This window comes from Chionomys nivalis, chromosome 13, assembly GCF_950005125.1.
Source record: "Chionomys nivalis chromosome 13, mChiNiv1.1, whole genome shotgun sequence".
Lineage (NCBI taxonomy): Eukaryota > Metazoa > Chordata > Mammalia > Rodentia > Cricetidae > Chionomys > Chionomys nivalis.
In genome coordinates this window covers 62,444,585-62,566,480 of record NC_080098.1, presented here as the reverse complement: position 1 = coordinate 62,566,480, position 121,896 = coordinate 62,444,585, and the positions used below count along the sequence as shown (strand labels likewise).

The following is a 121,896-nucleotide window of genomic DNA, read 5'->3' as shown; positions in this document are numbered from 1 at the left end:
TCCAGGGGTGGCTGACGATTTGTGGGCTCAGCTCCACCCTTCCTCTGCCCCATCTTGCCTTCTTCGTTCTTCTCACAGGTCTTGACGACTTAAAAAAATATTTAGTGCTCCAATTCTGCCTCTGCCCAGACAGAACCCAACCTGACAAACGTACATTAGTGGTTGCAGCTGCTGGCCCTTCTCTCCACTGCATCATCAATTTTAACGTCTATCAGTTCAGCCCTAGCACAACGCAGCCACACATTTTCCTCTTAAAAAACCAGAGTCCCGGGCCGGGCGGTGGTGGCGCACGCCTTTAATCCCAGCACTTGGGAGGCAGAGGCAGGCGGTTCTCTGCGAGTTCGAGACCAGCCTGGTCTACAAGAGCTAGTTCCAGGACAGGCTCCAAAACCACAGAGAAACCCTGTCTCGAAAAACCAAAAAAAAAAAAAAAAAAAAAAAGAGTCCCTTTGATTTCCTGCTCTCTTGGACCCACTGTAAAGTCAAATTCCTTCGAAGTGTCTGAATTCCCTTTTGTCCACTTGCCTCTTTATTCCCACTCCCGATACCTTTATACCCACTACCTAAGGGAGACAGCTCTGCAGGGTCATTGAGGATGTTGTTATATTTAAGTAAATTCTCTGTTCACATGTTCACAAGGTCACTCTTTCCTTGGAAGACAGTTTGTGAAGTCACCTGGCTTCTGGGACCCAGCTTTCGATTCTCCTCCACCACCGGCTACTCTTGCTCAGCTGCTTAGCCAGCTTGCCATCCTCTCTTGAACCCATAAACCCTGGAGCATTCAGAGGTTGTCTTGAAACTATCTCTCCTTGCTACTTCTATTAATTTCTCATCGCTACTTTTATTAGTCCTGTTTGTGACATCGTCCAATGCCAGATCTTTAAACATCAACTACATGTTGACAACTGCTAAATTTACTATCCTGAGCTACGGCTTCTTCCTTTGAATCCTAGATACTCATATCCAACAGTTTATTGGCATTTTCCATTTTGATGACCATAAATCTCAATCCTAACGTATCTAAAATAAAGTAAATCCAGATCTCCCACAAATTCCTCCCTAAAAAAAATTACAAAGTTTTCCCATCCCATTTCCTGAAGTCTTCCCCATGCCAATAGATCCTCTGTTGTTCCAGTTGTATGAACCAAACCCAGTAATCATTGATTTCTTATTTTCATTTCCCACATCCAGTAATTTAGATAATTCTTTAGAGCATACCCCATCTCTCTGCTTTCATTCGGAGTTCTTTTTCCAAATGTAATTTTATTAACAAAACCTCCCTTAATCATTGACAGTTTAAGAGTTCACCTGCCCTGCATGTACTTCATATCTCCTTAATTGTTACATCACCACCACACAATATATGCATGTGTTCGCTCACTCTCAACTTCACTCTGCTTCAAGATGGCAGGCACAAAGCCCTTCTCCAGCCTCTAGATGGACAGAGGGTTTAATATTTATAAATGAGCGAATGAGAATAGTGTCAAAACAGTGATGGTCTGAGGGATGAAAATTACTTGAGCAGAAATAAGTGATGGGAAGGAGCAAGTTAACTGAGGATTAACCGGAAAGTTTTACAGTGGAAAGCCCAGATGGTGTGTATGAATGACATTGCGTGACTAAATGGCCAACTATGTCAGAGAGCTGGCAGACAGAGGTTAGCAGCTGGGCTATGTAGCATCTTACACATTGCGAGAAGTTTGGAGGTTATTCCAAGTATGATGGGGTCATCAGAGGTCTTAAGGAAGTGTCAAATTAAACAGAATCGCTTTGGCTGGAGTGTGACCAGTAGCAGGCATGTTAGTATTTGGAAGGCTGTGCTGCTGTCCAAACTGTCAGAGGAGAGTGCATGGGATGTGAGTGGAATCAGCAGCATGGTGACCGACCTAAGGTCTGACTGAAAGCAGAAATAACAGGGCTTTGCTTCACTAAAAAGCGACACAAGAGGCCGGGCGGTGGTGGCGCACGCCTTTAATCCCAGCACTCGGGAGGCAGAGGCAGGCGGATCTCTGTGAGTTCGAGACCAGCCTGGTCTACAAGAGCTAGTTCCAGGACAGGCTCCAAAACCACAGAGAAACCCTGTCTCGAAAAACCAAAGGGAAAAAAAAAGAAAGAAAAAAAAAGCGACACAAGAGGAAAAAAAAGTCTGAATTTTGTCCTGCATCTTGGACTCCATTGCCACAAATGTAATTAATCATATTTTCCAGGTCTGTTGGATTAAAAAAAAAAATCAGTTGGGCAGCTAGTGTTCTCGGGTAGGGAGAAAATGAAGCCACACACGTAGTAGAGCACGTGACTTATTGCTGAGTTTTTGAAGCGAGGAATCTAAAAGGCGGGCGGGGTTTCCCTAGAATTCTGGACAAGAGGGTGTGAACTGGATCGATACCGTTTGCATTACAGGAAGGAGAAACCTAAGGGGAGAGAAAGGGGAAGAATGACTGTCCCTTACAGGCACGTGTATGAAACCTATTTACGTCGCTGGTGGTGAGAGCACTTAACGTAGTGGGTCCATGACACGGGGCCGCGTACAGGCCAGGCGAATCCTCACAAGTAGGTCACATTTGGGAGCCTTCCTCCAGAACGACCTCTAGGAGGCAAACGAGATGGCTCCCGGTCCAAGCCCCTCCACGTCTGTGAAAGAGACTTCTGCGGATCCCGTCAAGTTTGTCATCTCCAGCCGCCACCCGTCCCTCGGCGGCCCAGGACGGTCATCTTCTCTCGGGAGGACCCGGGGGTGACGGGCAGCTCGCAGGCCCCCTAGCGCCCGTCCGAGCAGCACGGAAGCCCCGCTCGCACCCGCTAAGCCGAACGCCCACCGAACCCGCGAAGCGGCCGGGTCCTCCCGCCGCCCGAAGCCCCTCGCGGCCCCGCCCGGGCCCCCGCGGGAGACGCCGTCCCGCCCCGCCCGCCCGCGCGCGCCAACTCCCAGCTCCGCGCGCTGATTGGCCGGCGCATTCCCGCTCTGCTTCCCGAACCGCCATTTTGAAAATCTTGTTGATTCTGAGGAGCCGAGGGAGCTTGCGGCGGCGCGAGAACCTCGGCCCGCGCGCCTTCTCACTCGGCGGCGACCTCCTCGTGCGCACCCGCGGTGAGGGTGGCAGCGGAGAGCGCCGTAGTGGCTTTGCCCCCGCGGCGGCGGGGAGGTCGGGGGAGGGGGACGACGCGCCATCCGCCCGGCGGCCCGACGCGGGGGAGGGGACGCGCGGCGCGCACGGCGAGGCTGGCCTTGGCCGGACTGGCCCGGGGCGGCGCGGCGCAGGCCGGGCGGGAGCGCGCGCGCCGGCGGCGGGAGGGCGGTGCGATTTCCCGCCTCGGGCAACCCCGGGGAGGCGGGCGGAGTGGCTGAGCCTCCGGAGTGGGCGCTTCGGGAAGCAGCTGCCGCGAGCGGTCGCCGCGGTCTTGCCGGTGCGAGCGAGCGAGCGAGCGAGCGAACGAACCGGAGCGTGCGGCTTCCTCTCCGCCCGCAGGTTCCCAGCAGCATGTCGGCGGCGGCGGCCCCCGCTGCGGAGGCAGACGACGGCCCAGCGCAGCCCGCGTCCGAGAAGGAGCCCGAAATGCCGGGCCCCAGGGACGAGAGTGAAGAGGAGGAGGAGGAGGAAGAGGATGACGAGGAGGAAGAGAAAGGTGGGCAGGGACGCGCATCCTTCACGGGTGGGATTTTCACATCAAAAGTTTTTTTTCCTCCCCCTCCCTTGGGAAGCGGTGCTCTGGCTTTTTGGCGCTCGGAGGCAGCAGGTCGGAGTGGATGGTTCAGGCGAATGATGTCGTGTATATTTGCCAACCGTCAGTGGCAGAGAATTGGTATTTTTTCTCCTTTTTTTTTTTTTTTTTTTTTTCCCCTTTGAGCGTCTGCCAGAGCTGCGATGGCGAGTGTAGCTGAGTTTTCGCGCCGTGCCATCTGAACACTTCGTCACCCGGCAGGAAGTTTGTAAGTCTGAGATCTGTCTTCCACGCCACTGCTGTGTGGGTACGCGAGTGTTTTCATTGTGCTAATTTCATTCTGCAGCCTTTGCCTTTTGAAGTTCCCCTAAGGTCCGCGCTGTAACCTAACACCACAGGTATGCTAGCTCATCCTGGAAATGGTTCCCTGTCTCCAGCCCTCTGTGGCTGCTGATTTTTGAGGAAGGGTTCTTGTGGGCGCGTTTTTTCTTTGCCTGGGAATCACCCGTGAAACCCGTGAAAGCTGCTGCTGTTGGAGAAAGTAGTTTCAAAACGGGGAAAAAAAAAAAAAAAAACTGAACTGAAAGTTAGACTGTGAACCCACAGCGGTCTCGGTTTTGGAGCTAATACTGTTCAAAGATGGGTGGTGATGACCACCTCTGTGTGGGGAAGCCCGCTTAGAGACGAGGAGGCTTGTCAGTTGTTCAGGATGCTTATTGCTGTCCCTCCACAGGTACGTGAGTTTTCCCGAGACATTCTTACGGCTCTTCTCATATTCCGGTGCTAGTCGGGTCCAGTTTTGACAGTAAATGGCCAGAGCAGGTCTCAGGGTTCAAGCGCTCGTCCCAACCTGTCATTTCTTTTTGTAAATATAATATGGGCTAGGGGAACAAGGTATACTTTTTATTTGAAGTGGTATGTGCCCTAAGACCTTATGGGAGTGTGTCATTTAAGTACAGCACTTGCTTTAATTATAAATCTTAATACGAATTGTTTAAATTACCTTGAAGTTACTCCCAATCAAATAATTGAAAGTTGGCTGCCTTGTTAGTATTGTTAAGACTTTCTTAGCACTTGGACCTCTGATATTTTACTATTTTTTTGTCTTCCTAGGGGGGCAAAGTTGAGGTATTAGAGGTAGTGAGTTTCCTTGGGCAGAAAGACATTGAGAAGTTATGTAAATACACTATAAAAGACCAAAACATGTTTTAGAGGCTAAAAATAATTCTCAGAATCCTGGAGTTGGTTGAATATAAGTCAATTATTTTTAAAAACTTTCTTTGTAGGTTTAGTCCTTAATAGTTTCAAAACTAATTCATTATTACTCGTTTTTTCTCTTGAGGTGTTTGAGATGCTGGAAGTGTCAGTTTTTAATTCTTTTGGTTTTTTTCGAGACAGGGTTTCTCTGTGGTTTTGGAGCCTGTCCTGGAACTAGCTCTTGTAGATCAGGCTGGTCTTGAACTCACAGAGATCTGCCTGCCTCTGCCTCCCAAGTGCTGGAATTAAAGGCATGCGCCACCATTGCCCGGCTAGTTTTGAATTTTCCTTAGCCCAGAATATACCTTCAGTATAATGATAGAAAGGTACATGACGATGAAGTTACTGACTGAAGTCTGGGAAGTAAGGCATTGTTAGCAAGACTTGGAAGTGATTTGTGGAAGATGAGACAGACTGAATTGAAGCAGTGACTCTTAGCTTTTGTCTATAGGGTTTGGGTGATGGTGTTATTCTCCAGAAAAACAAATACAGACAGAACAAGCTTGCTTGGAGAGGATTATAAGGTCTTGGATGTGTTGTTTGGGTTCCTGTAGGACATAGAGGAGTTGTCCAGGTTATAGCCAGCCTACATTAATTTGAAAACTCTACTCCAGGGTTGGACTAAGTAATTGTTAGTTTGTAGATCCTGATCCAAAGCAAGTGAATAAAGTTACCAAGAAGAGGAAATTGAGTGATAAGAGGAGCTGTTAATGCTAGCTTTCTGCATTCATTCTTTGCAGCTCCTTATATAGCCCCAAATCTGAACTGTCTTGTAAAACGTACACTAATGCTTTGATCCTTTTTCCTCCCTGACCATAAAATAATCCCTCTTCAACTCACAAAACATTTTTTGGGGGGGTTATTTATCCTTTATGAGTTAATTAAATTATTTAATTTATCCTTTATTAAGCTTTATTAATGCCGAATCCAAACTTTTTTTTTTTTTTTTTTTTTTTTTTTTTTGGTTTTTCGAGACAGGGTTTCCTCTGTGGTTTTGGAGCCTGTCCTGGACTAGCTCTTGTAGACCAGGCTGGTCTCGAACTCACAGAGATCCGCCTGCCTCTGCCTCCCAAGTGCTGGGATTAAAGGCGTTCGCCACCACTGCTCGGCTCCAAATCCAAACTTTTATGGACTTCATTCAGTATCATCATGAATGGGACAGTTTAATTCAATAATTTATCTCTATCTCCCTTTTTTTTTTTTTTTTTTTTGTTTTTCGAGACAGGGTTTCTCTGGTTTTGGAGCCTGTCCTGGAACTAGCTCTTGTAGACCAGGCTGGTCTCTAACTCACAGAGATCCACCACCGCCCGGCCTCTATCTCACTTTTAAAGAAATTAGAAAAAAATCAACATATCAAGGTTTATTTTGCGTTTAAAATTTATTTTTCCCCCATATTTATTGAGCTCTACATTTTTCTCTCCTCTCCTCCCTGCTTCTCCCCTCCCCCCTTCAACCCTCCCCCAAGGTCCCCACGCTCCCAATTTACTCAGGAGATCTTGTCTTTTTTTACTTTCTACTTCCCATGTAGATTATATCTATGTAAGTCTTTCTTAGTGTCCTCATTTTTTATCTAAGTTCTCTGGGATTGTGGTTTGTAGTCTGGCTTTCTTTGCTTTATGTTTAAAAACCACCAGTGAGTGAGTACATGTGATAATTGTCTGGGTTACCTCACTCAAAATAATGTTTTCTAGTTTCATCCATTCCCTGTAAAATTCAAGGTGTCGTTATTTTTTTCTGCTGTGTAGTACTCCATTGTGTAAATGTACCACTTTTTTTTTTTATCCATTCTCCGATCAAGGGGCATTTAGGTTGTTGCCAGGTTCTGGCTATGACAAACAATGTTGCTATGAACTTAGTTGAGCACATGTCCTTGTGGCACGATTGAGCATCCTTTGGGTATATACCTACAAGTGGTATTAGTGGGTCTTGAAGAAGGTTGCACAAAATGTTTTTTAAAAATATTTTTATTTCTGTATATGGGTGTTTTGCTTGCATGTATGTATGTACACCCAGTATGTGGCCTTGGTGCTCTCAGAGGTCAGAAGGTATCTGATCATCCCGGAAAGTGGAGTTAGAGATGGTGTGAGCTTCCATGTGCTGTGTATCAAACTCTGGTCCTCTGATAGAGCAGTGAGTGCTCCCTAACCACTGAGCCGAGTCTCCAGTCCCTCACAAAACATTTTGTAGCTTTTCCTTGTTTTGTGTGGCAGGTGTGGTGCATGTGAAGGTCAAAAGACAACTTGAGGGAATCTTCCACCATATTCATTCTGTCTGGGCTTAGGCCTCTGGGGTATTGGACTTGAGTCACCAGTTTTAGACATTCTCTAATTGATCTGTACCTTTATCCCTTATTTGTATCTTAAAGACTTTTTTCGTCTTTCTCATTGAGTACAGTTTTCATTTTCTTAGTGGAAATTTAAAAAACTGCTTAATACACCATTTTGATTATTAGGTACATTTTTGGACATAATAGGCATTCACTTGAATGAAAAGAGGACCGACCACAAAATATAGTTTATTTGACTAGGTTTCAATCAATAAGTAGTTTTTGATAAATATAACCATATTTTAAGCTTTATATATTACATATTTCCTGGGTTTTTCTCAGAAGTCTGGACTAAACAGTAGTTAACTTTGTTAGAGTGACTTATGGCTGTCAGGAACATAATTATCATACTACAAAATAACATCCAGCCAGCTATCTTAAAACAGGTACCAAAGTATAGTCAGACAGGGAAATATGCGCTAGTGTTTATAACACAGTAGTATGGCTGCTTATTATGGGGTCTGGAGAAATGGTTCAGAGGTTAAGAGCACTGACTGTTCTTCCAGAGGTCCTGAGTTCAATTCCCAGCAACCACATGGTGGCCCAAAGACATCTATAATGAGATCTGGTGCCCTCTTCTGGCATGCAAGCATACAGGGAAGGAATGTTGTATACATAATAAATAAATAAATAAATCTTTTTTTTTTTTTTTTTTAAAGCCGGGCGGTGGTGGCGCATGCCTTTAATCCCAGCACTTGGGAGCAGAGGCAGGTGAATCTCTGTGAGTTCGAGACCAGCCTGGTCTACAAGAGCTAGTTCCAGGACAGGCTCCAAAGCCACAGAGAAACCCTGTCTCGAAAAAACCAAAAAAAAAAAAAAAAAAAATTAAAAGTTATTCATTTAATTCCTAGAAAAGAGTCTCATTGTGGAAGGCAAGAGAGAAAAGAAGAAAGTAGAAAGATTGACAATGCAAGTGTCTTCCTTACAAAGAGAGCCATTTACAATTGCACAAGGTAAGTTTATTCTATATTCCTTTTACAGTGAAAATGCCCAGTTAGGCAGGAAAGTGATTAGCAAATACTTGGTAATAGCATATTTAGTGTTTAGGAAATAGTGATCTATTTTGGGATAATTTTAATTTTCCCCATTAACATAAAGTAATACAAACTGTGCTGTGATTATAATTTTCATTAAGTTAACTAAATATTAATAAGGTCTGGGTACTTAATTATGATTTTTTTTTCCAGGGAAGGGTCAGAAACTTTGTGAAATTGAAAGGATACATTTCTTTCTGAGTAAGAAAAAAACAGATGAACTTAGAAATCTACACAAACTGCTTTACAACAGACCAGGCACAGTAAGACGTTTGAAAACATCTTTCCTGTTTTTTGATACTTAGTATATTAAGATGCTTCACTATATTAATCCTGTAAGACTTTAGTGATCCGATACCAGTAAGTAAATTCAGACATAGACTTTTTTTAGTATGAGTAGCTTGTTATCTTTTCCTTTTACTTTATTGTTATTGTTTTTGTTTGTTTTGGGTAGGTGGGGTTTCCAGACAGGGTTTCTCTGTAGCTTTAGAGTCTGTCCTGGAACTAGCTCTTATTGTAGACCAGGCTGACCTCGAGAACTCAGATCTGCCTGCCTGTCTCTCCAGTGTTGGGATTAAAGGTGTGCATCACCACCTAGCAAGTAGCTGGTTATTAACAAGACAGTACCTAGGGCTTTCTCTTGTTTTTCATCCCAACCTGGGATAGTTCAGAGATAGATTGCTTATCTGCCATGCCCAAGGCCCTAAGTTGGGTTTCTTTTTTTTTTTTTTTTTTTTTTGGTTTTTTGAGACGGGGTTTCTCTGTGGTTTTGGAGCCTGTCCTGGAACTAGCTCTTGTAGACCAGGCTGGTCTCGAACTCACAGCGATCTGCCTGCCTCTGCCTCCCGAGTGCTGGGATTAAAGGTGTGTGCCACCACCGCCCGGCCCCTAAGTTGGGTTTCTAACACCATAACCACCAAAACAAAAATGCTCCAAACTGAAAATCTAAATTATATAATACAGTTTGTTGTGATTTTAGTGGTTTTAAAAAAAACTATTAGAATAAATTGGTTTTAAATGTTCTGACTACTCACAGTAAATATTCCCTTTTAATTGTAATACTCATAAAAGTGGGTGACAGTTGTTTGCCAAATGATATGTTAATTGTTCTACATATAACTACTTGAAAAGAAAGGGATTGTTTTATTTGTATGGGTGTTTTACCTAGTGTCTGCCTGTTGTGTGCTTGCTACCTGAGGGGGTGTTTGGATTCCCTGGGCTGAAGTTACAGATGGTTGTGAGCCAGCTACCATATAGGTGCTGGGAATGGAACCTGGGTCCTCTGGAAGAACAGCCAGTGGTCTTAACCACTGAACCATTTCTTCAGCCCATGTCACTGACTGTATTTGAAGTAAGAAACTTTGCTTTAGGTTGTGTAAAACAAGTTAGATGTTATTAAGGCTGTCTGAAGCACGGTCTAGTTTATTTTAACATGTGCTAACCTCAGTTTGTACAATCTAATATACACATGTCTCATAACTAGTGAATGGAATTAACTTTTTGGAGTACTTAAAATTATTTGCTTTTTTAAAAATACTCATTGACTAGAAACTTTCTACACCTACGTAAGAAACAATTCTGGTAACTTGCTAGGTGAAAATACATTCAGATTCAACCTTTTCAAAGAATTAATTCAGTTTGTAGAATTTTTGTAATGTTAATATGTCAGTAGCACATACTTTTCAGTTTTGTTCAGTAAATTAACTTGGGTGATGGCTCTGAAAATCTTTGAATTTTTTTTTTATTTGTGTATTACTGGATAATAGCATTAACAATATCAAAAATATTTTCAGGTGTCCTCATTAAAGAAGAATGTGGGTCAGTTTAGTGGCTTTCCATTTGAAAAAGGCAGTACCCAGTATAAAAAGAAGGAAGAAATGCTGAAAAAGTAAGTTATTTTTATAAATATTGTTATTGGTTGATAATGCTATATTCCATTTAAGAATGAATGCCTGCTCATTTTTAGTAGATTGCTAACTTTTTTTTTTTTTTTTGGTTTTTCGAGGGAGGGTTTTGGAGCCTTTCCTGGAACTAGCTCTTGTAGACCAGGCTGGTCTCGAACTCACAGAGATCCGCCTGCCTCTGCCTCCCAAGTGCTGGGATTAAAGGCGTGCGCCACCACCGCCCGGCTAGATTGCTAACTTTAAGTTAGTACTTGACAAGTCTTTCATAGTATCACCTTGGGTTATCTGTTATGTTCCAGTAAATAATGACTTAAAATTATTGAAAACCCTTAAAATTTCATTTTCTAGAAGATACAGGTAATCTGAGAGTTCAAAGCTCATATAGTCTGAAGGAAATGTAATGAAATGTATTTCTGTTCCCTGCTGTCACTACTTCTTAGTGTTTTAAACTTGCCTTGAACATAATTTCTTTGATGAGGAATTGTCATTTTCCATAATGCTAGCAAAATGACAAACTTTAGAACTTTTGTTTACTAAATGCCTGTAGAAAATTTAAATAAAAATCAGGTCTTCAGCCGGACGGTGGTGGGGCACTCCTGTAATCCCAGCACTGGGGAGGCAGAAGCAGGCGGATCTCTGTGAGTTCGAGACCAGCCTGGTCTAGAAGAGCTAGTTCCAGGACAGGAACCAAAAGCTACAGAGAAACCCTGTCTCGAAAATCCAAAAAGAAAAAAAGAAATCAGGTCTTCATTGAGACACTGTAATGATGAATTACTAATTTACAAGTCCATGAATTTTGTATTATTGGAAATTTAGGTAACTTTCCAGTGAGTTTACTTCAGTAGTTGGTAAATATTCATTTTCTAATTGTTGTGCCCTGTGGTCAGGTAATTAATAAGAGTAACCTCCAGGGAAATACTTATAACTGTTATGGAAACAAAGCAGACCAATTTTTCTGGCTCTTCTTTATATGATAAAGATTACTTATGAACTCGTGTGTAGTCACCTTCTTTTCCCCTGCTTTCTGTTTCAGGTTTAGAAACGCCATGCTAAAGAGCATCTGTGAGGTTCTTGATTTAGAGAGATCAGGCGTGAACAGCAAACTAGTGAAGAGGATCTTGAATTTCTTAATGCATCCAAAGCCTTCTGGCAAAGTAAGGATCTGTTTTTTACCATCTCAGTAAAATGGTTATTAACAGCCTTTCCTTTCTCCTACTGGAATGGTAATTTAGCCACAGAATTGTGTTGATAGTCTTGTCATCTGCATTTAAAATATATGCCTTTCATGGACAGAACTGCAATATTTTTATAATATAAAATAGCATATATTTTCCTTCAAATCAGGTGTGAGTAGTACAAGATTAGGAAAAGTAGTCTGGTGGTGGCAGCACACAGCTTTAATCCCAGTGCTTAGGAGGCAGAGGCAGGCGGAACTCCAGGAGGTCCAGTACAGCTAGGACTTGTTACACAGAGAACCCCGGTCTTGAAAAATCCTGAAAGAAAAGTGGCAGTGCACATCTTTGATCCCACTTTAATCCTAGCAGCGGGTCTCTAGTTAGTGGTCAGCCTGGTCTACAGAGCAAGTTCCAGTATCCTTAGGCTACCCAGAGAAACCCTGCTTCAAAAAGATAAAAAGATAAAAGTACCTACATGTCACAAAGATATAAATCAGGGCTCCAGGGTTTTCTGTCTGGAAGGCATTGGAATAAGGGAAATACATTGAGGAAATGGTTATGTGGGACTGATACACAGTGTTTAAATTTTAGAATTTAGCAAATACTCCTAAGAAAGCATTGAAAAATAAATTCATTGACTGATCAAATAGTTTTTCTCGTGTGATTAGAAATGGATACGGTTTAACTGAAGGCATATATAACACATTAACCTATTTCATGCCTATTATTACTTTCATAATTACTCAACATTTATTCTATACTGAAGATGTTGCTGAGAACTTGGCATTACTGAAAGAGGTAGTATAAATTGAGGATATATGATTGCTAATTAAGCTTTATTTTCTCTGATAGTTTTTTCTACTCCTTTGATTAATTAAAGCAAGAAGCTCCTAGTAATGGTATCTTTAGTGCTTATAAAAATGAAATACATTAAGTCTAGTTTCAGTTAATTGTCTTTTTTTTTTAAATATTAAGTATACAATATTCTGTCTGCATATATGCCTGCAGGCCAGAAGAGGGCACCAGATCTCATTACGGATGGTTGTGAGCCACCATGTGGTTGCTGGGAATTGAACTCAGGACCTTTGGAAGAGCAGGCAATGCTCTTTTTTTTTTTTTTTTTTTTTTTTTTCAGGCAATGCTCTTAACTGCTGAGCCATCTCTCCAGCCCCTCAGTTATTGTCTTGATCAAATGTAGACACTACCTGAACTCATTACAGTGCATAATTCTAGTCCTGTTTCAGAACCAACGATACCCTTTGCAGATGGTTATGCCAGATGTTTACAAGACAATTGAGAATAGTGGTAATGCAGTTTTAGGTAGCCTTGACACATTTAAAGATGATTTCTCTGCTAATCCTTTAAATGCTTTCTGACAGAATTTGAGTAATTATCAAAACGAGTTGATTGACTTAGAAATACCCTTATTGATGTTACTGTTAAAAAGTTTTTTCTTTTTCTCTATATAAAGCCATTGCCAAAATCCAAAAAATCTTCAAGCAAAGGTAGTAAAAAGGAACGGAACAGTTCTGGAACAACAAGGAAGTCAAAGCAAACCAAATGTCCTGAAATCCTGTCAGATGAATCCAGTAGTGACGAAGATGAGAAGAAAAATAAGGAAGAGTCTTCAGAAGATGACGAGAAAGAAAGTGAAGAGGAGGTAAGGCATATTTTTTAACTATTGTTTTCTCTATTATTTTCTATCAGATAAATATTCTTGCTATATAAACAAGCAAATAGTTTGATGTCATTTCTATGTGTTCTTTCTTTTTTTTAAGACAGGGTTTCACTATGAACTCACTCTGTAGACTAGGTTTGCCTCAAAAGCAGAGAGATCCACCTGTTTCTGCCTACTGAGTGATGGGATTAAAGGTGTATGCCACCACCCACTAGCAATGTTGGTTCCTTTTCATGAAAGCTTAATTAATTGAGCAGGCTTATATCCCCCCATATCAAACATTAAAGTTTCAAAACAGCTGAGTTTGTGACATAGATTTGAAGTCTGCCTTGAATTATTCAGAGAGAAATGGGAAAGGAAGCAGCAAAACTAAACAGAAACACAGAGGGGTGTATTCTTTCTCTTTTAGTATTTTATTTATGGGTCTTTTGTCCATAAGCATGTCTTTGCACTACATGCATTCCTGCTGTCTGCAGCGGCCAGAAGGGCACATCAGAAACTGGAGTTAATGTGTGACTGTGAGCCCCCCCACCGTGTGGGTGCTAGGAATTGAATATGGAACCCCTGGAAGAACAGCCATTGCTCTTAACTACTGAGCCATCCCTTCAGCCCATGGGAGCACATTCTTAGGAGACTTTTATCAATATTTTATAATTGACCTGAACTGATGTAATTTGATGCAAAAAGTAAAGTGTTAAAGGTTGTCATTTTCGCCGGGCGGTGGTGGCGCATGCCTTTAATCCCAGCACTTGGGAGGCAGGGGCAGGCGGATCTCTGTGAGTTCGAGACCAGTCTGGTCTACAAGAGCTAGTTCCAGGACAGGCTCCAAAACCACAGAGAAACCCTGTCTCGAAAAACCAAAAAAAAAAAAAAAAAAAAGGTTGTCATTTTCCTTCAACCTTTTGGGAATTATTTAATGAGTGTAACAGCATTTGAAGTTTATGTCACCTAGAAATGGGACATTTTCTGTTTGCACATATTTGTAAAATGCTTCCATAGTGCATATGAGGTAGGAGGAAAAGTGTTATATTTAGCTTTTGCTGTATCTGTCCTTAGTCAAGGTCAGGGAAAATAGGTACAGAAGGTGAGTTCCTGTTCTTACTGATGTTTAGTATGCCATGTTTTATTTTTTCATTTTCTGTAGGAGTTAGAACCTATTCTATAAATTTATTCTATAGGTCTGATTAATCCTGGATTGATACTGTAGTCTAGATATTTCCTTGTGGGAAGCACCACACAGTTGCACTAGCCAGAAATATCTTTGAACACTAATAAATGTACTTTATGTGGTCAGGAAGGGTGCTTTTTATCTACCGAACACCACAGAATTAGATGAATAAGGTAAATTATGAGGCTGGAACGTGACTAAGTTGTTTAAGAGCTTATACTACCCTTGCAGAAGGACAGAGTTCCTGGTACCCAGGTTGAACTGCCTGTAATTCCAACTCTAGAGGTTATAATGCCCTCTTCTGGTTTCTGCAAGAACCTAAACTCATCTATGCATTCTCACACAAATACACATGCATACTTATAATTAAAAATAAAATCTTTTTTGAGAAGATATGTAATATACTTGTTTTATTTGAATATGACCTGAGATATTTAAAATTCTTGTTTTAATGTCTGTTGCCTACAGAGGCCAGAAGAGGGCATTAGGTCCCCAAGAATTGGAGTTATACACGGTTGTGAGCTGCCATATGGGTGTTGGGAATTAAATCCAGCTCCCTTGAAAAAAGAGCTCAGCCATCTCTCCCGCTCCTAATGTCAGATTACTAAAGGTGCTTCTGAATCTGAGCTATTTTCATAATGTAAGAATTTTTTTTTCCAAATCTTACAGGTACTTCATACATTTAACAGTTTTTTAGTTATGTGCATATGCATATCTGTGTGTATGAGTACAGTGCTTTCTGAGGCCAGAAGAGGGCATCAGATCCGCTGGAGTTGGAGGTGACTATAAGCCATCTGGCATGGTTGCTGGGAATTAAACTGGGTCTCCTAAAGGAACAAGGGCTCTTAACCTCCTCTGCCATCCCTCCAGCCTCTACTGTATTTTTGTGTGGAGGGAAGATGAATACTCTGAACTCTCAGGTTTTTATGGTTTGATAGCTGAGAGGAAAACATTGTTTATATGTACGTATATTATTGTGACAGCTTTGTGTATGTGGATGCCAGACAGCAGCTGTTGAGCCATTGCTCCCAAACCCTCGTTTTTGAGACAGGATCTCAGTATATAGAACTGACTAGCCTAGATCTTATTATATAGATCACACTGGCCTTGAATTTATAGAGATAGCCTGCCTTTGTTCTCCTAGTGGTGAAATTAAAGGCATCTTATCACCATACCCTGCCTCTATCAACCTGTTTTGAGAAAAGGTCTTTCACTGGGACCTGGGCTAGGTTAGGTTAGGCTGGCTGTCAAGGAAGCCATAGGATTCTCCTATTTCCTAGCATTAAAATTACAGCTATTGCATCCCTCTGCCTGGCTTTTTATGTGGGTGATAGAAGTTGAATTTAAGTCTTTATGCTTATGTGGCATGAACTACCTCACTAACCTCCATGATTTTAAACTAATTATTTTCCTTGTCCAATATTTTGCTAATTTACCATATGTCCTTAATGGTTTCTAACACTTTAAGGGCAAATCATGAGAAGTTAAATTATTAAAGTTACTACAGTATATATATTTTGTTGTTTGTTTTGTCTTCATAAAACAAAATAGGTTTGGGAACTGGGTTCAAATCCCTGGTTTTTCACTATATGACTTTGTACAAATTACTTAATTTCTGTACTCAATCTCCCATTAGTAAAATTGGAAGCAACCTCATAGGGCCATATTAAATGACTTCAAAAGTGCCTGGCTACATATATTTTGTATTCATTGATAACTGTTATTGTTAGAATCCTTAGTCAGGCATGGTGGCAATTGCCAGAGGCCAGGTCTACAGAATGAGTTCCAGGACAGCCAGAACTACAGAGAGACAACCTGTCTCATAGGTCTCTTTTCCCCCAAAGAAGACATTTTATTCTGATTACCATTTCTAAATCCAGTCTTGTTGCCAAGATAAAGTTTAGGAAGAGGTACAAATGAGCTGTCCAACGTAAATAAGTTTTTTTTCCCTCCTGTGACATAAACTAGGTCTAACTTGTATTATGCTTTTTAACACCCCTCATTACCCTCTGGTATCCCTCTTTCCTTCTGAATCCTCTTCCCAATGGTTAGATTAAAAAATGACTCCTCCAGCGACCATTAATAGTCATCAGCTCCTAAGGAAGGCTCTCCCCATCCATGATGAAAAGTTGGGCCAATCTTGTATGTAGCTGCTGTATGTATGTTTGTGGTTGCTATGGTAGTGTCTTGTCTGGATGGCTGTGTTTCATGACAATCATCTCTGTCCTTCAGCTCTTGAATTCATTCTGTTCCCTCTTCTGTCATGCTTCCTGGGCCTTGGGTAGGAGTTGATATAGATGTCCCATTTAAGGATGGGTGTTCATCATTTTTTCTGTGCTTTGACCAGATAGGTTTCATTGTATTAACTGTTATCCTCTGTAAAAAGGTGCTTTTCTGCCCTAGGATGAGAGCTACCCTAATCTGGATATAAACAAAAATACCTAGAATGCAATCTGACTACATATTCATGTTGGTGAACATTAGTAATAGGTTTCTTCTGTGGGTCCTGATCCTCAGCCATAGGCTCTTGACCAGGGTTTTACAGTATCCAGGTGTACGTATATATTTCTTCCTGTATTGTAGGTCTCATCAGATTGGTTCATTTGGAAAATAATTTTATTTTGCCTCTATTACATTAGTGGGTATATCTTGCCTGATGAACTGGTATTGTAATACACGTGTGTTCTGTAGCAGTAATAATGTCTTTTCTCCCAGTAGCCTTCGTATCCGTATCTTTTATTTTTTCCCCCATAGCTATATCTTCTGGCAGTAAACATTAGCTTACAGAGAGGGAGGGAGTTTCCAGGTCAGTTCCATCTTGATTTCTCTCTGCGTCCTCATCAGAGTTAATCATACGATTGCAGGGTAATGGTTTATGTCCAGATATTCATCCATGTTACAGACAAAGAAGAGCAAGCTGTTAACAGGCTGTCTTAATAGTGTTTCTCTTTATCCCTTTGAAGGGATGCCTTCAACCATAGGCTCTATGTGACCTGTGTGACATTGACCACAATGTTCTCCGTTTAGCTGTGAGGGACAATGAAGACATCCAGGTGTTAGTACTTTACTTCTAGTGGCTGCTACACTGCAAATCTGATGTGGATTTACTTTTTTTTGGAAGCCATGTTATGTTTCCTGACTTCATAGGAAAAAGAATCAAAAGTGGGGTTGTTCATTTAGATATTCTACAATTCAGAGAAACCTACAATTGGAATTTTTTGTTAAATTGCCTTTTTAGTTGAAAAAATTCTTGATAGTGGTGGGATGTGGACATACATGTTTTGTTATTCCTTAATATTTCATAATATGAACGAAGGAAATTACAGAACTGAATAATTCTTTTTTTATTGGAAATTACAGTTGAAAGATCACCTTGATAAAAATCCATTTACACTTCATCATTTGTGAACTCAAACTAGAATTACATATTTCTTTTTTCTTGTCATTCTGGGTTTTCTCAACCAAGGTAGAAGAATCATGTATTTTAAGCTAATTTTTTATTTTTGTTCATCTATTCTCCCAGTACAACCTTTCTGCTGTGAGGACAGAATTCTGGCTCTGTGACAGGCATCTTTTTTGGTGACCCTCCTCCAAGAGCCCTGTTGCCTATAACAGATAGGTAAGCTTTGTTCTCACAAGATTTTTGGCAAAAAGTGCTTGTGCCATTTCTTGATTATACATGGAAAATCCTCCTCAAATTTTTGAAGATTTATGTTAATCCTTTGGGTTGGAGAGACGGTTCAGCCATTAAAGAGCATTGCGACTCTTCCAGAGAACTCATGTTTAGACCCCAACACACATGTCAGACGGCTGTAACTCCAGCTCCAAGGGATCAGATCTTGTCTTCTGGCCTCCTTGGGTACCCAGTAGACAGACAGACAGACAGACAGACACACACACACACATCTTTGGAAAAAAGTTAGTTTGGGAACTAGCTTTTTCTGTATTTTTATCCATTGAAACTTAATTTTTTTTCCACATTCATTTTGTAAAAAGACCCAGTCTTAGCATCTGTTTGATTAAATAACAAAGGTGTCTATTAAGAATCTTTCACAGCTTGGTGTGGTGGTGCACGCCTTTAATCCCAGCACCCAGGAAGCAGAGGCAGGCATATCATTGTGAGTTTGAGGTCAGCCTGGTCTACTGAAGGAGTTCCAGGACAGACAACACTACACAGAGAAACCCTGTCTCCAAACAAGAAAAAAGAATCTTTCACAAATTTAATTAATTCTTATTCTAGTTTGTCTTTGTAGGAATAAGACATGTACTTTTATTTATATAGTTTAAGCATTATTATGATTCTTTTTATTTTTTCTTAAGTGTTTTATTTCTTGTTGGCCTTGTAATTCTATTGCTTCAGCCTCCCTAGTTTCAAGGGTGGCAAGAGTACTCTTGATGGTTTGATACAGTGGCCTTTTTTTTTCCTTTCCTCTTTCTCAGATACAGTCTATACATGTAAATTACACCAGGAGATAGTAGTGTTACAAATCCATGTATGGCTTTTGCAAGATGACTAACAAGGGAACGTGGGGCAGTTTTTAAAGTGTATCTAGTCCTCGACTATCACTTCCCACTTTAATAATTGCGTAGTAGTTACTGAGCACTGGTTCTGAGCTCTGTAGTAGAGATCAAGACATTAGTAACAGTCTTTAGCTGTAGATATCCTCATATATTAGTGAATGGGAGGGTTGGCCACATAGGATTAGGAAAAAGGGTTTAGTCAAATGTAACACATCCATTATTAGTACTGTTTTCTAATAGAAAAAGATCTGTATTCAGCATACAGCAAATAGGTTGTGGTATACAACTTAAATTTACAGTTTCATCCCTAGCTTAAAGGAACACATAGGGCCGGGCGGTGGTGGCGCACGCCTTTAATCCCAGCACTTGGGAGGCAGAGGCAGCCGGATCTCTGTGAGTTTGAGACCAGCTTGGTCTACAAGAGCTAGTTCCAGGACAGGCCCCAAAACCACAGAGAAACCTGTCTCGAAAAAGAAAAAAAAAAAAAAAAAAAAAAGAACACATAGCGGGTGATTTTTGTTGTGGGGTGTTTTACTCTTGTCTTTTTGGGGAGCCTACCACCCAGCTCCCAAATAAATCACACACAGAAGCTTTATTCTTAGCTATAAATGCCTGGTATTAGCTTGGCTTTTTTTTTTTTTTTTTGGTTTTTCGAGACAGGGTTTCTCTGTGGTTTTGGAGCCTGTCCTGGAACTAGCTCTTGTAGACCAAGCTGGTCTCGAACTCACAGAGATCCGCCTGCCTCTGCCTCCCGAGTGCTGGGATTAAAGGCATGTGCCACCACCGCCCGGCCAGCTTTCCCTATTTTAAATTATCCTTACTACCTTTTGCCTTTGGGCTTTTTATCTTTCTTAATTCTTTGGCTGGCCTGATGTCCTCCTTTCCTTGTTCTTTTGCTATTCATTCTCTCCTCGTTTCTCCTATCTATACTCTGCCTGCCAGCCTCACCTATACTTGCTCCTGTGTCACTATTGGCCATTCAGCTCATTATTAGGACCATCAGTAGTTTAAGGCAGAATAGCACAGCTTCACAGAGTTAAACAAATGCAGGGTAAACAAAAGTAGCACACCTGAAAATAATATTCTCCAACAGGTTTTCTTCCAAGAACTAATAATATAGGACACATTTGCTTGTTTTTTTGTTTGTTTTTCCAAGACAGGGTTTCTCTGTAGGTTTGGAGCCTGTCCTGGAACTAGCTCTTTTTTTTTTTTTTTTTTTTTTTTTTTGGTTTTTCGAGACAGGGTTTCTCTGGTTTTGGAGCCTGTCCTAGAACTAGCTCTTGTAGACCAGGCTGGTCTTGAACTCACAGAGATCCGGCTGCCTCTGCCTCCCAAGTGCTGGGATTAAAGGCGTGTGCCACCACCGCCCGGCTGGAACTAGCTCTTGTAGACCAGGCTGGCCCCAAACTCACAAAGATCCACCTGCCTCTGCCTCCTGAGTGCTGAGATTACAGGTATGCCCCATCACCACCCAGCTTATGGGGCCATTCTTATATGTATTTTTACTCACCAGGAAAAGAGTACTGGAAAGGGTAAGTAATCTGCCTGAGAATGCAGAATTAACAGTGAAGTCAATTTAAAGCAAAGCTTGATTATAAGAGCATGTTCTTACTCATTTCTGTACTGTATCTTTCACAAGGTTAAGATTAATGATTTATAGCCCAAGTATTGTGGGATTATTGAAGTAATCAAATTGGTACCATTGTGAGATATTGAGGGTTGATCCTTTAGCTGACTTTAGATTAAGATTTTGATAAGGATTGAAAGTGTAAAATTTAAATGGGTGTGGTTAACTTGTCTTCTTAGCGCCCATCATTTATACCTCCAAATACCAGTGGTCTTTATTTGCCTTAACTGCTGAAACTGTGTCCATTTCCCAAAACTAAGATGCTGTTTGGATGATCTGTACCTAATAACTTCATCTTCAGGGTAGGTGAAAGTGATTTTTAATATTTGTAGAGCTAAAGGCAAGATGTTAGTTCATCAGCTATTTTCTGTGCACAGGATGTTGGGTCCCACATAAGTCTGAGCTTGTTGGTTTACTGTTCAGTCTTCACTATTTCCTAAGTCATAAAGTCTAAATTAGTTTCTGCTTAAGTGTGTCATGAAAAATTTACAACTGATTAATGAAAATGAGTGAAATTCAGTATAAATTTATGGAAATTAATGTTTGTGAGTTGAGTCGTATCTACCAGTGTGATTAAGTATGATGTATCATGGTTGGTGAGGTGTCATTTTTATAATTACCATTCTGTAGTAGCTACCTTGTTTTTAAAAAGACATTTTATACAATATCACACTTTAGGGGAAATTGATTTGCATATTGGAGGAATTTATCGCAAAAAGAGCACTTTGTAGATGATATTTTAATGATGGCAGTATTTTCACAAGTTGTACATTAACCCTCATAAAGACTTAGATCAGTTCCTTTATTTGATAATTGGGAAAAGTAGGGCCTGGTGATGAATTGAGGCTGGAATTTGAAAGCAACTTACCTCAAGACCCTGTTACACTGAACTATAATTTACCTTGTTCTATAGTTCTTATATGGTCTGATTGCACTCTTAGAAATTTTTGTAAACAATAGGCTACCTGTCTTTTTTTGAAGTCATAGTGTTAAATATAGAAAGATGTATTTGTTTGTTCAGAAGCAACACTTTATTTAACAATGGTTTCATTTCCTCCCCTACCCTTTTATCACCACAGATGTTTATACTTTGTCAAACCACTAATTTGTACCAGTTAATAGGTTTAAAATTAATCAAAATGTGTATGCCTACTAAAAGTTTAATTGTAACCTTAGATGACCCTGGAAATTTTTAATTACCTAATTCAAATTACCTAATGTAATGAGATTGAGTAGCAGTGAAGTAGTATGTTGTTTTATTGCTTACCTCTCACAACTCTTTGGGTAGTATAACTTAGTTTTTTTTTTTTTTTGGTTTTTTTTGTTTTTGTTTTTCGAGACAGGGTTTCTCTGTGGCTTTGGAGCCTGTCCTGGAACTAGCTCTGTAGACCAGGCTGGTCTCGAACTCCCAGAGATCCGCCTGCCTCTGCCTCCCGAGTGCTGGGATTAAAGGCGTGCGCCACCATCGCCCGGCTCTTTTTTTTTTTTTTTTTAACCCCCCCCCCCATAACTTAGTTTCTTAAACTCAAGTCCAGGTTTTATTAGTCTTTGAAGAGTGAAAATGAATATTTGATTCTGTGTAATAAGAGTATTCTAATAACAGCTGAACCTTTATTATTCACTTTAAGTGCCTACTGGAGTTTATTTGAAGTAGGTGGGCATTAATTAAAAAATATTCATTTAAGTTAGTCCTGAGAAAACTAATTCTATTGATGCTGCTTGGTAACACTCTCATATTTTATCAGCTTCCTAATACCACTTATATACTGTTAGTAGCAGCCAAAATAGAAAGATCTGCTAGTTAGTGCCTAGCCAATAGAATATTACTGAGTGAGTATTACAGGGTGTGTCTAGGTTCATGTAGATATGCGCAATGCTAATGTAACAGAAAAAGACAAAGTAAAAACTGAATTAATTCCACTTACATATAATAGTCTTAAGTCCACCTAGATTTTCCAAACAATTTGATCTGAAGAACAGATTGAGCACAGTATTTGTCTTTGAAGGAGTTAAGTGAGGTATAACATACCAGTAATATAAGGCTCTAGTGACAGATCCTTCAAGACTAGTCTCAGTATGTATTGCAGCCGTATCTTACAGACTGCAAAAAGCTGATATGGTATAACTTGAAAACCAGGAGTGCAGAACATTCTCCATCTAGCTATTTATGGTCGTTATGATGTATAAAGATGAGATAAATTTCAGAGACTTTAGTTGGAACAAAGTGCTTATAAGCTAGAATTTGTACACTGTAATTTGTCCAAATGTCCAGCCTTTAGCTTTTGTTGAATTTGTGGATTGGTGTTTAAGAACACGTGTTCTAGAATCGGGTCTATGTTCAAGACGTAGCTTATATTGATGTGATTAGGAACAAGATGACTTCACTGAGTCTGTTTCTTCATATTCACAAATTTTTACTGAACAACTGCTGTATTCCAGGAACTAATTTTAGAAATTAAGGGTTTATTAATGAACACAAGGGATAAAAGCTTGTCTCCTTGTAGCTTGGATTCTATTTGGGGAAGAGAGTAGAAGATTTTGAGTTCTATTTCAGCCCCAATTAAGTGGAATAATGTAGATGACTTATTTACGTCGAAATAAATAGTGTTAGGGTACAATTATTCTCAACAGTTAACAATTTATGTTTAACCAGCCATAGCCAGTATTTACAGTGAGAAAGGAGAGGGGGAAATAGTAGTGACTCATCTATGTGTGCTTTCCTTTCCCTTCTAGCAACCACCAAAAAAGACAGCTAAAAAAGAAAAAGCAAAACAAAAAGCTGCTGCTAAAAGTAACAAGTCTGTAAAAAGTGCTAATGTTAAGAAGGCAGATAGCAGCACTACCAAGAAGAATCAAAACAGTTCCAAAAAAGGTATGTTAGAGATGATGACAGCAACTCTGGGGACACCATGTGCATGTACGTGTTTAGTGTGTGCAAGACAGCTGCAAAGAACACTGAGACATAGCATGCCAGTTTTCAAATCTTAAAAAAAAAATTCAGTGCATTCTTTGTAATTTTAAGGTAGAAATTTTTTATTTTAAAATTAAAACTAAATGATTTATAATTGGGAGGGCTTATGTTCTCTTAAATATAAAGACTATTTTCCTTGTCTTACACCTTCAAATACAAAAAAGTTATTCACACTTGGTATCTTAACTTTTAGAATCTGAATCTGAAGATAGTTCTGATGATGAGCCATTAATTAAAAAATTGAAAAAACCACCTACAGATGAAGAATTAAAGGAAACAGTGAAGAAATTACTGGCTGATGCTAACTTGGAAGAAGTCACAATGAAGCAGATTTGCAAAGAGGTAATTGGCACACATATTCTAGTTATTCTCCTTTGACTTGGAAGTCACTTAATTTGAAACTATTAGTGCATGTTTTTATGTATCCATTCAGAGAGTATTGAACTACTATTTCAGACCCTCTTGTGGGTACTGGGTACTGTAGTAATCATAAAACAATCAAACATCTCTAAACATTTTTATGAATAGTCAATAAATTAAAATGATGTGCTTCACAACACAGACTTGTCCTGGTGTGAAAACTTAGTGGCTTACATTGATTTAAAGAGCATCTCAGAAGTCACCTTACTTCTTAGTGTACAGATGACTGTCACTAACTTAAACTTCCCTGGAATTCTTTTAATACGTTTCAGGAAATGTTATTCTTTTTTTTAATATTATTTATTACTTAATACAATATTCTGTCTGTGTGTATGTCTGAAGGCAGAAGAGGGCGCCAGACCTCTTTACAGATGGTTGTGAGCCACCATGTGGTTGCTGGGAATTGAACTCAGGACCTTTGGAAGAGCAGGCAATGCTCTTAACCACTGAGCCACCTCTCCAGCCCCCAGGAAATGTTATTCTTGAATGAGTCATTATCCATATTGTAGATAGAGTTGGAGGTTGAAAAATCTAGTTTCTTATGAATAAATAAGTGAAGTTGAATATGAAATACACCAAAGGTTAAATGGCCTGTACTTCCATCGAATTTATTTTCAAATTATTTTATTTATTTATTCATTCATTCATTCATTTATTATGTGTGCAGCATTCCTTCCATGTGTGCCCGCAGGCCAGAAGGGGGCGCCGGGTCTCATTACAGATGGTTGTGAGCCACCATGTGGTTGCTGGGAATTGAACTCAGGTCCTCTGGAAGAGCAGTCAGTGCTCTTAACCACTGAGCCATTTCTCCAGCCCCTTTATTTTTAAATTATTAGACATTCAGTTGAGCCTTTACTAGATGCCAAGGTTAAGACTAGGTGTGAAGAGATAAAGCAGAGAAGTTATTACTTTAAATATGCGGGCAGTGTGAAACTGAACAGTTTGGGGAAGAGTGAAGCACCACAGAGCATATATTTCTACCTGGGATCAGATGGGGGCCAGGGCCTAAAGAGTATGCAAAAGCATCTAGAATTATTCACTGAGTCCCAGAATAGTAGAGTAATAAACAAACAGAATAATAATAAAATAATAAACCCTTTATAGCAGTGGTTTTCAACCTTCATGATTTGACCCTTTATTTACTTCCTCCTGTTGTGCTCCCCCAGCCATAAAGTTATTTTTGTCGCTACTTCATAACTTAAAAATGTAAATATATGATTCTGATTGTCTTAGGTAACTCCTGTCAACTCCCAGGTTAAAAGCCACTGCTTTATTGTCGAAGAACAATGGCATACTTGTCATTGCATGTTAATTTTATTTTCAATGTTATCTCTTTGATATATTTAAGTATAAGTATGCCAGTACCACATAATCTAATGACTGTAAGAAACAGTAATTTGCCTCAACACTAGGATGTCAAGGAAGCCTTTATTGAAGTAAGGAGAGAACTAGAGGTTTGAAAATCTGTAAATGCCTTGGAACTTTCTTGAAACTAAGGTAATTGAGAATCTGGATAGAATATTGAGATTATCATAATAGTTACTTTTGTTTGTTTTGAGATAGGGTCTCTGTAAACTAGGGTGGCCTCTAGCTCATGCTTTAATGCTGGGATTAAAAGAATGTTTTATTCCAGACTCAGTATTTACATTTTTTAAAGTTACCCAACAAACATTAAAAAAGGTGATTTGACAAAAGACAATAGAGGTAGAAAAGCAACTGGTATGTGACTGCGGGTGCTTGGTAGCTCCGTGAGAGTACTCACTTACTAACATGCATGGGACACAAGTCACGCTACTGCCTTAACCTGTCAGAAATAAGAGCCTAATCAAAGGCTGCTCCGTTGTAAGTGCTACCAATCACATGGAACAGTAATCACATTTTGAGACTAGAACAGACAGGATAGTTTAAAAGATGCTTCATTTTAGATTCTTTGAGATCAAATTCATGAAACATGGTAATGTACACTGGTTCTCCACTTTAGGAGAGACTTGTAGACATTGAAGGGGCCTTTCATCAGGCACAGGAATTACAAGGAAATAATAGTATTTGCAGTATAGAGATTGACAGTTTTTATTAGTAAATGCAGAAAATCACGTACTATTGGTATTTTGAGTTGTAACAGCTTTTTGAAATTTAGAGGGCACATACTCTTTAACCTAGCAATTCCATTTCAAGGCCGCTCATTAAAAAATGTCATCGTGGGCTGGGAGATGGCTCAGCGGTTAAGAGCATTGCCTGCTCTTCCAAAGGTCCTGAGTTCAATTCCCAGCAACCACATGGTGGCTCACAACCATCTGTAATGAGGTCTGGTGTCCTCTTCTGCCTGCCCTGCAGGCATACACACAGACAGAACAATTGTATACGTAATAAATAAATAAATTAAGAAAAAAGTCATTTATGATGCCAATGTGAATATTCATTCACCTTTGTCTATAAATACTGAAAAATCAGAAGTTGTGTAAATGACCATCAATAAGGAAATTAGTACAACTTACTAAATATATTAAGTAAGGGTTGTAGTTTTATTGACAAACAAGGGATAGCTGCAGTGATGTAAGTGGCGGACATGTTTGGAAAGTCAGGCCAACTATAGGCCATAGGCTAAGTCATCCAATGTTACCACATTTTGTACAATGAAGCTACACCTTCTATTTATTGTATACCTACTATATCTGTTTCATACATCTGAACAGTTGTATAGTTGTAACAAACTCTGCCTAACAAGGCTCCAAGCATTTTGTTGCTTGTCTATTTATAGCAAAAGTTTTATAGGCCCTAAATGAGGGCAGGAGTTCAGCTTTAGGGTACTTGTGTGTAGGCTTGTGAGTTCAGACTAGAAATTAAGCAATAGATTTGAGACTAAGAAAGTTGGGGACAGATTAGTTTAAATTCTAGGAGTAAAGCACTTAGGAGACCATTTGAATTTTCATGATTTCATTAGGAGAATTGCATATATAGAGAGTAGAGGTTGAAGTTCAAACTGTAGAATCCTGAGCAGAATATTGGGTGCTATGCAGACTAGGACCTCTAAAAGATACTCCACAGATAGCCTTCCAATCCCTGTGGTTTTGATTCACTATTATGAAGTTATAAAAGCACTGGGAATGTTACTTGAATTTATTACTCTGTTTGCAGGTACAAGTCTATTGTGAACCAGAGAACACTTACAGTGTACATGTTTATTAATCCAAAACACAGTATTATGGACTTTTAAATTTGCATTTAATGTTTTTAGGTATATGAAAACTATCCTGCTTACGATTTAACTGAGAGGAAAGATTTCATTAAAACAACTGTAAAAGAGGTAAATATTTCCTTATTTTTCCTTATTTGATCATTTGGCATAGAAACCAAAGGTATCAAATTATTGTGTTTTTTTTTTTTTTTTTTTTTTTTTTTGGTTTTTCGAGACAGGGCTTCTCTGTGGCTTTGGAGCCTGTCCTGGAACTAGCTCTTGTAGACCAGGCTGGTCTCGAACTCACAGAGATCCGCCTGCCTCTACCTCCCAAGTGCTGGGATTAAAGGCGTGCGCCACCACCGCCCGGCTCAAATTATTGTATTTTTTGATTATTAATGACAATGAAAAAAATTCACATCTGAGACAGCAGAGTTGTTAAGCATAGATGAAGAAATACATTTAGTAAGTTTGAGCAGTTTTTTGATAAAGCCTTACTTAGCCTAGATTAAGATAGGTTCATAATGCACATAGTAGCTTTGTTTCTGAGGTGTGGTACTCACTAGCTTCACGACAGCTCACTCCAAGGCATGACAAGGTCAGTAGTAATCACTGCTTCATATTTAGCCCACCTGATTTTCCAAGGTTACATTAATATCTTATGAGTAAGGTTTTATGATATATGCATAATTGATTTTGTGTTGGGTGTGGTAAAGTGATTTCCTTTTTTGTTGCAGCTAATCTCTTAAACCAGAGGACAGATGGCTTGCTCTCAGATTTGGAGATATGATTTATACCAGCAAAGAGAATGTATTTTCTTTTTTAAGTCTATTGTTGGTAGAACTCGCTGCTGACCCCTTGAGTGTTAAATATATTTGAGCTTGCTGTTTTAAATTGCATTTCCTTGGAGTTTTCAGTTTAAGTCTTGCATGGCAGTAATTGTTTCTTGCTTTTATAGTTGTACATTTTGGATTTCTTTATTGTAAGGTCATAGATTTCTGAACTGTTGTGGATTTTAGTGCACTTAATGTTAGCTTAAGACACTTTTAATCAAAGCAAAAACTATTATAACCAGCATTTATACGTGCAGAGACTATTGCAGTATTTAGTATATGAGATATTTTGAATACACCTTCTGTCAGTGTGAACATAGTGGCAGTTTGTTCATCATATTAGAACACAGCTGTTCAGATACCGAGTTGGAACTTTTTCTGCATGCATATATAATGTCAAGTTGTCAGCATGACAGAAGTGACAGATGTTATTTTTGTATTTTTAAAAACCAATTCGTTGTATATAATTTTTTAAATTTCTTTTGTGCAGATCAATTTTTAAACTCATGTAGGTAGGTGTCTTTACACTTGTAACTAAAGAATGTCAGTGTTCATCTAGGCAGCATGACAGAGCAGTCAGTTCAGTGGTGGCAGCACTGAAGGAAACTGTCCAGTTCTGCTTTGCTCTGAAAGTGTCATTAACTTGTAGTATGTTAAGTGTCATAGAAATTTTATATTGAGGATAAACCAAAATCAACACATCAGAGTTTCAAAAAACTGGGAAAGGGTGAGCACACTTGGTTTATATATAAGTGAATTGATGGTAACTAAACTTCTTTGACCATTATAATAATTTGATTAAAGTATCAGATGTAATGCCAGAAGATGGTATATTAGCAGTGTAGGGTAACTCTTATTAAAGTATCAGATTGTAATGCTGGCAATGTAGGTATCTTTGAAGGTATTTCTCAAAAACCCTACAGTAAATTTCGTTGAAGTATTATAGAAATGAAGGCTGTTTGCTTTTTAAATTTTGGTCAATCAAGTAAATATGGTCTGCCCCTGAATTTAAATTTTGTCTTTTGACTGTCCTAATAACCTATTTGTGAATTATAAAAATAAGCTGCTTTGACAAGTGACAATTGATGTACCAACTGAGTGTTTAATTTCTGCATCATAAATCAGATATTAATGTTGAGCATTAACAGGTATTTTCACACATTTGACTTTAGTAGGCATAGAGTGGAATGGAACAAGTAACTAAATGAGGACTAAAAATTGGCCTTTACTTTTAAATAATTTGTTATAAATCTTGGCAATAAAGAATAAATTGATGTTTTAAATGTCTTGTATTTAGTCTTTCAATTTATTTGCTTTTGTGTCATTATCTGGGGTGTGGGAGGATTTATCCCCTAATCCTATGACTTAGATTTCTTCAGTAATAAAGGACCACTTTTGAAGTGATTGTTTGAAAAGACTGAAAACAAAATTGACAGTGATGCTGAAACCTTTTATTTAGGGTATTTGCAAAAGTTCTTATTAAGCAGTTTTACATAACCAATCATTCATGATGTGTAGTTAAATCACTGTAAGTATACTTCTGCTCTGTAACAATTCTTTTTTTATTTTTTATGACAGGGTTTCTCTGTATAGCCCTGGCTGTCCTGGAACTCACTGTGTAGACCAGAGTCTGCCTTTGAACTCAGAGATTCCCCTGTCTCTGTCTCTCGAGTGCTGTGATTAAAGGCGTACAACACTACCGCCCAGCTCTCTAACAAAAATCTTAAAGAGGTTGAAAAACATAGCAACTCAAAAGTACCATAGTTCCTGTAGAACAACATAAGAAATTAAGTATGTCACTTAAAACTAAAATTTAAATACATTTATACGAAATGTCATAATGCAAGCTCAAGTGCCTAGAAACTAAATAACTTAGACTGAAGTTTTAACATTTTGCATTTATCACTTAACACACACTAAACATTTTTAATTACTTACACTTTAAAGCAGAATACTTCCCTTATCAGTACCAATGAGTCTCAACAAATAACCTCTAAGTACAGTGAATGATTGACTTTTAAATATGTAGTCATTGGCTTGTATCATACCTTGACAGGGAGGGTTTATATCTAGACTGTCTAGAGCTCACTTCACTGTTAACAAGCTAATTTTGAATTTCAGAAATAGCTAATTTCAAAAAGTGGCTTTTAAAGTCCTTTGTAGCCCTCTTTTAAAAGCAGATTAATATAATTCAAAGAACTGTTCAATGACTTTTTAAAACAAAAGCATATTTCTAGTTTGTCAACTGAAGTCTCTTGGCAGAATAGGCATCTAAAAGACCCTGAAACCTATGTTTATTAAACTTTAAATGGAAAAGTTTTGCCATATTCAGACTTTAACATACGGCTTATAAAGTATTTGCTATGTACCAAGATAATTTTTTCTGCAGTTTTCCAGTGGACCTGCCTATGGGAAACTTACTGTAAACTATATAAAATATTAGAACTATAAAGTACTTTAAAAATAAGAGGGGCTTTTAAATTATTCTGACAAGATTTTTGCCAAATTTTAAGTATATACTGCCCACCCAAAATGGTTTGTTTTATAGTGTGAAAACATTATGCACCCATTGAGAATGTAACATACATACTCTCTTGTGTTGCTGATGAGTGCACAGACCTAAAATATCAAAATATACCTGAATCTTAAGTTTTGAATACCCAATGAAAAGAAATATGTAGTATAAAATAGCCTAGCTTAATGTCATACCTTCAAATTGTATCAAAAAAGAATTGAAAATTTTAAGAAAAGCCCAAAGATTGGAGCTGTGTAAAAATATTAAGGCTCATTGGTAAAGGGAGTGAAAAATTGTCACAGAACACATGGTTTTCTAAGTTTCCTAGTGACTCCTGCTTGATGACATGACTCAATATAGGAAAAGTAATCTGCCAATGGGAATGGTCCAGTCTGAAGGGATCCATAAGATCTCAATTTTAGGCTATACTGTGCCGCCTTCTGAAAACCACAGGACTTAGCACTAACTGGTCCTATGGAAAGATAAAATTCAGTGTAAGTGCCTAGAAGGATTTTGAAAGTCAGTGATTTCAGAAGAGTGAAATGGGTTTGCATTTTCCTATCACCACAGAAACATTTCAATTTTACTATACAGTCTCCTCTTACAAAACTTAAAGTTTAACTTGTGTTTCAAACTTTTCTATTTGGGACACAGAAGAAAGGTAGGTCCATCCATACATGTTCTATTTAAAAGGCTGCAATCTTGCTTGCTTCTCGAACGCCACTCAAATATGCCCCTGTAACAGTTTGTGGGAAATGTCTGTTGGTTGCCTGTGGGGGGGGGGGGGGGGAAGAAACTGTTTCAGACTGTGCATAAAGAATTGATGATATCAACAATAGGTCGTAAGACCTTGTACTTTTTTTGGTCTACCTAAAAACGATTTATGTGTTCATGACAGAGCCTTGAACCTTGGCTTCTTTTCCTATGCTTTAACAGACTTCTACAGCATGCCAAGTACTGTGGCATTCATGGAAATACTATCTAGGACAGCAAAAGTAAGTACTGGGCTGGAAAGTATGATCACATAAGCCTCAGCAAATGGGTGTTCAGAGAACTGGAATAACTACCCAGGGAAAACAAGAAAGTCTAAATAAATCCTATCTCAGCCTCTAAAAAACTTACACCTCTAGCAGCAGATGGCAAATGCTGCCTCATATGGCCATTATGTACAATTTCCACAGCTGGCTTAAGATGTCTTAAGATAAACCCGATTTGTAACCCCCCATTACAATATAGAAAGTCTGACTGCTGCTAGACTTACAGGAACTAACAAAAGGCAAACCAATTCTACAAGAATCTTTGGGGCTTGAAGCATAGCGCAAACAACACCTGGTTTCCAAAGCTCTAGGTAACAGATGCTGCTGTGCCTCCTCTGGTAAAGTAATTAAAACACAAGGATCTACATGTTTATAAAACTTGATGTAGTAGCACGTTCTTGTACTCAATTCTAGGAAGGTGGATCTCTAAGGTATGTTTTCTGCCCAGCAAGCATAATCCACTTGTTAACTCCAGCCTATGAAACCCTGTCTCCAAAAGAACAGCAACAATACACCAAGGTGGACAGCTCCAGGGGGATGGCACACATTTCCCCACAAACATGCCCCTCTTCTCATGAAAACATAGGCATCATGTTAAATAAAAAGCCAGAAACAAAGTTACTACCAAAAGGAAAGGTTCCCAGGCAGTGATGCCACTGCTGGAGCTGGGAAGGCGTCTCAAATGTGCTTTACAACCAGCAAAAGAAACAGGAAACATTTTTCAAAAGCCTAAATAACCAGTGATGGTGTCATAATGGGGTGGCAACAAAAATACTGGCAAGAAAATACTCCTTCCAAGGTGAAAAGATCACCAAAGATCTCCCAAAGTTGAGTAAAGAAATAAGAAAGGTTGGTAGTGCAAGAGTTTGAAGGACAGAAGACCTAGGGATAGAGAATGGGAGAATGTACTCTGATGGCACTGTACTACAATCTCATGTCAGCGAGCAGTGCAAGACGCCTGGGCTTCAGATGATAAGCGAGCTAGGAGGGAGTGCACTGTGCATGGAGATGACTAAAGGCTAGGGGAGACAGGCACCAAAATCAAAAAAGCAGAAAGCTGTGTAGTAATGGAACCCATGAACACCTTGGCTCAGCAATAAACCTTACAATGCACATGACAGTTAAAAACACATACCAACCAAGTGTGTTGGCTCACATCTGCAATCTCTCCAGAGTATGGGGCAGGAGGATTGCTGCAATCCAGCCTGGACTACAGTGTGAGACCTGCTCTCAAAAGAGCACGGATACCAACTAAGTAAAATAGCTGCATTAAAAGAATGATGCATGGAGACTATGTAAGTTCTATTTTAACATAGCAAAGTAAGTCAGAGTCTAATATTAAATCATACAATGTCAATATAAGTACTTTAAGACAGAAAGATACATCTAAAGAATGATGTTTCACAGGAAAACTAGACAGTTAAAAATGGCTGCTGGCAGAAATATAAGGCAGACTTTCAAAATGGAGACTTTCAACATGCCTGACCTGAGTTTTAAGACTGAGCCACTTTAACTGAAAATACTGATGTCAAGATATGTACCTCACCAGCAAAAAAGACAGATCCTTGTATTTCTTCAGCAATGATGTCATAGGCCTCACCACTTCCAAATGTCTTGACAAAACTATATGCCATCTGGATCCATGGCTCTGTGCTCCATCGTGTGACAAAATACTTGGTGGGATCTGGGACCTCCTTGATATGCAAACAAAAAATTATTTAACAAAAGGATTAAAAAGGAACTTGGATACACCACAACCCAGTTAGAAATAAACTTTTCCCTTCTAGGCCTCAGTTTACTGTGGCAGCCTAAGCAGCAGTGTCTCCTCCCTTCCTGTGCACTCTTTCCCTTCTCCAGCCACACTCGATCCCTTCACATCTATGCTTCACCTGCCAAAGACACACCGTACAATGAGTTGCTACAGCGGCTGTAAACTAAACTTGATTTTGTCCACTGGCCTTGGACAAGTTTAACATGCAAAACACTTTCCTATAAACTACAGTTCCAAATAACTAAAAATACAGGTGAAATAACTAAATTATAAATAACTAAAAACCCAAGCTGAGAACGACTGACAGGATTGTATGACTAGTTAGATCTTTTACAAAGAGCTGGTGACAGCTGAGTGCCCCTCAATTTAAATTCTGAGCCACTCCACTTCTATTTCTGCTCTTAATCAGGCTGCTTACAGACCTCCAGGCAATGGGGAAGGTACCTGGAGCTCCATGGAGAGAGTTGCTTATTGGTGCACTAGGAAATTTTAGAAAATGCCCAGTGAGCCGGGTGGTGGTGGCGCACGCCTTTAATCCCAGCACTTGGGAGGCAGAGGCAGGCGGATCTCTGTGAGTTCGAGACCAGCCTGGTCTACAAGAGCTAGCTCCAGGACAGGCTCCAAAATCACAGAGAAACCCTGTCTCGAAAAACCAAAAAAAAAAAAAAAAAAAAAAGCTATAGAAAATGCCCAGTGGATAAGGGCAGTTCTACCAAAGCATGAGGACCTAAGTGATCTCCAAGAACTTACATAGTGGAAGGAAGCTGTCCTCTGACCTACACATATGTGTATGTACATTTAAATACATAGTTGATTTTTTTTTTTTTTAAAGAATGATAGTCAAAGCTGTTACAGCTTGGGTAAATATGGGAACTATAAAAAAAATGTCCTTTTACAGTCTTAGGAAAGGCAGGTAAGTATAAATGATGTGACGAGAAAAAAAGACTGCTGCTGTGTAGCCCCACAGATCCAAGTTTTAATTACTAAGGCCATCTGACTGGAACTGGGAAGTGTGAATCTTTACTGGGTAACTGGATTATAAAAGGCATGTTAGAAAAGGCCTAATTCAGTACAACCAGCTTCTGTCTTTAGAATACAGAAGGAAAAGTATTTGAGGATACCAAGAAAAACATCTGTAAGCCATGAAGAGTACAGAGACCAACCCAGTTAGACATCTTCATCCTGGGCCTGAGCTTGCAGAACTATAAAAGACTGTCTCGGCACCATGCTCTGGCATTTTGCTATGGCAGCCCTGATACTCAGCTGGGTACTCAGGTGCGGATGGAAACTGCAAGGAAAACCAATCTGGCCTGTCTTGATCCCTTGGTATTCAGTGACGCAGACTGACTTCCAGTCCCACCTGCTCACATCCCTTCCACAATAAGCACGTTTATCCTATCGAGGGTTTTTCTCACCTGCTCCTTAAACAGCTCCCGAAGGATGCCCATGCACTGTTGCAACACCTGCTTGTCATCCATGGTCCTGAGGGATGCGACTGCCTCCCCTGTGATCACGGACATCAGTACACTCTGCTGCTTTTGCAGGCACACAGGGAAAAGCACAGGGCACTTGCTGTAAAGGCTCAGTTCCACATACAATAATATCACTGTGTCCCATTGCCCTTTCTCTTCAGTCCCCATCCATTCTCCGTATGCATACTACTCACCGCCCCGCCAGCATAAACACTCATGAAATAATACAAAGGTCAAATTCAAGGTTCCCTTGGCTGTTTATGAAAATTTGTTGGAGAAGCAGCAGAAAGACTGAGAAGGAAATCTGCAGGAATAACTAAATAAAGGCTTATAGGCTTCCACCTGAAACCCTTTAGAGCTTTTCTCCAAAATGGGGGAAAGCAGGAAACAGTGGCGAGGCTCCTTTTTTTTTTTTTTTTTTTTTTTTGGATTTTCGAGACAGGGTTTCTCCATAGCTTTTGGTTCCTGTCCTGGAACTAGCTCTTGTAGACCAGGCTGGCCTCGAACTCACAGAGATCCGCCTGCCTCTACCTCCTGAGTGCTGGGATTAAAGGTGTGCGCCACCACCGCCTGGCGAGGCTCTTTTTTTTTTTTTAAAGATTTATTTATTTATTACGTATACAACATTCTGCCTCGATGTATGCCCGCACGCCAGAGGAGGGCGCCAGATCTCAGTACAGATGGTTGTGAGCCACCATGTGGTTGCTGGGAATTGAACTCAGGACCTCTGGAAGGGCAGCCAGTGCTCTTAACCTCTGAGCCATCTCTCCAGCCCCGAGGCTCCTTTTTTTACAGCACAGTTGCCACAGCTTTCTACTCATCTGTTCTCATCACAGCGCTCACACGGACCTCCCCTACCTAACCTAGCTCAGAAGAGACAACAGCTTTGGTCCACTGACTTACTGTGCTGTAACCGAGTCATGATTATTGACTCAAGCCCCAGAGCAGAACTGATACTTTTAAGAAAACAGGGCAAGGATTAGGGACTCCTTTCCCAAAGGAAATGTCCCAATCAGTGCATCCTCCCTAAAATATAAACACACACCACAGATCTACACAACCATCACTCATTCCTGCTCATGGCACAATTCATAAACACTAACATTCAAGAAGGAACTCAAACCACACCACAACATTTTACCTGGGGGTCCATGTCATAGTATACAGCAAAGAGCCCTCGTTGGCTGGCACTGGGAGGAACATGACCAAAAAAGTCAGCCCCTTGAACTTTACTGTCCCAAAATCTATATGGAAACTGCAAGGCAATCTGGAAAGCAAGCAGGGAGAATAAGTCTACCCTGTGTCAATCACTGGCCATCCTGACACGTGTTGGGGACTGCAGACCCTCAGACCCTGAATTTTCTGTGACCCTTTGCCTGCAGGAGTAAACAACTTGTTTTCCCATGCTTGCAGCTGCTCTGAGACCATCATGAGTTAGTTCCTGATGGCAAGGGAGTGGTTTCTGGTGGGCTTGCAGCTGAAAAGTCCCTAGAGCTAGGGCGTGGCCATCAGTCAAGGAGAGCCCTATATAAGCTGCCCTGGAATACAGTAAAAAGGGCATTCTTGTTTCAAGGATGACCCATGTCTCTGTGTGTGTGTGTGTGTGTTTCAATCTCCAGCCCCTTGCCCAACTCGCAAACCATCCCATGGTAGACAGGTGGTACAGGTGGTACGGTACAGATACAACCTAGAAGTCTATTCACAGACAACTGCACTAGGTTCAAAACTGCCCACCTATTTAGTCCTGAGCTCCATAAGCTACACACCGCTCAAAAGGCCTTCTAGTATCTGCAGCATGGCCTTGACTGCTAAGGGAGCCCATAACATGGACATGGGGAAACAAAACAAATTAAGAGCTGCTGATAGCAAAGTCAAACTCAGATGACTAGACTCATTTCTCAGCTGGGCTTGGTAGGCAGGCAGATAATCTCAGCACTTGATAGATGGAGGCAGGAAAATCAAGGCTTCAAATCTACCCCTAGCTACGCAGTTTGAAGGCAGTCTAGACTACATGAAACCTCATCTAGGGGTTCAAAAGAACTAAAAGTCAAAATGGAATTCAGCTGGCCTTTTTTATCCAAATTGTATCAGAAATTTTTAAATAAAGCTAAACTTTTTTAAAAAATATCTTTCCTGCCCCCATTTTTAACTGATTAAAATTAGTTGTTTGACATACATGTATATAGTACATTCTATTTACTCCCTTTTGTTTGCCTAACTGTACAAACAAACTATCAGCTGGCACTGATCTCGGAGCTCTGAGGCTAAGGTAATTTAGGTCACCTTTTCAATGATGCCTGCACCCAAGCTATTGATGGCCGGTTCAAAAAAACTAAAAGTCAAAATGGAATTCAGCTGGCCTTTTTTATCCAAATTATATCAGAAATTTTTAAATAAAGCTAAACTTTTTTAAAAAATATCTTTCCTGCCCCCATTTTTAACTGATTAAAATTAGTTGTTTGACATACATGTATATAGTACATTCTATTTACTCCCTTTTGTTTGCCTAACTGTACAAACAAACTATCAGCCGGCACTGATCTCGGAGCTCTGAGGCTAAGGTAATTTAGGTCACCTTTTCAATGATGCCTGCACCCAAGCTATTGATGGCCTTCATCTTCTTCTCTGACAATGGAGGATTAAACTGGATGGCACCTCTCTGTAGAATGGCTAGTGGCACCGTGACCAGTACCTGTGGGGAACAATTAACATAGCATCTGAAACCACCTACACTTCTCCGTGCTCATACCAACCAACACCTGAACATTCCTCTCTGCTCTACTTCCGGCTGTAAAACTGCCAATATCCCACTTTATGCTCTAAGAATGGGGTGGTATGTGAGTTCACATAGGTTGTTCATCACACAAGAGGGCCTAGCTGAGCAGAAGTGGCAGTCACACAGGAACCTTCTCGATGGCTAATGGTAAGCTGGGCCGGGAGGGTAGCAGACTTCATCTCTGAAAAGCAGCGCTATTTATAGAAGTGGCCCAAGCATGATGGTAAACACTGTAATCCCAGCACTCTGGAGATAAAGACCAAGATGGTCAAAGCCATCTTGTTGTTATATCTGGACTATATAACAAGTTGAAGGCCAATTGGATACACAGTGAGATCCTGTCCACAAAAAATGAAGAAAAAGAAAGGGGGTAGGAGTGCCCAAAATAATCTGAGCTTGTTGTCATTCTCAATACCTTCCTTGCCAACAGTCTATAAAACAAAGGAAATGTCTGCCCTTACTGATCTCAGAATCAGAGTACTATTTTAAACTAGGAGGCAGTAGTATGCTCCATAATTGATAAGCACATTATAAACTGTGAAACCACATGAGAATGTTTTAAGCAGAAAGTACTTTACTACAAGATTTCAAGTAATTTTAAAGGTCAAATTGAACTCTCAAGCTGGGTATGGTAGCACAACAATCCTAGCACTTATAAGGTTAAGGCCAACCAAGACTATATACCAAGGACCTTTGGGGAAAAATGGGATCCTTGAAGCCACATAATAAAAACAAACCATCAAGAATAAATGCTGTCTCAACTTACCATTCAGAAAGTTCTGGTTCTAGAATCAACCAAGAAGTCATCACTACTACCAGCACCAGAATCACCCTACATATAGAAAGACCTGCACCAGCAAAACAGGTGTCCTCTGCCCCGTCTTTTGGCTTCATGGGACCTCTGCTACCCCTGCTACAGCAGAACCAAGCTCTTTAACCACTGTGCTGGCAGCAGAGGCAGCAACAGTGAAACAAAGCCAGACAGGCTGCACCTCCCAGATGTGTATGCGACTGGTTGGATGTCACAAGGAGAACCTTAGAGGCAAAGGAGTCTACATAAGAGGAAGGGAAGGAACTACAGGCGCCTTTCAGTATCTGCAGGACTAGATGAAACAAGAATGCACTGGAATCTCAACAGCCTCAAACCCTCCACGTACTTGGTTTAACTGCCAGTTCCGGGATCAGAGCAAGTCCAAAGTTCTTCTGAGTTCTATTTGTCTGCACTAGCATCCACACGACCAAAAGAGTCACTGCCAAACAACAGCTGACATGACAACTGCCAAAAATAAGTTCTACAAGTCTTATTAACAAAATTTTCCAAAGTACAAGCTCTTGAGTAAGCCACTAGTGGTATAAACTCCCGCTGGTAGGACAGTGAGGCTCATTACCTGTGAAAGCAACCTAGACAGTTACAGTCTGTCCGGCTGGGCTGCACAGCATGAAGACTCCCAATACAAATGGTGATGAGTATTAGCCATATAATAAGAATATCTGCTTTAAACATTTTAAAGTGTGGTTTGCAGCTATGCTGATTCGTCTGGAAGGCCTAAAAACAAAGGCTCAGGAGTGCATGTGTCTGCCAACATCAGCAGAGGGAGAGGGTGATCAGACAGGAAAATACCAAGTAGCATGTTATCCTTGACACTAAGATGCAGACAAACAGAATTCCCTCCCTTGAAAGGAGCTGAGTTGTAATTTTAAAAGCCCATACTTAAAATGCTAGCCTTTGGAGGAAGTTACATAGTAGGAGCTTACAGTGGACACGACTGCCCAGTGGTTCCCAGCAAGCTACACAGAGAATCAGAGGCTTGAAAAACGAGAATCCTTCCAGGGCCCTGGGAACAGCTGCATGGTCTCCCAGCTGATGACACCTCCATTGTATCTCTAGGTCTTTGTTTCTGTGCAATCCTTTGTTTCTGTACGAATAACCAGGACCATGAAAGCTGTCAGATGACAGAGAGAAAGCAAAGCTAGTCTGCCAGCAGGTGACAGGGTCCATCAGTGAGATCTCTTTATCATCATTTCAACTCCAGAAATAACCAAGCTTTCAGGGCAGCTGCCTTCATTTTCCAGTACTACGCTTCCCATCGGGATGTCAGCAACTAGACTCAGCAACTTGCACTATCCACCTACTGAAGCTGGTTATCAAGAGTCCAAACTACATCGAAGTACTTAAGCTCAGTGAAAATACAGTTTCAAGACAAGAACTTGAATTTGAAAAGGGTTCCAGCATCCCTTTCAATCCTAAGGGTGCTGTGCTATATAACTTCCCAAACTCATATGATCAAGGCATTTTCAGGAGGAAGAACTAGGGACAACATGCAGGTCCTCACACTGGAACTCAATCGCCAGCCCTGGGAATTTTCTTTCTTTTTTTAAAAAAAAATATTTATTTATTTATTTGTTTGTTTGTTTATTTATTTATTCTGTCTGCTTGTATGCCTGCAGGCCAGAAGAGGGCGCCAGACCTCATTACAGATGGTTGTGAGCCACCATGTGGTTGCTGGGAATTGAACTCAGGACCTTTGGAAGAGCAGGCAATGCTCTTAACCACTGAGCCATCTCTCCAGCCTCCTGGGAATTTTCTTATTCAATTATTCAGCCCAGTGGACCACAGAACCCACTTTAAGGAACACAGAACTCCATCTTCCATGTGTTTAGACAGTGCCTGAATAGCTCAGATTTGTAAGCTACTCACGACTTGTGAGTAATCCTCCTTCATTAGAAACCAACAAGTCTCTAGGCAGACTCCAAGGACAAACTGCTTGATGGCAAAGACGGCCCTTGGTAGTACGGTGCTCTATCCTAGTAGGACCCCAGCACCTACCTTTTGTGCAGAATACCCTATGCCGTCTGTTGTGGTAACTTGCACTTCATCTCCAGTATAGTCTATACTTTGCACCTATTCAAGACAAACATTTAGCAACATTGTGAGGGTCAGGACCTTTCCCACGGTGTGTGTATGTTACAGCTCAGATTATGCAGAGTAGGGTGTACTGGGCATGCAGCATTCTTGAGTGGTTACAGCTGAACTCAGTTAAAGTTTATACACATGGCAAGATAATAGAAAGCGCTTTATTATAGCACAAAGTAAGGCAGATCATTTCTGAAACTATGAAGATATAAGCCCATGGGGTGAAGAACTTAGTGTTAAATTAGGGCTAGCGAGGTCATGAGCTACGGAACCCTGTATTGTTCTTAAAACTACATCCTCCCAAAACTTCACATCCTCCCCAGTCTCCCGCCCATCCAAACTCACTGGAGATTTGAGGCGAATGTCGAGTCCTTCAGCCAGTTTTTCAATGATAGTAGAGTATCCAGGAGTTAGAAGAGTATGGTCACCAGCAAACTGGGCAAAGAATTCATTGTGGTCCCAGGAGCGAGCAGACACCTAGGAAACAATACAACATGTTAGGAAGCCATACTGTAAACCTACAAGCTGCTCCTGAGGACATCAGGGAAAAAAAAAGTTCCGGGTGGAGAAAACCATCCCAGGCAGGAGGAGAGTACCAATCACAGAGGAAATGAGGACAACCAACCAGCCCCAGGGTACACCAGTGCCTGGGGAAGGCAATCTATGTGACACACAGAAAAGCTTACATTAGAACAAATGATCTAAACAGACATGGCAGCTCATGCCTCTAATTCTAGCACCTAGAAAACTGAGGTATTGCCCTAACTTCCAGGTCAATTAGTCTACAGAGTAAGACTTTGTCTCAAAATAAATACAAGTGGACAGCACCTGAGGAACAGTCCCTGAGATGGTCCTCTGGTCTACGCATGCACGTACACACCCACACACATGAAAAATAGGAGAAGGTTTAATTATTTCAGAATAGGTACCACTCATTGATTAAAGAAAAAAATGTTTACTTGAAGCATCAGATGAAGGGGGCTCCTGCACAGCGGGGGCTCCCTCCCAGACCCCAGATTAGGCACAAAGCACACCCAAACACCCCTGCTCACAGAGATCCTTTATTTAGCAGGGAAGAAAAGTTAAAGTGGCTGCTCTGACTCTGGCAGAAAAGCAGCCGCAAATGACCTTGTAGGTGTAAGTTTTTTTTTTTTTTTTTTGGTTTTTTGAGACAGGGTTTCTCTGTGGTTTTGGAGCCTGTTCTGGAACTAGCTCTTGTAGACCAGGCTGGTCTCGAACTCAGAGATCCGCCTGCCTCTGCCTCCCAAGTGCTGGGATTAAAGGCGTGCGCCACCACTGCCCGGCTTGTAGGTGTAAGTTTTAAGAGAGGAGAAGGGAGGCCTGCATTGGAATGGGCTGGGATGCTGTGGTAAAAGAGACAGGAACAGGGGAGAGAGGGGAAGGAACAAGGGAAAGGGAGCAGGGATGTGTCCCAGCGGGACAAAGGATTGCCTCGAATAGAGAGACAGACATAGCACACAGACAAGTGGCAGTTTAAAAAAGGGGGAGATCTCGTGTTAGGAAGAGATATTTCATTTTAATTGGGCATATGAATTAGGTGAGTCCAAGGGGCCTTCGATTCTTCAATAGCTGGACCCTGGGAGTCAGCCTTAGGAGGTGGGAGTGGGTATAAACCTCGGTAGTTAGCGTTAGGAATGTAAGCTAGCAGTTTTTACAAGGCAGAGGGAACAGGAGAAGGGCAAGGCCTGCCAGGGCCACGTGCTAGAGCGGGCGAAGTCCCTTCATCAGCAACGCTGGTGAAGGCAAATCCATGGAGGTCTATGCATGCATTTTTTTCAGCTCCACAGGAATACCCGCCAAATTTCTATCCTCAACAAGGGTAGGAGTTCCATAAAGGCCAAGACCCAGCACATTTGGGGGAAATGGTTCAATCCAAACTGTAACGCAGAGTAGCATGCAGGCGGCGGTGTTCTCAAGACTGCTTCCTAGCAGGGCAGTGGACTGTTTATTGCAGCTGGCTGACTTAGGCCAGCTTGAAATTCACTTCTGCAGACCAACAGGACAGAAGTGCAATGCTACAACTTTAGTTTCTTGGAGCAGTGTTTTTAAACAGTATGTCCCCACTAAAATGACTCTCAGAGCCCCTGCACAGGGTTAAGAGCAACAAAGGAAAGACTCTTGGCTCCTTCTCAGGTCCAGCTCAGCATCCCTCCCTTCTTGGAGTGTACAGAGTGAACTTCTTCACAGGCAATATGGTGGTACATGTCTGTAACCCTATCACCTGGGAGGCTGAGGGATGAGAAACCTGAGTTCGGGACCAGTTGGTGCTACCAAGCAATATTTAACTTTACAATCAGATAAACTACCAGCCAAGTGGCGGTATGTGCCTGTATCTCCAGCAACATGGGAGGTGGGGATATATGGCCAGTTCAAACCCAGCCTGGGTTACACAAACGACCAGGAAGATAGCTCTCTCGTTTAAAGTGCTTGCTGCATAAGCCTAGGAGCAGAATTTAGTCAGAGTTTTTACAGTGAAGGAGTAGAACCAGCTCTGGAGGGCTGGCCTCTAACCAGTGTATGCATGCAGCGGCACTCAAGCAACTGTACAGACACACACAGGACAGGGGATGCAAGGCTCACTGACCAGCAAGCCTCCTCTCTGCCTCCTCAACACTGAGATCATAAGCACACACATCTGGTTTTCTCAGGGGTACTGGGGATCCGAACTCAGATCCACACGCTTATACAGCAGCACTTTACTGAATGAGCCCTCTCCCCAGCTGCACGCCAGAGTATTTGAGGACCCACGGGCTTACCTGGTGCAGGCTGCTGCCACAGGCGTACTCCAGGTTGCTCAGGTGGAACTGTAGCACCTGTCCTTCCAGCTCACTGAACTGGATGCCAGATTCCTTCACAAAAGCTTGGTAGATCTCCTCTATCTTCTCTGTGGTGAGAACGGATCAGAGCAAAATAATCAGCTGAGGAGCAATTTCCTGTCCAATTCTTGATCCTGCTTTCCCCAAAAGAGCCCAAAACTTCCAGTCTTACCCAAGCAAACTCAGGAATAAATAGAATGCAATATATTCTTAATGGGGCCAACTCCTCAGCAAGCAAACAATTTTTTTTTTTCAAAACAGGGTTTCTCTGTTGCTTTGGAGCCTATCCTGGAACTAGCTCTTGTAGACCAGGCTGGCCTCGAATTCAGAGATCTGCCTGCCTGCCTCTGAGTGCTGGGATTAAAGGCGTGCGCCTCCACCACCCAGCTGCAAATGCTTCATCTTGATGGAAACGTTAAGCGCCTGCTTAGTTGAGAGGCTGTCTCCTCTGCTCCAGAGGTGGAAAAAGTCCCCTTGCACATGCAGACAGGATCACCAATGCCTTTTCTGCTCTGACTGCTGTAGCCTTGAAGCTCCTATATCATCTCCCCTCAACCAATGGAAATATGGAATACGGCTCAAGTGCAGTCTCTCCTGTGGCCTTTTGCTGTGTCAGCAATCTTTCTCAACACCACTAATGAATTCCTGTTGCAACACACAGTTAAGTTCCAAAAGCTGACTGAGCAGGGTGGGCCTGCTGGCTTCACCCAAGTAGCAACTATGACCTACCCACTTTGAGGCTTGGCCACACAGCTCTCAAATCCATCCAGGGTAAATTCTGGCCCTGCTAGACTCGCTTCTCCTGCTGTCTAGTTTAAGAACAGCCTCCAGCGCCTGGGCCTCCCGTGCCTTCCAGTCCAGTCTCAGCCTCCCCAGTGCTGTATCACAGGTGCGTACAGGATTTATCTATCCCATTCGAATGGAATTTATACTACAGACATTCCTGTGAAATTGTTCTGATTGGCTTAACTAAACAATAATGGGGGGTTGCACACTTGGCATCTGAGGGCTCTGGTCTAATTCCAAGCATCTTAGTACACTTTGGTAACTGTTTAGTGACGACAATGACCCACACACGTCACAGACTCCAGGTTTCTATGAAGTGCTGTGCACCTACCTGACTAGAACCACCAGTGAGCATCTGTTGCTGTTTTCAGAGCTGGAAAATGGACTCAGCACCTTGGGCAGCGTAGACAAACGGTTTCTTACTAAGCACTAGCCTGAGTCCTCGGCTTTCTGAGACAAGGTACATTATGTATTAACAGTATGTAGCTGGTTTTTGTGTGTGTGTGTGTGAGAGAGAGAGAGAGAAAGAGACAGTGTGTGTGTGTGTGTGTGTGTGAGAGAGAGAGAGAGAGAGAGAGAGAGAGAGAGAGAGAGAGAGAGAGAGAGAGACAGTGTGTGTAACTCTAGATCCTAACTCAGCCTCAATTCTGAATTCTCACTAAAATGTTGTAATTCTTAACTAATTTGTCATATCGAGATACCCAGATTTCTGCCCTGGTGTCTTGAGCTCTGTCACTTTCAGAGCCCTATGCAGAAGCCTCATTCCTGCCTGCTAACAGTCTCTACATTCCTGTCACTTAGTGAAAAAGAGACACCATTGTCACAGCTCAGCATAAAATCAAGCACAAGCAGACTAAAAGGGACTTCAACCTAATGACCTAATTGTCACATAAGTAATATCTTATAATTTTAGTACATATTCCTTGTGAAATGACCTTTTGCACCAAAGCCTCTCTCTCTCTCTCTCTCTCCCCCACTATACCGAGACTGCAGACAACTGAGATGATAGGCAGAATATAACCATAACTTCATACAGATATATGCATGCATTATCAAAACTTTTTAAATAGAATACTAAGTTTAAGCAATTATTTATAAATTATTCTTAGGCCTCCTTTAATGTTTTAAAACAAGGTCAGGAGAAAAGCTGTAACAAGGCAAGTAACTAAGAAAGGGATGTGAAGAGAATCGGCCATTGAGAAGAGCGCTGGGCGTGATGATGAGACCATTGAGAAGAGAGCTGGGCGTGATGATGAGACTGCCTGAAATCCCAGCACTCTGGAGGCTGAGGCAGGAGGACTCAAAAAGAAAAGAAAAATGTAAAATTTGGAGACTTCAAGTCAGCCTAGTAATTTTAGTTTCAAGAGATTAACAACTGGTCAATTGGTCTGGACACTACACATCTTATTCAATGGTCCGGCTGCCTAGAAGGCATTCCTGAGAATTCTCTCAGGGTTCGCCTGCCAACACTTTTTTCCAACAATGATCTGACTGTGAGTCAGGTCTCTCAAAGGCAGCAGAGGAGGAGGGAGAGACATGCCCTGTGTGCCCATTAATTTAAATTGTCAACTTGATACAAAGTAGCATCTCTTGGGAATGAAAGATTCAGTGAGGGATTACACATATCAGGCTGTCTGTGGGGGACTGTCTCAGCTGCCTTAACGGAAATGGGAAAACAAAACCTCAAAGTGGGCAGTGCCACTCCTGGGCTTTGGGACTGGGCTGTTGTTAAAGCACGGAAACCACGCTGAGCAGAATGCACACATGCGTTCTTTTTCTGCTCTGGATGGTGGATGTGATGGGACTTTCCCACTATGATGGACTATAACTTAAGCTAAATAACCCTTTCTTTCCTACACTGCTTTCTGTCAGAGTACATCCCAGTAACAGAAAGAAAACCAAAACACTTAGCTACTGAAATAAAGTACAATATCAGTTGAAGAACTGAGAACACACTTGTCAAAATACACGGTTAAAGAGATTAACATATTAAAGAGTTCAAACATTCACACTTCAAAAAAAAAATCATGCTTCCAAGAACTACAAATAAAAAATGCAGATCACAAAATTGTGAGTTACATAAACAGAAATGTAAGGGGCAGTACACAATGTTCCAGCTGGTATCTTCATGGAAATGGGTTGCCATAAGAAGTCAAGGGCTTAAGAGTTGTGATTATTATTGCCAATTTAAGTACCACAGTCAAAGTTCTGATTTTATATGCTTACTTTAAAATATGCATTAAGCAAAACATACTAAAAAAAAAACCCAATCTATTATAGCTGAAGTCAAAGAAAGGGAAGAAATACTGATATTCAGAGACCTTCAGAAAGCATATATGGGCTAACAACCGTAACCACATACATGGAGGGCTTATCACAGGTTTAAAGTAAGTTTCTCTGGGAGACTGAAATAAATGTTTAGATAATTTTGTTAAACAATATGCCACTCAAAGTAAGATGTGTTTGTGTGTGTGCGTGCACACACGTGAACTTCCCCAGGGAAGTTCTGCTTGTCTCTGAGAAAATCTCCAGCATTCAGTGAGAGTAATGTATGTCAAGACTGGCCCTCCTGCAGATACTACGAGGGAACCATCATACCACCGTTCTCCCCATACCTCCTAAAGGGACATCTTGGAGCAGAGTCTTATCCTTCCTCCACTCAGAGACAACATCCAAGAGAGCATTAAAATGAAAATCCATGCGCTTGTCAATAGTGGGGTCAGTTATCCGTCCACCTTCCTGAATTAAGTCACATCTTTCTCCCAACTTATGCATGCTGATGCCAAGCTTCAAAATAACAAGAAGAACAGGGTGAAAGTCTTTCCTGGAAAAAAATACCTACAAGTTCTAAACTGACGTTAGGCAGCGCTCTCATGAAAAGAGTCTAAGAACTCAAAACAGCAGCTGTGTGCTTGCTGGGGGACAGCCAACCGAGGAAGCAGAAATAGAATCAAGTCAGGAACACCCCACTCTATGGGACATGAGGGTGACAACAGCAGCTTCCGGGCAATGCACTCTAAATTCTCAGCTCATGTTTCAGGTGCTGTGGGCTGCCTGTCCTTACTAAGCACTCTGTCACTGCTTCAGATCTTCATGCAAATGATCACATACACTCAGAGAAGCCGAAACCTTGCAGGGGAAAACAATCACCTTAGACCTAGCAGGTCGGCAAGATACCAGACAGGGTGCTAGAAGACACCTGCAGAGAAATACTGTACTTTGTAAGTATTAACTGTGCCCAAATGTTGCATGTAAACTATGTCATGAATATTTGGGGCATACTTACACTAAACAATTTACTTGTCTGAAAGGCAAACCTACCTAAGAACCCTACATTTTCACTGACACCTAGCAATCTGGGCTTGATTATGAACCAACTAAGTGGCTTGAAAATGACCCAGAAATAAAAAATAAAGATCTTGGGGAAAGTTTTTTAAATGCCTAACGGGAAAGGCATCCATGTAACCATTATTACATACTTTGCAGAGGGTATGAAGGAAATTATGTATGCTGTCTACTCTGGAAGCATATTAATGTACTCTAGCGCACCCCAGCACTGAGGATGGAACTAGGCAGGTGCTTTACCATGGGGCCGTACCCCCAGTCCATACTAACGCTCTACACAAGCAGAGCCCACAAGTCTTCAGGACACTCACTTGCTCACACATCAGTGCTACTGGGTTATTAATACAGCCATTGACAATCTGGGGTCCTCTTCCCACTACGACACCTTTAAAAGACTTGTCATCCCAGACTCGGCCTCCAATTCGACCTTTGGCTTCCAGGATAGTCACCTAGAAAGATAATTGGGAATCAAAACCGAACAGTCACACCAGATGCAGAATTACAGAAACGTAGAGTGACAGTGTTAAACAACTCCATGCTCAGAGACTCACAGTTCCACAGAAACAACTGTAACAAGTATGACGAGAACCAGGTACACATTTAGACCAGCCTAGCTTCAGCGAGTGGGTGGGTGGTCTTACACCACTTCTCTCACATCAGGTAAGATTCAGTGACTGAGAGCACGCTGGGGTTTGAGGCAGGACGACTGCCATGAGTTCTAGGCCAGCACTGGCTACAGAGTGAGACCCTATCTCAAATATATCATAAAACAAGAGAAAGATCTGATGAATGAGTAAATCCATCACTGAATTTTAAACAGCATTCTACAAGTTATTTTTTCTTAATGTTATGTGTTTTGTGGAAATACACACGTCTGTACCACATGTCATGCAGTGCCTTTAGAGGTCAGAAGAGGGCATCAGATCCCCTTGTAACTGGAATTACAGTCTGTTGGGAGCCATGAAGTCAGCACTAGGAATCAAACCCAGGTATTCTGGAAGAGCAGCCAGTGCTCTTAACCACTGACTCAACTCTCCAGCCCCTGTGTGAGTTTGTTTTTCCAATTTTAACTTGTGTGGCAGAGGGTATATTTATGTGTGTACATGTGTATGTAGGTGTACTTGACTGTATATTCTGAGACAGGCTACCTCTCACTGAACCTGGAGCTCCACCTCGACCTAGGCTGGCTGGGTAACAATCTCCTAGATCCACTTGTCTCTCCTCTCCCAGTCTGTTGGGATAATAGACACACTCTGCCACCTCTAGCGTTTCTGTGAAAGCAGGGGATCTGAACTCAAAATTTCATGCTTTCACAGTACACAATTTGTCTGCAAAGCCATCTCAAGACCCTAGAAATCACATTAAAATCTAGTCTAAGTCATGAATGTAAACCCAGCATTTAGGGGGTCGAGGCAGAATGCTCAAGCGTAAGGCCATTTTGGATTACTTGGGAATTCCTCGTCTCAAACAAGCAAACAAGAACTATGTTCAAGAGCTGAATTTTCCATCAAATACCTGTTCTTCAGTGTTGCTAGGACGTTTTCATCTATGGAAGTATGACCTTAACAGAGTTGGCTGAATCCAGCGAGTCCACACCCATCTCCAAGTGTCTAATGCCACTGAGATGCAAAACTGCTCTCTGGCAGCAGGCAAGGTTTCTGCATGACCCCAAGATTCCAAGTGCTCTTGCCCTGGGGGTTGGAGTAGGCTACAACTTGAGTGCTCCTTGCTGCAGTATCAGTCATACCTCTGAACTGCTCTCTCCAGTTAACCACTGCTCAGGTTACCCAGAACACTCTGCAGTCTAACCTTAAGGGGACGGATGGTCTCCTAGGCTATCACAATCACTTGAGAGAGTAATGAGTCCTCTGGGACCTCCCCCGCCAACATAACTAGGAGGGCTACAGCTGTGGTTCTACCTTCCTACCCTTTCTCTAATTTCTTTTCATTTCTATCTCTTTTTAGTATACAAGGGCTGAACATTAAAGGCAGTCTCCCAGACTTTGGATATTATCTATAATACAATCTAGGTTTCCTAAGTAAAAAGCAAACAAAAGACACTGAGCCTGATATCTACTACTGAAATAACACACACACTTTCTATAGCTCACAGAAGGGGTTTCCTACCACAAACACTTCCTCTTAACCCAACTGACTTTCCTGTTTTGCTAGTATGATGCAGTCCACAATTTGAGTTCTCTATCTACCCAGGAGAAAAAAACTTTTGACAATCTGAAACGTGACTTTTGAACACCTTGCCAAAAATTTAAACTCTCTGGGCCAGATAGGGAAAAGTGAAAGGTCTGAATCTTAAATTATACTTAACTTGCCTGGCAATGGTGGCGTACACCTTTAATCCCAAGCAGAGGCAAGTGGATCTCTGCGAGTTCAAGGCCAGCTTGGTCTACAGAGTTCCAGGATAGTTAAGGCTATACAGAGAAACCCTATCTCAAAACAACATCAACAACAAAAATTATATTTAACTTTGCCTTCAATGAAAATCAAAGTCTTTGAAAAGTTTTAAGAAGAATGTACCCAATTTAGAAAATCAGAGAAAGCTAGGGGACGGTTCCTGATTTGATAAAAATTAGATATCAGATTATTAGAGAGTCTCACTATGTAGTGCTGACTGGCCTAGAACGAGGATAGCCTCCAAGTCAGATCTGCCTGCCTCTGTCTCCTTAGTCCTGGGATGAAGGTGTGCACTTCTGGGCCCAGCTGAACCATACCACCCCACCCCCTAGCAGCCTCTATTCTAGCTAGCTGTGAGCTGGAGTAAGGCATTTGCCAGCAACTGGCACATTGTTCTGCCCTCCCAAGGTGCTAAGGAATCAGAATTCTAGCTCAGTCATGTGATCATTCATTCCATTCTGCTTTTGAAAGCCAGGGCTTATGTTTTCCTGAATAAGATCCCAAGGGTGACTGCTCTGCATAAAGAAATCCGAGGGCTAGAGCAGAGTGCTTGCCTGACATAACAGAAGCCCTGGGTTTCATCCTCAGTACTGGGGGGCAGGGAAGCTAACTGAAAACTTTCCCAACAGACAGTGAATTTCTGTGCTTCCATCTGTTGCCCCAAACTATCCTATCACCTCCACTGGTTAATAATAACCTGCCAAGATCTTCTGTGGGTTCCAGGCTAGAATGTCTCAGTTCCTTCCTACAGTCTAGTACTCTCCAAGTTCTACCTGCTCTGACTGACTCAGTCCAATCCAAAGCTTCTCTAGGACCTGCTGTAAAAGATGAGTTCTTTACGCTATCACTCAAGAGGCAGACACGTGACCCCAGTTCTAGGTGAGCTTCTCTCTCTCAAAAAAAAAAAAAAAAAGTGTGTGTATCTTTCTTCACTAGATTACGAGCTGGCCTATAAGTCTTACAAAATTTGGAGCGAAGGAGCAGCGAACCACCTGTCCCCACCCCCAATTCCCCAGTGTCTCACCTTCATACCAAAGTTATGTAGTTGCCTAGCAGCTGCTAAGCCTGCTGGACCAGCCCCAACAACCAGAACCGATTTCTTCAAAAACAGAAAAACAAAAAACAAAACACAAAGAAACTATAGTTAGAACAGTGGTAACAAAGGTTGCTACAGTTGCTCTGGCAGGTTCCAGCTGCCAGGCAGGGTTAGTCTGTATTTCTCTGGTGTTACTAGGCTCTGTTTTCCTAGAGTACAGGACTGCACCTGTCTTAAGTAACCTCTTTTTCCCTACACCCTGGAGAAACTGTGCTTCTAGTCTCCTCCTGGGAAAAGGTCTTCACAAAGCTTCCTTTTGGTTTCTGTGGTTTCTGTTATATTACAGCTTACCACAACCAAAGTCGAGTTGTTGCAGCCAGTTGCTTACATTGTGGTAGTGTTTAGGAAGAAGATGCTGGCCGGCTCCCACGGTAAGAACTCCTGTGTTGATGAGGCCTTTCCTTGTAATGAAGTAAAGAATCCTCTCTACTTCCTGGACGCATCGAATGCGCACAAGGCCCCGGACGATGATGTGGGGAATGCACTTCTGAGGAGTAAGAGCTTCCTGTGTTTACAGGGAAAGCAAAACCAACATCAAGAAAGTCACCCAATTTAAAAACAAACAGAATATAAAATACAAAAACTAGAGCTAAAAGTTTATTTTTACATTTTGTTGTTGAGAGAGGTTCTCACTTTGCAGCTCTAGCTGTCCTGGAGTTCAAAGAGCTCTGCTAGCATCTGCCTCCTGAGCACTGGGAGGAAGGTGTGGATGGACCACCATGGCCTCTGCCTCCTGAGCACCGGGAGGAAGGTGTGGATGGACCACCATGGCCTCTGCCTCCTGAGCACCGGGAGGAAGGTGTGGATGGACCACCATGGCCTCTGCCTCCTGAGCACCGGGAGGAAGGTGTGGATGGACCACCATGGCCTCTGCCTCCTGAGCACCGGGAGGAAGGTGTGGATGGACCACCATGGCCTCTGCCTCCTGAGCACCGGGAGGAAGGTGTGGATGGACCACCATGGCCTCTGCCTCCTGAGCACTGGAAGGAAGGTGTGGATGGACCACCATGGCCTCTGCCTCCTGAGCACTGGGAGGATGGTGTGGACCACCATGGCTGGCTAGACTGCTCTCCTACTAGCACTCCTATTCCCCTGCTTCCAGTTCTCCTTCAGTCTTTCAAGCGGATGCTATCTTGACGCCCCAAATATTTATGCAGTCCTACAGAGTTAAAATCACTGGTCTCGCTTGGCTAGGGACAGAGCTGAACAAAACCCTTACTCAAGGGCTTATAATCCTCTTTTTGATTGCTTTCTGCCTTCCCGGCAACACCCCATATGGCTCTTTGAACCAAGCCTGCACCTTCTCATGCACTGTAGCATTCTGACTCCATATGGTCCAAAACTGTTCTTAACAGGGCTGACCCTCTCTCTACCTCAAAATGCCTAGACTCAGACAGATGAGATCTCTAACTAGAAAACATGAAATCTGAAATGTTCCAAATCCTGACTGCCAACAGAACACTTACGTTTCAGATTTCAGAGCACTGGAAGGCTTTTGGGATTGGGATGCACAGCTGGAGAAGTCTATTCAAATATTCTATTTTTTTTTTTTTGAAATTCTAAAAGCTGAAGACACTACTACTGGTCCCAAGTATTTCAGATAAGAAGTTGTTAACATGTATTCAGTTGTCTCAACATGGAAGTGGTACTAGAGTCTCCAGAGCAGAGGCCAGGGATATAGCAAATTTACTACTGTGTATATAGAACAGCCTTCCCTTGAGTCATGTGCCCCAAAGGGCAACAGTGTCACTCTGGAAAACCCTTGGCCTCCAGGTTCTACCCCCACCCCAAGCACTCCTTTCCTTCACTGCCGTCCTCTACCCCATGCCACTGTCTGGCATGTCCTCACTTACTTTGCAGTTTGTGAACCACAGAGCGAGGATGAGGTTTCTCAAAGCCAGGTACATGGTGGGGTCTCGAGAATACTCTGGAAACTCATAGAGTTCATCCAGCTCCATCACATCGGGCCTCACACACAGAGCTTTGCCACACTCATTGGGCTGGTAGAATGGCTGGAAGTAGCGGTTCATGCCTAGAACTGACAGGGGACAAAGTAGCAGCTTCTGTAAGACGTAACTTTCACACCTTAGAGAAGTACATCACATGTACACACACACAAAGGGGGTGGTAATATGGCTCAGGGAGTAAAGATTTCTGCCACCAAGCCTGATGACCTTGGTTCCAGCTCCTTATGGAATGAGAGAGCCGCCATTCCTGAAGCTGTCCCCTGACCTCATATGTGCTGTGGCACACACATAAATGTAATTTTTAGAATTAAAAAGAAACAAAAAGTTCACTCTTTGGCACTTACTGACTACAAAGTGGAATCCCTAAGCCCTGATTATGTCCCATGCCAGGCTATGTTCCAGGATCCAAAGTGTCCTATCAATACATATTAGACGCTAGATTTTATAAAGCTGGGCAAACGAAGGTGTTGTTGTTAAACCTACTTCTAAATAGTTTCCCATGTCATTAAATATAACTACAGTGGCTCTGTGTCTCAGTCAACCATCCCCTCTCCTCGGCATTTAGATCACACCTCTCACATTCAATTCTAACCAGCAACCAAAGCACCTTTCTTTGCACATGCAGTTCTGAACTGATTGACTTTAGGATGGCATCTTGGAAATACTTGCTAGTTCACAGTCCATTGTAAGGTCTTTGCTACACACTGCCAAACTGTCTTCACAAATGTGCACTCTTTAGTACTTGAATGCCCAATGCAGTGCACCCTCAAAACACTGGGAGCTACCACAGCAGTCTCAGCGTGGAGCTCCCCACATCTCCACTGTTAGGGGCCGTCCAGTATTGGGCCTTGAATAGGAAAAAAAAAAATCTAGTTTCATATTCAAAAATGTGTGTTGTTCATGTACAAATGTGGGGTTGTTGGAATTCCTTTGAAGCCACTAACATTCTGCCTGACAGGAAATTCTGAATCTTTTAGAGTGGATCTCTACTGGTCAATAGAGACAGAAAGATGGGGAAGGAAAAAATACTAAAAATCAGTGCTCACACAGCCTAAAACTTCCTTCTGATAAGACAGAGTCTGTGAAATCAGTAAATGGCACAGCTATTCAACTTTGCAATAGACACTCATCAAATTCTATAAATAACAGGAGTTTTAGGTTTTACAAAGTAAGGTATACATTGTATACAATGGTACAATAGATCCAGTGCCTCCTCCTTCAGCATCCTCAGGGAATTAGTTCTAGGAACCCCTTCCCACACAAGTCTAACAAAGGCACACATGGTCAAGTCCCTTATTTAGATGATACAGTATTTGTATAGGCCCATCTCTAGATGACTTTCAAGACCTAATACAATGTAAATGCTATGGAAATAGCTGTTAATGATCAGAAACCCTCTCTTCTAACCTCCATGGTCATGATCGACCGATCGATCGATTGATCAATTGATCGATCTCTCTCTGTCTCTGTCTCTTCACACACACACACACACACACACACAATAAAAATCTATAATATGGAAGCTGTATATAATGAATACAGACAGAACCTTTCCCCAGGTTGGCTGAATCTGTGCTGCACAGCCAAGTGCACCCAACAGTGGATGCTTTTTATCATGTCACATTCAAGAGTCTTCTGCAGTCTGCTTACCCTTAAGTTTCCAAGGGGGGGAAGGGGATTTGAGGAAGGGGAAACCAGAACATCTCTCACCGAGTGGAGAGGGGGCTGCCTTGGAGGGCTCCATCTTCCCTGGGCTGGCACTGCTGGTGGTGGTGGCCGCGGCACGGTTTGTGCTGGTGCAGGAGGGGCTCATGCCAACACAGTCAGGGTAGTAGGCAGAGAGCAGCGGTGCAGCCACGCTGTCTTTTAGCAAAGGAGGCTGGATAAGCATGGAGTACCACCAGTGGTTGGAAACTTCCAGTACTCTCTGTGATGTACCAGGGAGAGAGAAGGGGGAAATGCACATGCTGATGGTAGATACTCGTTACCCACAGTCCTCCTGTTCCACCCACATCCAGACTCAACAAGTCTCAGAGTTTCACACAAAGATCAAACAAAACCAGCTAAAGACACCCCGAGACAATCCTTCTTAGGTAAAATTCTTCCCCCATACAGAAAGCTCCCTGAACTAAACCCCCACTAACACCAAAACAGAACAACGCCTTCAAAGAAGAGAATGGATTTACAGTGGATCTAACATATGACCCTTCTCCGTTTGTCTGAAAATCTGTTGTGGGCCAAGAACTTGAGACACTGAGAACAAGCTCAAACAAACAAAGTCCCAAATCATGGAAGATCAGGACTTGAGAGTTTAGCAATTTAGAATATTTGAAATCATTTTAAACCATATCTGGTTACATGGCAAGTGGAGTTTGCCAACTAAAGAGAAAAATTTGCCAGAAACAGCTGGATTGTGCCAGGGCTAGACCCAATTCTGTATGTGAGCAGGATCAGGGCAGAGTGGCTACCCTGTGGTCAGATAGCACCAGAGTCCTCCCTACTGCCAAGTCCAGGCCAAGACAGCCAAACCATGGCCATCCTGCTCTTTGTCTTGGAAGGACTCTATGGCATCCTCAACAAACAAGATTATGAAGGCGGATCCCTGCAGCAAGGCAGAAGCATCTTCCTTGTTCCCTTGAGTGTAAAGCAATATAACTTCAAATTCTTTTAACGATTGTGGCATTTTCTCAATGCAGTCAGGTCAGAGTCAAAAGGCTTTGATGTACATCCAAAAGGTGTTAGTCATTTACTTAGTGAACTTATTAAAGATCCAGAACATGAAGAAAACTACTCACTAGATCCTCAGGCAGAGAACAATGATCAGGGGTGTCAGTCTGCAAAAGAAAACCAACTCTGATTAAGTGTTTCCGTAACATACAGTCCTACGTGTTCATTTCATTTCAACATCGCAAAGAAAAATGTTTGGCATGTCACTAGAATGAGAGCGTGGGAAGATGTGTACTTTTGTCAAGAATTTCCCCCATGAAAACAAAGGACTGTACCTGTGGCAGAGAGGGCTCTGACAAGAAACACATCTGGAATACACAGAGGCCTGGTACAGAACTAAAGCTGTGTATCAGACAGACATACCCAGCAATTTCCCCCTGGTATATTTCCTAGAGACCCTTGTAACTTGTGCACCAAGCAATGTACTACAAGAAAGATCAGAGGCTACGGATACAGCTCCTAGAGTGTGTTTGTCTAACAGGCAAGAAGTCCTGGGTTCCATCCCTAGCACTCTACCAAAAAGAGCTCAAAAAAAAAAAGGAAAATGTTCAAGCCAGGCACACCACTGTAATCTCAGCACTTTGGAGGATGAGGCAGAAGGATGACAGTTTAAGCCTGCAGTACACAATGAGTTCAAAGCTAGCCTGGATGATTCACAGACTCCAAACCCAGCTTGAGCTACAGAGCAAAACTCAAAGGATTGAAAGATCAGATAAAACAAAATTTAATGCATATGTTTCTGAAATTCAAGTAAATTTTCTTTGTGACAGAAGAAAGCTAAATACAAACCAAAGTCCGTCGGCAACAGAAGAGGTAAGCTGAAGTCCACTGTCCTGTCACAGCAGTGGAAGGACAGACGGAACTACATGGCCCACGGACGGGCTGCACCAGCGGTTCTGAAACAGCACACTGCATGATTCCATTTATGTGAGGTTCAAAACCAAGCAAAGCCAAATCCACAATACTGTAAGCTAGAGAAGTAAACAGGCAATTTACTCTGGCGGAGCAAAGTTGGACACTTACTGGCAGGGTCACCAGGCACCTGCCACGTATTTCATTTCTGTATTGGGAGCCAGATAAGCAGGTACTTGTGAAAATTCACTGCGCTGGGCATTTTGATTTGTGCAACTTCTGTTTCAACATAAAAACATTGCCTACCTGAAGGTCTGGAGAGCACATTGCCTAGCAGCTCTAATCTCCAGGACACATTTCAAAGAAACTCTTACATTAATAGAGACTTGAGCAAGCTAGGGCAACAACACACCAGAAAACACAGCAGAGACAGACAAGATTTGAAAACAAACATCACTCTCCTTGAACAGGGAAGCAGACGCTATGCAGTAGATACACAGCATTCTGACAGTACTCAGTAAGACTACACCAGAGCTGTAGAGTCAAACAGCTCTGTGTTGAGTGAGAAGAGCAGAGGAAGAAAAACATGGTGTGCCACACACAAACTGTTCTCACCGACTGAAACACACCCTCGGTGCCTCCCTGCTCTGTTCCCACTAGCGCAGCCACAATCTGAGGGAGACTTGCCTACTTTCTTTCCAAGGCCCTAGTACTTCTTTTCTTCTTCTACCATTCAGAGGCCTACCTGGAAGGTGAAAGAATCAACCATGGTCTTCAAAATCACTAAGTCAATTATAAGTGTTCTCATAAAATATGTGTATGTACAGTAATGCACACTAACCCAAATCAACCATTCCAGGATGGATACACATTCCAGGACATATATGTAAATATACTTAAGTTGTCAATTAAAATTCATCAACCTGAGCTACACAGTGAAAGGCTGCTCAGAACAGTAACAGTTGAAAACTCTTGGCAGGTGTTAAGAGCATCCCATAATCCCAGGACTCAGAAGGGTGAGGCATCAGGACCCTGTAGCTCAAAAGCTCTTTCAAAACTGCCATTCTGCTTTGTGTAAGAAAATGGAAAGGTGAATATAGACTTGGAAAATACTCAAAATGTATGTGTATCTGGATTATGTAGATCACTCAGGAAGACTACTCAATACCCAACGACTGAATGAGCACACAGCAGAGAAACACCAGAGACACCACCGCTTGTCCAAGCACAGCCGCCAGCTAGTAGCTCCTTCAGAATCAAACCTAATTAGGTGACGTGACGAGTCTACTACCGACTCGCCCACACAAATGGAGCACAAGACACTCGCACAGAATCATTACTACTTTCACTCACACGGCAACATTTACAACACAGATGTCCTTCCACGTGCCAGTGTGGAAACAAACTGGCACGCACCTAGACGATGCAACACTACTGAGAAGTCTAAGCAGAACACTGAACAGGCCGGGCTTGCACAACACCAAGGCAGGACAGCATACTGATGGTCTGCTTGGAATGTAGAGTGACCTCAAGGTTAGTCTGAGCAACTTAGGGAGACCCTACCTTCAAGAAAGGCAAAAGCAGGGCTAAGTATACAGTTTGGTGGTTTAGTGCTTGCCTAGCACTTATGAAGCCCTTGGTTCAGTGTCCAGTACTACAAGCAATACAGTCAAAACATAATGCCCTATTGATCACTATCCATGTGATGTTGACGATCAGCTTGTTTCATTTTTTTTTTTTTTTGGTTTTTCGGGACAGGGTTTCTCTGTAGCTTTGGTGCCTGTCCCGGAACTAGCTCTTGTAGACCAGGCTGGCCTCGAACTCCCAGAGATCCGCCTGCCTCTGCCTCCCGAGTGCTGGGATTAAAGGCGTGCGCCACCACCGCCCGGCCAGCTGTTTCATTTTTGTTGTTTTTATTATTTATGTGCATTGGTGTTTTGCCCTGGGTGTTGGGTCCCCTGAAACTGGAGTTACAGACAGGTGTGAGTTGCCATGTGGGTGCTGGGAACTGAACCCAGGTCCTCTGGAAGAGCAGTCAGTGCTCTTAACTGTTGAACCATTCCTCCAGTCCCTTTTGTTTTGTCTTAAAAGTATTTTATATAATGAAAGACACGGCATACATTGGATGATTCCAGTTTTGTGAAGTTTGAAATAGAAAAATAAATTGTTGTCTATGGGACAAGAATTAGACAGCTGACTCTGGACATGGGAGTTTCCAGGATGAAGGAAATACTGCCTCTTAGACTGGCATTCTGGCTGTGCACTGCAGACATTTCCTAAAACTCAACAAGACCCCATGTTCCATGAATAAAATTATAGTAGAAAATCATCTCTCAGAAATGCCTTTAAGCCTTAAAAATGAGTCTCTATCAAATGTATGTTTAAAGTTGGAGAGATGAATGAATCATTAGGACTACCCACCCCCAGCCTCAGCTAAAGTTTATTCTCAGGGCCCTATCTATGTATGCTGGACAAGCACTCTAACCACCGAGCCATTTTGTTCAGTCCAAGAGTTTACTTCTGAAGACATAAACAAGATGGCTCAGAAGGAGTTTATTTGGATGTGTATATATTCATAAACACAATCTGCTCTTCTTAAATCCTAAGGTCATAGCCTTGTAACATTTACATGCAATATACTATGTGGAACATACAATCTGACCTATGAATATTTGTTATCTTTGTCACTTCACCTTGCAAAAGACTGCGAGGCAAGCACTCATCACTGGCCTCTACCCATAGGCCTCAACATTGTTTTTATACAGTAAGTATGATTTTACACACGGGAGGGAGGGGGTGCTTTTCCCTTTGCAGATCAAACCCAGGGCCACTCGAAGGCTAAGCAAATGCTGTGTCACTGAGCTACATCCGAACCCAATAATATTTGTAATTTGAACCCTAAGTTAAAAAACAAAAACAAAACCCAAAGCTTTGATCCTAAACCTCACAAAACCTTGCACTTACTGTTTAGAATGGAGGCATTTAAAGCACAGGTCCCTTTGCTGGCAACGGAACACTGAAACCTGAAAGCACTGAAACCTCACAGTTCCCAATCTGCCAGGACCCCCCAGTTAGAAAAACCAAAAGAACAAAATACTATTTTGATTCTGGGATTTGATAGCTAATACTCTTTAATACTTAAAGTATGAGACATTTGGGAGGATCAATATGCCTAACACATTTTAAAATACAAGCTGCCAAGTTTCAGCAAAGGCACATTCTATCAACTACGGCCAATTCCTAACTGCCAATCACATCCACTCATCCTGTCCTTACTGACAAAGCTCTGCATTGTCTGGCATTATAACACACAGAGTGAAGCTTTTTCTTCCTTTGTCCTCATGCAGTTTAGCCAACGACACAAGGAAAACTCTAATAGGTAAGCTGTTACCCAATAGAGGGGAACAAATCCCAGCTAGCACACCACATGTGCCCTTTGCACTTTCCCTCTCTTCTGCTTTGAACTCGGACACAGTGAATGGTGATATAGCAGCCACCTTGTCACTTGAGAATAGAAGATAAATCAAAGATGGACCAGACATGAGACAGTGTTCTTGGATAACTAAACCAACCCTGAACAGCCCATTACCAAATTCCCTATAGTAAAAGTCAAATTAACTCACTGTTGAACTTCTGTTTACATACAGACCAACACAAGGATTAACACACAAAATGAAAAAGACAGGCTACAATTACAAATAGATTGGTACACAAAAGGTCACCACAGAAATCATACCTTGGGGATAGTATTTAGCTTTATGCCACAGCGGTAAGTTCTTGCCATGTGTGGAGTGAGCTGAATTTCCTTGGTAAGCTGCCTCCACTTTCCACACTCTGGTTTTGTGCACTGAACCTACAGGGGAAGTTAAGGCAAAATCAATAAAGCGCCTGCTCTTGAACTACCACATGTACGCCCCATTCACTCTACTGCCGTCCCCACATGACCTGGCCCATGTTTTGGCCCTAGGAACTGTATGGCGGGAAACTGTTCTAGCACTGAGTTATACCTCCAGACCCCCTATCTCGCATTTCTTTCCTATGACGTCATCAGGGTAATTTCTGATTCAATGCTAGCTCAGGCAACAGGATAATGATATAAGTTTTGAAAACTTATCAGGAAGATTTTCCAGCCCAAGCCCAAGGAGATAATGTGTTAAGCTCAGATACTATTACTCAAAAAGTATGCCATGAAATGCAAATTGTGATGTCCTGGATCAGGTTCTAGGTCACTGAAAGAACGAGAAATCGATAAAATTCAAATCAAGTCAGGCAACGCAGTTCTTCACACTGCACCCATGCTAACTTCTCAGTCTGACAAACAGCCACGGCATGTGTCTAAGAGCACACAGCTTTTAGTGGCATCTCTGTAAGCTCCTTACATTATTTCAAAATAGAAAATTCTGCATATCCGAATGTGAATGAATGAAGTTGTGTATCTGGATTCCCACATACGTGGAAATTAAAATGGATTAATGACCTAGATGTGAAATCTAAAACAGTGAAATTCTATGAAAGCACAGAGATGGGTCTTTATATGTCCTCAGATTTGGCGATGAGTTCCCAACAGGGACCAAAGACATGAAGAAAATATAGATAAACTGAAATTTATCAAAACTCAACGATTCGTGCAAAGAAAAAACCACCCGATGAAAAAATACCTGCCAATCACAGAATTGATGAGGGTTTGTATCCAGAATATGTATGTAATTCTTAAAAGAAGAAAAAGCCTAACTTGAGAATGAGCAGAGTTTGCACATTTGCAAATGGCCAAACAGCACCAGCATTGAGGAACTAAGAAGCAAAACCACAATGAGTCACCTCGTCACCATCCAGACAGCCAGCATTAAAGAGTTGATAAGGATGAAGGCAGGAAGATCATGAGTTCAAAGTCACCATTAATCACTTAGCAAATGTAAGAATAGTCTACTCTACATGACACCCACCTCAAAAAAGGCAAAAATATTGAGATGTGGTGGCACATGCCTTTAATCCCAGCACTCGGAAGGCAGAGGCAAGCGTTCTCTGAGTTTGAGGAAAGTCTTCCTCTATATAATGAGTTTCAGGCCAGCCAAGGCTACACAGTGAGACACCTGTCTCCAACAACAAAAAGAAAAAACCAAAAAGAACTGGGGATGGTATGACGAAATCTGACCCAATGAACTGCAGAGCACAACAGACACAGGGAGCTAATGCCCAGCTTCTCAGGAGCACGGCTAGAGCCAGGCCTCTAGGGCAACTTAGCAAGCCCTGGCTCAAAACAAAAAGTAGGAGGGGACCGGGAGTGTACATTAGTAGTGCAGTAGCAAGCTTGAGACCCTGGGTTCAAGTGCCAAGACCACCAAAAACTAACCAACCATGAATGACCTATGGCCCATCCCTACATGTACATGTCTGAAGAACTGTAGACAGGAATCTAATTATGTGTAACATAATCTGCTTTAACAAGCCTAGAAATGACCACGAGAAGACTTCTCACAACACAGCATTATTGCTCCTTACCCAGTAGGGCAGCTGCTGGTCTGCCATGAACGCCTTGGGGCTGGGCTCTGTCTTGCCATTGCTGGTCCAGACTCTTTTCCACGCCATGTACTTGTCATAGCCATCTTTGTGGCTGGAAACCATGCAGGGGAAAAAGTCAACCTACAGGTTAAGTTGTAGTTTTCACACTCAACTTTGATCACATTTACATCAAAGACTTCACTATTCTTAGGCACACAGAGTAGGCTAGCAGGAGGAGCATGCTCTGGGCAGTGTAGATCTGTAACAAGTAAGGGCAGAGTTCTAGATGGGGGAAACTTTCTCATGTTCAGGGTAAATCCCACAGCAACTGTAAAATTTATCAGGAGATGAAATAACGTAATAAAACACTCAACTAAAATCAGAAGAAAAAGAGTGAATACAGAAATCTACTAGCAAAAGCCAAAGCAATGCCGAGTGGCACGAGCCTGTAATCCAGCTACTCAGTGGAGACACAAGCTCAAGGCCTGCTTAGATGGCTGCCCAGTGCTCTGGTAGCTCCTCCCACAGTTCTGCACCCTATCCCTGTGCACTGTGAGAACACGGCAGAGCGCCGGAGCTCTCGAGACCTTATACACACCTAACACATGTCATGGCAGACACATAAGCCTGCACACACGCCACCCATTTCTATCTTAAGTTTCATACGTATAGTGTATGTTGATTACAATCCGTTTTTTCTTTTCCTTCATCAGTTCCTAAACAGTTTTGCTTCTACATTTATCTCAAACGTACCTATGTAGTTTTGTTACCTATATAAAATCTTGGGATGAGAAATGAGAAAATGTGTTTAATATCTGATAATTATCTATCTTTAAGAATCTGCCTTAATTCAATCAATATGAGTATCTCCAGTTACATTCATTTTCCTATAAATAACATGACTTCACTCTGTATGTATGTATTTTCCCAGGCATTCATTCCTGTTTCTGGATACCCAGGTTCAGTCACTGTATGCAGTGCTTACAGCACTGACTTTCTGGTCACACTATAGGTCATCATAGGCATTGGATGACTCAGTAACTCAGTAAGTCCAGCAAGTTTTAGCTTTGTGACCATCGTCCCTGGGCCCTGTCAAATCCCCTCGACCACAGAGACGTCAGTGAACAAACCTTCTGTAGTAGTGATCAAAGCATTCATTACAGAAGTGTTCCCCACAGGAAAGGTGATACCATCGGGAGGTGTAGCCGTTTTTGGCACATCTGAAAAGAGCAGAATCAGGCCACGTTGGAATGAAGACTAATTCTCACTCACGTTCATTTAACCAGTCCATTTTGCAGTACCTCCACTTCTAATAGCCAGGGGCTAACAAGGGAAGCTAGAATAGGTTGAAAGGTCATACAGGCTGAAAGTCCCTGATCTGAAATGCTTGGGATCAAAACTGTTTTAAATTTCAGTTGTTCTATGGGTTTTAGAATATCTGCACCACACATGTGAGGGGGAGGGGACCCAACATTTGACTTTTACTGACAGTCAAAAGTTTTAGAGTTTAAGCATTTTGGATTTCAGATTGCAGGCATGCTTACTACCCTCAGGTACAGTGACAATACAGGGAGGACTCAGGCCAGCCAGATGTAACCTTCATGGCTGCCTGAGGCACTGAAGTCCAACCCAGACTGAGAGCATGGCTGGGGTTTTCTGAGGCTGCATGTGTGTGATAAGGCTGTAATAACATCCAACTGGCTGCACCCTCGACAGCAGGCAAGCTGTCCAGCAAAACGACCAGCCAGGCCGCTGATGACACAGCACAAGAGTGAGAAGTCATGCAGCCATTGACATGGCCAACTCTGTGTGCAGACCCAAACGGGGTTTTGTTTGTTCAGATTTTATTCAATCTTAAGCCATTACTGAAGATTTTCCTATGGTGTTAAAAGAAGTCCTAACTGTGCCACAACAAACAAAAACAGTGAGTCTACATACAGCTGGTACCGTAGGTTTTAGGGTTTTTTGTTTTGAGGCAGGGTCTCCTGCACCCTGGGCAGGCACAGAGTTTGCTGTGTGGTTGAGGAAGACTTTGAATTAACTATTGGTTCTCTTGCCCCCATTTCCCCAGTGTTAGGATTACCAGGCATGTGCTGGCATGTCCACTTTCCAGAGCACTGGGATGGAACCCAGTTCCTGGTACATGCTAGGCACATACATGTACTACAACTGAGCTACCTCTCCCCAACTCTGCCGCTTTTGAGACCTGTATAAGGATATGGAAGAAGTAGGCATGCTACATGAAGTACACAAAAAAATAACAAAAGCAAACACACGTGGGTTCCTACCGGAAGCCTGGATCTGTGATGTCCTATGCCCTGACCCTCAAGCCCAACGGCTGGCACAGCGATGGCTAGGTGCATTTGAGGACACTGTCTGGCACAGCTGATCTGGATGTGATTTCTCTTACTAGGCTAGATACAACCAGAGTGTCGAGGAAGCTGCGGTGTGTGGTGACTGTCTAAGCAGTCAGAATCAGCAGGTTACAGTTCCTGCATTTGTCTTTATGGAGAGTAGCATGAAGCGTGCCATTCCCACAAAACACACGCTCACAGGCAGACGCACAGGCCAAGGGAGCCCTTCACACAGACCTTTCAGAAGCACTTGCAAAGCACACAGGATACATTGCCGTACAGCCAGCCTTTTCACATTTCCTGTACTTCTTTTCCGACGAACCATCTTCGTCCTCGTCTGTGGTCTCTGCTGCTTTCTTCTTTGCCTACAGGAGAATCAGCCGAGGTCAAGATTTCACAGGTAGAGAAAGGGTGACCACAGCAGAAGGTTTGTTGCTGAGGTCACTGAGTTGGAAGTTCTAAATGTCATTATGTTTGCAGCATTAGGGACCAAAATATGCGTGGCAGGCAGACACTATCAACTGAGCTACATCCACAGCTCCGGAAGTTCTAAATGTGAAGGTCAACAGCATCCTGGCAATAGGACAGGGTTAGCCAGTACAACGGCTTGTATAAATAACTTATTACTAGAGGATCTAGAAACAGCACCTTCACGATAGGTAGGTCCAGAACTAGCATCCACATGAGCTTTTCTTAAGGGAAAACCTGACAGTCAAGATAAACAAGTCATTCTTGGGGACTGAAGAGATGGCTCAGCAGTTAAGAACACTTACCACTCTAATAGAAAGAAAACCCAGGTTTGGTTCCCAGCACCCACATGGCAGCTTACAACTGTTTGTAGCTCCCCTACCAGAAGACAGAATACCCTCTTGACTTCTGCAGATGCACACATATGTATATATACATGCATGCAGGCAAAACGTGCATACACATAAGACAAAAATAAATCCTTTTACAAAGTTATTTACAAACTAAGAATTCTTTTCCCTCTCTTAAATCTTTCAGTACGGAAGATTTAAAAGCTAGACAAACAATTAAAGAATTAGAGCACTAGACTTTTATTAAATACTTCACTACAAGCAAATCCACCATCACTCAAGCAACAACAAGCTCAGGACCAAATCCCCTTGAATGGCATCCAAGCCAGGCATGATCTGGCCTCAGTGTCCCATTCTGGAAGCAGCCACCCCCAGCTGTGATTCTCCCATCACCCGCCCCCCCCACCAGGTGATCCACACTGTCCTCATCCTCCCTGCTGCACACTCCACACACTGCACCATGGGCTCCTCCACAGCCAGCCAGGCAAGGACGAGGCCGTGTCAGTGCAGCTCCAATTCTCCACTCCCCATCAGCCATCCTCGAGGGCACAGCTAGAGTACCTGCCTCCCGGAGCTCCTCAAAGGCAGGCTATCTGAAGAAACCGAAGAAACCTCGAAAGCACCTCTCCTCTTTGACCTCCCTCGAGGTGTTGCCATTGTTTTTGGAAAATCTGGAGGGAGGGGGAGAATAAACCATTAAATTATTAGCATACGCTGATATTTCAAGCCATTGTCATGAGCGCAGGCTGAGGATAAAACCCCCACTTCCATGTTTAACCTCCTGATGTCTGTGCTATCGTGTATAAAAGGAGAACAAGCCAAGCATGCTGATGTGCACCTGTCAGCCTTGAACTTGGGAGGCAGAGGCAGGAGGACCAGAAGTTCCAGGTCATCCTCTGATACACAACAAATCCAGGCCAGCCAGGGTTGCATGGGTTACCTTGTCAGTTTTTGCTATGGCCCCTCCACCGAACTGCCCTGTTAGGGTTTCCTCGATCTAAATGTCTTAGTATAAGACTTACTTATTTCTCCTGAGTACAAGTTAAGAAATACCAGGCACTGTATAGGAATACTCCTACATAGAATTCTAGAATCTGGATTAGATAAAAGCACTATTATCTTCTACTAGACAAATCTTAATGATTTTCAAACTAGTCTGTTAACAGCATGGCTAAACAAGCATTGAGAGCAAACATCTAGCTGGGTATGGCCACTCATGCCTGCAGGTCCAGTGGAGAAGGAGATGGTGGCAGAACTGGGAATTCATAGCCAGTTTTAGCTGCACAGTGAGTTCAAGGCCAGTCTGGACGTGAGCCACTGTCTCAAAACCAACAAAACCAAACATCTATGAATTAGGCAACGAAACCATGAAAGAGTATGAGCTATTAGAAAATATTCAGTAAGATAAGAAAACGCTTAGAGTAAACAATGACCTATGAATCTATAGTTATTCGGCCTTTCCTGCCATGCCATCGCTCACACACCAAACGGAGGAAGGAAGAGTAAGGAGGACATCTGTGTGGGTAACGTGGGGGCAGCAAAGCGGCACCACAGGGGGCAGGAACTGACGCCACGCCATGTTAATCTTGGAGAAAAGTCTGAAGACCTTGTATACTCAGTTTCCACTTGTAAGTTGCATTCATGTCCGCAAGCCCAGTTCTCATAAATTATTAACAACACATGGAAACTCTCACATCCACACTAAGAAATTACAACATCAATGCTGTGGGTGGTTCAACTTTTCATTACTTTCTACAAGCCAGCAGAATGCTAGCTACAAACACAGTGAGTCTGCACCTTCTAAGATGCAGAAGACGACTTTTCTAAGAGGCATTTTTTTCTTTATGTTTATGTACTGGGGGGGTGCATACCACAGCACAAGTGTGGAGGTCAGAGGTCAACCTCTGGGAGGAACCAATTCTCTCCTTCTCCCATGTGTGTTCCAGGGATCAAACTCAGGTTATTAGGTTTGGCAGCAAAAGCCCTTCACCTGCTGTTCCATCTCTGTGTCTCACTGGCCCCCAATGGGGAGTGGAGGGTGCTAGGAGTTTAGTTCAATGATAAAAGACAAGCCTGGTGTGCATGAGGCCCTGAACTAAGTCCCCAACACAAAAAAATAAAATCCGTCCTATGGATTCCATTACGCTGGTACAGTGCTAATAGTAGAAATACAATCTACCCGCAATTCTTGTTAAATAAAGACTTTCTGAGTCTGGTGGTGGTGGTGCATGCCTTTAATTCCAGCACTCAGGAGGCAGGTAGGTTTCTGAGTTCAAGGCCAGCCTGGTCCACAGAGCAAGTTCTAGGACAGCCAGAGCTACACAGAGAACCTATCCCAAAACAACAACAATGAACTTTCCAGATTCCAGTCGCACTTTTTAAAATTAACTTATTTTATGTTGTGCTGTAGGCAAGCATTCTACCACTGAACTACGTCTCATGCCTCATCTATACTTTCAAAAAGGGTGTCCAACTTAACCATTCACCTAAATATTTTCTTTTTTCCTTTTTTTAAAAATTATTTATTATGTGTACAGCATTCCTCCCATGTGTGCCTGCGTTTCCAGAAGGGGGCGCCAGGTCTCATTATAGATGGCTGTGAGCCACCATGTGGTTGCTGGGAATTGAACTCAGGACCTCTGGAAGAACAGTCAGTGCTCTTAACCACTGAGCCATCTCTCCAGCCCCCTAAATATTTTCACATACATAAAAATACATAAATTACTTTACATGTAAAACATGTATTCTGCATTCACAAGATGGGCCACAAATAGAATACGTAAATATTCTGTGTTCACGAAGCCTAGTTAGTACGCGTAAGAACTGTAGCAAGAGCACCTGAAGCTCAATGTGCGGTTCAGGAACACGAGAAATTAGCCTCGATTTATGCAACACTGAACATAAGCCAGAAACGCATGGCTCCTAAAACCAAGCATAGTTTGCAGACATTTCACAGTTTTACACCTATACGGTGGAAACAGGCACAAATAGGCAGCAAGAAGTATCTGCAGAAACGAGAACACTGTGGGAGCTATCAGATCTGAAAGTTTTTGAGGCGGTGCATCTTCACCTGTAAGAATCCAATCAGAGCAAAGAGCTTCCACTCTCTAAAGCGCTAATGTAATTCATCAGCCTTTCCACTGTTGCTCAGTCCTTGGGTCCTCATTAAAATGAAGGGGAAATGATTTGAGCTCAAGTCGGCAAACTTCTGTTTGAAAATATACTCTTCGAAATAAAGGGTCATTAAAACAAACAAGTACGCTGACTGCTTTCCCACCCGGTTTTCTTGTTAGCTCAGGGTTTTACATGTAGCCCTGGCTACTCTAACTCTTGGCAATCCTCCTGCCTCTGTCTCCAGAATGATGGGATTACAGGAGAGAAGCACCACACACAGCTGCTCCCTCCCACCTGGTTCTTCAGTAAAGATACCAACAGTCAAGAAAAGACACGAGGCAACAGGGAATTCACAACTGCATTACTGGGCTGGGTACTCAAATTAAATCACTGGGTCCGTATTTCTGAAACTCATGGGAATTGCCTTATTTTAAGTGATGACACAGTATAGAACTTGCTTCATGGTCAATATTTTATAAGCCTATTTCTTCCTAATTTTAAATGCAGAGTTTTGATTTTCTTTTGATTAAAACATTAAGATACAAGTGAATAGAGCAATATTTAGAATTATGCTTAAAATAACTCCCAGGTGTTCTGAATGTAGCTTATTCAAACTACTTAAACTATTTAAACACCAACCATAAAATTTATAAAAACATGAATTAAAAAGAATCCAAAATAGAGCAAAAATTCACGTTAGAGGCAGTGCTAGTTGTAAGAACAGAGCAAACTACTAGAAACTTCGTTAGCAAACTGAAATCCCCTTGGGTCACTTAAAATAGGGCAAGCTGGGCACCTCATATTCCCATGCCAATCCGAGTTTCAGAAATACAAACCCAGTGCTATAATTTAATATTGAATACCAACCCAATAATTCAATTCTCAATTCCCTATTGCCCCTTGTCTTTTCTTGACTGTTCCCTGTATGGAAGACAATTATTAATGGGAATTGTCTCATGTACCCTCAGAAGGAAACCTCAAAGGCTTTCACCACAATTTATTTTGTAAACATTCAAAGCAGATGTGGTGGCTCTGTATTCCAGCAGAGAGATTGAGGCAGGAGGACTGCTGTGAGTTGGGGGCGGGGGGTGGGGAGAGGAACTAGCCAAAGCCAGAGTTGTGCCTGTGCCTGGGTTTACTGGGGGACTCTCCAAACAACAGACATGGTCTGTGGCGAGCTCAAGGACTTGGGCCTCTGTGGTTGAGTTCCAGATCACTCAACCCCAACTTTCTGCAGCTGGGCATGCTTCTTCCTTGCTCTCACGTGCCAGCTGCGCAGACTAACAACTACCAGAGACCGAACCTGGCGGTGTGCAACCCCCAGGGGAGGCATCCCGGGAGCAATCAGGGCAGCTGCGCAGGGGTTACCCGCTACATCTGCAAACCCGATGGCGCCTCACTGCCCCAGGTGGGGAGCCTGGCGTGGGGTCTCTCCTCCTGGCCGCGGGGCTCCCCATAGCCCCCTGATGAGAGCCCAGCGTGGAAAGGAAAGCCTGAGGCCCCTCCTCCTGCTGTGGGGATCCCCGACGCCCAGGGTAGGAGGGCAGTCTGGAGTTCCTCCTCCTGGCTGCGGGGTTCCCTGGGCCCAGGCTGGGAGCACAGCTAGGATCCCTCCTCCCGGCTACGGGGTTCCCCCACGGCCGCGACTGGGAGCGCAGCCTGGAGTCTCTTCGCGGCTGGGGGGTTCCCACAGCCCCGAGTGGGAGCCCAGCGTGTGGTCCCTGTTCCAGGCTAAGGGGTTCCTACAGCCCGGGTGGGAGCACAGAATGGGGTCCCGCCTCCATGCTGAAGGGTCCGACGGCCCTTGGTGGGTTCCCAGAGGGCCCTCCTCCGGGTTGCGGGGTTCCTAGAGCCCCGGGTGGAAACCCAGCCTGTGGTCCCCTTCGCCCGGTTTGGGGCTGGAGACGGCGCCAGCGTGCCAGGTGCAGCAGCCACCCCCAACTCACCTCTGGCCGGCCGAGCCGCAAGAGGCTCCGGGCAGGCTTCGGAGACAGCGGCGAGTGGGAAAACCCGCAGCCCAGCGCGGGAAGCCCCGGCTCGCACAGGGTCCCCCGCGCCAATCCTTCCAGACGCGGGACGCCGGGGAGCCCCGGGGAACGCGCACGCCTCCCGCCTGGGCTCGCCCCACAGCCGGCCGTTTTGTGCGGCTCCGTCACCCGAAACCCGACGCCCTCCACAGGGCGCGTCCGCGGAGCCGCTAGTCCCTACCTCAGAGCGCCGGTCAGGCGGCAGCGCTGCCCCGGGATGCACAGGACGGCAGAATACGCACCAGCAGCTGCTGCACCTCGGCCGCCGCCGCTTCCGCCCCTATCGCGGCGTGACCCGGAGTGGGAGGAGCTCGCAGGCCCAGGGAGTAGGAGGGACCGGGCGCTCGCCCCGCCTCGGCCATTTCCGCCGCTGCGCAAACTCCGCACCTGCGAAGGACGGGACCCACGGGCTCTGGGCGGAGCCCTTTTGCCAGTGCAGGGGCGAGGCTTTGGTTTGGGGGCGGAGTCCTTGTGCCTGAGGGGGGGGGGCGTATGACGTAGGAGGGGCTGAGAGTCTTGGGCGTGGCCTGGCGAGCGTAGGCGTCAGTGCGTTCTGGGCGGGGTTTTCACGCCCGGGTAGGACCTATAGGACAGGAGCCCGGGCGTCTTCTCCGGGGCGGGGCCTGTCTGTATGGGGCGGGGCCTACGCGTCACTACACCACCAGTCGAGTTGCCGCAGACTCAGGTGCCCCCTAGGGTCAGAGGAAGGCAGCAGTGCACAGCCAAGGTAAGTTCCCCGCCGGTGAGAAAGGCAGTGCTTTTGCTAAGACTGTTACAGCTTTCTTCAGAAGGGAGTGTGTAAAAAGCACGGATGATCAGCTACCCGCGTCCCGAAAAGGGGCTTCGGGAACTGACGCAAAACCTGGGAAGAGGTCAGAATGCAGAGGCCGTGCTTAATGGCGTGTTTCACGTGTTTTACACGTGTCCAAATGTAAAATACTTCCCATTCCATCGTTATACTCGAGATGTGTGGACTTTAGTGAAATTACTTTTTAACGAAATTTAGGAATACAGCTAAAGCAGACGTCAGGCGTTATGGTGCAGGCCTGTAACCCAGCTCTGGAGTGCTGAGGCAGGAGGAACTCAGTGAGTTAGAGTCAGTCCCGACTACGTGGTGAATTCCAGAAAGACCCTCTGTTAAAAAAATTAATCCTAAAGCAGAAACAAGTGTTTTTTTAGGGCTTGGACCAATGAGCATACTGGGTGTGAACATTTATGAGAGGAAACTATTGTGGGTTTGTCTTTTCTTATCGTCGTACTTTGCACTATTATTGTGTTCAGAATTTTATTTCTCCAGAAATTAACAGTGAAAACCACATTGAGGCACTGTTACTACAGCTAAGTGATTGCATTTATGACAGCTTCGGTGAGAGGGATAGAGCTAGGCAGGGTAAAGATGATTCTAAGTTCAGAAGAGCACTTTCTGAGGGCAACTTTTGGAGCCACAGTTTCTGATGACAGGAAATCCAGATAGGAGAAGAGCAGTTCTCTTGCTTTTCTATATTCACAATAATCCCATACTTGCTGCTGATCTTTCAGAATTCTAGGCTTTGCCCCCTGACATCAGAACCTGGAAAAAAAGCCTTTAGTTAATAAACACTTGCTGTGAGGTGCATCTTTCTTCCCAGAGTTAAGGGTGCTGTCCTTTAATCCTAAGCACAGACTCTAAATTATGTTCTAGTGCAAGTGGGAGCAGGGCTATAGCTCAGAGGCATACTGCTTGCCTGGAACACACGAACCCATAGGTTCATTTTGCAATACCCTTCCAAAAGCTATGAGAACATTATTTGACAATACAATCTTTCAATGATGTAGCAGTAATATATTGAACCCACGTATTTATCTTCTTCACCCTCCTGAAGCCCTACCAAATGTCGGGATTTTTAAATGCATCAACCATTCATGAAGGAAGCAGAGGACTGCTGGGTAAGCACTCCATGGGTTCAACAGGCTGAATGAACTCTGATCTGGCCATGGGGCCAGCCAATGGATGATCTCGGCAGTACAGAATCCCGAACTCTCCTGTCTTAACAGTACTATTCCCAGAAACGGGAGTGGGAATGGAACTGGAGCAATGATTGGCTGAATTTATGGTTTCAAAAAGGCTAAAATAAAAAACTCCTTTTGTCAACTTCTTACACCCAGATTTCCACTCCTTGTTACATCTGCAGGCTTGTAGGGTGGAGAGCAGGTTATTCTCTGAAGCTGACTTTCCTGACATAGAGCAATGAAGTGTTCTTAGTCCTAGACTCTCTGAAATGTAATTTTTGGTATGACTTACTGGATGTTGAAAGTTGGATTTTGTTGTTTGGTTCGTTTTGGTGTTTGTTTCTTTTGATACAAGGTCTCACCGTAGCCCTGACTGGCCTGGAACTCACAGAGAGCCTCTTGCCTCTGCCTCCCTAGTGCTGGGCTTAGAGGCATATGCCCCCATGCCTGTCTTGTTTGTTTTTGAGAAAGGGTCCTGCTATGAAGCCTTGGGTGGCCTGGAACTGGCAACAATCCTCTTGTCTCCCAAGGACTGAGGACATGTGATACCACTCCTGGCTTTTGTATCACACAGCTAGAACTCATGAGTTTCTGTTGAGGAGTTGTATAGGCTGTAACTTAACGATTAAAAAGAACTTGTGTCCCAGTAGCTTAAATTCTTTCAGTCATAATATTGGGAATTGTGTTCACTGGTTTCAGAGTACATCGTAACTGGAACAAAGTTTTGAAAATAACTTAAGGCTATGTTAACATGTTTCATTAATAGTTTTGATGTGAAAAACTCAAGGAAACAATCTAGAGTTTAGAAAGGCTCATGGTTGAGTCAGGGACTCTTTAAGGTTGGCGAACAGGAACAAAGCAGCCCAATTATTATTAGCTGGCATGCCCTTCTTTCCAGGATTGGTTGGTGACCAACGGTGATGATTAATTCTTTGTCCCCATTTCTTCCTTAGATTTCTGATTAAAAAAACAAACAATAAAAAAAAAAACTGTTGATGAGTGGGTATGCATCCTGAGAACTTAGAGACAACTGTTTTTCATGTATGAAAGTTTAGGTTTGTGTTTACTTTAAGATTCTTTATAAGATAATCTTTTGAGATAAATAATAAAATGATTGGTTCTTTCTTTTTAACTGCAAAGTGGTGCCTGCCAGTAAAAGAAACTCGCTGAGAAAAAACCTTGATTTCTTAGACTGTTAATTGATTACGAGTTGCTTGGGTATGAATGTACGTGGGTTCTTGGGATGTCTTGTTTTTCACTTGTAGTGCATAAAACATTTAATCGTGTAAAGGATATGGAAAACATGGTGTTTTTCAAACTTGTAATTTAAATTTTAATCATTCTTGAAAAAGAGAATACAACCATATTGTAATTTTTACATTGCTTGAAACAGTTTTCTGGGGTATATAATCTATAAGGGAGAAAAAAATAAAGTTAGTTAGAAGGAAAACATCAAAAAGGAGGAAAGGAAAACAAGAAAAAATGTAGAAGGGAAGTTAGGAGGAAGACATCAAGATAGACAGAAGGGAAACAACAACAAAAATAGAGCAGATCAGCGACAGAAAGAGTAATGAAATGAGGAACTAACCTTTGACCTCAGAAATGTCCTCCTGTGTCTGTGTGTCCACTGGTTCACCTGCTCTGCTTCTCCTCTTCAGCTTCTCTGACCTGCTGAAAGCTTGCCGTTCATCAGCACCCTAGGGGAGATCCTGCCATGTTGGAGGTGTGTGTGTGTGTGTGTGTGTGTGTGTGTGTGTGTGTGTTTCCTTTCATTGCAGGCCCCAAGCTAAGTTTTACTCCCTCAGAGAAGTCAAAGGTCCCCTGACTCTTCAGGCTCACCTGCAAACCCTGAGCTCATGGAGGCTGGTCCTCATGGCAGTGATACAGAATGGCTGCCATGTATACAAGTGTGAAAAGATGCTGTCCATCTTCAACACAAGCTTTTCTCCACATGTCTTAGGGTTTCTACTGCTGTGCAGAGACACCATGACCATGACAACTCTTATAAAGGAAAAGCTTTTGACTGTGGTGTCTTACATTTCCAGAGATTCAGTCCATTATCATCATGGCGGGTCATGGCAGTGTGCAGGCAGACATAGTGATGACTGTGTCTTGATTAGAAAGCATCACGAAATGATCTGAGACATTAGGTGTGGCTTGAGCATATATGAGACCTCAAAGCCCGCCCCACAGTGACACACTTCCTCCAACAAGGCCACCCCTACTCCCACAAAGCTATACCTCCCAATAGTGCCAGTCCCTTTGGTGGTTATTTTCTTTCAAACCACTGCAGCATAGAAGGCCAGGGTGAAGGTGAGCTGTCCTCAAGACCCTTCCAAAGTAAACCTATGCCTTCTCCCTGTCCTCCTTTGTAAGGCAAGCCAGTGCCAGTTGTTCTTGGGCTTGAGGCAGGCTGGCCTCAACAACCTCACACTTCCTTTTGTACTCAGGTCAGTATTGAGGTTAGATCAGACCCTTGCAACTTATCTTTTCCAAAGGACTCAGTGACATCTCCAGCAGTAAGAGCCCCATACATTCGGCCCCTGCATTCAACACTGTGTGGGTGGCCACTCTTCAATGCAAGGAGCCACTCTCTACCCAGGAGAACATGCACAGAACTCGTACAGCAAGACACACAAGCTGACAGTGCTGGCTAAAACCCCTAGCCTGATGGTGATCAATGTTTCTGTCTAGGCCTGACCCTAAATGTGGACACGGGGTTCAAATGAGTTCCACAGCTACTAACAATAGCATCTGGAGTTGCTATGCCCTAGGCCTGGCTAGGCCCACTCACCTCTACAAAGCAGAGCAAAATCTCAGTCGTCCAAAGTGACACACATGCTTCTCCAGCTCACTGGCGCTGTCCTTTCAGAACGAAGACAGGCTTGACTCTGATTTAAGTCCATGGAGAAGGGGCTGCTTCCTCCTTGTGACTCACTGGCCCCGAATGACATGAGACTGGGTCCTCTAGCCCGGAAGGGACGAGGACCATGGAACAGGGAGCAAAACCAACACCAGCAGGGGAGACTGGGGAGTAAGGACATACAACACTCGGGGACACTGTCAAGATCAGGTTTCCCAGGCTGTGCTCTGCACGAGCTACAGGACTCACCCACCCCAAGAAGAACACCAGAGGCATTCTGACAAGCATCCATCTGCCTCCTAACCACATATGCCATCCACTAACCTGGCCACACTGGAATCCAAATCCTGCAGCAACCAGTAGATGCATCATCTTCTGCTGTGACAGTTTGAGACCAGCACCCACTAAGGTGACTCTGAGTAAAACAGTTGTCAAGCCAGTTGACAAGGAGGAACTCTGAGGCCCCGAAGGGACAAGGGAAGAGCTCACGACCAGTGTCAGCAGGTCCCCGAAACTGTCCTTGTGGGGCGGTCCACCCTGACAAGTGTCAACAACTTGTCACAAAAGACTGCTTGGGGTGTGGACTCAATCAGGCTAACCTACCTGGGCTCAGCTGGGGTAGGGAGGTGGTAACCGTCTGTCTGTGAGAGGATCATTCCTCCAACGTTCTCAGTCATCTCCTCTCACACGTGACAAAAAGACAGGTGAGCAGGGCAGGGGGATGCATCCCATCAGGTATCTTTGATGCTTGCTCCAAGTAAGGATACAGGCGCTTCTCACCCAGGCAGTCAGTTCCCACTACAAGCAGGACACTGTGAAATGCTCCTGGCTGGGATTTCTTGGGGAGAAGACAGTGGTAGTTCACTTACCTCCTCCCATATTGGAGAAAGGATTCTGTGCAGGACATGTGGACATGCTGCCACCGAGATGTCCTGCCTGCCTCCTGCTCCAACTGTCTCAGTCCACGCCAGGCAGATCCACACTCGCCCTGTGGTTTGGCATCCATGAAGGCTCATTGCTTAAAAGCAGAGACACGTGAAAGGCACTGTCTTTTGGCTGAAACCCACAAAACTTACTGTTGACTGTGCCGGTCCCACTGTGCATAGGCCCCCACCTGACTCCTCCCTTCATCTTTGCTCCCTTTAGCCAACAGCCCCCCAGTTGCCCTTTCCCCCCGCCTCTGGTCTCCAACCTCTGTTGTCTATCTCTAGTCAACAGCTGTGGCATAATGCTCTTGTGCCCTGCCAAGATTTGTCACTCATACTGGTTTAATAAAAAGCTGATTGGCCAGTAGCCAGGCAGGAAGTATAGGTGGGGTGATGAGATTAGAGAATTCTGGGAAAAGGAAAGGCTCAGTCTGCAGCCACCACCCAGACACTGAGGGAACAAGATGAAAATGCTTCACTGAGATAAGGGACCAAGTCACATGGCTAAACATAGATAAGAATAATTAGTTAATTTAAGTTGTAAGAACTAGTTGAAAATAAGCCTGAGCTAATAGACCAAACAGATTATAATTAATATAAGCCTCTGTATGTTTCTTTGGGACTGAATAGCTGCAGGGAAAGGCAGGACAGAAACTTCTGTTTACAGTCCACATTCTCAGGTTCCACATAAGGAGAGTGATGTGAGGTTGGATCCTCAGCTGCTGGGGGCACAGGGTATGGTACATATGTTAAGGTGCATATCCCAGAAGCAGGTGCAATTACCATGTGTCAGTTACCAAAGGATGTTAGAAAATGCATAAATTAAAACAGAGAAGTGCATCTTGGTCCCCCTTACCTGATTTTCTGGGACTCCCGTTCCCCTTCCACCTTGTTTTATGTGACTCCATTGTGCCCTCCTTCCTGTGGAGCCACTCTCCTCTGGAAAGTACGGCTTCTCTCCTCAGCTGGCAAACAGCAGCATAATCTCCGTAAGCCCTTCACTAGTCTCCTCTTCACCTGCTTCCGTATGCCCCATAGGCGAGAAGAGGCTGTGGTCACTCTCTGGCGTTGGGCACTGGTGCGCTTTGGTTCCCATATTTCCTGGGGGGTCAAGCTCTTGTCCTGATGAGCACCTGTGGTGGTCACATCCTCAAATCTCTGTTTGGAGCTCCTAGAAGATGGTGTATGCTGGAGGAATGAGCTGCTCTTATGGGGATTTTCATTCTGGGCCTCCACCTGGGTCGTGTGGTCTTCAGAAAGTATATCCAGGTGCTGCTTAAGGTCGTGCTGCACAGGGCCACCGAACACACTCTTGGAAGCCCTGCCTCTCTCCTGCAGGCTGCTTCTCAGGAGCTGTTCTTCATGGTTGGGCAGCGCAGGACCACAGGACAAGCTCTTGAAAACCCTCCTTCTGTTCTCTAAGGTGATGCTCAGAAGGTGTTCTTCTTGGTTGTGCTGCACAGGACCACAGGACATGCTCTCAGAGACCTTCTTTATCTTCTGCAGGCTGCTGCTCAGGAACTGCTCACGGTTAGGCTGTATAGGACCATAGGACATGCTCTTGGAGACCCTCTTTGTCTTCTGCAGGCTGCTAGTCAGTATCTCATCTTGGTTGTGCTGCACAGGACCACAGGACATGCTCTTAGAGACCTTCTTTATCTTCTTCATGCTGCTGCTCAGGAACTGCTCATGGTTAGTCTGTGCAGGACCACAGGATAAGCTCTTGAAACCCCTGCTTCTATTCTGTAAGGTGATGCTCAGAAGGTGTTCGTCTTGGTTGTGCTGCACAGGACCACAGGACATGTTCTTGGAAACAATGTCTGTCTGCTGCAGGCTGCTGCACAGGTGGTATTCATGGACATGCAGCACAGGACCACAGGACAAGCTCTTGGAAGCCCTGCTGCTCAGAAGATGCTCATGGCCATGCTGGAAAGGACCACACTGCACACCTGTGGAGTGAGGTTGGCTTTTTTGCTGGCAGCAGCGGATGGAAGGCATGCTGTGATTTTTGGTCTCTTTCATTTCATCACCTTGAGATGGATAATTTTCTGACAGGGTAGAGGTGGAATTGTCAGGCTCACTCCCTATGCTCTTTAGGAAGGAATGGCAGGTGGGAGGATCTGCGGGTGCCATGGCAATATTGGGCTGTGTAAGGTTTTCATTATGGTTGGAGTTGTCCACGCAGGGTGAATGATATTTTAATGTTAAATACGTTGCCATAAGACTGTTAAAGTTGTTTTCGTACAGACAGTCAGCAATGTCCTTGGCACTATAGCCCATGCCCCACATGGCTGCTATAACACTGGGATTGGGCTTGTTGGGGAGTGGTTCTAGGGACAGGGTGGGTTTTGGAAATTCTTCACTGCCCTTGAGCCACTGATACTGCACAATGTCCTGTATCTTTGGCCTCTGTCCAGGATCTACAGTGAACAACTTGATGATGAGACTGGCAATGTGTACTGGGATCTTCGGTGGAATGAAGCACTGTGGCTTCTGCATTTCAATTTTCATTTGATCATAACTCATTGCTTTAAAAGGATAGCGCTTTGTCATCATGATATACAGAACCACCCCCATGCTCCAGATGTCCAGTGGCCTGGGATCATAGCCTTGGCTGCTGAAGAGCTCTGGGGCACAGTAGGGAAGGGTGCCACAGAACACTGTTGACTCTGGTTCAGCACTCACATTGATGGCTATGCCAAAATCACATAACTTTACATTTTTCCTTTCATCGATAAGAATGTTTTCTGGTTTGATGTCCCTATGTGCAATATCGTTCTCGTGGCAGTATTTAACTGCACATGTCAGTTGTGTGAAGATGTGCTGGACCTCCACTTCCGGTATACGGCCCCCTTCTAGGATACGACAAGCCAGATCACCCCCAGAGGCATATTCCAAAACCATGTAGATATGTTTAGTGGTCTCCAAGACATGGAACAATTTGATTATATTAGGGTGATCGAGAAATTTCATAATCTCTAGCTCATTTTCAATAACACTGGAATTTGTGTTATCCTTTTCCAGTCTCTTCAGAGCAACTGGTGTGTGTGTGAGGAGGTGGAAGGCCAGTTTCACCTGAGCAAAGTTTCCTGTGCCAAGGGTCTTAAGGATCTCGTAATGATCCTTGAGGACATCCTCTTCAGAGCATCTGTCCTCAGGGTCCTGCTGCATCATCACCTCCTCAGTCCTGCTTCCATCCATTGTCTATCTCAGTACCAACTCACAATACTGGATATAAAAAAACAAAAGCAGTTGTTAAATTTTGTTGTTAAATTAAATTACTATGGCTGTAAAGTACATACAGCAGAGTTGATTTGGGCTTCCAGAGGGAGCATCCATAATGGCAGGCAAGGTGTGGTCGAAGATGGAAGAAGCAAAGAGCTAAGAGGTCATAAGCTAGCCACACAGAAGAGCAAATCAGGGGAGGCTATAAATGCTCAAAACTCACCCCAAGGGATGGACTTGAGCAAGGCTGAACAGTGCCACCAACCAGGGACAAAGTGTTCAAATATGTCAGCCTATGAAGGACATTTTTTTAAGGGGAAGTTCATATCCGTAAGTTTCCTCATTAAACAATCAGAGATATAAACAATCTGATCAAAACAGCCTAAGGAACTTAACAACAAGTGCTCAAAATAGTGGTTAATAAACATTTTAAGTGTTTATCATCCTTAGCCACCATGGAAATGCAAATTTAAAAGAGCTGGGAAATTTCATTGCCCTGCAATCAGAATGAGTATAATCAGAAAAACAAATCAGTAGAAATGCCAGCAGCCAGCAAAAATTTAGGGAAGAGGAATCTTTATTCACTATGAGTGGAAGTACGAATGGGAGGATGGGAGTACAAGCAGGTGTGTGGGAGTGCTAACGGGCGTGTGGGAGTACGAAGGGGTGTGTGTGGGAGTACGAACGGGGGTGTGGGAGTGTGAACGGGTGTATAGGAGTATGAATGAGTGTATTAGAGTATGAACGGGTGTATAGGAGTATGAACGGGTGTATGGGAATACGAATGGATGCAGCCACCACAGAAACCAGTTTGTAGAGTCCTCAAAATCTAAGTAAAGAACTGCTATACAACTCAAGTATCCCACTTTTGGGCATCTCCCTAAAGGACTTCGTCCCTACATAGATTTACCTGTACTTCCATGTTCACTGTTGCTCTGCTTACAGCAGAGGGGAGATGGGACAAGCCTAAGTGTCCAGTGGGTGGATGAAAAATGAAAAGGGTCATATCCACAATGAAATTATATTTATTGGCAAAGAAATAAAAAATAATGAAATTTCCAAGTGAATGAATGGCTCCATAAAATATACGGGAAGAGACAAATGCCATGAGAAGTCTCCTACAAGCCAATTTCAGTGATACATTTTTAAAGTTACTTGTTTAAGATTGAATACTAGTGATGGCCAGAAAGATAGAAAGGGACGATTAGATGGACGGAGGCATGAACGAGCCCTTAAGGGGAAGGGGATAACAGAACATATTAGTCATGAAGGGGGAAGAAGGGACCACTAGGAGTGGGAGCAGTAGCCAAAACTAAGGATATATGAAAAACGCATGTGAAAATATGATCATATATGCTTATTAAAAACTACAATCTAAAAAGGAAATTTGTATGACAGTGTCCTCAATGAATGAATATAGCTCCTTCTAATAGCCATTGATTAAGTAAATATCCCAGTGTCAGATATTGTCAGCCAAGGAAACCCCAAAGACCCTCAAAACAACAGACCATTGCCACTGTTCTTACTGTTCACCAGACTTGGTGGTAAGATCCTATTCCTGGACACCACTCACTTGGTCTCAGAACGTACAGAAATCAAGTTGAAGATGAGCTGCAGGTTTTCTCCCTATGGGCTACTCTTCACGGTGCCAAAGGTGCTGCCTTAAGATGCTCTGTAGAGTGCTGGGGGAGAAGAGTCACCAACAGTCTGACCCAGCTGTGAACCCAGGAGCTACAATAATGACTTCCCAAGCAAGACATGCTCTCTGGGGAAACTATAGCTTAACTGGTATGGGGTTAACAACCACTTTCTGATTGGAGGGAACTCATGTTTGAATCTGAAAACTGGTCAAGAACCCTTAGTAGGGAAGGTCATATGCCCAGGGGGAACCTGCTGCTCTTATTTTGATTTCATGTTGTCAGATGACCTTCTAAATACACATGTTGATATTCATATATTCATAGATTGATGCTGCAACCAACTGACAGTGAAGCTTCCTACTGCTGCAGCCAAAGTGACGAGATTAAGAGATAGATGTGAAGTGCTCAGCCCTAACTGAGACAGTTTTATCATCCCCTCCAAGACTCAGGGAATGCGGACAAAGAGAGGCAAAGACATGCCTCTGGATATGACATGACTTTAACACTCGTGAACTCACTTCATGCAGTCATCCACACAAGCCTGGGCTTCTCAACTCTTTATCATTGGTAGGGGAGGGGTCTATGAGACCCCATGGCCTTCTGAGGGACTACTGGAAGGTACCATTGGTTGGAAAGGAATCATTTTCTTCAGTGATGTAGCCACTGTTAAGATGCCCTTGCTCAGGGGAACACTCCTCCATTGCTTCTGAAAGTGCAAACTTCATTGTCACTATGGAAATTGATACAGCAGCTGTTCAGAATCCTACCACAAGGACACTTGTTCAACTATGTTCATTGCAGCTTGATTCATAATAATCAGAAATTGAAACAACCTAGACATCTCTCAACCAAAGAATAAATAAAGAAAATGTGGTACACTTATACAATGGAGTATTACTCAGCTGTTAAAAATGACATCATGAAACGTGCAGGCAACAGGATGGAACTAGAAAAAAAATCATCCTGATCAAGGCAACCCAGATTCAGTAACTCAAACAATATATATTTACCTATAAGTGGGTATTAGCTTTTTAGTAAAAGATAACCACGCTATAATCCACAGACCCAGAGAGGCTAAGTAACAAGAAGGGGCTCTAGTGAGGGGGTATATGGATCTCTCTAGGAATGGGAAATAAAAAGGATTCTGTGGGTGAACTGGGGGCAGGTGAGGATGAGAACAGGAAGAATCAAGTTGGGGGGGGGAGAGTACTGGGAGAGAGGATTGGAATTGGGGGCATTTGGTGGGCAATGTGGAGAACTAGTCCAGAGAAACTACCTGGAACCTATGAGGGTGACACTAGTGAGGACTCCTAGTAATGAAGATACAGAGCCTGAACTGTCCATCTTTGTAACCTGGTAAGGTTCCCAGGAGTGGGACTGGGACATCAACCCAGCCACAAACCCTTCAACCTATAGACTATCTTGCCTGTAAGATGTGCTGGGGTAATGGTGGCTCAGAGCTTGTGGGAGTGGTCAGCCAATGGCTGGTCTATTTTAAGACCCACACCAAGAGAAGGAACTCAGGCCCCGACATTGCCTGAATTACCAGAAAGCTGGATCTCACAGATATCTAGGATAGAACCACATATGAATGGCAAAAAAAAAAAGGTCAATGAAATGATTCCTAATGATATTCTGCTATACTCATAACCCAATCATCATCAGAGGTACTTCCTCCCATGGTTGATAGAAGCAGAGGCAGAGACCTACAGCCAAACATTAGGTGGAGCTCAGGGAACCCCAAGGAAGAGGGGGAAGGAGGATTGTAGGAGCCAGAAGGGTTGAGGACACCAGGAGAACACAGCCCACAGAGTCAACTAAGCAGTGCTCATAGAAGCTCACAGAAACTGAAGCAGCAACCACAGATCCTGCATGGGGCTATTCTAGATCTTCCATAAATGTGCTGTGTTTGTTCAGCTTGGGGTTTTCGTGGGACTCCTAACAGTGGAGCGGAGGTGTCTCTGACTCATTTCCCTGCTCTGGGACCCTTTCCTGCTCCCAAATTGCCTCATCCAGCCTTGTTATGAGGGTTTATGTTTCCCAGTCTTACTGCATCTTTATGTCTTATTGTCATCTTTATTGTTATGTCATCAGGGGATATCCCTGGGAGGTCTGCTTTTTTCTGCAGGGAAAGGGAGAAGGAATGGATATGGAAGGAGTGGAGGGAGGGGAGTGTGTGGTTGGAATGTTTTGTATGAGAGAATAATAAAAAACCAAGCAAACGTGGAGGGGGTGCCCTTCCCCTTATTCTGACAAATACTCTCTCAACCATAACAGAACAATACATTCTAATGAAACTTAGGGAACCACACATTAAAAAGGAGGTATATAAGTTGGAGGGGGGCTTCTTGAGAAGAAGGGCTCAGGCAGGACAGGGAGAGGCATGAGAATTAGAAAGGGGACTGGGATGCAAATGACTAAAATTCATCCTATAACTATCAAACAATAATCAGAACTATACTAAAGAACCTAATGATGCACTCCAGGTCAGAGAAAACAGAGCAAACCAGTTCCTAAGCAGTGGCCAGCAATGCATAAAAAAGAACAGAACTGAAGTTAACAAAATGTTACCAGAAAAAAAGAAAAAAGGAACAAAGATATTTGAAAAAACATACAAAACTGAAAACCCTTTACCCAAAACTAACTAAGAAAGAGGAGACACAAATTAATATAATTAGAGAAAAAAGGAGACAATATCACTTCACGTACCATTCCAATCCATGGACACCTAGGAAATATTTTGAAAATATACTTTAGTGAAATGGAGAATCTGGAATAAGTGGGCACATTTCTAGGCACACATGGCCTATCAAAATTAAAGCAACAACTTATCAGATATATTAGTAGATCAATAATAAATTAAGTTGAAAAGATAATTTTAAAATCCCTAAACAGAAGAAAAGTCCAGTGAGACAAAGAAATGTGGAGCGATCCTATCAGAAAAATTGAAGAAATGATCCCTGGACTAGTCCATAGAAAGGAACAGAATGCTTCCAAACTGCTTCTACAAAACCAGATCACCTAAGATACCAAAACCTAATAAAGATGCCATAAATAGAAAAAAAAATTATAAGCCTATTTCCTCCGTGAGGAAATCTTAAGTGAGAATACTCAGTATTTCACACCAATTTCAGCAACACATGAGACAGGCGATACAGGTCACAATGGAGTGAGTTCATCCAGGACTCATCAATTCAGGGATGGTTCCACATACTCAGACTGATAAGGGATACTGCATATAGACAGAATCCACAGAAAAATCACATGTTCACCATAAAGAAGAATAAAATGTCGACGTTTTTCGGAAGCTGGAGGTGATTGTGTATCATGTGACTAGCCAGTATCATAATCAGAGGTGGGGAGAAAAGGAGAAGGGGTGTAGAGAGACAGACAGAGAGAGAGAGAGAGAGAGAGAGAGAGAGAGAGAGAGAGAGAGATGGAAGAAGGCAGTGATTTAGGTAGCCAGTAGGAGCAGTAGCCAGTAACATAAAACCCAACCAATGAGGCTTTGACAAACCACCAAACAATCAGAGGGAAGGATCCACGCCAAGAGTGTAATGGCAAATGTGTTACAAGCTGTTGCGTTTAGTCACTTTAGTCACTGTGACTTTTCTCACCTCAAGGTTCTTTTGCATGGAGTGCTATGAGGACTCAGAGCCCTTCTCCCCAGAGAGCAATGAGTAACCAGACCAAGTAAGAGAATTGTCTTTATAAAGATTCTTTACTAGTAGCTTCTATAGCCAATGCATTCAAGGGGTTCACACTCTTAGCACTCATGTAGTAGACAACACATAAACAATTCCATATCACAATTATTAACCCTACTAATCCTAATGCATAAAACCAATTCCTAACCTCCATTTGACTTATCAATTATCTATAAAGCATTTAACCTTAATATAACTTATCAATTAACATTTCCTAATCTTTAAATGGCATTTTTTTAAAGATTTATTTATACAGTATCCTGCCTATAGGCCAGAAGAGGGCACCAGATCTCATTATAAGTGGTTTTGAGCCACCATGTGGTTGCTGGTAATTGACTCAGGACCTCTGGAAGAGCAGTCAGTGCTCTTAACTACTGAGCCATCTCTCCATCCCTTTAAATGGCATTTTATGACCTGATATCCTCTGTAAGATTTCTTCAATCCTGAAAGGGACTTTTGGGTTTCTTCAGTCTGGATGTCTGACCGCAGGAAGCTCAACTCTTGACCACGTAGTCTATATGGTCTAGCGAAGGTCTGCTCTCAGATCTGCTCTTGGGGAGGTAAAATGTTCTGTCTGCTCTCGGGTCTGCTCCCAGTAGGCAAAGTGTTCCATCTGCTCTGCATTGGTGCTGTTACGAGGCTCTGCTCTCGGGAAGCTAGCTCTACTTTCAGGAGGCAAGGCTCTGCTCTCGGGAGGCAGGCGTTTGGAGGACCCCACCACGAGGCTCAGCAACATGCCAGGGCCATCGTGAAAGTGAGATGACTGCCTTGCTTCTGCCCTCTCTTTTTGTGCCCACTTGAAACTGCCTCTCGGCCGGTCCTTCTAGTAGCCAGATGTCCTAGGCTATCAGTAGCGACTTAACACATAGGGGTGGGGGTCCTTCTCATGTGGCAAGATTACAGTCATTGCCAAGGTTGCTGGCTGCAACTTTCCCCTCTGGCACGGCCAGATGGATGTGGCAGCCTCCAAGTGGGCAAAATGTTCTCTTAATATTCCTCCTTAATAATTTGCTTCTTCACACAGTTTTCTTACTTATTTTCTATTTTCTAAATTATACTTGTCCTACATTTTCTATATTATACTTATCCTTATACTATAGCTTTCCTACTTTACCTGCACTACAGATTCCTTTTTTTACTTTTTCAGAGGGATCTGTTTCCATGTTCATTACAAAAGGCCAACAGGCAAGACTGTACCTGGGTTTTGGATGAGGAGAACAGGAAGCGCCTTTCCGAAATGTGTGACTCTGCACACTGTCTTCGCCACTGGCGTCTTTGTACCCAAAACTCTGCTTTAAATACGAGATGGACTTAAATACTGAGTTGAACTTCCAACTATGAATTCTGATTCCCGACCTAATTGGTCACATGCGCAGAACCTAACCAATCAAGCCAGCCAAGCCGGGAGAGCTCAACTGACTGGTAAGGTTGAAGTCCTGTGACCTGTGTGGGTCTGTGGTGAGGAGGCTCTAAGGAGGGCGGGGTAAGTGACACAACATAAGTATTCATTGTGACTGCTCTCCAGGGCTGTGCCTGCTCCTGCCGCCTCCCCCACCTTTCTGGCCTCTGCCCACAGAATTCATGGCACACTTCTCCCCTCCCCAGTCCCCATCTCACTTGTAAAGAACCTGCACTGACTTTCTGAAGGTTGGAGGTCAGGTTTGTCTCTAGCTGTTAGCTCTCTTCCTGAGGGACATGGCAGACAAGAAACTGTTCACTACTGGGTGGGTCTCTGTCAGCTGCTGAATTCGGGGATCAACAGAACTTCAGATACTCATGGCTTCAAGGAGCTGGTTGTCAGTTCAAGGTTCTTTTGCATGGAGTGCTCTAAGGACTCAGTGCCCTTCTCCCCAGAGAGCAATTAGTAACCAGACCAAGCAAGAGAATTGTTTATGATTCTTTACTAGTAGCTTCTAAAGCCAATGCATTAAGGGGGTTCACACTCTTAGCACTCATGTAAAGGACAATACATAAAGAATTCCATGTCACAATTATTAACCCTACTAATCGTAATGCATAAAATCAGTTCCTACCTCTATTTGTCTTATCAATTATCTATAATTTCTTAACCTTAATACAACTTACCAATTAACATTTCCTAATCTTTATCAATTATAAAACCTTTCTTAACCTTAAGACAACTAATCAACACTTCCTAATCTTTAAATAGCATTTTATGACCTGATATCCTCTGTAAGATTTCTTCAGTCCTGAAAGGGACTTTTTGGTTTCTTCAGGATAGATACCCAACCGCACGAAGCTCAACTCTTGACCACGTAGTCTATATGGTCTGGCGAAGGTCTCCTCTAGGATCTGCTCTTGGGGAGGCAAAATGTTCTGTCTGCTCTCAAGTCTGCTCCCATGAGGCAAAGCATTCCATCTGCTCTGCATTGGTGCTGTTACGAGACTCTGCTCTCGGGAAGCTAGCTCTGCTTTCAGGAGGCAAGGCTCTGCTCTCGGGAGGCAGGCGTTTGGAGGACCCCACCACGAGGCTCAGCAACATGCCAGGGCCATCGTGAAAGTGAGATGACTGCCTTGCTTCTGCCCTCTCTTTTTGTGCCCACTTGAAACTGCCTCTCGGCCGGTCCTTCTAGTAGCCAGATGTCCTAGGCTATCAGTAGCGACTTAACACATAGGGGTGGGGGTCCTTCTCATGTGGCAAGATTACAGTCATTGCCAAGGTTGCTGGCTGCAACTTTCCCCTCTGGCACGGCCAGATGGATGTGGCAGCCTCCAAGTGGGCAAAATGTTCTCTTAATATTCCTCCTTAATAATTTGCTTCTTCACACAGTTTTCTTACTTATTTTCTATTTTCTAAATTATACTTGTCCTACATTTTCTATATTATACTTATCCTTATACTATAGCTTTCCTACTTTACCTGCACTACAGATTCCTTTTTTTACTTTTTCAGAGGGATCTGTTTCCATGCTCATTACAAAAGGCCAACAGGCAAGACTGTACCTGGGTTTTGGATGAGGAGAACAGGAAGCGCCTTTCCGAAATGTGTGACTCTGCACACTGTCTTCGCCACTGGCGTCTTTAAATACAAGATGGACGCCAACTGTCTCAGCTATCTAACCCAAACTTCCAACTATGAGTCCTGATTCCCGACCTAATTGGTCACATGCGCAGAACCTAACCAATCAAGCCAGCCAAGCCGGGAGAGCTCAACTGACTGGTAAGGTTGAAGTCCTGTGACCTGTGTGGGTCTGTGGTGAGGAGGCTCTAAGGAGGGCGGGGTAAGTGACACAACATAAGTATTCATTGTGACTGCTCTCCAGGGCTGTGCCTGCTCCTGCCGCCTCCCCCACCTTTCTGGCCTCTGCCCACAGAATTCATGGCACACTTCTCCCCTCCCCAGTCCCCATCTCACTTGTAAAGAACCTGCACTGACTTTCTGAAGGTTGGAGGTCAGGTTTGTCTCTAGCTGTTAGCTCTCTTCCTGAGGGACATGGCAGACAAGAAACTGTTCACTACTGGGCCATAATGAGGCCGTGAGACTATGTCTCCTAAATAAAAGAGCAAGGAAATCCATGAGAAATGTGTTATTAACTCTGGCTGAACTTACAAAAGCACTTGTTGATCCTTTGAGTGATCCTGTTTATACCTAACCTGGCTAGAAAGTCAAATTAAGAAAGCGTGTGAGGGAAATGCAATTCTCCTTTTCCTGTGTAAATGCTACATATGCGTCTCTTTTGATTTGGCCGGTTAGGTACTGAATTACTCATTACACAGAGACAGGCTCTTCAGATGCAGCCAAAAAGTTCAAGCTCCATGTCAGTGACATATTTTTTTTTTTTTTGATTTTTCAAGACAGGGTTTCTCCGTAGCTTTTGGTTCCTGTCCTGGAACTAGCTCTTGTAGACCAGGCTGGCCTCGAACTCATAGAGATCCGCCTGCCTCTGCCTCCCGAGTGCTGGGATTAAAGGCATGCGCCACTACCGCCCGGCTACACATATTTTTTTTTATTTAAAAAACCAATTGCTTCATATGTAAGGCTATTGTAAGGCCATTGCCAAACCTAATCTGTGAAAACTAGACATTCCACACCAGAAATATACATGTTTTCTCTTTCACTGATGATTTCTCTCTCTTTCCTCTCCCCTCCTCTCATTTTCCTTTCTACACCCCTCCCCACCCTGCATCCCCATCTGGGCTTTTCTCTGCCGTACTTGCTCGAATGATCATTTGAATTCTGTTCCTGGCATTCACCTTTTCAAAAGCTATTTGTTATATTCCCATTGAATTCTTAGATGTCCCCTATGTCAGGTGCTGGGGAAGTGGGCGTGACTTTTGCCAGGACGGTTCTTCTGTCACCCAGCTCTTCCAAACATCCACATCACATTTCCAGAGCATGGCCTGCATTTCCCACGTGGCGTTCGTGTTCTTCCTCAGCGCAAAGCATCACCTGAACCCCCCTGGTCTTCATAACACTGTATTTGTGGACCACATTCAGTTCTACAAAATGCTGAAGTTTGTAGCTATTTCCTGAGCCCTCTCCAGGATGGCCCTCTGTTTCTTTGGGATTGGTCCTTCATGGGTTTTGCTTTGCTCTATAAAAAGTCACAGGTTGCCAGGGAGAGAGCAGGATGCTGAGTTCAGATCAAAGAGAAAGCAGGGTCAGTGGACTCAGCTGCTCTTAGTATTAGACCTGATATACACTTAGTGCAGGTAAGATATCTGTAATTACCGTGACTAAATGAAGACAATCAAGCTTACATCAGGCAAGACAAATGTACCGTTTCTTGAATCAGCTCCTCTGTCCTTAGCTGTGAAGGCCACCTTAGTGGACTCTGGCCCTCTGTTCATGGCTAAAAGGCAAGTGACAGCCAAGGGGAAGCTTCCTCAGAGAATCAAATTCTAGCTAGACCAGAGAGTCACGATCCTCCCTGTTCCCTTGCTCTGCCTCTTCTTCCCCTACCCCCCTCTCTGTATGTGTGTGTTTCTGTGGTCACAGGGTAAACACACTCAAGCATGTTGGACATTGTTATCAGGATTAATTACTTTAAGATGTTTAATTCTTTTGTTTGTGTGTATGTGTATGCACATATGGTGGATGACCATGGAGGTCAGAAGAGGGCTCTGGATACCGTGGAGCTGAAGATGCAGGTGGTTGTGAACCAAACAATGTGGATGCTAGGAATCAAACTTCGGTCCTCTACAAGAGCAGTTTGTACTCTCTGAGCCGTCTCTCCAGCCCCACTTTTCTAGATTGTTTTTGAGATTGACTGAAAGCCCACATTCCAAGAGAATTGAGGCAGGGCTGAGCCACTCTGATGGATCACCTTTCTAGGGACACGTTTCTTCTTCCCGCTTCTTAAGAATAAGAGTCACACCAGCTGTGGTGGCTCACATCTGTAAGCCCAGCACTTGAGAGTCTCAGGTAGGAGGGTTGCTGTCAATCTGATACCAGCCTAAGCTACATGGTGAGTTCCTGGCTAGCCTGAGACTACGTGGGGGTGGGGGTGTCAGAAAGTTAAAAAGTGAAGGATTTTGCTCAAAAGATTATTTTATTGTTTCTTTTGCTTATTTAAAAATTTTTTTAAAGTTCTCAAGATGAAACCAAGGCTATCCTCAAACTCATATGTAGCCCAGGCTGACCTGGAATTTGAGGTGTTCCTTCCTTGGCCTCCCAGCTCCTAAGATTTTGGATGTGTATCCCCACTCTCAGTAGAATACTGCCATTTCTCTTCCTACATATCTGACTCACTGACAACACTCAGCCTCCTCAGCTCCGGGCATCACTCAGCACTGATGCTGTATATAGTTTTCACCGTAGCCACCATGGCTGACAATCAGTCCCTCTCTCTACTTCCTCGGTGTGCAAATGGAGCCATCAGTCTCCCTCATCACCCTGTGCCAGGCCCAGACCTGCTTCATCAGCATCACAACCCACTTCTGCACTAACACATGGCTGGGAAGCTGTGTCACCCGCTCTTCGGGGCACCCACTCACAGACCATCCACAGCACTGGTGGTTAATGCCGCCTGTGCTAGTAAACTCACCTGTAGCGTAGTCTCACCGCTCCATCAAACCAGATGAAAGGGATTCCGCTCTGCCCCTCCTCCTGTGCATGTCTCTAGTGGTGTCCTAGTCATGTGTGATAACTGTTCATTGTCAGCATCTCAACCCAACAGCAGACCTACCGAGACAAGCTGTGGGTGGAATTCAAGCATCTTTCCTTCTAGCATGTGTCTTGGTGTTTTTGATCCCCAGCCTGGTCTGGGAGCCCCGCCCCTGAGCACACAGTAGATTGGTAGTCCTTCAGGAACCATCTGGGCAAGGTCACCAGGTCCCTTAGGACCATATCAGCCTCTGTGTGTCCTGTGGTATCTTCATGACTGACCTACCCTGGGAGAAGGCTTCAGCTTGATTCTTCTCTTTACTATTTCCTAGCTTTGGTGGGGGAACCATGGGACATAATTTGTTCCATACATTTCTTGCTTTTAAATAAGAACCCCTGGAGGCTGGAGAAGTGGCTGTGGAGTTAAGGACACATCCTCCTCTTCCAGAGGACCTAAGTTCACTTCCCCGTGTCCATGTCAGAAGGCTCCCAATTGCTACAGCTCCAGCTCCAGGGGTATCAGAACCTTTGGCCTCCCTGGACACCAGCACTCACGTGCACATATACCCCTCCCCAAATACACAGACACATAATTATACATAATTAAAATAATAACTCTTTCAAAGAACCCCTACATAGTTGCATGTATATGGTGGTACGCAGACATCCATGCATATAAAATACCCACCCATAAAATAAACCTTGCCTGGCATGCACAAAACCCATGTTCCCACCCTCATCATGCCATCAACTTATGTGGTGTTGCAGGCCTATAATCCCAGCACTTAGAAAGTGGAAGCAGGAGGATCAGAAAGTCCAGGTCAGCCTTGGCTACTTAGTGAATCTGAGGCCAACCTAGGTCACAAGAACCAGGTCATCTTAGTTCTGTTCTTTTGCTGTGAAAAGACACCATGACCAAGGCAGCTTATAAATGCGACATTGAATTGGGGGCTGGCTTATAGTTTCAGAGGCTTAGTCTATGACCATCATGGTGGGGAACATGGCAGCATCACTAGAACAGTAGCTGACAGCCCACATCCTGATCTGTAGAAGAGAGAGAGACAGAGACAGAGAGTAGAGGGGGGCAGAGACCGACCAGACCTAGCTGTGCCTGGCATGGACTTTGGAAACATCAAAGCCCACCCTCTAACAAGGCCACACCTCCTATTGCTTCCCATATAATTCCACCAACTGGGGACCAGTGCTTGAATCTGTGAGCCCCTGGAGGCCCGTTCTCATCGAAACCACCGTACAGGTTTATATGGTTACTAGGAGAATTTCACTGCAGGTCATAGTGTAGTAGTGTATATGGTAGATGCTGGCTTCCTTCATTGCCTTTTGTCCCTTCCAGACTCTGTCTGTATAGAGAAATGAAACATACTTTTTTTGTGCTCTTTCTAGCTATGCAGATGTAATACTGTCCCTACTGAACAAAGGGTTTCACTACCTCGTGGCCATCCTTTCTTATGATCCAACTAAACATGCAGGTAAGCCACACTTGTCTGCTTTGTTCCATGATTTAGTTCTATTATTATTTCTTCTTCCCCATCTTATCTCATAGGAGGTGTACTGCTTGTGTGTGTGAAGATAATTCTGGGATAATGAGAACAGTAAACTTTTGTGCTCTTTCACACAAAGAATATTCCTTTCTTGTTTGGTTCATCAGTCATAGTTCAAACTGTAGAAGGGGGAAATGAATGATCCTAATGTAAAGAGATAGCTCAAGAGTCCCAGAGTAGAAGAAAGAAATGTGGATATCCTGCCATGGGCATTGCGTTATTGCCCTGCCGTGGGCATTGCATGACTGTGCTGCCCCCAGAGGTGGCATTGCATGAAGCAAATGTTGATACACACTCAGGCATTCCCACAGGAATTCAAACAGAAGGGGAAGAGGCATGAGGAACTGTGGGGGTTGTGGGGAAATCTCTCAAATGGTGTGCTTTTGTTTTGTTTTGGCAACAAAGTCTTACTTTAAAGCCCAGCCTGGTCTAGAACTTACTATGTAGCCTAGGCTAGGATCAAACTCAAGATCTCTGTGCTTCAGTCTCCCAAGTGCCTGGACTGTAGACATGGGCCACCACTCCTAGCTAATCTTAGGTTTTATCTATCGGATGCTACTACTGTTTCTCTGATTTTGTTTGTTTTGTGTAACATTTGACATCAGTGAGGATCAAACCCAAGGCATTGTCAGTGCTAGGCAAGCCCGTTCTCACTGAGCTTCCTCCCTGGCCTGATTATTTTCAGTCTCCGGAAATGATGGTTCCTCTGACTCATTGTAGACAGAGTTTTCCTTTCCCACAGTCATTCTCAAATAATCACTCAGAGGCTTAATATTAATTACAAATGTTCGGCCAGTAGCTCAGGCTTATAACTAACTAGCACTTAATTTTATCCCATATTCCTTGTTTATGCTCTGCCACATAGTGGTACCTTTTTTAGCATAGTGCATTCATCTCCTGCTCCCTTGGTGTCTCCTGATGACTCCAGACTCTGCCCTTCTTCCTCCCAGCATCCTCCTGCTGTGAGATAATGCTCTTGTACACTGTAAAGATTTGTTACTCATATTAGTTTAGTAAAATGCTGATTGGCCAGCAGCCAGGCAGAAAGTATAGGCGGGATGACCAGACTAAGAGAATTCTGAGAAGAGGAAAGGCAGAGAGTCAGTCACCAGCCAGAGGCAGAGAAAGAAAAATGAGAATGCATTGCTGAGAAAAGGTACCAAGTCACATGGCTAAATATAGACAAGAATTATGGGTTAATTTAAGTTGTAAGAGCTAGTTAATAATAAGCCTGAGCTGATAGGCCAAATAGTATATAGTTAATATAAGCCTCTGTGTGTTTCTTTGGGACTGAATGGCTACAGGACTCGGCGGGACAGAAACTTCCATCTACATTCTCCTAGTCTGGCTCTCCTGCCTAACCTTATTCTGTCCAGCTATTGACCAGTCAGCTTCTTTATTAAACCAATCACAGCGACATTTATTCACACAGTGTAAAGGAACATTCCACAGCAACTCATTTTGTTGTATTGGGAGGAAGCTTTCTCAGCACTGGGGATGGACCCCAGGGCCTTACAGGTACTAGGCAAGTGCTGTCCCACTGAGCCACCTCCCAGCCTTAGACACTGCATCTTAGTGTTTGCCTTGAACAGGCTTGTATTTTCATGAAGGAGTTAAAATCAAGTATTTAGACTTTTAATTTGTAAGACTCCTGGTGGTTTTCTTTTTGAGGGAGAAGGATGTTTGTTGGGTGGTTGGCTGATTGGTTGTTTTTGAGGCAGTGTCTCATGATAAAGCCCACGCTGGTCTCAAACTCATTATTCGTCTCCCTCCACCTCCTGAGTGCTGGAACCATAGCTGGTTCACTGGGGTTGTTTGTTGGTTTTTGAGAGGGGGCAGTTTCATGTAGCCTAGGCTGGCCTTGAACTCTTGATCCTGCCACCCTAACTTCCTAAACATTGGGATTACAGGTATGAACTAGTGTGTCTGGCATTGTTTGATTTTTAATTGAGCTTTTTTTTAAGTGCCCCATTTTATTAATATTTATGTGTGGTAGTCTATTTGAAAACCTTGGCTCTAAAAAAGACTTGGTGTCTGTAATTATGTCTGAGGCAGTCAGAAGGAAGGAGAAGTCAATGGAGGCCAAAGTGAGCTCTGTTCATCTCGTTTAAGTTCTGCTCATGAGCAGGAGGCCCAGGGAAGGCACCATGGGAAGCAGCACAGCTTTAAAGGACGGGGAAGATGCTGCAAGTCCCTGTCCTACAGCCGAGTGGGAGGGATGCAGTGTCAAAGGGCCGAAATCAACAGCCTGGAAGGCGAAGGACACCTAGAGGAACCTGTCCATGGGCTCCACTCTGATCTCTGATATGAGAAATACAAAAGCGAGGTCGGGGGAACAGAAATGTAGCTGAGTTGGTAGAGTGCTTGCCTAGCCTGCAGGAAGCCTCTGGACTGATCCCCAGCACTGTGTAAACCAGATGTGGCAGTACATGCCTGTAATCTCAGTACTTGGGAGATAGAGGTAGGGGGTCAGAAGCCTCCACAGTGAGTTCGAGGCCTGCCTGAACTACATAAGACCCTATATCTTTAAAACACACACACGCACGCATGCACGCACGCACGCATGCACACACGCACACACGTACACACACACTAGAAAGTCCTGCTACATGCTCACCTCTCTGGATTTCTGAGTAGTTTATAGAATAAGTCTGCATAACATGACTGAAATTAAACTGAGAGGTGAACTCCACGAATGTGTTTGTTTTCAGAACTAGAGTTGGAGAGATAAACTATTCTTCACCGGACTCTTTTTCTCTTAGGCCCGCCATTTTATGTTCCAGACGCTGAACTTAAAAGGTTATTTGGTAAGTTAACATTCCTCTTTAATACCCATGCCCTGAGTGTGTGTGTGTGTGTGTGTGTGTGGTGTGTGTGTGTGTGTGGTGTGTGACATGTAGAGGTCACAAGACAAACTTGCAGAAAGTCAGTTCTTCCACCTCGTGGATTTTGGGGATTGTCTCGGGTTGTCAGGCAGGCTTGCAGACTCCCTACCAGGGGTTAGGAGTTATGCACTCCCTTTCTCCCCCACCTACCTTGTCTCTGTGTAGCCCTGACTGTCCTGGAACTCACACTGTAATCCAGGCTGGCCTTGAACCCAAGAGACCCACCTGCCTCTGTCCCCTGAGCGCTGGGTTAAAGGAGTGGTGCTCTTTATATTTTTCAAAGGTTTTTTTTTATTAATTTAATTATGTATATGCGTACATGTGTCTTTATGGATATGTGCGCATGACTAGAGAGGCCAGAAGCATCATAGCCCCAGGTATTGGAGGGATAGGCAATTGTGAGCAAGACAGGTAAAGCGCTATGACTGCTGAGCCATCTCCAGCCCCAATTATATTCTTTGTAAATAAAGTCAGTAAATCAAGGGCGGTGGGCACAACTGTAATCCCAGATCGCAAGTAGCTAAATCAAGAGGAGAAAGTTCCAGGCCAGCCTGAGTCTAGATCAAAGAGAAAAGCCTGTCTGAAAAATAGAATTAAATAAAAAATAAACCAAGCAAGTAAACAGTCAACTGTTCGGTCACTAGTGAACTATCAGTATATGCAATTAAAGCATATAAAATGTAAAAAGCAGAGACTATGATACGAAAGACTGTTTTATCTTAGAAAAGGAACTAGTGGGCCCTTTTATCTGTGTGCTTTATAATAAAGACACCACCTGTGGTCCTAGCTTTTGGGAGGCTGGTGCTGGAGCATCAGAAGTTCAGAGAAGCCCTTAGCTACATAACAAATTCAAGGCCAGCTTCATTTACAGAGGGCTGGGAAGATAACGCAGTCTGTGCAGTGCCTCCCAGGCAAGCAGGAAGACCTGCGTTTGGATCCCCAGCACCCACATCAAAACCAGACCTTGTCATTCATGCCTGTGACCCTAGCAGCTGCGATGGTGGGGACATAGGCAGATTCCAGAGCTCTGGGATCACTGAGAAATCCTGTCTCAAAAGATATTGTAGAGAGTAATAAAGAAGATACCAAATATCAGCAACCCCCACCGTACACATGCATGTGCGCATGCACACACACAAGTACGCACAAATGCACAAAAAGATAAAGATTTTTAGCCACAAAATCCTCCGGAGCTTTTGTAGAGGCATTCCTGATGTCCTTCACAATGTTTTATTTAACTTGTTACCTCTGACTTCAGGTACAAAGTGCAGCATTCGGTTCCTTGAGGAGGCTGATGCTTTGGAAGAACGACACAAAGCCTGGGGACTTGATTACATTTTTGAAAAACTGTATCTCCTTACAGAAAAGTAAAACACAGCTGCTGGTGGCGGCCACGCCTTTAATCCCAGCATGCGGGAGGCAGGGGCAGGTGGATCTCTGTGAATTCCAGGCCAGCCTGGTGTATAAGCTCCAGGGCAGCCTGGGCTATGCAGAGAAACTCTGTCTTAGAAAAAACAAAAGCAAAACAAAAATAATCAATCCTTGTATGAGTTTTTGAAAAATAAAAGATTATGTTAATGCTTGAAAGTATAAGCACTTGGAATTTTCTTATGCAGCGCACAGATCTTTGCTCGTGAGTTTTTAAGTGAAATTGCACATTAAATACCGTGTGTCTTTTTATAGTCAGCATGTATTACTTCCATAATCAAAAATCAAAAATCTAATGCCTGTAACTTTAAGCAACAAATAAAAAATATATATTATGTATGAAAACTGGAGTCACCGAGGAAATGTAAGATCTTAGTAGGATTTGGGGTAGTCTAAATCGTTTATTAAAATTGTACTTCACTATAAATCCTAATCTACTTCGGTCCTGGGATCCCAGCTTCACATGTTTCCCCACTTGAATAATTTTATATATAACAGAATCAAGAAACAATACAGAACAATTTTAAACCAACCTATATGGAAAAAAGTATTTTCTCCAAATTATAAGAATAAAACCTTAAAAAAAATTTTTTTTGAGTTTGGCAATTTTTTTTCTTTTAGTTTAGTCTTACTTAGATGGGTGGCACAGGGCTATTTATTGTGCAACCTTGTCAGTTTTTAACAACAATCACATTTTGCTAACTTACACATCACTTTGTATATCCATGCTTCCTAACATATAAGTGGTTCTATTTTAAACTCGTGTTAATACAGTAATGTGTATTAGTACAATAATGTGTATTTTAGAAAATAGGTTACTGTGTATCTGTGGGAATATTTGTGCGAGTCCAAAATGATGGTTGTTATTGGGAACACCATTAATATTAATATTGTATATATTCTCCATAGAGATGATCTTTTAAAATTTAAACCTGTGACTGGAGAGAAGGCTTATGGCTAAGAGCACTTGGCACTCTTGCAGAGGACAGGGGTTTAGCTCCCAGCATGCATATGGCAGTCACTACTGCCTGTTACTACCTCTGTGAAGACAGCACTCTCTTCTGGCTCTGGTGCGCACCAAGCATGCACGTGGTGCAATATATACATGCAGGCAAACTACTCAACACAAAATATATATATTTTATTTTATTGTCAATCACTGAGGTTTTATTGAGTTCCCGGGGCTCTTCAAAACTATCAGTAGGGGAGTAGAATTTCACTAGTGCTGATTTTTCTGGAACATTCAGATTTTTATGCTCCTGAATTTGACAACTGTTCACATTCGATCTGTCATTTCTTCACTCCCACAAGGCTCAGGAGAAATGGCGTCAGTTTGGCCTGGCCTTTTGGCATTTAATTTCCTTAAGCTTCTTTCCCTCATCTTATTTAGCGAGGCAGTCACATCTTGCTTCTTCTGTAGCTGGGTCAGGACTCAAAAATATATTTTAAATATTAAACTTTGTGTAAACTTCTTCTCAATGTTGACCTCACACCCTCTATGACAGCATTGAAGGTGCTGTCCTTGGATATCTTTTGTTATTAATCTATTCAAATATCCTGATCAGACTTGCTTTTCTGAAACCTGCCTCGGTCTATGGAGTGAACTTCTAGCAGCCATGAGCACATGACCTCACCTTTGTAGCCAGCTGAACGAACAATATTAGACCACTGAGCTGGGCCGATCCAATTCTCTTTAGAGATTTTTTTTTTTTAAGCTCAAATCTGAAAAGACAAGTTAGCTGCTCAGAGGGCAAAACTAACAGGTACAGCCAGGATCGCTCGAGTTGCCATGGCTACCACAGAGCTGAGAAGTGGAGACACAGACAATAGAGGGGCCGCCAGTGTCCCGGTCCCCAATTTTGCCTTCCAGAAGCCCATCTGCCCAACCTAAGGAAGAAAGTTTCTCTCCTCCGCTCATGCAGTAGCTCAAGTTCATTTCCGTAACTCCAACCCAGAGTCTTAAATGGTACAAATCAGATCGTATTATGTAGTCAGTCTTTTATGTAAAATTTGTCCTCACTGGGGGCATAATTGAGAAAACCTTAACTGACAATCAAATGCCATACTTTTAATTTACTCTTTGGGCGTGTTGTGCTCACACCTGTGATTCCAGCACGGGGTGGTAGAGGCAGGAGGATCATGAGCTCAGAGTCCGCCTCAGCTCCATAACCAGTGTGAACACAGCAGGAGCCACGTGAGACCCTGTCTCAAACAAACCGCAACAAAACGCAAACTCATTGTTAGGGGCTTGATAGCGAACCCCTGGGAGTAGATTGCATCTCTTAGGCAGCAAAGCCTGGGGCTAACGTGCTGATGGTGCAGTACCGTCAGTGGCCTTACAGGGACAGCAAAGGATTGAGAATGCCGAACAGGTAGGCATAGGAGAAAAGTTGTTGGTTATCTCTGGGGGACATAGCTTGGCCACAGGCGGCAATGAATTGGGGTCGAGTTAGACACAAGCACGGGTTCAGTGAGGTCTGTCTGGGAAATACTTTCAAAGGCAACATCTCATAGCAAGACCAGGTCTGCATTTGTCAGGTTTCATGTGGAAGCCACCAAGAGCGTGTTAGCTTATCTGAATTGGGTGCACACTAGATTTTACTTAGCATATAAAATGAGTATAAAATATCTCTCATATTTTCAAGTGATTACAAGTCCAAGCAATGGTTTTAAGAATGCAACTAAACCAATTTCATTTTCTTTTAACTTTTAAGAATGGAGTTATGACAGAATATTGTATAAATAATAAATAAATAAATATATTAAAAAAAGAATGGAGTTACGAGGAAATATTTTAAAACGTGGGTTTCATTATATTTCTGTTGGACAAGATTGGCTCTAAAAATAGCCCTGGTTTTATTTCCTGAATGTATTTCTCAATTTAAAAATTATTTCTGCACTCGGGAGGCAGAGGCAGGCGGATCTCTGGGAGTTCGAGGCCAGCCTGGTCTACAAGAGCTAGTTCCAGGACAGGAACCAAAAGCTACGGAGAAACCCTGTCTCAAAAAATCCAAAAAAAAAAAAAATATTTCTGAGGAGCTGGAGAGATGGCTCAACATTGAGGAGTACGTGTAGATCTCGCAGAGACCTAAGTTCGACTCCCAGGGCTCATCTCGTGGCTCACAACCATCCGTAATTCCGGTTCCAGAGTCTTGATAGCTTCTTCTGATGTCTCAGGGCGCCAGGCATGCACGCAGTACATATACATAATGTAGAGAGAGTAAAATAACTGTCTGTGTTACTTCTGAGGGGCTGGAGAGGTTGCTCAGTAGTTAAGCACACTTGTTGCTCAGTCCTGGAACCCTGCATTTGGATCCCACCATCCACGCAGCAAGTGGCTCACAAACGCCTATAATTCCAGCTCCCAGATACCTAACAGTCTCTTCTGGACTCCAGGGGTTCTCTTACAGACACACAGACACACACATGCGCACACAGAGACAAATAAATCTTTAAAAATTAGTATGAAGAGAAATTTGTATAAGATATGCTTTTAGTTTGTTTCTTATTTAGGACAGAAATACACTCTGAAGTCATATTCTGGTCTAATGCTCAGGTAACACTTGAAAAAATGTAGAGGCAACTAACATCTTTTAAATATTCCTCCCACACAAACCCATTTCACACGTATTCTTTTGTTTGTTTTTGTTTGGCCAGATGAGAAAGTTGAGACACTCTGTGTAGCCTAGGATGGCCTAGCTAACTAACCACTCGTTTCTGCCTCCTGAGTGCTGGGGTTTTAGCTACCATACCCAGGGCTGCAAGTGTTAGGTATATCTACCTTCTCACACGTGTGATAAAACACAGCAAACAAGTATGTAGGTGCACCTGCCTCACCCCCTTGAAGTTACCTTCTTTCGTGTCTCTCTCCTCAGTCAAATCATAACAAACCTAGGCTAGGAGCCCTGTCTTACTCCTGCCCAGCCCTGGTACCCAGCACCCAGCGCCGCTGATTGGCAGCTCTGCATGCCGTAAGCATCGGGAGACTAGGTTCTGGTGGGTGCTGGCTTTGCCACTTAAAGGCTAACAGCGAGCCACCCACGCGTTCTCCCGAGGTGTGGCTCAACTCTAAAGCCGGGATCTCTCACCCGGTACGTGATGATCCCACGTCTCCGCACGGCGCATGCGAACGACTGCGGCGTGTGCCCGCCAGGGGGCAGCAGAGCACACCCGGCCAGCTAGCGTCGCTCACGTCAGAGCGGATGCCCCGCCCCGTGACCGTGACCGTGACTGTGACCGTGACCAAGGGCTGCACGGGGCCGCGGCGCGACGGGAGCGATGGGGGAGGTGGAGGCGGGGGTGCGGCCCGAGCTGGTGCGCGAGGCGGAGGTCAGCCTGCTGGAGTGCAAGGTGTGTTTCGAGAGGTTCGGCCACCGGCAGCAGCGGCGCCCGCGCAACCTGCCCTGTGGCCACGTGGTCTGCCTGGCCTGCGTGGCCGCCCTTGCGCACCCGCGATCACTGGCCTTCGAATGCCCCTTCTGCCGGCGGGCCTGCAGAGCCTGTGACACCAGCGACTGCCTGCCGGTGTTACACCTTCTGGAGCTCCTGGGCTCCACGCTTCGCGCGTCGCCGGCTGCCCTCAATGCGGCCCCCTGCGCGCCCAGGGTACTCACCTGTCACCACGCCTTTGGCGGGTGGGGGACCCTGGTGAACCCCACGGGGCTTGCACTGTGTCCCAAGACTGGACGGGTCGTAGTCGTGCACGATGGTAAGAGGAGGGTCAAGATCTTTGACTCCGGAGGAGGAGGTGCACACCAGTTTGGAGAGAAGGGGGACGCAGCACATGACGTGAAGTACCCACAGGACGTCGCTGTCACCAACGACTGCCACGTGGTTGTCACCGACGCTGGCGACCGCTCCCTCAAAGTATTTGATTTCTTCGGCCAGATCAAGCTGGTTGTGGGAAAGCAGTTTTCCCTGCCTTGGGGTGTGGAGATCACCCCTCAGAACCAGGTCCTGATGACTGACACAGAGGCAGGGACCTTGCACCTGCTGGAAGTGGACTTTCCTGAAGGGGTTCTTCGGAGGACTGAGAGATTGCAAGCTCAGCTCTGCAGTCCCCGTGGGGTGGCTGTGTCTTGGCTCACCGGGGCCATCGCAGTCATAGAGCACCCCTGGGCCTTGGGGACATCAGGCAACAACACACGGGTGAAGGTGTTCAGCGCCACTATGCAGCTGATTGGCCAGGTGGATAGCTTCGGACTGAACCTCCTCTTTCCCTCTAAAATAACTGTCTCAGCTGTGACCTTCGATCCCCAAGGAAATGTGATTGTCGCAGATACCTCGGGACCAGCCATCATATGCTTGGGGAGACCTGAGGCGTTTCCAGCCCTGAAGCCCATGGTCACACATGAACTTTCTCGTCCTGTGGCACTGACCTTCACCAAGGAGAATTCTCTTCTTGTGCTGGATTCGGCTTCTCACTCTGTAAAAGTCTTTAAAGTGCTGGAGGGTAATGGAGGGTGATGGGGACCCACGGTCCTGGAGTTAGAAGTCCTGGTGTCCTTAGGAGTGAATTGCACCCTGCATGAGTCACTATCACTCGTCCATCCTGGCAGGAATAATGGGAACTGCCTGACCAAAGTGCTGGGTGTGAGACAGTTATTGAAGACTAATAATTAAATTTATCATTTAGTGAACGTCTGTTCCCGCTGTTAAGAAATGTGCAAGTCTTAGCTCGTTTGCTCCTTAACACGAAGAGATGTGATTTCTGTTATTAGTCCCATTTCAGAGATGAGAAGGCAGATCTAGAGAATTTAGTATGATGTCCTCGAGTCGTTTGTACTGGGACAGTCACAACTGAACTCATTCTGACTGCAAACCCCTTGCTCTTAAATATGATGCCAGATGTTAAAAAAAAAATGTATGTCTTATGTATGTTCCCCTCCACGTAGCTAACTGGTTAAGGGCACCAAGAACAAAAGGGGTCTCCGTGGAGTTTTCAGGAGGAAAAGGATTGTGTTTGGGTGTCAGTCACCTTTATCTGGGAGCTTCCCCAATGGCAGAGTAGACAGATTATTACTGATCCCAAGACTTGAATAAGAAACACAGTTGAAGTCTTGCTTATAAGGCAAAGGTAGTCTAGTCTAGTTGCTCCCCATAAAACCCATGGAGGAGACTGTGAGCCTCCTCTTTGGATCCTGTCTGGAGTCTAGTTGGTAGTGTGTGCCAATAATCCCAGCACTTGAGAAGATCTGCAGTTCGATGCCATTGACAGCTACCGAGTTTGAGGCGAGGCTGGGCTACATGATATTCTGTCTTTTTTAGATAGGTGCATGTTTCCTCCTCCACAGGCACTGGGGACATCCCTGAGTGATGTTTGAGCAAAGCCTCCAGAGCCACTGCCTGCCAGTGGCACGGACAGCTGAGACTCTTCTGTTAATTAGAAGATGCCGTCCCAGCACGTTCATGGCAGGAACAATGGTTTCGTTTGCTATGTGGTCCTCTCTGCCGCCTAAAGTGCTTTGTGATAGGAGTTTTCTCTGTGTGCTTTTAAATGTGGTTCTGATGCTGTCTGCTCAATAAACAGTTGCCTCGTCCTTTTTGAGCACTGTAAACACTTCTTGCACTGAAGCATGACCTTGGCCTATGCAAGGGCTCCTTAATGCTGCAATTAAGGAAAGGAATAGGAGGAAATTTGGGTGAAGTGCTGATCCTCTGTATGCTTTATTTTTCTTTTAGGCAAGTGCAAAAATCTTCGAGTTGAAATTATACCAAATAACTTAAAGCTCTGAAGCAGCAGGGAAATGTTTTCTGGGGGCTGCTCTCAAAAGGTGACAGTTTGCTTTAGATAATAATGGATACTTTGTCGGCAAAAACGGTATTCTTTTAGCCAAAGAGGCTGTTTCCTTCTGAGATAAGGTCTTGTATATCCTAGACTGGCCTTGGACTTGCTCTGTAGGGAAGGATGACCTTCAACTTCGGATCCTCCTGTGTCCACCTCCCAAATGCCAGATGACAGGCTTGCACTGAAACGCCTGGGGTTCTATGGCACTGGAGGTAGATATAACCCAGGGCTTCTACCTGCTAAGCAAGCCCCTCTACCCACTGAATTACAGAGTTTTTTTTTTTTTTTTTTATGGTTTTTTTCGAGACAGGGTTTCTCTGTGGTTTTGGAGCCTGTCCTGGAACTAGCTCTTGTAGACCAGGCTGGTCTCGAACTCACAGAGATCCGCCTGCCTCTGCCTCCCGAGTGCTGGGATTAAAGGCGTGCGCCACCACCGCCCGGCCTGAATTACAGAGTTTTAAGAGAGATATTGTATCCATTGACGGATGCCCCAAAGGAATGAGTGAGATATCTTCCAAAAGATATGAAAGCTGACATTAGGAGGCCAAAATGAAAGCCTAGCTCCCATGCCAGTCCATAAAAATTCATGTTGCTTTTATTTAAAAGTTATTACACTTATTTACTTAGTGTGTGGGTGTGCATGCCATCCTGTGTGTGGAGATCAGCAGACAGCTTGAGTGAGTCTGTTCCCTTCTGCCACCTTCTGGGACCTGGGGATTAAACTCAGGTCATTGGCCTTGGTGGCAAGCACCTTTACTCCCAACTCATCCTCCTCTCCCCCCCCCCCACTGTTGCTTTCCCTGCTCCCATCACATAGCACCGACAGTAGCATCCTGGGTATCCCACAGCACCGTTGGTCCTCTTGTAGGAACCCCAGTGGTTGATTTCTCCCCATCACTTGCTTCAGCTGGATATGGTGCCACATACCGATCGATAATCCTAGCACTTAGTTCGCTGAGGCCAGCTTGGGCTACATCGTCAGACCCTGCCTCAAACAAACAAAAATAAATTCTCACCAGTGGACGAGTGACTTCACAGCTATTTTGATGGTATAACAGCAAAACTTCTAGAGGGAAATGTGAGTTCACTGGCGAGGAGGGCAACTGTGGATTGGTCTTATAATGTTTTCCTTCCGAACCATGGCATTTCAATGACATTAGTGTTCATTGACCCAATTCAAAAGATTTTTTTTAAAAAATTATCAATCACATTTTTTAGCCAACGCTCTATGGTGTATCTTTAAGGGAGCCTATCCAGCACCCAGGGTGGTTGTGAGGAGTGGCTTGTCACCAGGTGGAGAGTCAGCTGTGGGTTTGAACACCGGGCCAGCATACCCTGGAGATGTGATGACCGTAACTGGCACACTGGGTAACAGCTTGCCTTCCTTGGGAATAGGGTGGATCAGGGTACACAGCAAGAGGCATCTAGGGCAGCTCTTCCTGCGAGTCAGTGTGATACGGAGAAGTTTGTCTGTTCTGCATCTCCAAGCGTCCTCGGCTGAGGGACTCATGTCATCAACCTGTGACATGGATCTAAATTTTGTCTTCTGTGCTGAGTTCTTTAAAGCACACTGAACTCCAGGTGGCTAAAGGTGTTGAGGAGTTCTCAGATAATCAAGAAGAAATGGTTCCGGCAGACCACACAGGGTGCCAACGTGATGGAGGAGAGATGAAATGGGACAAGAAAATATGACCAGGAGTAAAGAACAGAAAAAGCAAATTCTTCCAGGACACCGGTGATGGCCATCTAGTGACCGCAGAAGCAAACACAGTGCCTGCTTCAGCTTTCACATCACCCTCCACCTCTTCCCCTCACTCTGCTCTCTAGACCTGGCTTTCTCCATCTTTTGCCTTTGGCATTTTCTAAGAATGGCTCAGCGTCTTAACTCTCTCTTACAGAAACCTTAGCTTTGGTGCCAAGGGCTCAAACCATCAAACTTGGTAGGTCCTTGTTTAGGCCGGTTAGGGTTTCACTTGGAGGGGGTGCAGACCCCTCTGGGGATTAGCTATATAAACCTTTTGAGGAATAAGTGTAATTCCATATACATCAGAAAAATGAGCAAGAACTGATGGTCACAGATTTAATGTTCCTTACGCTTGGCCCAGACAAAAGAAATACACCCTGGGGACAAGCCAGATCACAGTGAGGAGGCTCTAGGCAGAGAAAAGAACCCACTAGAGTACTTGGGTGAGGATGCATTCGTTGTGGGATAATCTTTTCTGTACACTGTGAAGATGTGTCTGCCTGAAGCAGATTGGTTTAATAAAGAGCTGAATGGCCAATAGCTAGGCGGGATTAAATAGGTGGGGTTTCTAGGGGGAGAGAAGGGAACTCAGAAAGAATCTGAGGTGCATTGAATTAAGCAAGCAAGATGCAGAGCAAGTGGGACCTATGGTTTGAAGGAGAGGTAATAAGCCATGTGGCAGAATGTAGATTAATGTAAATGGGTTAGTTTAGGTTATAAGAGCTAGTTGGAAACAAGCCTAAGCTAAGGCCAAACATTTATAATTAATAAGAAGTGTCTGTGTCGTTATTTGGGGGGCTGGTGGTCCAAAGAAAGTCCAACAAGAATGACTCACTACATGCACTGGCTGGCCAGGAAGATGACTCAGCCAGTGAAGGCGCTTGTCACCAAACCTAACTACCTGAGTTGGATCCCTAGATCAGAAGAGGGCACTGGGACTGAAAGTACAGATGGTTGTGAGCTGCTTTATGGGTATTGGAAATTGGACCCAGATCCTCTGGAAGAGCAGCCAGTGCTCATAATCACTGAGCCATCTCTCTAACCCAGAGAATGGGTTGTTTTTTTAAAACACTCCTTGCCCACCAAGGTGATTTTCTTGTTCACCCAAAGTTGGATATCCCTTCTCTACCCTACTAACTCAGAACCTAAATATCACTTCATGGTATTGTTTCTACTGTGCACACTATTTGCCCCTGTAGCACCCCCAGTGATGTTTGGGGGGAGAAAGAGTGCCACTCTTGGCAGGATTCAGAGCCTAGGCCCACAACAAAGATGGACTGTTCACTTCTGAGTGTTGCAGGATCTATGCAATGGTCCTTCTTTGACCAGCTAGAGAGCAGCCACAAATATGAAGGGACTTGTTTCTGAGCTGGAAGGTCTCCAACAGGGTTTCGGGGAGAAGGTTTCATGATGGGAATCAAGTTCAGTGAATTTCTTTAAATCAACTGCTGTCTTTAAAAAAGAAAATGAAATGAGCTTGCTTTCAGAATTGCCAGCGTTCTGTAGCTTTCTGACCAGACTGTTGCATAGGACCAACTCAATGCTGGGAGCAACTTCAACAGGGAAGTGCCAAATGGTGAGCCAAGAAGACGCTGCTCTTTCCAAACTTAAAGTCTTCAAGGTCCTCTCCTAGGTCATCCTCTTGTCACCTGAGAGAAGTGGAAATAACAGGATGTGTATGCATTGTAAGAGGAGATCTGTGGAATGGCTTTCCCTGTAGGACTTGAGTAGGCCATATGCAGGCCCTAGAAGCAGAGAAATGATAGCTGTTTCCTCAGTCCACAAAGCCTTGACAATCCCAGTTACTGAAGACCTAGAGGATTCCTGGAGAGCTGCTGGCATCCAGTCTACCTCAGTCTGAGAGCAGCAGAGGGTGGCAGCCCCGGCAGCGGCAGAAGGGCAAATGCCCTCGGGAAGGAGGGAGAGCAGGCAGCATCTCTGCCTTTCCTTGGACCTTTTCTATCTGGCCACCTGCTGGAAAGTGCTGCCCACTCTGAGAGTTGGTCTTCCCCCTCAGTTAATCCTCACAGGCACACCCAGATGTGTATCTTCTAGGTGATTCCACTCACAGTCAAGATCAGCCATTGCCCTGTCATTCCCTTGATGGCTGACTGCCCCTCCCCCCAACAATAGAAGCAACACATGTTTACTGTAGTGTTGGAAAATGCAGCTAAATATAGATACCGAAGCACTTTCAATAAAAAAAAACCTACAGTTACTATTTTTGCAGAGTTGACTGTTGCCAACCCAGGATTAGTAGTCTTAGAAATTACGTCATATACCCAAATTTCATTTAAAAAAAAAACCAAAACAGTGAAGGCATTATGTAAGCCACAAATTCCCCTGCCAAAAAGGAGATTTTAGGGGCACACAACCAGACATGGGAAGGGAAGCTCCATGGGGTTAGGAGCGAGCACAAAGACAGCAGACATCTGCCCTCCTCATGTCCCAGCCCTCTGGTACAACAGGATCATGTGACCAGCTCTTCCTGTGCCGTGAGAGGACAGGAAGAGAGAAGGCAAAAGGGATGCAGATGCAGATAAATGTTGAGGTTAAGCTGAGCTCTCTTGTTTTATAATGCCAGCGCTGTATCTGCATGGATAGAAGACTACACTTTGGGTAACCAGGTGGGTACACTGACAGCACTGTATCTGCAGATAGACTACGCTTTGGGTATACCAGGTGGGTACACTGAGTTCATTCTCTGCCCCTTGTTCTGTATCTTAAGTTTCTTTTACTTAGCATTTTCTGTGCTAGCTTCACAGTTTCTTCTTTTTTATATTTAATAAATTTATTTATTTATTTTACATCCTGGCTGCAGTTTCCCTTCCCTCCTCTTTTCCCAGTCCCTCATCCCCATCCTCCCTCTGTTCCTATCCTCCAATCCACTCCTCCATTTCTGTTTAGGAAAGGGTGGGTTTCCCATGAGCATCAACAAAACATGACATATCAAATATGCAATAAGATAAGCACCTCCCATGTATTAAGGCTGGACAGTATGAGGAGTAGGGTGCCAGAAGTCTACAAAAGAGTCAGAGACAGCCCCTGCTGTGAGAGCTCCTTCCACTCCTTCAGCCAATAGCCTTTAAGATACCAGCCCACTTGGGCATGGTCTCTTATACTATAAAAGCAGCTGTAAAGCCTATGCTAGCTCTCTTGCTTCTGGCTCTCAAGTCCAGCTGCTAGACTCAGTTCCTGTTCCCCATTCATGCAGAGAACTGTGATTTAGGACAGTGATCTGTGAGTCTCCCCTAAATAAATAACCCTTTATTATACGTAATCCTGAACAAGTGTGGGATTATTATCTATCTTCTGCCATCGAGCCTCTGTTCCAGCTGTTAGGAGTCCCACAAAAGGGCCAAGATACACCTATGACACATATATGCAGAGAGCCCAGGTCAGTCCCATGCAGGCTCCCTGATTGTCAGTTTGATCTCTGTGAGCCCCTGTAAACCCAGGTTAGTTGATTCTCTGAGATTCCTTGTATCTTAAGCATGCAAAGTTGGGTAGCTGGGAAAGGGATATGGGTCTGGGAAGGTTGCATAAAGATCATGAAATGAATTATATGAAATGTTCAAAGAAGTAGTAGAAAATGAGGAAAAACAGGAGTGTATACTGCTCTTGCACAGGACACAGATTCAGTTCCCAGCACACACAGCAGGTGTCTTGCATCTGCCTACAGCTCCAGAGATCTTAAGCCCACCCTATTCTGCAACTCCATGGCACCTGCACTCACAGAACACACACACACACAAACACACACACAAGCTGAAAATGATAAACATAAATCTTCTTAAAGGAGTAATAGGATGTTAGGGAGATCTGGGAATAGCTTTGATTCCAGGCACACATCACATGGTCAGGAAATCCAGAATAAATCCTGACAATGCATTGACTCCATAGGCTATTTCACAGCCTGGTTTAGAGGTATTTGTTGCCAGTTCATATATTAAATTTTCTATGAGGCGCTATCTTTGTGGTGAAGCTTGCCAATAATTTATGAATGGTGTTGAGCACCATCCCCTCATGAAGTCGCCATCAATGAAAGACTTCCCGTGAGGATGTGACCTTCACTTGGGTTCCATACTGTCTCTTCCCGGCAAGTTAAACTCATTACCATCTCCCTCCTGGGGAGACTGGGCTAACCCCCAGCACTCTCCTGCTGGCATATTCTGAAGCTGGCTCCTGTGGGGCTTTCAGGTTTCAGGTCCCAAGGTTTAGTAAGGGACTTCATCCAGTACACAGGCTTGTCACTGGCCCCCAAGCAGGCTGGATGACAGTCCTGACCCTGTCCTACTCACAGACCCAAGTTGGCAAGGCAAATACTTTCCTATGGTCCTCACTGGAGGTGTCCTCCTGCCGTCTCCTGTGCTTTTGCTGTATTGTGATGCTCTGCATCCTCCAACAGGCTAGGCACTGTGACCTTGAGGGCATCACTTCTGTTCTCCCTTGCCCAACATCATAGCTCAGGTGGCCAAACTCTTGCGCTCTCACCAGGGAACGATCCAGTCCAAATCAGCCATCCACTGTGATATGTTCTTTGTTACCTAATGCCACGACAGGGTGAGCGTCCATGCAGGCTAGTTTTATGTCACCTGGACACAGGCTAGAGTCATAGGGAAGAGAGAACTTCAATTGAAAAAAAAAATGCCCCCACCAGATTGGCCTGCGAGGCATTTTCTTGATTAATAATTGAGGTGGGTGGGATCATCCAACTGTGGGCAGTGCTGTTTCTGGGCAGATGGTCTTGGTATATAAAAAAGCAGGCTGAGTGACCAACCAGTTGGGGACCAACCCAGGAAGTTCCATCCTCTATGGTTTCTGCTTCAGTTCCTGCTTCCAGGCTCCTGTCTTGAGTTCCTGCCCTGGTTTCCTTTGCTGAAGACCTGTGATGTATGAGTGTAAGCCAAATGAATCATTCCTCTCTGGGTTGTTTTTGGGCATGGTGTTTTATCACAGCCTTAGAAGCCCTAATTAAGACAGCACTCACAGGCCGGGCGGTGGTGGCACAAGGCCGGGTGGTGGTGGCGCACGCCTTTAATCCCAGCACTTGGGAGGCAGAGGCAGGCGGATCTCTGTGAGTTCGAGGCCAGCCTGGTCTACAAAGGGAGTTCTAGGACAGGCTCCAAAGCTACAGAGAAACCCTGTCTCGAAAAACCAAAAAAAAAAAAAAATAGACAGCACTCACGAGTCCCAAATCTGAAACTTACAATGCTCCAAAATCTAAAATGTTTGAGTTCTAATAAGTAGAAAGTTTATAGTCATAACTTCTGTCACAGACCATAAGCAAAAAGCATATTTTTTTTCAAATATAGTGGAAAGTGGGCTTAAGGCACTGTGTTTACAGCGCGCAAGAAACATAACAAACTTGTTTAAACATGGGTCCCACGCCCAGATGTCTCATTATGTGATATGCTAATATTCCAGACCTTGCCATGGCCAAGAAACTTCCCATCCCAAGCTCGGATGAGATACCAGATTCCTGTAAAGAACACTGAAGTTATGAAGTTTGGAGTAGGAAGCCAAAGAAAATATTCCATTTTTTTAAAGTAGGAGCTGAGCTGCTGGGCATTAACTGAAATGATTTCTCTTCATGCTTCTTAGATACATAAAACTTTAAAGTTTACTACAATCCCAGAGGTGCTGAAGTCTACAAACCCTGATGCCTATAAATGAGTAACCTGAGCCTGGGTGGATCTCGGGGAAAAATAAACCAGATAGCAGAAAAACTGAGATGCTAAACTGTGCTACACTTTTCATTCAGTGGTGGAGTGTGCTTGGGACGCCTTTTCTGCGTGGATACAAAGGGTGAAGGATAAACGAATGACGTCAGCTCACTTGACTTCTGACTTACTTTTCCCCACGGTGTCTTACTCCTTCTACAGGCAAACATCTTCCCTGTAGCTACCGTGTTTACTTAAAATCAATCACCACGGTAAATATAATCAGTGCGTAGTGTAGACCCCTAGGCATATGGAAAATAATAGAATGAAGTCATGTGTTTACATATATTTACAAGTTAAATAGATTTTTTTTTACTGTAGTACTTTAGTACTCTGTGCCATTAATAAGTTATTCTGCATCGTAAGCAGGATGGGTAGGGTTACACGCGGGCTACAGTGTCTGACAAACCATGATGTCACCGGTCTAGCACTGGGAAATGTCTTAATGGAGGCAAGAATTTGCATCTTTCTTCCCAAAGCTCAACAGTCAGTCACCTTCTCTCGATGATTCAACCTGTCTTTCTCTGATTCTTTTTCTTTTTCCTTCCTTCCTTCCTTCCTTCCTTCCTTCCTTCCTTCCTTCCTTCCTTCTTTCCTTCCTTTCTTCTTTTCTTAGAGACAGGATCTCACTCTGTAGCCCAGGTTGGCCTTAAACTCATGGCAATCCTCCTATGCCAGCTTCGCAAATGCTGGGATTATAGGCGTGAGCCACCGCAACTTTTCCTTTGGCATTCTTTCCAGATATCCGTATTCATTTCTCAATCTCCTGCTGACATCTGTATTCTTGCAAATTCAGATACTCAGTTGTCTTACTTATTGCACCATGACCACGGCAACTCTTTTAAAGGAAAGCGTTTAGTTGGGGCCAGCTTACAGGTTCAGAGGTTTAGTCTTCAATTGTTGTGGCGGGGAAACATGGCATGCAGGCAGACATGGTGCTGGAAAAGGAGCTGAGAGTTCTACATCTGGATAGGCAGGCAGCAGGAATAGACAGTCACACTAGGCCTGGCTTCATCATTTTAGACCTCAAAGTCAATCCGCAGTGACACATTAATTCCAACAAGGCCACACCTACTCCAACAAGGCCATACCTCCTAATAGTGTCACTCCCTGTAACCAATCATTCAAACGCATGAGTTATGAAGGCCATACCTATTCCAACCACCACACTTAATAGTTTTCTTGTTATGATTCTTGTATGTAAAGGTTTTACTCTCTGGATAAGGCGGTACACTGAGCCAATGTCTCTGGCAGGTTTTATTTAAGGAAGAATGACTGACAGGGCCCACTCTGATGGTCAGGAGCAACCCTAACTTAATTATATATCAATAGGTCCCTGCCTCCAGTGAGCTTGTGGGAAAGGGTAGATATGCAAGCCTGTAGTTTTGCATTCAATGCAGTGGCTGCACCTTAAGCAACTGCTGTCCCAACAGGCAATTCCAACTGCGCAGCTACCAGCAGAGGTTCAGCAGCACGGACCACAGCCAGGTGGGAATTTTGTTCCCTCAGGTACACGCTCTATCACAGCTGCTGAAGGAAACTGTATCTAAATCTCTATCCTTCTATAGAACTCAAGATTCAAAAGTTTGAGGTGAAATCCTGCTAGCTCCGAGAGGCTGAATAGCAAGTAGCTAACCTTCTCTCCTTGCTTGTGTCTCCCCAAAAGGGCCATCCTTCAGTTCGACCCCCATTTAAGAACCCTAGCTACACACACGGTTCCTCCTTACCATTTCCTGCCAGCCAGTTGCTGACTCAGCCTCCTGACCCCAGGTTAATTTTATTCAATCAAACAAATGTAACATGTCTTTGTATCGTTAACAAAAGCAGCAGGAGCAAACGTTACACGCCTTTACATAGTTAAAATAATATTCCACAACACCTGCCTTCTGGAGTCTACACGAGTCATGAACACCACTGTCCCCCACTCAGTCATACTCGTTCTCCCAGGCACGAGCCTGGCAGTGAGGCCTCCCTGAGAACACCTAAGCTTCAGAAGCCATGCTCCTGACTGCCAGCCTGTCACAGACAAGTCAGACTCGGGTCAGCCTCTCCTCTTCGGGTAAGTTGGCCCTATGGGCATGGTGGCATTTGTGTTCTGACTAGAAGGTCTGTGGCAATAATTACCATGTACAGTGCTGTCTTTTCTTTCTCAAGTATTCAGTGTTGCTTGTGTTTTGTTTTGAGATAAAGTCTTATGAAGCCCGGGATGCCCTTAAATTCATCTATGTAGTCAAAGCTAGCCTTTTTTTCTTCCTTTACATCTGGAGTTCTGGGATTACAGGTGTACACCCCCACACTAGATGTTTCTCAAGTATTCTGCATTGTCTAAGTTTGCTTTCTTGTGTCCTCCAGATTCTATTGGTCACTATGACTATACTCTGCACTCTGGATAGAGTGTGTTCATCTGCAGAGATGGTTTGGAGGTTAAGAGCGCTTGCTGTTCTTGAAGAGAGTAGAGGTCTGAAAATATGATCCTATTTCAGAGAGTGGAAACTTGCCTCTAGTTCCTTCAAGGTTATCATGCTTCTACCTCGAAGGTCCCACCTAGAGGAAGGTCGAAGAGTTCCAATCTTTCAAGGTTATTGTCAACAGGTGTGGCTAATATCCAGACCTTGTGCTCTAGGAATAGAGAAGTAGATCTCTCTGTTCCTACCTCAAACAAAAGTCTAAGGTCCCAGCTAAATTCCAGTTCCCTTAAGGAGGTAAGGTTGGATTCCATCCAGGGAGTGGTTTGTCTACAGAATATTTTGGTCTAGGGTGTGAGTGAGAGTAACTTGTTTGGTTCTAGCAACAGAATGTTTAACTGTGGAAGGTAGCCTGCAACCTTCAATTGGTATGTTCATTTCCTTGCAGTCTTTTGTCTTGCTCCTACCTTTTGGGATCAGGGGTATTTTAAGCAATTGGAAATTAAACGCAGACGAATTTCTGGAACTCCCTCCCCATACTATCCTATATGTTTCTCCGTTTTATTATTTTCATTTGTGTCTTCATATTCTTTACTATATTTCTAAATCCACACACCTCTATCCTGGCAAGAGGTATTTTTTGTCTAGGCTAGTCCCTGACAGCAGAGGATCTGGCTTCAGATCCCAGAAGCCCCATGAAGACCCCCAACCTGTCCCAGGAATCCTTCTTCTGGCCTCTGCAGATACTGCATGCAGATGGTACAAGCATGCTTACAGGCAAACACTTATACACATGAAATAAAAATAAAAAAACTTAAGAAAATAAAATGTAAACGCTGCAAGGCCTAGAGTCCTAGCTGCAGGCATCACACTGATGCTTCCAAACAGTAGGATGCTGGAATTGACAACAGTGCTGAAACAACTGCATTAAAATAATATTTTTACAATTTTTGTTTTTGTCACAGGCCTTCTTTTCCTTTTGGCAAATTGTTTATGCCACCTGATGTGGGTGCTGGAAATCCACCTCAGGCCCCCTGCAAGAACAGTATATGTCTTACCTGCTCAGCTACGGCTCCAGTCTATGCCATTATACATTTGTAAACCTCTTGGTTTACACTGAGATGCCTCGGTCCCTATCCTCTGCCTCCCTCCATGTCAGATCCGTCTAAAGATGACTTAAAAGATGAAGCAGGAGCCACTGAACAATTTATCAAAGAAGTCACATATTGGTCACAGTCGTCTGAAATCTCCCTTCGTTTTATCATCTTAATGTCAGTGGATGAACACCAGAGTGGCAAAGTTTGCCTCCCCACAGTTCATCTCAGCTGTAATGATTCTGCTGACTGGCTCAAGGCCGACGTGAAATGATGGATCAAAAGGTACACTTGCCCTGGTAGGTAGTGCTGATGGTAGTAGAGAGTGAACAGGAGTATCAGGGTCAAGGCTGTAAAGGCCTGAAGGTATGAACACCCTCTGACGAGTTCCCAATAAGGCAAAGATCAGGTAACAAAGCTGTGAGTGGAGACATAAGGTGTAGTCACTTAAATGACTTAAATCTAAATGCCTAGGCAGGAGACACCTAGGCAACCATTTTGCCATTCAAAGGCAACACTTTTCCTAATGACTTGTGTGACCTCTTTGTGGTCTAGATAGGATACATTTTTTTTTCATTTGCATCATTAAAATCTGTGTGTGTGTGTGTATTCTTATTTTCATGTTTATGTATGGAGGTTCTTGTTCACATGTATGAGTGTGCATGTGGGAATCAGAAGTCAACCTCCAGTGTCCTTCCTTCCTTCCTTCCTTCCTTCCTTCCTTCCTTCCTTCCTTCCTTCCTTCCTTCCTTCCTTCCTTCCTGAGAGGTTCTCTCCCTTTTACCTGGAGTTCCTGAGATGGCTCTGCTGGCTGGCCAGGGAGTCAGAGGGATCTGCCTGTCTCTGCTTCTGTAGCCCTGGGATTACAAATGTTACTACTATTCCTGGCTTTTCTTTCAAGGGTTCTTGGCATCAAACTCAGGTGTTCATGCTAGCAGGGCAAACATTTTACTGGCTATCTCCCCAGTCCCTAGAGTCACTATTAATAGTCTATTGCCCTAGCATAGATTGCCATAAATTTAATGGCTTAAAATCACATGGTTATTGTCTTTCAGCTCAAAGTCCAGGTATTATATGTCTACACTCTCTCCTTAGATCCCCATGAAGCTGAAATTAAAAGGTGGATGGACTGAATTCTCAACTCAAGACTGAGCTTAACTAAGGAAGAATCACTTCCAACCTCATTTAAATTGTTTGTTGTTGGCTGAGGATGGCTCGGAGAGGTTGCTTACAGGTCCTTGGCTTGTGGCCACTTCCAACTTCAAAGCCAGTAGTGAAGAAACTTCCTGGCGTTAAATCTTTCTCATGCATCCAATCTCTTTTTATAAGCCTAGAGCTTTGATATGGTCCCCATGATTGCATTCAGACTCATTCAGATAATCTCCTTTCTTAAAGGCACATACATCACCAGGTCACTGGAGCGCACAGAGCACTGTGTTCAAAGCAGAGGATTATGCTGTGTGTGTATGCCAAGGGTCAGGAATCTTAGGTAGCAAAGTGTTAGTTAGCTAGCCCACAGAGACCAAATCCCTCGAGGGCTGGAAGTGGATAGAGAATGTTCTAGACAGTGCCTTGCCATTGATGTAGCTCAGCTAAGATGATTGATCTAGAAAACACATCTCTGCCAAGCCTCACTTTCTTTATTCTCAGCACTTACCACAACCTGACATGCTACATATATGGATGGATTGTCCCTTACTCGGGTGCAGAGAATCAGAAGTGTTACAGGTGCAAGTCTGTAATACTCATATGTGCAGAATTGGGTATCTTGGCTATGACCCAAGACTAAGTATGGAATCCACGTATGACATACATTTTATACACAGAACTGAAAAGTAATTAACTGTACTATTTTAAGATAATTTTGTGCTTGAGACAACATTTTGTGGTGAAGAATCATCTCTGGTGTCATGTTGACACCTGAAGGGCCTGAGAAATTACGACATTTTGGATCTGCAATTATTATAGCATGTATGTATATATATGATATATACTATTAAATATGTCTTTGTTCACTACCGGACTTCCCACAATTCAATGGACCCATCTTTGAGGCATGGACTTTTTCTAGCTTATTCACTTGTCTTGCATCCTCAGTATTAAAACTAGTGCTTGACACATGATAAACACCAAATAACTAATAATTTGTGAGAGCTGGGGGAGATGGCTCAGTAGATAAAGTGCTTGCTGTTCACAAATGAGGACCTCAGTTCCGATCTCCAAACCTATAAAAATCCCAGAACTTGTGAGAAAGCCTGGAATAGTAGTGCATGTGTTTATAATCCCGTGCATGCTGCCCACAGAAGCCAGGGGAAAGTATCAGAACCCCTCAGACAGGAGTTAGGCTGAGCTTGCAGCCTCCAAAGCTTCATACCAAACACCAAATAAACATTTGTTTTTTATCAGACCTCTAGCCTCAGGTGTTTTGCTATAGCAACCAAAAGCAAACCTTGCAGTCACACACCTTCTCATTTTATACAAGATTTTAAACCTTCACTTCTCCAATGCCCAGGAAAGGTAGAGGAAGCAGTGGAGAGAGCCATCTGACCACAGTACAAGCAGGACCTCTGAGGTCAAAGAAACAGAAGGACCAGTAGGACGGCTTCAGGCTGTAGCGCGCATGCCTGGCAACCAGAATGCTGTCTGTTAGAGAAGTCCTTCCTCCTGGTTCTAACACCCTGATCACACTCAGAACTCAGCTGAAGAGGCTCAAGGCCATGTAGCTGGACCTGAAATAGCAACAGACCCACCTACAGGCTGTGCGTTCTGCTAACAGGGACCCAGGAAGCTCATCTCTACCACTGTTGGGTGGAATGACAGAGGACCTGCCTCAGGGCTTTCCCTTCCCAGGGCTCCTCTTTTATGCCTTCCATAGAATTAATGCTCATTGAGAATCCTCAGGAACCCAGTGTGGGTTGGGGTGTCACAGGGCATTGGAAAGTGAGGCAGGGAAACCTTACTTGATTGGTCTTGATGAAACACGCCTGTAATCCAGCATTTGAGAGACTGAGGCACAAGGTCAACCTGGGATACATAGTTAAAAGTCAGCCTGGGATACTTAGCAAACCCTGTCTCAAATACCAACAATGCAAAACAATAAAATAGAGCTATAGACTCTCCCAGACCAAGAAATACTGGAGATACACCACTCTGCTGGGTCAGTCCTGCTCTCACAACCCTTGTCTTGACTCTCAGTGACAGCTGTAGTGGATTTTGACCCTTCCAGAGCGTGCTCTCTCTCTCTCTCTCTCTCTCTCTCTCTCTCTCTCTCTCTCTCTCTGTATCTATCTGTCTGTCTCTCTCTCTGTCTCTCTCAGAGCTCGCTCTGTGTGTGTGTGTGTGTCTGTCTCTCTGTCTCTCTCAGAGCTCTCTCTCTCTGTCTGTCTGTCTGTCTGTCTCTCTGTCTGTCTCTGTCTCTGTGTGTGTCTGTCTGTCTGTCTCTCTCTCTGTCTCTCTCAGAGCTCTCTCTCTGTGTGTCTGTCTCTCTGTGTGTCTCTGTCTCTCTCTCTGTGTGTGTCTGTCTGTCTCTCTCTCTCTCACACACACACACGCAAACACACACACACACACTCACAGTCACTGTACAAATTAAGCACATGTACATTTAAAACATAAAATCTAACTTCGATGTGGCGGCACACACTTGTAATTACAGCACTCAGAAAGCCAAGGCAGCTGAATTATAAGGTTTATGTCCAACCTGAACCACATTCCAAAATACCAATAAAGGCAGGTAGGGTGATGCACAACTTTAATCCCAGCGCTCAAACGAGAGAGGCAGACAGATCTCTGCGAGCTCAAGGCCAATCTGGGCTACATAGCAAGTCCCAGGCCAGCTAGGACTACATAGTGAGACCCTGTCAAAAAAATAAAACAAACAAACAAACAAAAAAAACCCAAACACCAGCAAACTACAAGCAGCATAAAGTTAGAAAAGAAACAGGCATAAATCTACAAACAAACAAACCACAACATAAATCAATATGGAGGGGATTTCCTAACCTCTGCTCTACGTTGGAGAATACTGGCCCCTTTGAGAAAAGCTGGAAAACAACCAAGCATCCAGGTTCTAGCACCTTCCATGGCTCTGGTTCACTCTCCCACATCTACCTTTAGATTTCACTTCCCCTTCTCCCAACATGTCATCATCTTTCACATCTTTGTACCTACCATCCCCTTCCTACAATGCTCTTCCAGGTCCCCCCTTGCCGCCAGGCCAGTGGTTCCACACAGGGATCCAGTGGACTCAGGTTGACAGTCTCATCAGCTCTTACAGGCTCATCTCCCTGGGGCCATTGTACTTTCTCTTCGCAAAGCTACATCCCTACTCCAGGGAAGGAGTTTTTGTTTTGTTTGTGATTGTCACCCTAGCAACTATCATGGCAACACCGTCTTAGGGCTCATTGGACACTCGGCTGAATTTGATGGATGAATGAGACTGCTTCGTGGACGCTGTGTAAAAGACCCTGAAACATCTTCACTGTGAGCTTGCTCTGAATGTAAACAGCTACGATGTGCTGCGGTTTCTGCAAGGCTATGTATACACCTCATTCAGAAAAAATGTATATTGAATTATTTCCTAACAGAGGTCATGTATTTTTTTTAAAATTTATGGTTTGTAATTCATGAATAGATGAACTACCACAGAAACAATTAGGAGACAGAGCTGAGAAAACGGTATATGTAAATACGCAGCCGGATTGTGCTTCATTACCCAGAGTTTCTCGCTATGGCCCATTTTGTAACAGTAGACGCTGAGATTAGCATTTTTGTCTGCTTTGTGCTACTGTAACGAAAGCTGAAGCTGAGCAATTAATAAAGGGCAGGGATTTTTTTCTCATCGTTATGGAGGCTGGGGAGTTGAGGGTTATGGGTCCCATGGTTGTTGAGGCTTGCTTACATATCATTCTATGGTAAGAAGAGGAAAGGAAAGAGAACTGGAGGTGAGAGGAAGGAAGGGGAGAGGAGGAGAAGGGGAGAAAGGAGGAAAAGAAGAAGGAAAGAGAAGAGAGAAGAGATGAGAAAAGAGGAAAATGGAGAAAAGAGAAGAGAAGGAGAGAGAGAGAGAGAGAGAGAGAGAGAGAGAGAGAGAGAGAGAGACCTTGTGAAGCCAAGGACATGGCTCAGCTGGTAAAGGTGCTTGCCCACAAGCCTGATGATCAGGATGCAATCCATGTAACCCACAGGATGGACGGATGCAATTTGTGACTCCCACAAGTTGTCCTCTCTCTCTCTCTCTCTCTCTCTCTCTCTCTCTCTCTCTCTCTCACACACACACACACACACACACACACACACACACGTGTATTTTTTAAAGCAGTTTTTGATCATTGTCCTCACTCAGACATAATCACACTTTGAGGAAGAAAAAAAAAGACGTGACTAAAAATAGCTAAAGGAATGCTTACAAGATGTGTTTCATCATTGTGGGTAGATGGTTGAGGGCTGAGGCAAGTGCCCTGAATTACTGTACGAGCATCTAGAGAACAGACATTTGGAGATTCCTTTTGCCCACATATTGGGCTTTTTTAGACTAATTTGTTGGGAGATCAGGAGCTGAGTTGATGAAGGCCTTGGGTTTAATCTGATAACAAGTGGGCAAGGGTTTTGAATCTCCAACAATGTGACAAGTCACAGGGCCTTGTGGGAACGAGGAGCAAGTACAGACCAGAATGTCTGTTTACACACCATCCTCATTAGAGACTCCGGGGAAGGCTCATCTCATGCAACCTTTGCTTGAGTGTGTTACAGGAAATGATTACAGAATGTGCCAACAGAAAGACATCCATGAGTTGTCACTCAGCTCAGTTAATCCTATGGAATGAAGACAAAGGGTGACAAAGGCTTTGCTTCTCCAAGACACAGATAAGATTCACAGAAGTAAAATTTAGGTTATCGACAATTGGCGATTACTCAGTTATCTGCAAGTGAGTTCTGTGATCACTCATTTATACAATTAACTGAACAACTATTTATTGAAGGTTTATATGCTGTTAGCACACAAAGCGAAGGTTTAAAGATAAATAGGGGACTGGGAACATGACTCAGCCAATAAACTGTATTTGCATGACGACCTAAGTTTGATCCTTAACACCCACATAAACAGGTGAGGTAGCATGTGTCTGTAATTCCAGCCTAGGGGAGGTGGAGGCAGGAGGATCACTGGGCTCCAGGGCCAGCCAGCCTTGCTGATTTGATGAGTTCCAGGTTCAGTGTTAGACCCTGTCTCAAAAAATAAGGTGGAGAGGGATGGAGAATGATGACTAATGCCCATGTTCTACAGCCCCTGACCCCATGCATGTACGTACAACATACTGTGATGACCTCATAGGTTCATCTGCTTGAGTGGTTATCAGGGAGTAGCACTACTTGACAGTAATTAGGAGGCGTGGCCTCGCTGGAGGAAGTGGGTCACTGGGGTTTGACTTTGGGGTTTCAAAATCCCAAGCCAGTCCCAGTGTCTTTCTTTTCCTGCTGTCCGTGGGTCCAAATGTAGCACTCGTAGCTACTGCTCCAGCACTGTGTCTGCCTGTGTGCTGCCATGGTAATAATGGACTAAATCTCTGAAGCTGTAAGCAAGCCCTGGTTAAGTGTTTTCTTTTATAAAAGTTCCCATGCACATGGCATCTCTTCAAAGCAATAGAACACTGGCTAAGATGCTATTAAATAAATAAACTAGGACCAAGGGTATAGCTCAATAGTAGAGTGCTTGCTTAGCATGTCCAAGGCCATGGTTTCAATCCCTGGTACAATAAAACAGTGATGATGGAAGAGGAGGAGGAGGAGGAGGAGGAGGAGGAGGAGGAGGAGGAGGAGGAGGAGGAGGAGAAAAGAAGAAGAGAAGACGAAAAGAAAGGAAGGGAGGGAGGGAGGGAGGGAGGGAGGGAGGGAGGAAGGAAGGAAGGAAGGAAGGAAGGAAGGAAGGAAGGAAGGAAGGAAGGAAGAAAAAGAGAGAGAAAGAGTATGGGAGGAAGGGGTGAAGACGGTTATGGAACTGACCTGCAATCCTAACTAGAATGAAGAAATTTTTTAGCAAGATCTGGAGAAGTTGAGAGAGACATTCTGGGCAGAGAAGCCAGATGTAAAGGCTCTACCAGGAGGAAACAACCAGGAAACAAGGAGGGAGGGTTGTTGGGATGGCTGAAGCAACGGGACATGAGGATGGAGACATAGGGATGGCTGGGAGAGTCCTCTGAAGCCCTTGTATTTGTCATGGAGAAGATGCTACAGGGTCCTCAACAGATGGATGGACATCTTTTGCCTCACGTGGAAAAGCTAGACTGTAGGTGCCTATAAGATGTCCTCTGGATCACCTACTCCTGTTCCTCAGGAACCAGCTTCCTATGAGATAGGCTGTCCACACTTAGAACATGATGAATTAGTAACCTCCCACCCAGCACAAGGGAGAGGCACCACTAGAGGTGGCCGGGCAAGGCTTCCTGGGACATAGGAATGAACCTAGGGGATAGCACCAGATGAAGGGAGCCCTTATACAGAGAGAGCCCTATGGGAGCAGGCATGTAAGATGGGCCCAGAGAAATGCCAGCATCAACCCCAGAGTTGGTGATGGGTGGCAGAGGTGAGTCTGAGTTGTGTGTCCTTTGTGCTCCCTCCAGGAAGCTGCACAATGCTCCCCTAAGGAGTCTGAGCCATACAGAAGGCATGGAAACCTTGAGGCTTTTTGAGTCCAGAATTTAGCCATTCTTTGTGAAATTAACCTGAACAATGAACCTCCACTTAGAATTTTTCCTTTATCACTTAAAAAAAAATTAAAAAAAAAACACAG

General features: G+C 43.7%; 3 protein-coding genes, 1 long non-coding RNA gene and 1 other non-coding gene across 9 annotated transcripts; 4 read left to right on the top strand and 1 right to left on the bottom strand.

Annotated features, from left to right (window-relative positions):
• The first annotated feature begins 2,939 nt into the window (after nucleotides 1-2,939).
• Dek (DEK proto-oncogene) lies at nucleotides 2,940-29,041 on the top strand. Its single transcript, XM_057787007.1, has 11 exons — nucleotides 2,940-3,088; nucleotides 3,468-3,624; nucleotides 8,095-8,196; nucleotides 8,431-8,540; nucleotides 10,071-10,165; nucleotides 11,215-11,335; nucleotides 12,828-13,016; nucleotides 23,084-23,222; nucleotides 23,515-23,663; nucleotides 26,977-27,045; nucleotides 27,654-29,041. The coding sequence occupies exons 2-11, from the start codon at nucleotides 3,480-3,482 to the stop codon at nucleotides 27,663-27,665; spliced, it is 1,131 nt and encodes a 376-aa protein (XP_057642990.1). The 5' UTR covers nucleotides 2,940-3,088; nucleotides 3,468-3,479; the 3' UTR covers nucleotides 27,666-29,041.
• Nucleotides 29,042-29,170: 129 nt separating this feature from the next.
• On the bottom strand, nucleotides 29,171-70,367 carry Kdm1b (lysine demethylase 1B). Of its 4 annotated transcripts, none has more exons than XM_057787003.1 (21): nucleotides 70,250-70,367; nucleotides 65,489-65,598; nucleotides 64,347-64,474; nucleotides 62,886-62,975; nucleotides 61,756-61,867; nucleotides 59,993-60,109; nucleotides 55,473-55,511; nucleotides 54,388-54,604; nucleotides 52,564-52,748; nucleotides 51,039-51,215; nucleotides 50,639-50,713; nucleotides 47,514-47,651; nucleotides 46,473-46,644; nucleotides 43,012-43,139; nucleotides 40,580-40,711; nucleotides 40,148-40,222; nucleotides 37,120-37,236; nucleotides 35,686-35,811; nucleotides 34,488-34,607; nucleotides 32,843-32,995; nucleotides 29,171-31,034 (listed from the first exon to the last, which is right to left on the bottom strand). In XM_057787003.1, exons 2-21 carry the CDS (start codon nucleotides 65,582-65,584, stop codon nucleotides 30,951-30,953), a joined length of 2,481 nt encoding a protein of 826 aa, XP_057642986.1. In that variant the 5' UTR covers nucleotides 65,585-65,598; nucleotides 70,250-70,367; the 3' UTR covers nucleotides 29,171-30,950. The 4 variants fall into 4 exon arrangements, with proteins under 4 accessions (XP_057642986.1, XP_057642987.1, XP_057642988.1 ...); XM_057787004.1 differs by having other exon boundaries at nucleotides 34,488-34,604; XM_057787005.1 differs by lacking the exon at nucleotides 37,120-37,236.
• A 336-nt stretch (nucleotides 70,368-70,703) lies between these two features.
• Nucleotides 70,704-97,016, top strand: LOC130886040 (uncharacterized). Of its 2 annotated transcripts, none has more exons than XR_009058209.1 (6): nucleotides 70,704-70,795; nucleotides 85,566-85,840; nucleotides 87,333-87,599; nucleotides 91,887-91,972; nucleotides 94,807-94,851; nucleotides 96,188-97,016. It is a non-coding gene; the product is annotated as an uncharacterized LOC130886040 (long non-coding RNA). The 2 variants fall into 2 exon arrangements; XR_009058210.1 differs by having other exon boundaries at nucleotides 87,333-87,660.
• A 3,584-nt stretch (nucleotides 97,017-100,600) lies between these two features.
• On the top strand, nucleotides 100,601-103,029 carry Nhlrc1 (NHL repeat containing E3 ubiquitin protein ligase 1). Its single transcript, XM_057788072.1, has one exon. It carries the CDS (start codon nucleotides 100,636-100,638, stop codon nucleotides 101,821-101,823), a length of 1,188 nt encoding a protein of 395 aa, XP_057644055.1. The 5' UTR covers nucleotides 100,601-100,635; the 3' UTR covers nucleotides 101,824-103,029.
• Nucleotides 102,388-102,514, top strand: LOC130886252 (small nucleolar RNA SNORA26). The gene has a single exon (XR_009058237.1). It is a non-coding gene; the product is annotated as a small nucleolar RNA SNORA26 (small nucleolar RNA).
• Nucleotides 103,030-121,896: the final 18,867 nt, after the last annotated feature.

Coding starts and splice junctions, on each gene's coding strand:
- Nhlrc1 (XM_057788072.1), top strand. CDS start 100,636: ATGGGGGAGGTGGAGGCGGGGGTGCGGCCCGAGCTGGTGCGCGAGGCG.
- Dek (XM_057787007.1), top strand. CDS start 3,480: ATGTCGGCGGCGGCGGCCCCCGCTGCGGAGGCAGACGACGGCCCAGCG. Junction 8,197..8,430: donor GCCATTTACAATTGCACAAG/GTAAGTTTATTC, acceptor TTTTTTTTCCAG/GGAAGGGTCAGAAACTTTGT. Junction 23,664..26,976: donor TGAAGCAGATTTGCAAAGAG/GTAATTGGCACA, acceptor TAATGTTTTTAG/GTATATGAAAACTATCCTGC.
- Kdm1b (XM_057787003.1), bottom strand. CDS start 65,584: ATGGCAACACCTCGAGGGAGGTCAAAGAGGAGAGGTGCTTTCGAGGTT. Junction 54,605..55,472: donor GTTCTCTGCCTGAGGATCTA/GTGAGTAGTTTT, acceptor GGTACATCACAG/AGAGTACTGGAAGTTTCCAA. Junction 46,645..47,513: donor TAGCACTGATGTGTGAGCAA/GTGAGTGTCCTG, acceptor GTTATTTTGAAG/CTTGGCATCAGCATGCATAA.